Source organism: Phoenix dactylifera, chromosome 4 (assembly GCF_009389715.1).
Source record: "Phoenix dactylifera cultivar Barhee BC4 chromosome 4, palm_55x_up_171113_PBpolish2nd_filt_p, whole genome shotgun sequence".
In the NCBI taxonomy this organism is placed as follows: Eukaryota; Viridiplantae; Streptophyta; class Magnoliopsida; order Arecales; family Arecaceae; genus Phoenix; species Phoenix dactylifera.
The window spans coordinates 16257592-16377439 of NC_052395.1; the positions used below are offsets into that span (position 1 = coordinate 16257592).

Here is a 119848-nt window from a genome sequence, read left to right on the forward strand (position 1 = left end):
ATCTTCAAATTTACTTCTCCGGCAGAATGAGGTCCGTGCGTGGATAGGCAAGATTTGTTGAAAGATTTTGGTAAAGGGTTCTACTCTTGTCTCATCTCTGCTCTTGATGACTTGTTATACATCATCTTTAATATTCTGTGAACTTTATGGACTAAAAGAAAAAAAAAGAAGATATTATTGAAGATAAGCTAAACATATTTGTAAAAGGAAAAAAAAAAAAGATTTGGGCAAATAATATTTGGGCTTTCCTGTAAATTATGATTACTAATTCCCTTTCTCTTCTCATTCTTAAGATAGATCTTGGATCAAAATATCTAATAATAAAATACTCCAATTGGCTACCTAGAAAAGAATGGAGTGCTGTTTGTACTTCCTTGCGTATTATGATTGCTAGTTCTTTCTTCCACATCCTTTATTATAAGTTGCAGCGATCATTAAAGACTATAAAATAAAAGATCTAAAAAGAAAAATAGTCTAATTGATTAAGTATAACATACTTGCATTGGCGTCCATACATCAAAATTGCCAATCTCTTCTCTCTTCTTGTTCTTTTATCATGAGATGCAACCAAGACTCTAATGAAATGAAATAATCTAAACAAAAAAAAAATGATGGTTTATAAGTAAAAAAACACTAAAATTGGCACATTCAAAAATGAACTATTGTTAGACGATGAAAATTAATAAGAAGAAAATTGATCAAAGCTAAGTGTCCCAAAGAACAATGATGCTTAGATGTTGCCCCATGATGGACGCTATTATAGGGCATTGGGAAAAAAAAGAAAAAAAAAACAAGTTGATAAACCATTTCTTCTAAAAAATAAAATATTACAACATGATCCATACATAAGCATAAGACAATCTTATCTCATATTATATTTGAGGGCATTTGTTGTTCCTTAAAGGTTCCATGGTCTCACAAGAAAAGGTAGTATTGGAAAAGAAAAATTGCTCAATGCTAAGAATCCTAACAAGCTAGTTTAGCTAGTATTTAAAATAAAACCAAGAATCACATCTTGTAACAATATGAGCCAAAAGATCATATACTTGTAGCAAATGAATGTTGAGCCAGCTTAATGAAAGAGTAGATGCCCTATAAGCCAATCATTTGATGGGTTTCTCTTTGTAATCCTCCAAATCATGTACTTTGACACTCGATATATATCAATAAAGGCATTGTGTTTCATCATTTGCTGCTTATCTATTTTATTATTGGATGATGAACCCCATAAATTAGGACATTGGTTTTAGGGTTATGATGAGATCATACAAGTGAGACCTAAAATCCTAAAATCCTAATTTAGAATATTCCCAGTCAAATTGGTATATTGAGTCGGGGATCAATATTACCGGAAAGACTGGCACATCTTATGTATGCTCAATGTAGAGGGTGATTGATCTCACAATCACTTGTGTGAGACACTAATACAAAGATATGAGTGCTCATTAGAGGAATGAGTTCACTGAAATGACCAGCCATGAGAACATCTTATGGATTCTTACTTAATTATCAAAAGATGGTTCTCATAGTGGGAGTTGTGCAAGTGATCCTTAGACCTGAGATCACCATGGTACCTTGTGCACTTGAAGCTATGTTTTGGTTTACCCTCATTCACGACATTGCGTTGTGTACGGGGTATTCTGGATATGGTGGATTTTGTACGAAGGTTGTGAGTAGGTCAACAAGGAATCAGTCACTTCTAGTAAGAGAAGGTAACATCCTACTTACTCTAATCTTATGATGATTCAAGAAGCCTTTGATCAAAGCAAAATGAATATTAGAAAGAGTTTCTAATGTTTCATTGTTTGAATTATCATATAAAAGATTGAGAGAGACATGAATAAGTGATTGAGTTTGATATTGATCCATACTCGAGCACTTATTCAGGATGTAGTATGACTGAGGGATTGAATTGCACAGTAACTTTTCACTGAAGGGTATGTTTGGATTTGTCCAATACATTCTTCATCTTTCGGGTAGACATGATACGTTGCTAGACGTCAATCATGTCTTGTGGGTTGATCGGATCAAAGAGTTTGATTAGATCAAAGCATCAGAAAGGTTCTGATTGCTAAGTCAGGTTTAGCACTAAATTGAACCTAAATTGGATTAGAGGTATTCTAATCAGGTTAGGTCAACTTGCATCTGCACCTACTGCTGGCTAAGATAAGGAACCCAATAGGTCACACACAAGGGAATTGATCAAGGGTCTAATTGGATTAGATCATGTTTGCAAGATGAACATGCTAGCACGTATTGCAAACCCTAGCTCCTGATTCAAATTAAATTCGAATATGATTCTTAGATTAGGTTGATCTACTATGATTAGATCATGACCTAATATGGGTTAGCCAAGAGTTGAAACCCATTTGGCTTTAATTAGACCTGATTTGATTAGGTTTAATGTTTTCTTTAAGTTGGTTAAACCCAATTGGATTGGGTTTGATAGGGCCTTCACTTCTGGACCATTGGATCGCTTCCTGGATGAAGGATCTGGTCCACTGGTTGGCGCCTTCATCTGGACCATTGGATGGCTTCCTGGATGAAGGATCTGGTCCACTGGTTAGCGCCTGAATCTGGACCACTGGATGGCTCTCTGGATGAAAGATCTGGACCGTTGCTCAGCGCCTGAATCTGGACCACTGGATGGCTCTCTGGATGAAAGATCTGGACCGTTGCTCAGCGCCTGAATCTGGACCATCGGTGATGGCATCTTGCTTCTGGACCATTGGATGGCACCCTGGATGATGATGCCCTGATCTGGACCATTAGATGGCGCCTAGATCTGGACCATTGGCTTTGGTTCACTGCATTTGGGCCCTTGGATCATCAGGATTTAAGAGGGAGATGTGAGAAAGAAGTTGATACACCCTTCTCCTTAGCACCCCATCATGATGGGATGCATCTCTTGGCACATGCCTCATCATGATGAGGTGTGTGGATGGGATGCATCCCTTTATGATGCATCCCTCCATCTCTTATAAATAAGGAGGTGCCTTGGGGTTCTAAAGATCATCCAAGAAAAAGCCTCTCCTTCTCTCTCCCTTATCTCTTCTTTCTTACAAGCCTCTCTCTTTTGTCCTAACCCAAGACAAGAGGGTCTTCTTTAGGACAAAAAGGCTAGTGAATGTTTTAGAGGTAGAAAGGAAGAAGGAAGTGAAGGAAAATCAGCCAATTAAATCCTTTGGAAGGATTGAACAATTAGAATCAAGTTTTGGTGGAGCTAGAGTCTTAAACCCATTCCTGTGTGGATCAACATCGGAGGGTGAACATTTGGGCACCTTAAGACATCTTCAGATATATTGGATATAGCGTGATAGGTATTCTTCTATACCAAGATTATATTTTATACATTATTTGGTTATACTATTAAGGCGATCTTAGCTTATTAGGGTTTCATATAATGGGTTTTATAAGAAAATTTTATAATTCCGTATCTTCCGCTGCGCCCTAGGGCACTAAGAAACCCTAACAGTGGTATCAGAGCCACCCTTAATCAGTTTAACCAAATGATAATACATGCTATTATCTTGATGCTATGAGATAGCTAGGTTGTTTGTATGCATGATTAGTTTATGCTATGAGATAGTGTTATATTCATGTTGTAGCATAGTATAATTGCTAGTGCTAAATTATAGAATGTGCAATGAGACCAATATAGTAGTATGAAAACTTTGGGCTGACCCATTCTGGAACAATCGACTCAGTTGGTGTCTAGGAAGGAAGCCACAGGTGGTTACTTAATTAGGACCTCACTCTCTGAGTGAGGGGTGCCTCCCACCTGCTTTCCTGGCCAATTATTTGATTGTCCTTTATGGTTGAGCTTAATGTTAGTAAGATACTACTATTTGAAAGCCCTCACTAAATTCATAATTAAGTCGTAGTGTTAATTGCTTTAAGCTGAGTCATTCTGAATCAATTGACTAAGTTGGTGTCTAGGAAAGAGGCTACAGGTGGTTATTTAATTAGGACCTTACTAAGTAAGGAGAGCCTCCCATCTGCTTACCTGGCCAACTATTTGATTGACCTCCATGGAAAAGCTAATTGCTGATATAACACTATAAAGGTCCTTCCTTCATGCTTAGATATTATTATGTCAATATCTACGCTAGCTTGTTGTGATTCCCACAAGGCTAGTATTAGGGATTGATATTGTAATATCTTGGTGCATATGATGCATATGGCATATTTTAATATGTTGCCTTGTTGTGATTCCCACAAGGGCAGCATTATTCAAATATGACTGTATAAAAATGAAGGGTTTGACTTAACTAGACACAATAGTTTGTTGTGATTCCCACAAGACTATATGTGTGCTAGAGGACAGAATAAAGTTGGGAATTGCATGGGATGCAATTGGAAAGAGTTTCCTACCTTTGAACTTATAAGGGCTTGTTGTGATTTCCACAAGGTCTTTTATAAGGAATTTGGATCTCAACCCCACTAAGAAAATTAGTATTTTTCTCGTTCATCATACTTGAGGGTTATGATATTCGATAAAAATAGTGGAAGTAACAATTAGATAAAAGTCCTTATTTGATTGAATACATGTCATCATGATTGGTCTGCTTATATTAGTGTTCTTTGTAATTATAGATTAATTCTGCAAAAATGGCATCTTCACTCTCACTTAGAGGTATCTTAGATACAAACAAATTGACTGGTCCCAACTATGTGGATTGGTTGAGGAATTTAAAGATTGTTCTCACACAAGAAAAACTTTCCTACATTCTTGAAACCCCGACCTATGGTCAGCAGGGGAAGATGCAACTGAGGAGAAATTGGCCACATATCGTATGTGAAAAAATGACAGTTTGACTGTCAAATGTATCATGCTTGCTTCTATGAATAATGAATTGCAGAGGCAGCATGATAGCATGGATACTCACTCCATACTCCTTAACTTAAAGGAGTTATATAGTGAGCAGAGCAGAACTGCTAGATATGAGATATCTAAACAGTTGTTCCGTGCTAGAATGATCGAGGGATCGTCTGTGCAAGACCACTGTTTAAAGGTTATAGACTTAATCACTCGATTAAGTCAACTTGGTTTTGCTATGGACAGTGAGCTCAGTCAGGATTTGATCCTGCAATCACTACCCGACTCATTCTCGCAGTTTGTCGTGAATTATCACATGAACAAACTGAATTCCTCCCTGCCTGAGCTTCTAAATATGCTGAAAACAGCAGAGTCTCACATCAAGAAGGACAAGGGTCCGATCTTTCATGTTGGTGAGAGCTCAAAGAAGAAGTCGGGCAATAAGGGTTCAAAGAAAAAACTAAACCCTAAGAGTCACATCAAAAAGAAGAAGGGAAAGAAAATCTCTGGATCCGGTACTTGTTTCCACTGTGGCAAGATGGGGCATTGGAAAAGGAACTGCAAGAGCTTTCTTGCAAGTGTGAAGCCTGATGTAAGTGTTGCATCAAAAGGTATGTTTTTATTACATGCCAATATGACATTAAGTTCTTCTGATTCTAATTCATGGGTATTGGATACCGGTTGTGGTTCTCACATATGCAAATCTTTGCATGGACTGCAGAAAATTAGAAGATTGAAGAAAGGTGACTTCGAGCTATATGGCGCTGGAGGAGAATCCATCCAGGCTGAAGCTGTTGGCACCTACATACTAGAGCTACCCTCCGGAAAGTTCTTGAAGCTAGAAGACTGTTATTTTATGCCAAAAATCATTAGAAATGTAATTTCAATTCCTTTGTTGCTTAAGAAAGGATTCGAAATAAATGGAAAGAGCAATGGTTGCTCTATTTCTTTATCTAATGAGTATTATTGTCATGGCACTATGGAAAATGGTCTTTTAGTATTATGTCTTAATAATGTTATGTTTCATATTGGCAAAGATAATAAAAAAAAAGAGAAAATATTAATAATACCCTCCTCTGGCATTACCGATTAGGTCATATTAGTGAGACAAGGTTACATAAGTTGTATAAAGATAAATTCTTTGATTCTTATGATTTTGAATCATTAGGAACTTGTGAATCTTGTCTTATGGGTAAAATGACCAAGTCTCCATTCTTGGGACATGGAGAAAGGGCAAGTGAGTTATTAGAACTCGTACACACTGATGTGTGCGGTCCTATGTCAACTCAAGCTAGAGATGGATACTCTTACTTCATCACATTTACTGATGACTTATCAAGGTTCGGTTTTGTGTATCTAATGAAACATAAATCTGAAGCCTTTGATAAATTTAAAGAGTATCAAAGTATGGTCGAAAAACAAACTAGAAAGTGTATTAAAATCCTTCGATCTGATCGAGGAGGAGAATACCTTTCTAGTGAATTTTTAGACTATCTTAAATTAAAGGGTATACTCTCTGAATGGACACCTCCATATACGCCACAATTAAATGGTGTAGCTGAAAGAAGAAATCGTACCTTATTAGATATGGTACGGTCCATGATGTGCTTCACAAATCTTCCAATTTTCTTCTGGGGACATGCCCTAGAAACTGCTGCATTAGTATTAAATAGAGTACCATCTAAGTCTGTATCTAGCACTCCATATGAGATATGGAAAGGAAAGAAACCTAATCTTAAGTATCTTAAGATATGGGGTTGTCATGCTTATGTCAAAAGAAATTTTGGACATAAGCTAAGTGCTAGATCGGACAAATGTATATTTGTAGGTTATCCTAAAGACAGTTTAGGATATATCTTCTATAATCCTACCGAACAAAAGGTTGCTAGGCATGCCATTTTCTTGGAAAAAGAGTTTTTTTTAGAAAAGGGCAAGGATAGAAAAATTGAACTTGATGAAGTTCAAGACCTACAAGGTGAGACACATAATAATCCTCAACCAGATATACCCATGGAAGAGGTATAGCCACTACACACTACTCCTTTTCGAAGGTCAGAAAGAGTGCGAAATGCACCTGAGAGGTATGGATTTATTATTGAGAATGATGAAGCCCACATCGTTGATAACGATGACCCTCTGACCTATTCGGAAGCTGTCAAGAGTAGGGACTCTGACAAATGGTTGGACGCCATGAAATCCGAGATAGATTCTATGTATACAAACCAAGTGTGGACTTTGGTTGATGCACCTGAGGGAGTGATTCCAATAGGGTGCAAATGGGTATACAAGAAGAAGATAGGAGCTGATGGCCAAGTAGAAACCTACAAGGCCAGGCTAGTGGCAAAAGGTTTCAGGCAAAAACAAGGCATTGATTATGATGAAACTTTTTCGCCAGTAGCTATGCTCAAATCTATTCGGATTATGCTTGCTATAGCTGCATACTATGATTATGAGATCTGGCAGATGGATGTCAAAACCGCCTTCCTTAATGGTCACCTTGAGGAAGAGGTCTATATGACACAGCCAGAGGGATTTGTCTCAAGAGGGAGAGCAAATCAAGTATGTAGGCTTAAGAAATCCATTTATGGATTAAAGCAGGCATCTAGAAGTTGGAACATCCATTTTGACATGATAGTCAAAGAGTTTGGCTTCATTAAAAATATAGATGAACCTTGTGTGTACAAGAAGACTAGTGGAAGTGCTATTGTCTTCTTGATATTATATGTGGACGATATATTGGTCATTGGAAATGATGTTCCAATGATGCAATCGGTCAAGACTTGGCTATCAAAGAAATTTTCCATGAAAGACTTGGGTGAAGCATCCTATATACTTGGTATAAGGATCTATAGAGATAGATCTAAAAGGATGCTAGGTTTGTCCCAGTCTAGGTACATAGATAATGTGCTGAAGAGGTTCAACATGGATGGAAGTAAGAAAGGTTTCTTACCCATAGGACATGGCATACAACTCTCTAGGAAGATGTCTCCTAAGACATCTGAAGAGAGGAATAGAATGAGTTCTATTCCCTATGCTTCGGCAGTAGGGTCGATCATGTATGCTATGTTATGTACCAGGCCTGATGTAGCTTATGCCTTGGGTATGGTAAGTAGATTTCAGGCAGATCCCGGGGAGGATCATTGGAAAATTGTGAAAAGCATTCTCAAATACTTGAGAAGGACTAGAGATGTTTTTCTAATTTATGGAGGATCAGAATTGAAACTAGAAGGCTATTCAGATTCTAGCTTTCAATCTGATCCAGATGATAGCAAGTCAATCTCTGGATATATCTTCACTTTGAATGGTGGAGCTGTGAGTTGGAAAAGTTCTAAACAGCAAACTGTAGCTGACTCAACTACTGAGGCAGAATACATAGCTGTTAGTGAAGCTGCTAAGAAAGCAGTTTGGATGAAGAAGTTCATCACAGAGCTGGGTGTAGTTCCTGAGATTGCCGGACCAGTCCCAGTTTATTGCGATAACACTGGAGCAGTTGCACAGGCTAAGGAACCAAGGTCTCATCATAGATCCAAGCACATTTTGAGACGCTTCCACCTTGTTCGAGAGATAATCGAAAGACAAGACGTCAAGATTGAACGAGTAGACACAAAGAACAATATAGCAGACCCATTTACTAAAGCTCTACCACAGCAGCAATTCAATCGTCACCTCGATTGTATGGGGTTAAAATATAAGGGCGATTGGCTTTAGTGCAAGTGGGAGATTGAAAGAGTAGATGCCCTATAAGCCAATCATTTGATGGGTTTCTCTTTGTAATCCTCCAAATCATGTACTTTGACACTCGATATATATCAATAAAGGCATTGTGTTTCATCATTTGCTGCTTATCTATTTTATTATTGGATGATGAACCCCATAAATTAGGACATTGGTTTTAGGGTTATGATGAGATCATACCAGTGAGACCTAAAATCCTAAAATTCTAATTTAGAATATTCCCAGTCAAATTGGTATATTGAGTCGGGGATCAATATTACTGGAAAGACTGGCACATCTTATGTATGCTCAATGTAGAGGGCGATTAATCTCACAATCACTTGTGTGAGACACTAATACAAAGATATGGGTGCTCATTAGAGGAATGAGTTCACTGAAATGACCAATCATGAGAACATCTTATGGATTCTTACTTAATTATCAAAAGATGGTTCTCATAGTGGGAGTTGTGCAAGTGATCCTTAGACCTGAGATCACCATGGTACCTTGTGCACTTGAAGCTATGTTTTGGTTTACCCTCATTCACGACATTGCGTTGTGTACGGGGTATTCTGGATATGGTGGATTTTGTACGAAGGTTGTGAGTAGGTCAACAAGGAATCAGTCACTTCTAGTAAGAGAAGGTAACATCCTACTTACTCTAATCTTATGATGATTCAAGAAGCCTTTGATCAAAGCAAAATGAATATTAGAAAGAGTTTCTAATGTTTCATTGTTTGAATTATCATATAAAAGATTGAGAGAGACATGAATAAGTGATTGAGTTTGATATTGATCCATACTCGAGCACTTATTCAGGATGTAGTATGACTGAGGGATTGAATTGCACAGTAACTTTCCACTGAAGGGTATGTTTGGATTTGTCCAATACATTCTTCATCTTCCGGGTAGACATGATACGTTGCTAGACGTCAATCATGTCTTGTGGATTGATCGGATCAAAGAGTTTGATTAGATCAAAGCATCAGAAAGGTTCTAATTGCTAAGTCAGGTTTAGCACTAAATTGAACCTAAATTGGATTAGAGGTATTCTAATCAGGTTAGGTCAACTTGCACCTGCACCTACTGGTATTCTAATTGGATTAGAGGTATTCTAAGCCAATGGGTAACACACAAGGAAATTGATCAAGGGTCTAATTGGATTAGATCATGTTTGCAAGATGAACATGCTAGCACGTGTTGCAAACCCTAGCTCCTGATTCAAATTAAATTCGAATATGATTCTTAGATTAGGTTGATCTACTATGATTAGATCATGACCTAATATGGGTTAGCCAAGAGTTGAAACCCATTTGGCTTTAATTAGACCTGATTTGATTAGGTTTAATGTTTTCTTTAAGTTGGTTAAACCCAATTGGATTGGGTTTGATAGGGCCTTCACTTCTGGACCATTGGATCGCTTCCTGGATGAAGGATCTGGTCCACTGGTTGGCGCCTTCATCTGGACCATTGGATGGCTTCCTAGATGAAGGATCTGGTCCACTGGTTAGCGCCTGAATCTGGACCACTGGATGGCTCTCTGGATGAAAGATCTGGACCGTTGCTCAGCGCCTGAATCTGGACCACTGGATGGCTCTCTGGATGAAAGATCTGGACCGTTGCTCAGCGCCTGAATCTGGACCATCGGTGATGGCATCTTGCTTCTGGACCATTGGATGGCACCCTGGATGATGATGCCCTGATCTGGACCATTAGATGGCGCCTAGATCTGGACCATTGGCTTTGGTTCACTGCATTTGGGCCCTTGGATCATCAGGATTTAAGAGGAAGATGTGAGAAAGAAGTTGATACACCCTTCTCCTTAGCACCCCATCATGATGGGATGCATCTCTTGGCACATGCCTCATCATGATGAGGTGTGTGGATGGGATGCATCCCTTTATGATGCATCCCTCCATCTCTTATAAATAAGGAGGTGCCTTGGGGTTCTAAAGATCATCCAAGAAAAAGCCTCTCCTTCTCTCTCCCTTATCCCTTCTTTCTTACAAGCCTCTCTCTTTTGTCCTAACCCAAGACAAGAGGGTCTTCTTTAGGACAAAAAGGCTAGTGAATGTTTTAGAGGTAGAAAGGAAGAAGGAAGTGAAGGAAAATCAGCCAATTAAATCCTTTGGAAGGATTGAACAATTAGAATCAAGTTTTGGTGGAGCTAGAGTCTTAAACCCATTCCTGTGTGGATTAACATCGGAGGGTGAACATTTGGGCACCTTAGGACATCTTCAGATATATTGGATATAGCGTGATAGGTATTCTTCTATACCAAGATTATATTTTCTACATTATTTGGTTATACTATTAAGGCGATCTTGGCTTATTAGGGTTTCATATAATGGGTTTTATAAGAAAATTTTATAATCCCGTATCTTCCGCTGCGCCCTAGGGCACTAAGAAACCCTAACACTTAATATAAGAAACAAAATGCAAAACAATTAAAACCTAGAGTTGTCTTGAAAAAAATGCAATAAACTCATAAAAAGATATATATTATTTGCCTAACTAGAAAATTTTAGTTTCCAATGCTACTCAATAAAACTCAAACATAAATCTCTCAAAATAAAAAATCTATATTGTTGATTGTGATATAATTTAAAATTATGTGGGGATCTCTTAGTTTATTTAATAAGAGTTATTAGTTTTTAAAATTTTTGTTTTTTATCATATTTTTGTCAATACCCTTGTACTTTTGATTTTAGCAATGAGTCTAGTAAGTAATCAAAAAAATCATCCTTCACTCATTTTTCATTTATGTAAGGTGTCCTGATGATATTTACCTCTCTTGACCCCTTATTTATATTTTTGTTATTGGATATGTAGCTCAACTCCTTATCCTAGGTCATTTACGCATTGAGAAATAGAAAAATATAACAATTTTGTAGTTGTCGATGCAAATGAGTAATAAGAAATATTGGATGGTAATTGTTGATGCCCAAATTCAACTCGAGCATAGTCTAATGATTTGGAGGCGTGGAAGACACGGATCAATCCGCTCTATCCATAATGGTGGAAGATGAAGCACCAACTTACCATGAAGAGTCGTAGATCTACACATAAAGAGAAAAGAAAGGCCCGACAGGATGCTTCCAGTCATGCCTCCTTCGATGCTTCATTCAGATAGGGTTTTGGAATAACGGCGAAAAATAACAACAGAAGATATAATAAAAAGCATCAAAGTAAAGTGATCTTTCTGGATCATTAAGCCTTGAGTGTTTGGCTTAGAGTGTTCATCTTGGAGTGCTTGGTATGGAAGCTTGGCCTAGAATACTCAGCATGGGAGCTCAGTCTGGGGAGCTCGACATGGGAGTTCAGTCGGGAATGCTCGGCCTGGGGCTCGGTGGCTCGGCTTGGTTTTGGCCACCAGTTGCGCATTCTATGTGCACGACACTCGTGTCTCAGGTGGCACAAAAGGGCGACCAAAGACTCACGTTTTGGTCTCCAAGGATGTCGGTTTCGTACGTGTGGTGGTTGTGCCTCGGGTGGCATGGAAGGGCGGCCTCTAGGGACTCATGTTCTGGTCTCCAAGGATATAGCTCCCGTATGGAGAGAAAGCTTGGCCTCTATCTCAGTAGCTCAGTCTGGTTCTTATTGGTCTTCTTATTGGTGGTCATGTGTTTCATATGCACAATGCTTATATCTTGGGTGGCACGGAAGGGCGGTCTCTAGTGACTCATATCCTAGTCTCTAAGGATGTGCGGCATGCAAACTTAGCATGATTCTTGTTGGTGGTTGCATGTCCTGTGTGCACGATGCCTGTATCTCAAGCGGCTCGAAAGGGTGGCCTTCGAGGACTTACATCCTGGTCTCTAACGATGCATAGCCTGTGAGCTCAACATATGAGTTTGGCCTGGGGCTCAGTAGCTTGGCCTGGTTCTAGTCGGCCTTCTGGTCAACGATCATGCATCTCATGTGCACAACACTCTTGTCTTGCATGGCATGGAAGGGCAGCCTTCAGGGACTCACGTTCTAATCTCCAAGGATGCATGTTACATATGCACGATACTCGTGTCTCGAGTGGCATGGAAGGGTACCTTCGAGGGCTCGCGTTCTGGTCTCCAAGGATATATAACCTATCTGGAGAGGACAAAGTGTGTGGGGACGACTATGGAAGAGGAGTTAGGCACAGAGATAGCCATGAGAGCTCGATAGCCTCTCTTGGAAGCTTCTCACTATCTGTGCTTGGTTGTCTCCAATCGTTCCTTCTCTCTGGGGATCCCTTGGGCTTGTTTATATAGCGGAGGGGGGTGTGATTTGTTACAATTTGAAAGTGAATACCAAAGGATTGTAGTAACCTCCTTTCTTATCTATATTCAAATATGCTGTAATCTCCTTCCTTGTTTAGACCCTGCCAAAATTTCAAATTTTTTTGAATTCAAATCTTTTCAAAATGCTCACCGCATGTCAACCTATGCTTAGATCAAATCGAAGATGTTATACATGTATCACTTTCATGTCCCTTTTTGCAATGATATAGCTTGGATTCACCATCCCTAAAATCTTGCCTGATGGCTCAACTTGCCAACCAAATGACGATAGGTGTCCAGCGAAATCAATGGCCAATCAAATCTTTAAATAATCAATATGATCAGTCATAGCTCAATGCGATCTCAACATGTCTGAAAAGGAATATCGTAACCGACCAAATTAGCAGATAAAAAAATGCCCGATCATGGCGCACCTGAAAAGAAATATTCTAATCGTTCCGATCAACGGATATAGAAAGAGGTCAACTACTCATCTGCAAATCGTATCCTAACTACGTAGATTCTCACTTTCTCCTCTATAAATACCAAGCACAGGATTCCTCAGTTATAATGAGAAATCTGAATACAATACCTTCATATTTCTCTCTTTTTTCTCTTCCATTTCTCTCAAAATTTTGGCTGACATGAGCATCGGAAGATCCCCAATCGGATACCTTCTAGTGACCCCCTAATTTGTGGTTGCAGATCAGTTCCAATGCCATGCTACACCATACCAGCCTAACCAAGCAGTGCAGCATGTTCGCCAGCTCATCATTTGTCAAGTCGGATTTCGAGTGGCAACAGATTAGTACTAGAGGAAAAATCCTCTTCTTTTGAGGTTTCTGGAGATTTAATGATGTAGCACAACTGCAGAGAAAGAGGAGGAGGAGGAAGAACAAGGGAGGGAGAAGGAAGAAGAGGTTATAGAGATGCAGGAAGAAGAAGAAAAAAGAAGGAGGAAGAAGAAGAACAAGAGGAAGGCTAGGGTTTTTTCATTCAATCATCAATTCCTCATACATGAGAGGGATGGTCTTTATATAGACCTTACATCGTGACCAAATCAAGTAATCAATTGACCAAACCAATCAATCGACAGTGACTAAATTTGGATCCTTACATCAATTAATTTCTTACCAAATTGGTCTACTAAATTGAGCCAATTACATAAACCCAATTAACCAGTCTAATAACAAAATAACTGACCAAATTGAGTTCACTAAGATAAAAAGCAAATAATGTAATAAAAAAAAAGACTCGGACTCAAATGGACCCAATTCGGGTCTGACTCAATCCGAAGGTTCAGGATCATCTGAATGAAGGGCTCTGATGTCCCCATCATTTAAGAGTGAAAAAGTCCCGACAAAACAATTACGATTCCACAAACCAACACCAGTAGGAGTCCAATGACTCCCAACCTAGCCCTCATATTCGACTCCACAATAGGCTCCTAAGGCGGTAATGGCCAAGCAGTTTAATTTGCTTGTTCAGTAGGTGCAAACTCTGACGGATCGGGGTACGCAATGTCCGAACCAACAAACTGCCGCTGTACCACCAAACCACCAGGACGATCCAATGAAACACATCGATTGTCGCCCGAGAATACTAGCCAACACCTAGAAGATAGTCTCCCTAGCACCCATTCCGAAATATTCTCCAACCCGAGAGATTCAGAGCCCTCCAGCCGAAGGGGCTCTCTAAGAGAGAAGCTGACCTCAATCAAAGGATCGAGGAGATGAACAATAAAATTGAAGCCTTGAGAGAAAGGCAAGCCGATTAGGAAGAAGGTCTAAAAATTACAATCGATTAACCATTCTCCAAGGCGATCATGGAAGAACCATTACCAAGAAAATTTAAGATGCCACTATTTGAGGTGTATGATAACACCTATCCGATGGACCACCTCAAGAGCTTTAAGGCTCTCATGATGTTACAAGAAGCAATTTATACAGTTTTGTGCCGAGCTTTTCCAACCACTCTAAAGAAATCAGCACATGCCTTTGATATTCTGATCTCTAACCAAGATTTATTCATTTCTTCTATCAGCTCAACCGTTAGTTCGTAGCTCACTTTGTGAGCAGCCGGAGGTAGAAGCTATATCAATCGCTTTAATATAGGGATGTCGAAGATTCACTACTTAGATGAGAAGAGTATCATCAACAAAAAGCGGGTTGCAATCTTTTTGTTTCTACTTCTCCTTGGAGAAGAGGACTCCCAAAGACTTAGCTGAGCTGTTGTTGTGAGCTGAGAAATATATCAAAAAGGCCGAAGAGGCTATAGCAGCTCGGAGGGAGGAAAATAAAGGAGAAAAGGGCAAAAAAAGGAGCCAAGAAGAAAGCGAAGAATCAGAAAAGAGGTCTAGAATTGCAAGGGACAGCTACCGACAACTGAGCAACCCACCATCAAGGTTCGAGAGGTATAGTCCTCTCAACATGCCCGAGCCCAAATCCTAACAGAAATAGAATTTCAGAAATATTTGCAGTAGTCAAAGAAGATGAAGACCCCTTTAGCTATCAGGAATCTCAAAAAATATTGTTGGTTTCACAAGAATCATAGTTATGATACTGATTAGTGCGTTCAACTAAAGAACAAGATCAAGACTCTCATCCACCGAGGACATTTTAACCAGTATGTAGAAAACCGATGCTCATCCAAGAAGATGGAACACCATCTCAGATATATCTGCAGCAGGAGGATTGAGTTCATCGGCTCGGAAGACTTATGCTGGAGCATGTAATCCACTATTGAAAGATATCATGGTATGGAAGTGGAACTTAATTCTCTTCAAAGCAACCCATGACTTCCATGTGGCGAATCAAATGGTTGATTGGGCAGCAAATCAAGCAAGGAAGCGTTTTGCGTCGCCGGAACTTGCGGACCTGATTCCGACACAAAAACATTAAATAAAAAAAAAATGCAAATGAATACTCAAATTAACAATCCAACAAGGACATCCTAACGGAAAATCTTTTCTCAGATCTACGCATAGGATCGTAGCCATCCATCATGCATCGTATGGTCTATTGGACGCGCAAGTAGCGATGGGTCTGGACCCGTAATCGTGTGGGGTCCGCCCGCTCCGCTAGGGGTGTAACGACACCGGGAGTGCCCGCACCCGAGCTTCCTCTCGAAAGTCGAAAGGGACAGCCCCAACCCTCCACCTTCTCCGCCGCGAAAGCGCCAAAAGAGAGGAAAAAAACCCTCCACGGGCCGTCCGCCCCCTCGGCTCTTCTCTTTTCCGCCGGCGAGAGATGATAAAGCGCCGTTGCTACAAGCAAGACCACGGCGATAGGGACGCCTCCTCCACCTCCTCTTCGTCCTCCTCCGATGACGCCTCCGATTTTACTCCGGAAGTGGAGGAAGAGGAAGAAGAAGACGAAGTAGAAGAACAAGAGGAAAAGGAGGAGGAGGGAGAGGAGATAGGAGGAGCAAAGGAGGACGAAGAGCCGCTCTCGCCTTCGTTCGGTTCGTTTTGCCGCCGTTTTCGTCCCCTTGGAGATCCTTGCTGCATTTTTTCCTATTGATTTGTTTCTTCATATTTCTAGTGTTTTGATCTACTTGTATGGAAAATTTTTTTGCTTTTTCAATCGCAAAAATTTCTTTTTTCTCTAAATATGTATGATAGCCCGAAATGAGTGCCAGCTGTTTACTTAATTTAATGCGTTTCAGGAGAAAACCAGAGTTTTCGTATATTTTGTTTCTACATCTAATATTCTGTAGTAGTTGATGGTAGATTTTGTGGATTACTTCGCTTAATTGATGAAGGCTCTGCATAGATTTGAATATCGTTGGTAGGTTCTGTTCTTGGTACTTTGAATAACGTTGCCCTAGAATTGATAGCTTGCAGCCTGTTCTATTGATTTTTGTGATGTGATTTTAGGTCTTTTTCCCCCAAATTTTTGTTGATTGTTGTGCCTGTATCACACGAATTTTACATTCTTGAGTTGTAACATGGTGTTTGAATCTTTCCTGGATGTATAATCTTTGATGCTTGTAAAAATTCTAAGATAATGACTGGGATCTGAATCTGTATCCTGGGCTTTGCTCATATGCTTTGACTTTATTTTGTATTTCTGTATTTTTTTTTCTTTAAATTTGTCTTTGTCTTGACAGGTTCGGGATACGAGAGTGAGGATAGCTCTGGGAATGAGGTTGATGGTGATTCTTCAGGTATGAATTGGTTTTGCTCTTGATGGTAGGATGATGATAAGTGAGTGTTTTCTTTGGGGGATATCTTTTTCCTCCCCGCCTGGGTAGGATGGAAAGCTGCGCATTGGGCTATCTCCTTTATTCTTTGACTGGTATTTTGGGGAATCACTAGGTTCATACTTCGTTGAGATACGGTTTCTGTTGTTCAAGTTATTAACTTAGGGCTTGTTTGGATGCCTGTAGTCCTTGTCCAAGATACATTGCACTGGCTGAGTTTTGTGTTAATAAAGAAGAAGGAGAGGAGAAATCGGAGAGATCGAGGATTCTGTTGCTCAATCAATCCTGATTGTTTAGGGATTAATTATTATAGTCTGAAAAGTGATTTTCTTCTTTTAGTTTCAAAAAAAAAAAATGCTATGATGATTGGAATCTCTCTTGATCCCTCTAGCTTCTTCTCTCTCACATCCTTTCAAGCATAAAGTCCTGTTAGTGGGGAGGTAACCCATGGATAAGGGGCTGAGTGTCCAAACAGTCCTTAGATGCTTGACTAGCCTCATTGAACTGGTTGTGTAGGTGTCCAGTTTTTTCTGTTGGAGAATTGCTAAAATGAAAATCCAGTAACTTGGGATTCATGAGGAGGGCCAAGGATGGCGACATGTTGTATGAAAATATGGGTCATTATCCATTGTTGTGGCTTTCAAGCTATAGCTTAGCTCCTGCTAGAACATAAAAAGTATTGCAGGACTAGCTCAAAAGATAAAATCATCAATATAGATACCTGTGTTTACATGTTTAAAAGGGAAGATTCACAGCACATTCTTGGATACTTGAGCTGTGCTAGCTAGGCATGCAATAGTGACACATCATTTCTTGTTTTTGAAGAAAAAGATAGTTTCATATGTAAGTCCATGATAGTCTAACTAGAAGGTAAAGAAATGTTGTTAACTAAACTCTAACACGTTTTTGTTTAGAGAAGCTTTTTCTGTAATAAGACATGTTTTTGCCTTAGGAAAATGAAAACTAAAGAACTTTGAAACTATGACAATTAATAAGCTATGTTATGATACATATTAGAATTGATGATTTGAACCTTGATGGTACTGATGGGAAGTTCATGTTGGTAGAGGTTCATGGTTAAAAGGGAAAAACCTCCCAACTGGGTGAAATGATGAAATCAACCATAGTTTTTGGCTGCTTTCTATGTTTGATATTAAGAATGCCTCTCCTGACTTAAGGCTGATCTTTGTTCTAGACTTTTGATAAGAAAATCTCAACATGCTTGGGACTTGATAGCTGGTATATTGAAAGAGGACCATGATGCATTATTCATGGACAATGCAGCATTATCCAATGTGTTGCTGATAAGGTCAAGTGCTTAATTGGAGAAGTTATTACGCAATGAAAGTCTTGAGCAATAAGGTTCTAAAATAGTAAGTAGAACCAAGTCCATGGAATGCAATTATTGTGGGACTTAAAACAAACCTATGGCCTGAGCCAACATTGCGAAACCCCAGTGATAATTTTTTTCCTTGTTCTACATATAAAATAATAATACCAAAATCAGAGCAAGGTGCTTGATGCACAGTAGTGCCTCTAGGATGTCAAGCAATCAGCTTATGCCTTTCTAGGACTCAAGGAGTATTTTATGTAATGGCATTAATGTCATTGTTGTATCTTCTGGCTGTCGATTTTATCTTGAGCCTCATTTTCATTTTCACCCAACTAAACGTATAATCTGTATACAGGCTTTTTCTTGGAGGCCTATTTCCTCAATCAATTTAACAATGATCTGGCCCTTGAAATGAAACTTGATGCCATTTACAAATTGAGTTTGGTATTATATGCTTGGAATGAAATTTGAGCAGTACATAAAATATGGTAGTCTGGATGATGTTAGACTGTTAAGCACGAAACAGAATATGATGGTACCACCCCTTTTTTTATCAACTCATCAAGAAATTGCAGAAGACAGATTTTGCCGCCAATCCTTTAATGCTCTTGATATGGTTTGCTTTTCCAATTTATTTCCACTGATGTTGGCGTCCTGCAAAATATTCTCTAAATTAATGCTACTATAAGATCTTTCATCTCAGAGTAACAACTATATAGTTACCTGTTACTCTTTCATTTGATTATTATGGGTTGTATACAAAATTTAATTAGCAAAACATGTAGTCCTCTTATTTTGCTGTTTTTGGATGATGATGCATTCATTGGGTTCTCAACCTCTAGCTCACAGGATCTCACATGTCTTTCATTTATGTACTAATCTTTAGTTGAGGAATGCCACTTTACACATATTTGTTCTATTTGATTCAGTATAACATTTACACCTTAGATGCATAATGGCTTCAAGCTGTCACTAGGTTTGCTCAGTAATGAGGAGAAAGGACCTGAAAGAGGTTATGAAAGCCCTAAAGATGGCCAGCTGAACAATGAAGTTGATGTTGAAAAGAATGAGAATGCGAACACCGGGAGCAGTGCCTTTGATTCAAATGATCCAATTCAAGCTGATCTGAGAAGTTGTATCTTGAAGTGCAAATCAGTTTTTAAGTGCAGACTTTGCCCAAGAATTGTATGCTTAAATGAGGAAACAGTCAAGCAACACCTTAAATCAAAGGTAAAGCATAATAGAGCTTTATTTTGCCAGCAGCCTACAATTGCTTAGAGGGAGATATTTTCACTTTTCATCCTTGGAACTGCTGAATGAGATGCAAAACATAACTGCATTTTTCAAAGTTCCATAAACTTAATATTATAGCTTGCTTGCTAAGGGTGGAATAGTATTTGCAAATATAAAATTAACTATTTTTCTTCACTGGATGTTTGAAACACCATCTTTGTTAATTAAATCTGGTACATTCATGTGTACCTTTTCCTTGCTTCAAGAGACATGCTCGTTCCAAGAAGCTATTAGGGGAGGGGAGGCTTAGGCTGATGCTCAATAGCGATGGGGAGATCGAAGAGGAGCAGGAAACTCATGCAGAAAGGCATGCCCGAACTGTAGCTCTTGCTCAGGTAACACAACTTATTATTCATAGTTCTGATGTAAAATAGAACACAAACTAAGCTTTTAATATGATCTTATAGAGGGCATACTATTTCGCTATGATCTGCTCTAAACTTTCAGGAATTGATTGCTCCGAAAAGGAAAGACACAGGTCGTCAGCGACAGAACTGCCGGAGGAAAAAGGTATCTTCTTTCACTTTCTGTAAAGGTCTCTGAACAACTGCACTCATCATTCGATGGACAGAATTCCTCTTTATAAGGGTCTTTGAATTTAGACCGGATGGTCTGTAGAAAGTATATTTTCTGACAAAGCTTCCATTGTCCAATCTCTGTATGGGATACAAGGATTACTGATTTTGCTGCTTTGCTCATGTTTTGGCAGAGGTTGCATTATCGTTCTGAAAAGGCAAAACCAGAACAGTTGGCAGAAAATCCCACAAAGAGAAAACGGAAATTAGAAGATTGAAGAAGAGTGAATTTTGCTATAAACTGTTAGTTGTCCTGCGAATTTTCCAGGCAGGAAGTTTTAAAATGCAATCTTCAGTTGCATGTTTTATGCTATTTGTTTCTTATGCTATTGTTGTTTCAGAGTTTTTATTTTAAAAAAAAAACACATATAAATCAGTTTTCAGAATGTGAGAGTTTCTGCTGATTGGATTTACAACTTCGGGAAGTTTGTTGGAGATGCAAATGTGCAGTCAGATGCATTGGAAGCAAATACACCCGAGATGGTTAGGGTTTCGAGACATGGACAATACAGGTGGAGTGGGATGTTCTGCAACACATTTCAGGAAGTGTTCTTCTACTTAACCATCTGGAAAGTCACCAGACATGCTCATTTCATCACTGAACCTTGGTTTGGTGGCAGGGGGAAGGGGTTCGATTCTGAAGGGCATCGGCCTTTGTTTTCAGCTCAGTTTGCCTGGGAGCCTGGACTCCAGCTTGGGGGTGGGTGGGGGTCGGTATTGGGTAGATGGTTCGAAATAGCTTCTAAAAAAAAGAAAAAAGAAAAAGAAGAGAAACTAGATATGATCATGTCATGGCCTAAACAGTAGCAATCATGTCCAAGCCAGTTAATTCTTCTGTCCAGGTTGTAAAGGATCTCTAAGCCATGAGGAAGCGTTTTCAATGCTTGTCCCCTTTTTTTTTTAGCAAATACTGCAATCCCTTATATGCCGTGAGTGGATGGTAACTTTTTGCATCTTATTTGTCTTTATGCCGTGAGCGGATGGTAAGCATGAAACTTTCACAGCCAATGCATCCTCGGGACAAAGAAACAAGTTGAAGGATCCTGACAAATATGGTGCATCAGGAATTTTGTCTGGTGAGTGCCATTTAAAATTTAGTCCATGTTGTCAGTCTTTGATTTTGATGAACATCTATATTTAATTCCCATCTTAGTGTACAAGAAAGGGATGACTTTGTACAGAAACAGATGAGCAAAACATAAAATGCTATTTGCGAACAATCGAAACATGAAAAAAAGAATAGTCTAACGTGGAGAAGCACTATTTTTCTAGATTCTTTTTGTGCGATAAATCTAGTGTTCCGGAGTCCTTTTAATGCTTCACATAAGATCCAACTCATGCTCTTTAGCTGCATCGCTCAATCGAAAAGCATGTCATCAAGGAGCTCTTTCAAGAACAATGGAGCTACAACTAAGATTTCCATTACTGGATAATAAAGCTATTTTGCTACAAAAAAACAGATGCACGACAGATCTTTTCCCCTCCTGGCCGACCAGTATACTTGTTAATTTCTCTCCCTCAAAAACGTAATGTTCATAAACGTTAAAAATCTAGTCACCCTATATACTCATCTACAACAGGGTTGTTCACATTTCCAAGCACCTCACCTTCGTCTCATAAATCTCAGCTTAGGAGCTTTTCCAGGGGTAAAGCAATTTGTTTCTTTTTAGATTGTTAGGAAAAGGAAGCAAGATCCATGGAACTTGGCCCAGTCTTATGCCCCCGGCTGCTTGCCGTCCCGGCCCTAGCCTAAAAAAGAAAAGAAGCGGAAAATAATGAGCTGGTATTTATCGAGGCTTAGCCCAAGATGGATATTACTCAAATGCTTTTGAGGTCCTCCCAAGAGTTCAAGTGTTGCAGATGGATTGCTATCAGAGTTGATAATACAATGCATGCAAATTGGTCGGTTGTTTTTCCCAGCCACTCGGTTCCAATAATAATATAGCCCCAGTTAGCCTAATAAAAGACTTTTGCTGTTTACTCCATGCATGCGTCTGCAAGGGTTTCAAGCTTAATCAACACCACCACCTAAAAACAAACCAATTGACACATGGTTTCATGCTTCAAAATTATGTAAGAAAAAAGAAAGAGTACTTGGATCACTTGGAGAAAAAAGAATCCTCAGGTCAAGACTTTCTTTTGTTTTAAAAGGTTAGGACAAGATTACAAGGCAATGTTCTAAACCTTGCCAATTGCCATCCAACTGAATTCTTGTTCAATCCAGATTATTATTGACAAAAGATTCTAGTTGGGTTGACGATAAGATTGCTCGATTATGATTCAATATTCCCAAGTTTTCAAGGTGCTCAAACTTGATTGAGCTTTCAGGAGTACCCCCATGAAAATTTCTGATTGTTCTACCAAAAAGACAAAACAAAAAAAAACCTAATCTATACCATACATATTTATTTTCGTTGATTATTATTAATATTTATCTTTTATATACTTTTATTTGTATTTATTTAACTTTTTATAATAACATGCTTTAATTTTTTACCATGTGATACTTGATTCTAATATGTATTTAATTATTTTCCTCGCACATCAATTTGCCTCTGTCAAAGTGCCATTCAGATCAATTAGAAATGAGTTTAGTTTCACTTGCTCTTAAATTTCAAGGAATTTAAATGCAAAATCCAGAAGAACATATTCTAAACCATAACTGCTTGAGCTAAGAGGAGCTAGCTTGAAAAAATTCAATAAAGAAAAGTTTAACTAGGAACATGCCTAGAATGAATTGAATGAAATGAGTTTCACTAGGACGCATGCTTAAAACAATTGACACAGTGAATCATGACATTGGGCTCAAGTATATAATAGAGTTCCATCATCACAAAAAGTTTGTTACACTTTGTGAATCACTTGAACAAACAAAACAAAGGCATCAGATCAACAAACAAGAGTTCCAGCAGCCACCAAAACCATGCTTAACCAGCCCATAATCATCACTTATGGTATACCAACATTCAAGCGATGCACAAAAATATTTGCATCACAAAATGCAGTTGAGCTGGAATAGCATGCTCAGAAGCCACTGGAACAGTTCTATTTCTACAAAGACCCCAAAAGGTTAAGCATTTGCATCCGTTCGCCTTACCAGAGCCATAACCATCAAGCCTTGTCCATATTGTTTCGGACCTTCTCACTTTATATTGATAAAAAAAAAAATCATTTTGGAAGCTGGTCAAACTGTGCCTCATCACTGACACGGTTTGCAGGCGAAGTAGGTGGTGGTGGCTGTTGCTGGCCGCCGCTATCACTGGGTTCAGGATGGAAATTGATGGGGAACTTAGTGACACGGGGCTTGTCAGCCAAGATATTTCTCTGAACTCTGTCAGTTAAAACCCTTGGCGGTGGTTCTTCTCTTAGCTGTTCGTCATCATAGTCATTGTTCACATAGTAGCCTACTCTGATGAACTCCTGACCTAAATAAGAGCAAGTCAAAAGCAGCACTGTCACACCTATAATGTCTTCTTCACGTATCTTTGTAGGGTCTGGTGGGTCCGCCTGAAAAGTACAAATTTACAAAGACTGTTAATTCAAGTTTTGAAGTAGATGAAATCATGTCAGATATTGATTCAGCTTGAGAAAGATTACCTGGAATACAAAGCGGTAGTTCCCGACATTGACAGGACCAACAAGCACACTCTCAAGGAGCTGATCATAGGTCTCATCCTCTGCAGACCCTACATATATGAGTTTCCATTCCAAATCTGCAGGGTTGAACAAGAATATCTTTTGTCAACTCTCAGCAAAGGATTAATATAGGATATATAGAAGTTTTGCTAATCATGAACTGTCAAACAGAAACACCAATTATTCGACACCAGCCACTTTCAGGTAAGGAACTCCTATGCTACTAAACCATGCTCATTTAGCATAACGGTGATAAAATTTATTGATGAAAAGAATAAAATTGCATATGATTTTTCAAAAAAGAAAGCCAAGATCTTATTACTATCCTTTTTATCTGCTAGTTCTGTTAGGCTAGAGGTCTCAAAATCATTTTATTTTTGGTACACAAACAGTTTAGAGGTAGCAAATCACATCAAAGAGTCTAGATCATTGATATGGGACCCTTGTTATATAATATAGATCTAGTTAGATCTAAGTAGAGATCCACTCGAGGATAACCAAGTACAGCTCTTATCTATATCCATATCTATATATATTATATGTATGTATGCATATCAAAGACAAAAAGTTGAATAATTATATATATCAAGAAAAAATAGTTGAATTAACTTATATTCCTTACAACTATAGCAAAATTCTCAAGATATTAGCACTTTCCTTCAAAACTAACACGAGTATTGCCAACTGCAAACTATGATGCTTAAAGGACACGGTGAAAACCTTTTTAGGATTTAAAAACCTGTCATCACAGTACAATAATGAAAATTTTACTCAAACAATAGGGTAATTCACCAAAAATAATGTCATGAAAAATCAGCACTGGAAACTTTGAATTAGGAAACTGTAATGGCCTATGGCTATTAGAAGTTAATACCTTGCAAGTTGAGAATTCAAATATCATGTATTCATGAAAATGACAAATTAGATATCTATGTTCTGAAAACCCATTTCTCATGTTTGATGGTGCTTTAGGATTATCTCATCATACACTGACCTAATCCAGTACAAGGAATAAGTCCTGGTCATTATGTTCAATATCAAGAAACCATGGTACTGCAAGGTTTTGTAACTCTTTAACTTAGCAGGTTACTAAAGGAACTTAATTTAGCATCAATGAAATATAACCAGGAAAAAAAACTATATCTGCATCCTTCATATATATCTGCATACTTTTGTCATACCAGTCAACTGTAGGTATGGCTCCAAACATATCATGTAAATGCAAAAGGCAAAATGTCTGCCGATGCAAAATCATATTGCACATTGACAGAACCAAACTTCAGAGCAAAGAACGCGGTACCGATTGTACCGACGTACCGGTGGGCATCGGTACCGGGACGGTACCAAACCAAATCGAGCTGAACTGATACTGTACCGATGGGGCTAAAAGCCAAAAAAAATTTGGAGCCGGTACGGGCCGGTACCGGTCGGTACGGGCCGGTACCGAAATATGTAGCTGTACCGTACCGGTAGGATCCGGTACCGGTATGTACCGGCCGGTACTGACCCGTACCGACCGGTACGACAGACCATGCTTCAGAGAGATTATTTGCTTAAGTGAACCCTACACTGTGCAATTTGACACTACCCTACCATTCTGCAACTATGTAGGTGCACCAAAGTCCATTTATCTAAAATTTTGAGAAACATTCTCTATAATGCGACAACATTGAAGTCAGTCTGCTTAAAAGGTGGCAAGGCAAATCCAGAATTAGAAGTTTAAACTACAATTTATGTTCTTTCAGGCAAAGTCACGAACCAACTTGGACAATTCTTCCAAATTATGCAGAGGATGATGATGACATGTCAATTGGTCTGAGACCCTTAACAACCAACCGGCCCTAAATTAAGCCTCTGGAATCCTACTCAGCAATAGTAATTGATTCTTCATGCACTTACTTCCGTACACATGGCTGAACAACAAAGCCCTCGTCAGACTATGCAACCCCTTCTTCATACAAAAGGAAATTCTCTCCAGATGAGCGCATGTGTTTTCCGAGCCAACTGTACTGGCATTTCTTAAAGACCTACTTTTATTGTTAATGGAATTCATTCATCAGTTGTCAAATAGAAATTTACCTTCCTGGAAAAAGGAGCAACGGTTAAAATGAAGAAGCTTAATTATTAACCATCCAACATCACTGTCTTCAGCTATTAAGCTTACTGGCTTAAGTCCTTAACTGGCAATATTTACCAGAAGAGTTTCTCAACTTGTGCAACTAACTTCATCTCTTCCTCCTGTACAGAAAAACTACAAGGTTGACTTGAAGCTTCAACACTGAAAGGAACCAGATAAATAATTAATTTTAGAGTTCATCGGATGGGCAACTTAATGGTTTATCACTTCAAACAGTACCAACCTTATAGGTATCCTCCTCCATAACAAGAAATATTATCACTGATTTCATAATGACATGGTGCCTTATTGTTGTTGAGAAGATGAAATATGGAAATGATCATTGTCAACAAAGGAAGTTAACTCTATATTCAAAATGACCTTTCAAGAAAATCTTATGGATATAAAATATAATTTCCTGGAAAGCATCAAATTTGCTTTTCTACACTGCCGATACGATGGAAAAGAAGTTTACCGATCGAATCCCCATACAATAGTCGTTTAGTTGGGGAAATGTATCCAACTGGTGCATTATCTGACCCTTTTAGTCAAGCAACGAACGAACTTAAATGATCTTATCTTTGAATTACTACTTGCCTTTCCCCCTATTGAGGGGCCATATGGTCCCTAGAATAATAAAATTCCTCATGTTACACTTGCCTACCAAGAAAATACCTTAAAAAAGAATGTCCCAGTACACAAGGCTCCTACCACTACAAGGTCTGGGAGGGTTGGATGTACGCAGTCTTGCCCTTGTAGGCAGAGAGATTTCCGTGTTTCAAACCTGCAACACTCGGGTCACAATGAGCAACTTTACCATTGCGCCCTCGCCTACCATGAAAACACCTTAAGATGAGGAAATAGGAGTTTGCTACTTTTTTTAAAATAAGGCATGGCAAGGGTTTTGAAATCTGTAACAATGACAGACTGTTTGTAAGAAAACTATTATGGGTCCATATGTTTTCATAGTCATTTGCATACTCTTGCTTGCTAATTTCATCATCTTGAGTACATGCAACCATACCTAGGAATTGACAAGTAATATCCATATCATGTGAATGATCAACTTAGAAAACAAAACAAAAACCTAACAACTCCCTCATATTAGTAGGTTGTTAAACAGAATAATATAGTGTCTACCAGATCCAAATTCCCGGACAGGGCCATATAAGATAGTGTGAACACTTTCCAAAAGCCAACAATCTTACACTAGGATTAGCATTGGCAGTCTTTGATTTGTTTGTCCTAAACGGATGTAAGATCGGTAATCATTCACCAAAACAGTCTCGATCGTACAATGACAACATCAACATCTATAATATACTATCCCTTTATCCTTGAACTCAGAAACTTTAAACTAATCTTGTTGTTCACATCCCAAAAACAGTTAAATATATTAGTTCCACTGTAGCCATCTAACAAAGTATAAAATGAATAACATGTGCAGCAGAAGTGAACATGTCAACAGGCATATCTTTCAGACTCGTGAAATGCTGAGTTCTCATCTAACCCTGCCATATATGTTCATTCTCCCTTGAATAAGGACTCAACATCCTCTATAACATGGTTAAGGTGATGCCATTCTTGGCATGACTTGAAAAGGTACTTGCTAGCTAAACCTTATAAAACTACTCTCTATAAAGGTTCAGTATATGGTACAAGCAACAGATTCAGAGAAAGATACTGTGGATGCTGGCAATAGGATAGGTCATTGTTACTATATCAAAATGCATTGCAGGGTAGAGAATTGATGCTTTGCATAGTCTAATTAAATTGACCTTATGGTGGATTTCTGTTTCCAGGAATTGAGTAAATGATGTAACCTCTTACTTTTGCAGCATCTAGATGATGTCTACCAACTACAAGCTACTTCCACTAAGTTGATGAAGCTCATTAATGCACTCGGCTTTCGATATATCCCAATAAAGTATGTCTTAGTTGACTAATCTGATGGATTAACATCATCAATTCTATATTCTTCAGCACATTTTTTAAGTGGAAGGCAATGATTATGATCTATTGAAGGATCAAATGGTAGTTGTAGGCTGTAGAATAGCTTATCATTATCCAAATGCCAAAACCTGGTGGAAAACTTAAATAGGCATAATGATTGGAAAACAAGTGAAGGAAAAGAACAAAAGAAAAATATGAGGCTGTGAATTCACTTGCACATTTTAATTTTAGACTAATTGTTACAAAACACAGAAGTAGGTTTGAGAGTGTGTGCATAAGAGTATTTGGTTTATGAGTCACTCCAGATGATTCTGATAGAGTACATTTATTCACGAGGAGACATAGGCTAGTCACTAGAGTACTAAGATGGTTTATGTAACAATCCAAAAGATTCTAGTATATACATTGTTTCCCCCATAGGTTTGACACTGGTGATTAATCCTATAAGCACTCTAAACTTTGTGGTTTTAAGTTTACCAACCTAAGTTATTGGGCATTTCAATGTTTGTGAACTCCTTCCACAAGCTTCGTCAATTAGGGCTACAAGTGGGTATGTCGTACTGCAGATTCACTTGGTCCAAAACCATACCCATTTAAATTTGGGCCCAACATCTTGTTTGCCTGAAACTACTTATAGATTGGACAGGGTAGGGTCCGTCTAACAATTCTTTTTGTTTTTCTTAAGATCCAATGAGGATAGTGGCTAGGGTAGGTAAGTCAAGAACCAACTCAAATCCAATTCTTTTAGGGTTAGCTCAAGATAAATTTTACTTCATTATAATTCTTATGTAGGCATTGAAATATAAGATATGCACAATGCAATTTGTAATCAAGAGCTAATGAGGCACAGAAATTTGAGAACATTTAGAACTTATATAAGTTCCTTAAAGAATTTTGTATTACAACTCAGCCAATTCATGGCTTGTGGAATTGGAAACAAACAAGAATACTTATTTGAGGCTTCGCTCTATAAAGAATCAGCCACACGATTCTTTCAAAAGGAGAAGTAACAAAATTAGCAAGCCATAATTACACAATGATGCACCAATCACACTATAGCATAGGTGCACAATATTAATTCAATGGACTGCCATTATTGACTCCCCTTATTAAGAAAATTATGAGAAAACAGTTTCAAAGTCAAGGAGTATCGCCTCTTGATACCATCTGTCAACTTTTATGTCAAAAATACCCTTACTTTAATATTAAAATTTCTACTGTATTTAGATATTAAAGGATGAGAAAAATAGAAACTAATTCTCTTTTCCATCCCAAGCCCCTAGCCCGTCAACCTCTCTCTCTCCCCCCCCCCTCTCTCTCTCACATGCGCACACATAAATACATACCCTTCATGTATGCCCCTCCCCCCTCTCCCGCTCCCTCTCCTCTCCCTCTCCTTCCCCTTCATCTTCTCTCTCTAACCCTGTTTCTCCTCCTTCTAGGGTTAGAGTTAGGATTTTCTCCATCTCTCCCCTCCTCTTCTTCCGATCCTTTATCTGCGGTACACCTCGGCTTGGTAAAGTATATACCGATACTGTACCGAACCCATAGTCGGCTGGTAAGATCTTTAATACTGGTCCAACGAACCTTGCTTGGGACACTTTATGACACTTGTTGAGACTTTATACTATCAAATTATAATACCATAATCATTACATGTCTGTTTGGCACTTCTATATGAAAAAAATGTATTTCTAACATAACAATTAGCAACCATTTCTTCAAATTTCATGGACTTGAGGAGCATATGTCTTGCTCATTATTCATTTTATACATACATCAATATATATTTATACACATATAAGATATAGACATGTCCCCGTGTCCAATTTTTAGGAGATTCTTGGGTCAAATTCTTCTGGACACTTGGATACTAAAACGTGTCCAAGTAACGTGTGGAATAGATATGTCAATGGCACAAATTACTTTAAAGGAATCTGGAGCAACTCTTTTTTGGTGGGCTTTAGCTTGTCAACCATCAACTTACTTTAAAGCAATCTTGTAATATAGCACATCTCGTCATTGGAGATTAGAATATATCAATGGATAACAATGGGTTTCAACCCTAGGAACCATCAAAATCATCTGTATAATTTGAAAATATCCAACCTCATAACCAAAACTATCTCATATATTTCCATCAGTATACTCGGGCTATTCTGCATATTCAAGATGTTTTCGATCTATTCTTAAATATCTCTATAACCAACGAGGCACTTTTTAGGCATGGGGCTAAGGATGCCCCTTATTGTTGCATCAAAGGATCCAGCATATTTGTTGGCTCATCACGGAGAACTTTCAACAGTCACTATTTTTTTGTTGCTAATATTAGCCATCGGCCCAAAGCTTGATTTCTTACTACTTGAGAACTCATGGAGACTACCTTGTACTATCTTCTTATTGTGCAATTCTCATTCCTAATTCAATTAGGTCATCACCCGTGAGCAGGATTAATAGGAGCCTGCACTTCGAGAAATGCACGTTCATTGATCCTAATGCCTTGAATCAAGTATACACATGTTTTGTTTTGACAAAGATAAGAGAAATGAAAAAAATGGTAAGGAAGAGTGAAAATATCAATTACAGGGTCATTCTTTAAGAGAAAAAACAGAGATTCAAACTGTAAGAGGAAAAAAGGCACGCACAACTTTCTATCATGGTGCAGTTGGGCACTGGATTAGAGTCGAGTCCTGAGGTAGTATAAATCAAAACAAAGACATAATATATTTAGAATTTTATTTTTCTTTTCAATGCTCTTTCATCCTAAAGTGCATGTCACTATATCTCGCATACTAAGAACCTTCTTGGATACATACAAGCCACATCTGACATCCAAGTGTACACATACAAGACCATAACACAAAAAAAACATGAAAACAGCATTTAGAGAACCGTGGATATATTGTACAGCCAAAAAGCTTAGGTAAGGATACTTGGATAGAGTATTGTGATGAAATAGTCAGTACATTTCAGTGCAGAAAAGTAATAATTGATGCCAGGAGCAGGCAACTTACCAACATATCAAGGATAAGTATTGTTCTAGTGAAACCTCAATCCATAAAAGGTATATCTTAAAGCATGACCAATTCACGGTGATAAATTAGATTGTGCATCAAAAATTTTAGTTGGGATATTAAAAATATGGTTAAGTAATTAGGGTTTCACTTTCATAAACTTGGCATGAATCTTACAATATTTGCAAGCTATTCACTCATCAACAATTGCTGGAGGCAGACTAGGGTGATAATTTAAGAAGGAAAAAATATTTGGTTTTTCACATCATTACAGACTGATGCATTTCCAAGCAATCAACCCCTTTTTCTCTGTCCATTGCTCTCCATCTGCTGTTTATTTTCTAAGGGACTCCTGAAAGCAGCTCATGAGGCTTAAGATCATCCTAGCCTCTTCTTCTCCTTCTTGCTCTTATTCTATCTCCAAAATTTCTACTTACTAAAGCTCCAAATAGCACATTAAAACCAATAACACATCAACATCGCAAACCCTAATCTTTCAAACAGACTAAAAAACCCTAAAACAAACACCTCTCGGAAACCAACAAAAAAATAGGACCAAAAACAACAGCTTTAGAACCGCATCCGACTCCAAAATCCGAACCAAACAGAGGGATTGAAACAAAACCATACCATCTTCGAGTGGGACCAAGCACTCGTAGGAGATCTCGAACTGGAAAGGGTTAAGGAACGCCGCCGGGTTGTCCAGCACGGTAACGTTGGTGATGTTCACAGCGCTCATGGTCTTCGCTCCTCTGAGAACCTAATCGATTCGATTGAAAACCCTAGATCTCAGCGCCCGCCCATCTATCGGCCAAAAACCCTAAGCCACAGATAGATCGAGGCGTACAGAGAAGGCGGGAGCTCGAAGGAGAAGGAGAAAGAAGGAGAGAATGGGCTAACAATAGAAAGGGGAAAATTAAAATTTTTGGTTCGCTCCCGGGGATGGGCGTCGGCGAGCCGCCGTATGCGAGGATACGAAGGAATGGAAGGGGAGGAGGTTAGGCTTTTCCCGGCTGGGGAAACCGGAAGGGGACGGAGGCTACCGGGAGTAGCCGGTTTTTCCGGTTGGGGGGGATGGCGGGGAGGAGGTTGGCGGGAGATTTTTGAACCGCCGCTTCTACAATGGAGTAGAAAAAAATGGAATGAGAAAGAAGAAATAAAACTTAGAGAAATAGAAGGCGAGGAGGTTAATTCACATACAAAATCGCCTTGGACATTGAAAAATAAAGGTGATTTCTATACATGCTTGCACTCAACCCCGATGCTAGCAATATTTTGGAACAAAAAATTGAAACGAATATATGGTATGGCATCTTAGATGCTAAAATCATGAAATTAAGATGTGTTTTGTTGTTGTTACTTGTGGAACAAGGCAAGATAAATATATCTTTTGGAGAAAAAAAAGATGAACACTTATAATGAATAATATTATTAGAGAAATTTTGGACTAACTTTTTCTTTCTCACCACAACTACAATCATCGTATCGCTTATAATTATCAAATGAGAGATCAAGTCTTTTTAGTATTACTGGAAGGATCTCCTAATAGGTATTCTCTTGTATCTTTGTTTTTTTAATTTTATTATGGATCTACTACCAGAAATTCAATGCGTAATCTCAGCATTCAATGTGTATTCCTGAATAATCTAATTTTTCAATTATTCAACCATTTCATTTTACCAAGTTCAACGTTAGCCAGATTAGTCAACATTTATATGTTTCGATGCAATTTACCTCGCCTCGGAGGGAGAGCTTTTATTCGACATAGACTAATACAGCCTCTTAGGGGCCCAAAAGAACTTCTATTTTTTGAAGGAAATGTGCGTTAAGATGCGTAGGCGTGCAAGATACGTTAGCTGTGTAGCGTAGATAGGATTTCCAACCTTAGCCCTGTCCCAAAATTGAGAAGAACAGGAGCACACATCCCCTCAAACTGAAAATAAATATGGAAGAACATAGATTTGAGCGGTTTCAATGAGTATAATTTTTATGTTCGCCGGAGGATGCTCCTTGCAATCAAATCATTTTGTGAGTATGTTTTGCTTTCTACACTCTATTCTCTCTCTCTCTCTCTCTCCCTCTCTCTCTCTCTCATTGTGTTATTGCTTAAACAAGAAATTAGTAAAAAAATATTTTAGCTTTTAGAAGAGCTATAACTGTGAAACAAGTTACCAGTGACCATCCAGCTTTGAAATGAATGCTCTGATTATAAGTTAGTTATCCATCATAGGCACTATTTTAGTAAAAAAATTGTCATCGTACATGAACATGCATTTGTTCAAGGAAGTCTATTACTTGGCTTAAAGGATTTACGTTAACAAGCAAAGAATTCCACATTTTGCTATAGTGCTCCTGAAAATCCATGTAGAATAATCTTTAGAATTTTCTCTACCGTCCACTATATAACGGAGCGACTGGTTATAGCAAAATTAATTTAGGCAGCGAGAAGCCCAGGAATGACAAGGCTTTGTAATTTAGGCAACATTAATTGACAGCCTGTTCCCTCCCAATGGATCCAAAACCCTCATTCTCATCGGCCTACACCGTCCTCGTCTTCTTCAATGCTACCTAACTATGCTCCAAGCCTTACATCTAGCCTCCGACAATGACAGGCGTGGGAAGAAGCCGGAGAGAAGAGGCACGATGAAAAGGGAGAGAGTGAGATGGAAGGCAAAGCCATGGCCGGTTAATGTTTTATTCTCTTATTTGCCCCATATTAGTTGGACAGTCAGAATTCAAAGTTTACAACAACTAATAGTTTGAAGAAATGGCCGAAAGATAGATAGGGTTATCAAGCTACCTTCTGTAACAACTATCCCGGCTGCTGAAGACTAGAAGCATTCGTTAAATCGAAAAGGAAAAAAAATGGAACCACAGCAAATCCTAAGAATTCCGAATGATTAACTAGCCCCAAGATTGTGCCCCTGGCCATGACTTCAGCAATCTCTTGCTGGAATTGATGCATCTTAAATCAAATCATGTTCGTGCATGATTTAGTGAAGCACTTAGATAAGGACAGATCACTGAAATTTTAAGGAGTCGATCCTGGTTCGGTTTTGGAAAAGGCACACGCAAGTCGTGAAGATTGAAGTCTTCGGTTCTCCTTATTTTATTTTTTCTCTATTTAAGTAGAGGTTAAACCTTTAAAGAAAATAAACAAAAGAATTAAGAGCGACCCGAAGCGATCCGCATACAGCGGATGAGCGAACAGAGATCGGGATCTACCGTTCGATGAGCAGTCCAAGTGTCTTTTAGTTTTTTTTTTTTATGAGCTTATCTCAAGCATTGATCTTGCTGATTATAGTTCACTGGGGCTCCGTGTCAGATACCACTGAATTGAGCTTTTGGACGCACAAGTTTTTCCCAGAGAACTTTGTCTGAAAAAATAACAAACCAAGGGGACGAGATTCAAGAACAGGTTCCCCTTTATTCCTGGTGAATGATCCACTTTTATTCAAAAAATCAAACACAAAATTGACACCAAACGGGATCAGTTTCAAGATGCACGATTCAAAGTTCACAGGAAAAAGTCCTTGAGAATAACTCTCGAAATTTTTTTCCTCGTTTTCAGGCAGCAACAAAAAATAACACAAAGGGCAAGAAAAAATAGGATATAATTATGACTATATAATCCATTTTTCAGCAAGTAAATCATCACAAATGAAACAGAGAAGCATCACATGCAAAATTTGAAAAACAATACCTAGTATTCTTATGATCAAAGACTGGATGACCGACCAATCTCGCAGAGGCAAAGATTATCTCAGGCCAATGAATTTTGAAGATTATCTCAGGCCAAAGATTGTCCTGTCCTAGTTTTTATAACAATTAACCACCATTCCAGCTGATAGTTTTGTAGCAAACATAAACATCAAGTGAAACACTTGCAAATTCATTGAACATCATCATTGAAATTAAGGAAAAACTATCATAAATATCATTTACTCATAAAATACGATAATAAAACAACCTAGAGTCACCTCATTAAACAAAGGAAGTCACGCCTTAAAGAAGGTTTAACTATCAGCATTATATACATGGATACATATATTTTGAATGAAACTATAATTAAATTTAAGGAGACTAGAGATACATATAGATCACTAGTTTGGGGAGATAAAATGGACTCGAGCAATGGCATACTCCTTCCCTGCCACCCAAATGCCAGTCTGTGACCACTGAACGTCTTCCCAATCCACATTCTCCTCCAATATCTGCATCAAAACAGCAATATAAGTAGATGAGTGGAACAGTATGCTCTTAACATGGAAATATTAAGATGCCATCTTAACCAAGGAATATCTTCCTTCGACTATCTTTCCAAAATTTACTTGAAGTCCATAACATTTCAAAAGCACCAGGCTGACAGGTTATATTACATGGATGAACAACTGAGGAATGCCACAATCAGACCTAATAGCCTATTACTCGTACTTCACCATACCAAAACCATAACTTTGAAATTTCTGACTTGACTTTCTAGTAGAGTTCCATACCAAAACCATCCAGATATTTGAACAAGCTATCAGATTTAGACTAGCAGGAAGGAGTAGCCACCACTGGAGAGCACCAAAACTTGGACAAGGAGTTGATGGTGGACAAAAATGAAAGAACTTTAACATTGAATATCTAGTTCCAATTCAAAGTGAACTTGATTCCCTGTGTTGATAAAATGATTAACTAAAATACAATAGCTGCTTAAGAGAACATAAAATTAACATATCCCCAAAAAATGCTTCCAATGTTCCCAAAACGTGACCAAAAATTACCTCCAAAGCTTAGTTGTGCCTCAGACAAAAATTAGTTATAATAATACAGCCAGTTAACCATACCCAACAAAAAATAGTTATTAGGGGTAGTTTTCTCAGTAGAGGGAAACCAGGCACCTACCTCCACATGTTCCATGGGTAATGGGATTCCAATGGACCGCATGGTTTTCTCAGGATAAATCTTCTTACAGCGAGACCACCGAAATACATCAATGATGTTCTCACGGTCTGTTGAATTCCTGTCACCATTTTGGACATAATAACTATGGATTCGAGGCTTCTTGTGCTCCGACTCTGGTGCTTGAGATGAAGTCAACATTGTTCCATTACAAACTGCTTTCTCCCCATTGAAGCATAACTCATACCTGTAAGGAAAAAAACACAAAGAAAAAAAACCAAGGACCTGGTTCAAAATAGTAAAATTCTGATACTGTTGAATCCAGTCCCAATTTTTAAATACACCAATAGACTTCTCAAACCCAGAAACACAAATAGATGGAGACAGCAGAACATAATGAGGGACCAGTATCCTAAACATTCAACAACTTTTTTATTAAAATACATTGGTGAATAGCATAGTTCCTTGACCAACAAATATGTTAACAGGAATAATGAGAACACCAGTTCTCAAAAGCCTCAAGTCCCTCTTATCCAACAACCAAAGGATGGAATGCCCAACCAATTGGGTTGCCCCTACTCCTCTACCTCCCCGCAGTTTCAGATCATCACTCCCAATCCTTGTTTTGAATCTTTTCAATCCTTCTTTTAGGAACCTCTTAAGCACAAACTTGCTCCCTGAACAATATTAGATCTTCAAAACCATGGCATACATTATCTATTGCATCAATATGTAGTTATAGTTAATCATCCAACCCAAACAGCTCTAAGAAAATGTAATATCAGTAAGTTGCATCAGGCATCCTCACCTCTAACAACTTAAGGAACACCCTCAACAAACATAAGGACTTCTTAGACAAATCTTAAACCACCAGAATTGTATTTCAAATAGAAAAAAAATAAGGTATGGTAATCCCTGTATAAATGAAATAAAGAAGAGAGAGTTGTCTGCCTGCTAGAAATTCTCCTCAAAGTGAGTTATAGGCATGAACACCCATAGTTTGCATTGTAAGTATTATAATATCAAGATGACCTTGATACGTCACCTTGTGCCTGACAACTATGCCATTGATAGCAATTGCATCTAAAACTTATAAATTGGTATCACCTTTTATAATTCAACTTGACCAGAATCCTTTATCATAATTACTGAGTGAAACTTCGTAGTGATTTCCATTAGTTAGTTCCAGCTGCTTCAAACTCCCAGTATTACAAGCAGTCACCTACATGAATGACCAAAGTTCACAATCCAATACCAGGTATCATACCAATCCGATACCAAGATGATATAGTACTATACCATATAGACACTCAGAATGTAAAAGCGTATCAACACAATACAGGTTCACTATTTTTAATTTTTACATTTATCTTTTAACTTTTGATTGCTACCATTATTTTAAGATTTTAGGATCTTAGAAATATGATTTTAAGATTGGTTTATTGTCATTTTACTTCATATTGGTCCATGAGACCATATAATTGCTTGATGCATGCAATTGTAATTAACAAAATAGACAATGCGTAGCTTTTAGCTTGATAATACATATACCAAGATAGATTTAATTTATAATATATATATACCGACATCTAGTCCCTTGTGGACTATCTAGACTGCTCATAGATGTCGGGATCTTGTTCAAGGGGCTTTGGACTTGACTCCAACCTGGGTGCTATATCCACGCTGATAATTGTCTTGAATAGCAATGCTGATATTGATACTCTGTCGGATGCTAGACTGGCCATCCTACTCAAGAAAAGATCATGGCAGCAAAATCTAACCCATAGTTTGGTTGAGACTGTGGAGGGTAGGAGCCACTCGAATATGATGTGTTAGATGAAAGATATGCATATAGACCATATACTGCTCGTGTAGAATAGGATCCAGCAGTGAGCATCCAGAGATGTCTCGAAATATCAGCATCCTTATCCTTCTTAAATCCATTTTTTGCAAGCTTGACGATCACATCATAAACCACCTCACTCATTACTACGAATTACATAAAATGAATCTACACTTTACAAAAATAAAAAATATCATATATTTTTTAGACATTAGTGACTATATTTTAATTTCACTTAACACGTGGTAATGCCGAAGGAAATATGTCCCAATTACCAATACACATTGTGATAATTTTCATTATGTTTGGTTGAATTAATATTTTTTAATTATGAAATACTTAAAAAAATGATCTTACATATTGTAATGCAAAAAATGGCTGGATTACTTTAGAAAATACTTCAAAACTAATTTGTTTCTGCTTTTTAAATATTTTGATTAGTTTTCAATAAAAAATATCATGTAATTATAAAATATATGAAAAATTAATAATAATATGGATTTTGTAAAACTCTACCAAGGGTACTACATATTTTTTTTAAATCCATGGGACCTTATTGAAATTTATTTGAATTTGGACTTGGGTTTGGGCAACCATAACCATTTCTGAATTTAAAGACATGTAACATACACACTCCTAACATGCTACCATTTTTAATTTTCAAATATTATTTTCATATTTAAAAAATATTTTTAATCTTAAAAATTGCATGTTCGATGAAAAATCATAATTTCTTCTTCAATGCAAAGATCATGCTTAGATCTACAATAAGTCAAGAAATCATACCAAAATAAAAGACTTGGTAGGATCTCTTTTTGTTTTAGCAATCTTTGCCTACTTAGTGCTGAAAAGAAAAAAAATGAAAGAATAGAGGGAAGAAGACTTACCTTTTTTCCTTCTTTCAGCCAAGCCACTGGCCTGCGAAATCCCACTACTCTTTTTTTCCCTAGCATCCAATACTTCCAAGCCTTCTGAAATTCTAAAAGAGAGGAGAATGTGGTCGAGAAGGCCCTTTCTCCCTCTTCAATTATTAGCTTGGAACCAATAGGCACCAGTTTGAAAGAGGCGAAACTGGACAGTTCCACTCAATTCGAAACGGTTCGGACCGGTTCCTGTTGAGTCATGAACCGAACCTTTTTATCAACTCGGTTCTGCAATGGTTCGTTATAGTACACCTTGAACCAAGTGGTTTGAGTCAGTGTTGAGAGACTTGCTAATGACGTTATGATAGTGTGACATAATCATCATTTACTGGATGATTTCTATTACTCTCAAGACTAACCTACATTAATTTTCTCTAATCTTATACAGTAACAGTGGAGATGCAATATAAAAAATGTCAAGTATTTGTCTAAGATATAATATTTTGAAGAATAGATGGGATACGGAGGCTCAGTAAGCATCCAAGACGCTGTAAACCAACCAGCAATTAAAGAGACTTTTTTAATCAGCACCATCTAGCTATATATATGATACTGATCAAAAAAATTTAGTTACAGAATAAAAAGTAATATACAATACAGAAGTGATTCACCTATACTGGCAGTTCAACTTAACAGTACACAGAATAGATCATTGCATGTAAATTATGAATATTTTTCAAATAGTAAAATAAATCAAATGAAAATAATCAGACAAGTTCTTAAGAGAAATAAAATTCTAGATAAAGATCATACCTACTAAAATGTGTTTCCAGATATAGAACTTCGCCCTTCTTCAGTCGCGCTGAAGTATAGAGAGGCTTCTTTAGTCCCTTATCAGCAACTACATTAATACTGTATTTCAGCCTGAAGCAATTAAGATGGAAAGAAAAGAAACCAAAAGTCATTTCATCATATAAAATGCATAAACAGGCTCCCTGCAGAATGAATTCCAGGAAAAAGTTTTTAGGTGATTAAATATTACCATGGCTCATTGCAGAGATTGTACTGAACTGTGACTTCACGGGCAAACCTTTGCTGACGCAATGCATTCTGCAGCAAAGCCATGCAATGCCTTTTCAATACTTCACCCATAAAATCTCATATGTGTCCTTTTTTTTTTTCTCCAACACTAACATCAAAAAATTTTAATAGTGCAGCAACATGAGAGATACAATAGTTTAGAAGTAAATAGCAAACCAAAAAAGTAGACATAGGCAAAAGATTCCATGCACACCAATGACTACAAATGTACATGATAACAATGATGAACAACAAAATCAAAAATTTTACATAGTCCATATCCAGATTAATATGCCTGTATCTTATCAAGGAGTTGCCTTGTGTGTTTTCTACATAATGTGCTCTAATTAGAGGCATCCATACAGTAATAATACATCAAAACATGTATCAAATAAGAGCTATTTAAAAGCATCGATCCTTTTGTAAGGACACAACGTGAACTTTGAAAAATATACGTCTAATAGAAATCTAAGCATGAATCTTCTTCAATTGAAGTGTGGTGTGTCCTTACTAGTGCAATAATAAAATAAAAATATTTTCGAAACTAAGATATAGGACCTTTGATACCAGACTTTCAGATTTAGTAACATTTGGATGTAACGAAATCTGAGGGCCTTAAGATACAATATATACCTTTAACCTTTAAAATTTGGTATTTTGACCACATCCTTAAAATCAGGATTTTTGTTTTTGTGCAGGAAAGTAAACCTTTCATTCTAACGGAAACTAGATTTGCTTATTTTTTATGAATTTAAATATAAGGTTGTTCCTTTTTATACATAAAATTTGAATTAGTAAAACATTTACTTATGCAATATTCATGCAATAAAGTTTGACTCTGGGTCTAGTGACCAAGTGAACTGACTTACCATGCTTATAAAGAAGGGTTATGGAAACTAAGCCAACTATACAGAAACAAAAATAGAGGTAGTAGGCTTTTGGTGGAGGGAGAGAGAGAGAGAGAGAGAGAAGATGAGAGGGGGGAAGGGGGGGAATGAACAAGGATTTTGCAGGCTTCATTTGTACCGTGCTGTAAGAAATTCTTCCATGCATTTTCAAATTAAGATCGCTAGTGCTTTTTTGAACCTTTAAATTGATTCGTCTTGTATTATTTTCAATATCTAAAAGCTTTGTTGGTTCCTGAAATTCAGGGTTTCTTATTACATTTTGGACTCTAATTAGCTTCAAGTACATGAAGTTGTTGCATAATTTGAAAGCATAGCTAGCTAAGAGTTTTTGGCTTACTGTTATTTGGAACTCTGGACCAACATTAGTTTAAATTTGTTTTTAAGTCTCTACCTGGAAAATCTGATTGTGAGTTTTCAAGTTGATATTTTTGAACTTGAGTGCTTTGAATTGCAAGACACAGCTGTTGTGCATAGGAATGTTTGAACTATCTATGAGGATATACAAAAACATCTAATCAAATGGTATATTTGGAACTCAAATCAATAATGAGAATATATGTAGACATATGGGCCATGTGGTATATAATTGGGCCTCTGAATTATTGGATGATTGATATAAGTGGGCCTCTGGCTAGGTGGTACATTTTGGTCTCAGTCAAATCGTCAATGAGGATGTACATGGTCCTCTGAATGACTGGCATATTTAGGAACTTATACGAATTATAGATGACACCATATGTGCACCGTCAGGATTTTTGTGGCATCATCCTTGTTATTAATCATGATATATGCAGACTTCACCTGCATTCGCAATGGAGATATATGTGGCCTTGAAAAACCGTGAAACTTTACAATAAATGTGAGCCTTTGTGAATTAACTAAGCTCTTTTTAGAAAATAAATATGAACATTTTGCAGTGTCTCATTTTATATTAGAAATCCTGATATCCTGACTTTAGCATGTTATTGCAAAATAGTTCCCTTGATCTTTTGCTTGAGCTTTCGAATATCATTTTTTGCACAGTAGGAATTTATATTATATGTTTCAATTCATTTGTTTTTAGTGACTTTAAATACTTTTGACCACACTGAAGATTACTCAGAACTATGTAGCTTATTCAACCATAATGAAACCTTTTCAGAGTGAGTACTAATTGCAGGGGTGTACATTCTGAAGGAAGTGGACTCATGACTAGGGTTGCCTGTTCAGTTTGGTGATAGTTCAGATAATACAGGCACCTCAGTATTGGTGCTTCTAACATCTTACTATGCATCTTTATAAAGTTATCGTCTTTTATCAGTAAGTAAGATTCTACGATATGTAAATGGACTGTGCCTATGACTTATGACTGTATAACACTTTTTTTACTTGTGAACTATCAATCATATTTTGAACAATACAATCATAAAAGATGGCCTACTCTTAAGTTACTTTTGCATAAATAATAATGGCCGCAACTTGGGATTCAACAAGATTTGAGTCTCAGGAAGTGAACTTTATATTAGAAACAGTAACATCATAACCCTGAAAGTCATAAAATGGCTAAAAATGTCTAACAGTACAAAGCAACATGTAAAAAAAAGGAAAGAAAACATAAGGCATCACATGATATTACCGAAGCTGCAGATCTTGTTGTCATGGTGCGTTCAACAGATACAGGAGCAAGAGTTGGTTCCACTGCCGATGTATGGGTAAGACAAGGCTCCAGATCGATTGTCCCACCACCTTTCTGTCACATAAAATTAAAATAAGCCAAAGAAAACAAGATAGATTATAGAAGAAGTTGCTATAATACTTCCAGCATTCGCAATGCATAGTACAGATCTAAAGAATAAAAATCATTAGCTGCAAAATGTTAGAAACTAATCAATCCACTTAATGAGAAAATTAGACAATAGGTTGTCTGAACAATTTACAAAAGCCAAATGGGCATTTCAAGTATCAGATATTCCAAGTGCAGTCAAAGTAAGAAATAATAGCAGATGTTTACTACCTTCACAATGCAGCATCTTTCTACATGGAAACTACAGCCAATTCCAGCCCCCCAGGCACGTGAACGGACATTATTTCTTAATGTTGAAGCATAGCCTAAACAAATTTAAGAACATAAATCCCACAAACTAACATACAAATAATATAATTTAATTTAAGAAAAACTATGTCTGCAGCAAGCAACAGTGAAACAATCAACTGTTCACCTGGAGTGGTTCCACAACTATGAATGCTATCTTCAGTGAAGAATTGAAATAAAATATCACGTTCTCTCAAAACCCATTTTCAGGAACACTATCACTTTTAAACATGAAGAAAAGGAGGCTAAAAAATTTTAAGCGAACTAAAAGCACAAAAGTGGATGCATGGTAATGAATACTGATTCATAGACATGCAAGCTTCAAGTGGCAAATGTTGTTTGCAGGGTATTTTTTGAAGAGTAGGATCTTTCGACTTAGTTACTGCTGCAGCATACATAATGCTGGAACAACCTATGACAGAGTAGTTTCCTTGAGCCACATGCTATCAACAGAAATGTTGCTTGAGCAGCACATGAATAGCTCATGCCCTTTCATAGGGCTCTATGATCAAGAGAAAGGCAGTTGATAGTGTCAGGATAAACTTCAAAAGGGAACAGAGGTAGACTAATACAGTAGTAACTAGTAATCATCATAAACAACTATGTTCACACATATTCCCTGTTCTTATGTGGGTCCCATGCCAAGGATCAGCATGTCCTATATAGCACGGGGCATGTGCGATGCATGACAAAAAAATAACAGCTTTCACCAAATGCATGCCATATACACGTCAATATCATTACTTCTGACCAAGTTTGGAAGGATGCCTTTAAGAAGCAAACACAAGCAAGAGAAATTTTGTATATTTCATTTAAGGTTCAAGAGGATGAGCGTTGGCGCCACAGTAAGGTTGCTCCATTCTAACCTGGGTGCAACGGGTTCGAAACCACATGAAGGGATAAGACTGCTATATCTAACCCTTCCTAAACCCTGCAATGGCAGAAGCTATGCCCGCTAGGCCGCCTTTTTTCATTTAAGGTTCAAGTTGTCATGGAAAGCTGGCAACCACTTTTTAAACACAAACAATCAAAGGCTGATATCAAGTAGCCAATATCAAGATGGAGGCCAGGTTGAAAACTGTTTCAGTCCCTAATGCCTGATGAAGAAACAAACAGAGCTCAAGCTAAAAATATGTGCAATAAGACTCCTTTGGAGCTAATCTTTCTATCATTTATAGACTCCAAGCTGTGATGTCCACATGATAATCGATCAGTCAGATTATCCATCAAGAGGAAGGGCAGGCAGTACCATTGCAAACTTTTACTGATCTGTGATACATACCATTAGATCAATGCAATGCTTTAGAGGGATGGATTGCCCTAGCAAGATTCATGTGTCTAAATGCATGCAAGACAATTAAGCTGAGGGAGAAATAGAATTCAAGGATCCTCGTAGATTTTAACGTTTGACATTATAGCAGTTTTGGTCAGGTCCAAGCTAAATGTTCAATTTGTTCCACTTATCATAGCTGCAAGTCCACAGTCCTCATCAGATTGTAATAGGTTTTTACAACTGATAGTTTAAGGGAAACTGCCCCTGATTACAAAACTAAAAAATATTTCATAATATGTCAAAATTTACACCAAATTTGGGCTACTTAGAATGTAACATTCAGGGACTCTTGAAGATACCAGAATTTGACAAGTATAGCAATATTGGTATGGCCACATCAACACTGATGTGTTGATGTGGTTGAAAGCATGCATATCTCCCAATATCTATAACATACAAAAGAAATAAATAAGAAATGTTGAAATTATGAACTTACCATCCTGTGGTGGCAGAATTCGAACTGTTACCCATAACTCTTGAATGGTAGGTGGGGGAGGGGATGATGTTGGGCAGCAATAACCAGTGTGCATGAGAACTAGCAAATAAGGCCCATTTAAGAACAACATAGTGAGGAGGAAAATAAGGTCACAAATAGCATGCACAGGGAAATAGATACCGGCAACTAGATCTGAATCATTCGTATACATATCTGTTCCCCATAGCTGGGCACCTTTGACCTGCAGATGACGGCCGTTAGTAACCCCCCTAACATATTTCTCGAAACATAACCTTAAAACAATCACCAGAGATGTGTTAGAAGCTAAAAACATCTGATATTTTAAGATCTATAAGCACATGCATAAAAGCAAAGGCTATGAAGTATGAACTGTACACCAAGAACTTTTCTTTTGGGATATATTTTTGATCAAGCAATGCCACTTCAATAACATTAGCATCCTCAATTCACGATTAACATCATATAAATTAGGTTTTCATGTTTCTCATTATAAAGTGTACATAAACACAGTACATATCAAGAAATACTTGTGGGTATATATAATTCTATGTTTATTCATTTATTGTTGGGTTAATAATATGCCTCCAGCTAACTGGCATAAACCAACTACTTTAGTACATCTTCTGGCATTAGGTTGGCACTGAAGGGTTTTAGCATGTTATAATGTGCAGCGGAAGCTAGGGATTTTAAAAATTTCTTAATAAAGTCCCTATGCATGAAACCCTTTTAAGCCTAGATCACCTTAATGATTACAATCAAATGATATAAAATAAATGCAGAATTAGTAGAATACCTCAAACGCTAATCCAAAGTGTACAATCTCCACGAGGCGTCCAAGTGTCCGCCCTCCAATGGTGATCCACACGAAAACTTGATCAAGACTTTAGCTCCAAAGACTTTTGATCCTTAATGCAGAATTCTTCTAAAGAACTCTAATGGCTTGCTTTCCTTCCTTTCTATTTTCCTTTAGCCTTCTAAAATCACTTCTAATCCTTTTTGTCCTAAAGAAGACCACCTTGTCTTGGCTTAGGACACACTAGAAGCAATGCTAGAAAGAAAGAAACTAATGTAAGAAAGAAAGAAGAGAGGAGTGGGGTGAATTTTGAATGATGAAACCCATGGAGTGCTAACCTATTTATAATAGGTGTAGGGATGCATCTCCAAGGGATGCATCCCATCCACACATCCTCTCATGAAAGGGCATCATCTAAAGGGCCATATCAAATAAGAGGAGGTGCAGATCAAGTGAGGAGGTGTATCAAATGATATGTCCTTTCATGTGGTGCCATATTTTGACCAAGTCAACATCACATGCTAATCACATGTCCATCACGCCTCACCTCTTGATCTTTCATGATGATGATCCAAGGGCTCCAATGCAAGGCGCCATTCACTTGACCCATTATGTCTTCATCCAATGGTGGGATTAAGATCCAATGGTCAATTATGGTAGCCATCCTCTAACCCAATCCAATTGGGTTAAACCAACTCTCCATTATGTCTTCATCCAACGGTAGATCAAGATCTAACGGTCTAGATTGAATGATTTATTAAATCTAATCCAATTAGACTCAAACCAAGCCAATTAGGTGCCAACTCTTGGCTAACCCATATTAGAATATGATCTAATCAAATTAGATCAATTAAGAATCAGATTCGAATCCAATTCGAATCAGATTCGAATCCAATTCGAATCAGGAGCTAAGGTTTGCAACACCTGCTAGGATGTTTATCTTGCAAACATGATCTAATCCAATTAGACCCTTGATAAGTTTTCTTGTGTGTGACCCATTGGGTTCCATACTTAGCCAGCAATAGGTGTGAGTGCGAGTTGACCCAACTTGATTAGAACTCTTCTAATCGATTTAAGTCCAAACTGCGCGAACCCGAACTTAACAATTAGAATCCTTTCTAATTGGTGATCGAATTAAACTCTTTAATTTGATCAAACCTATAAAACAAGATTGACGTCTAGCAACGTATCATGTCTACCTGAAAAATATGGAATTTGGTGAAAATACCAAAAATACCCTTCAGTGGCAAGTTACCATGCAATTCAATCCTTTAATCAAACTGCATCCCAAATATGTATATGAGTATGAATATATGTCAAACTCAATTTCATATTCATATTTTTCTCAATTTTTTAATGATAATTCAAATAATGAAACATTAGAAACTCTTTCTAATTTTCATTCTGCTTTGATCAAAGGCTTCCTGAATTATCATATGATTAGAATAAATAGGATGCTATCTTCTCTTACTAGAAGTGATTAATTCCTTGTTGACCTACTCATAATCTTCGTACACAATTCACCATATCCAGAAGACCTCGTACATAACTTATTGTCATGAATGAGTGTAAACCAAAATATGGGTTCATGTGCACAAGATACCATGGTGATCTCAGGTCATAGGATCAGTTGCACAACTCCCACTAAGAGAATCATCTTTTGACATGTAAGTAAGACTTCATAAGATTTCTCTTTGTAGGTCAATTCAGTGAACTCATTCCTCTAATGAGCACCCACATCTTTGTATTAGTGTCTCCACACAAATGATTGTGAGATCAATCATCCTCTGCATCGAGCATACATAAGACATGCCAGTCTTTCCGGTAATCATTGATCTCCGACTCAATGTACCAATGACTGGGAATATTTAAGATTAGGATTTTAGGATTTTAAGTCTCACTAGTATGATCTCATCATAGTCTTAAAACCATTGCCCTAATCTAAGGAGTTTATCATAAATATAATCAACAGCATATGATAAAACATAACGCCTTTATTCATATTTAAATGTCATGTACATGATTTGGACAAATCAAAAGAAAAAACCTTTCGCAATACATATTGCGATTGGCTTGTAGGGCATCTACTCTTTCAGGCACTTGTTACAAATAATACTATTCCATTTTGCAGGTATAAGTCCTACAAAAGATGGATTCTGAGTGGATAAAGTTATTAATATTTTCTTTACTATTGTACCATGGGGCTAACTTTTAAGGAATTTTCTTGGAAATATTTGCATCATCATTATTCAACCACTTACAACAGGTTGCCATAATCATTTTCATGTGCCCTATATAATTTACAAGCTAAAATAATTCTCGTCAAGTATTTGACAAAATACTGAGATGACAACAAAACAAATCTTAACCTAAGAAACTAGTACTCACTTGATGGTTAGTGGAAGTAACATATTCCGCAGGTATTCGAATTTCCAGAGTCGGACCATTTTGCAAGCTTTCATCACTTTTAGTATGTTGAGATGCTTGAAATTCTTTCCAAGATTGTAGAAGTTCTTGCATACATTCACCAGCTTTATAAACAATTGCAGATACTTCAGTTTTGCCTGCAATATAAGGGCAACCAATTACAAACAACAAAGGAAATAATAGAATGTTGTCAAAGCATAAACAAGTAATCCATGTAGTTCTTATTCTTAAAAACAGCCATTGAAACATGAAGAAGCCCCAAAACACCTTGCACTTATTCTTCAACATATGTAAACCCATCAAAATTTCCCTGATCTTTTTACTGTATTTTTTCCGATCAATAAACATAACAAAATTCAAGTGAACAAACAAAAGGTAATATAACAAAGATAACACATTGAGAAATGAAAACGCTTTGTTTTCAGTAATATATGTCAAAACTTGATATAGCAATTCAATGACAAAGAGGAACATGAAAGTATCCATTTCCCTGTTCTGAACTAATCAAAACAAAATTAACTGATCCAGGTCGAGTTGTATCTAACGTGGATCAAAACAAAAGGTCAAAGTTTAAGTTTAATGGCATTGATTTTTGTGGATCCTTCAGGTCCAACTTGATAGATTCAGGTCAAACATTTAACACTGAACCCACAAACCAGAAGCATTCCACAGAAATTGAAATCATAATATAGGCATTTGGCTTTACTTGATACTCAAGTAGATTTCATTTATCTACATTCAAGTACAATCTACCTACAAAAAATGACAGATAAATAACAATGACATCAGAGACAGTAGCATCAAAAAGCAATGCCTAAGCACCTAGATGCTTAGAGAGTGCAGACTGCCTAAGTAATAGCATACTAGGTGCTCCTATATTAACAGATATATACTCTCTCTTTACTTCCATACTTTATTTTACTATTGTTAATGAAATAAACTCCATGTAACCTAGATATGAAAATAATAGAACGAACATATATTTTCGTTTTGCTCATTCCTTCGCCCATCCCTTCCGACCCAATGCCTCCGTCATTTCTCAATGCTGCGGCAAGTGATTGCCCTCAATCAACTGTCATATACCCATCTGCTCCTGCGCCACCCACTGGAGGCTCTGGTGGAACCCAGCAATTCAACCACCAGCTGCCCTCCAACAGATGCCTGAGGTTGTCTGACTCTCCAAAGGCCTAATTTTTTTTAAGAAAAAAATCATTACTAACTCTTTTTCTTTTTTCTTCCTCTTCCCTTCTCATGTCATTTCTCTTCTTATTACCCCCCTCTCATGTTTTTCTCTATTTTTTCCTGTTTGTATCTACATTCCTCCTTGTTTCAATCTTTTTTTCGGGTATGCAAAAATGAGATTTCAAATATAATTTTTAGGAGCTTTATTTTTGATAGTTGTCAAATTTGTCATTTTCAGATTTAATGTTTAAAATTTACTTTTCGTATCACATATCTCTTTTATTTGACTTGGCCAATAAATATCATGAAATCATGCTATGGTTTTGAGTAATCTTGACTATTGTTATGTTATTATGCTATATCCGGTTGTTTATACGTATTATTTGAAAAAAGAACTGGGTTACCTGAGTTATTTCTAGACCCTTTATACACTTTTTGCCCTTTTCAAAGATAGACTACTGAAATCACTAGGCAGTCCCCGCCTAGGGGCCTCGGCAGTTAGGGTCCCAACCAATTAGGGGCCACCTAGGTGCCCTGACAATCTTGATCAATAAAAAATAGCCTATGCAATATCAAATTGACTTCACATCTTATGCATGACAGGCAAAGAGGGTAACTATGCAGCTCAATAATCAATTATTAAATGATTATATAGGTGCAGATAGGAGTCCTCCTAAATAAGCACCTCAATTCTCATACACAATGAATGAAGAGTAGTGAAGAATTCAACAATAAAGCTAGAGCTCAAAATAAATAGGCTTCTAAATAAAAAATGCTTGAAAAATGATAGAAACATTTAGACATTGTCTGTATAACAAATTCAGTATAGACATAAAATTGAGGGACTTAAAACTTAGACATACAAGAATAGAAACTGAAAGTATACAAACAACATTTTCTTTGAGAATGAGAGGGGTGAAGACATATCCCTCAAGATAGTAACAACAGATTCTGATGTGTTTATTTTGGTGGGAACCTAAATATTGAGATCAGCAGAATAAACGACCATCAGAAAACCTGCTGCCATGACTTTAAGTTCCCAGTAATACATCTGTGTTTTTTACAATGTGACATGTCATGCATTGTCGCTGACCCAAGAAGACTAATGTGTTGATCAATTGGCATGATCCACTAGTTCCTTCTAAAAGGAAAGTTCTCTGAGATGTCAGGGAGTTGAAACATATACTCTCTTAAACTGACAATTATATGTTGTTCTTTTTATCCTAATAACTAAAAAGCATGGAACTCACACTAAAGCTTTGTAATACACTTTAAGACACAACAGAGTTCATCAATGATCTTTTATCAGCAATTGCTCTTTGAGGTCATGATTCTGCCAACATCCAACCAGACGATGGAGAGATGAACTTTAAGGAACACGGGTAAGCACTTATTATAAACTCCGGTCATGTTTTGTATCATCCAACTTATGTCAGGTTAACACATCATCTAGTAAAATTGTTACCTACAGGCAAGATTTCAATCTTGTCCAACAGCCTAGGCGACTCCAGGCAATAGACTATGCATGTCACCCAGGAAGTTTTCTAGACAATAGCCTTAGTCCAAACATACCCAATAATTCATTAATTCAACTACAATAAGCTAGCATTTCAGCATACTTTATAGTACACACTGTGAACAAAACAATTAGAATGCTTGCAGGATATATTATAGTTTGCTAATAGTGAACTAAATTCAAATAAACATAAAAGAAGTCATAGTTTTCACTATGTGTTAAACACTAAACTTAAGACAACTTATTTGTTCACAATACTGCAGATTTTCTTGGGATCAAAACTGAAGTATGTCACTCCTTGTTAGCATATACCTATAATTTGCTAGATAAAATCACATTAATATTAATATACGATACATGTATGTTTATATGTTTAGACATGCTTAGGGACATATTCCTACATGTGTGTGTGCATGTTCTTATATACCACATGCATTCACATATTTTTACATTTTGTCGAACCGAGCAATTCGAGGCATACCAAACCGGACCGGTCGGGAAATAGCATGGTTCGGCCCTTCAATTTAACCCCTTTTTTAACATATAAAGTGAGCGAGCAAGCCAGCAGCCTCTGGAAGCTTCTCTCCTAGAGATCTAGGTCAATGGACGCTGATGTTGAGCCTGTCACCCTTGATCAATGTGGACGCCGTCACTCTTGATGAGTGTCGATGTCGGCACCTCTCCCTTGGTAATGCCCCTCTCTCCCTCTCCCCCTCCCTCTCCTTCTCCCTCTTACCCCTCTGCGCTCTTCCTTTTTCTCCCGATTGTCTTCTCTCTCAACCCAGTTTCTCCTCCTTCTAGAATTAGGGTTAGAATTTCTCCCTCTCCCCCCTCCTCTTCTCCCGATCTTTCGCCTCCAATACACTTTGCTGCTACCGTACCAAACCAATCGCCAGCTAGTACATGCCCAGATACCGATTCGGCGAACCTTGTTTAGACATATATATATATGTGCAATCATACATAGACATATTGACATATAGCATTTTAATGTGTATGCGTTTAAGCAAGTATATGTGATAACCTAATGAGGCTTGCCTATGCATTCAAAGGCCTACTATCACCCCAATGGTAGCCAAGGTACCCAGGCAACAAGCTATAACAACAAACAACAAACCATATGTAGGCTGATAACCTCATGATAGATCCTTGGTTAGTAGGTAGTGAATTGATGAATCCACATACTTTCATCAGCACAAATTAAAAATTATAGCCCATAGATCAATCAAGCTATTATGAAAAAGAAAGCAAAAAGGAATAATTGAAAATAATTATGCAAGTATAGATATTGCTATCAGAAGCATATCCATGAACTTAAATTATAGAAGAAAAACTTGGCTTTGCACTAGCAAGATGTTCCTCTTTGTTCCAACTTGCAATCAAGCATTTGAATCAGCAAAACCCGTTAAAAGAAGAGAGGTAATAGATTGGCTGACCTTGAGATCTGCAAAAGCAAAAAAGTGTGAGAAAAAGTAATGAGCATAAGTTAATGAGATAAAGAAGCATGTGATGAAGCTACTAAATAGCACATAGAAAATCATTTAACAAATTTAAAAGATAAGAGTAAATGTCCAATTTTCACGTGTTTTTGTTCAAAAATACACTTAAAAATAGCATAAATTCAACCCAACAGAGTTAGGAGAATTGTTAGTCAAACTGAAAGTTTAATGCAAAAAATGAAAAGAATAAATAATATAAAAAGATGACGAGATAGAAACCTGTCAAGGACATAGCAATAATGGAGATTTCAAAATGTAACCAAAGGACCATGGGCAGAATTAAGGAGCCTGGCATGAGTCATGGCAACAAGAAAGTTTCAAAAATTCTCCAAGAACCTAACCCATGTTTTTAAGAAGTTTTTGCTATTGACAAGGCCCCCATCAACTCTCTCCAAAGATTTATATCCAACCTATTTGTGAACCCCATGCATTCCACATTCTTTGAAAGTATTGTTTATCCAGTAAGAGGAAAAAAGATCCTGGGAAATTTTCGTCAGCTTTAAGTAGAGATATTAACTTATTAATTGCTCCCACCTTTAAATAACCCACAAGTAGCCATATTTCCAGCCCACCCACATGGTTTTCCTTTGTTAAACATTTTCTTTTCTCTGTTTTTCCCACCAAGACCACTCTTTTTCCCCACACACACCAACAATCTCAAAACTCACTTGTTCTTCTCTTTTACTCGCAGATTGGCTGTTGAGTCCAAATCACAACTGTTCGTATTGAGAAAAAGAATAGGACAAATGGCACTGACTTGGTTTTAACTATTTCTCTAACAGACCTACTTTAAACTAGCTTCTTTTTCGATAACCCACTAAGCCAGACCTTGGCCAACATATTTCTTTCTACAGTAGTTCAAACCGTCTTTTTGCCAGCATTACTTATTGCATTCCTCTTTTTATATATCATACATTCTCATCTGCAGTTATTCTGTTGCTCTGTTTATCACCTTAAGGAGGGAGACTTAAGGTTATTTTCTCTGCAGCCTGAGCGTTTTTCTTTTCCTTAAGCATACTTTCTACAATTGCTATTTTAAATAGAAACCAACTTAAGGGAAGCAAATGAAGCTACAATCAAGGTTGTCTAAAGACTATATTAGGAACTGCACATGTCTATGAAAAGTTCTCACAGGTATACAGATCAGGATTTTTTCCCCACAAAATAATGTAGACACATGGATCACTGCAGTGTTTGAAGTAAAAGCTAACAAATCGTAGGCAGCTAACTGGTGGCGAATGGGCTGCCTAGCACTTAGGAGCCGTGAAGGTGCCTAGGGAGATGCACAAAGGTCAAAGCTGCGCAAGCATAGTAAATTCAATTTATATAATGAGAAATCTGGAAAAATTAGAATCCAAAATAATAATAATAATATATGAAATAAACAATGAACAGTGCCAGCATAACAGCAATAACACTAATTCACAGACTATATCTCCTCTTTAATGTTCAAACACAATGCAAACAATAAGGCAGGCACGAAGGCATTTGAAAAATATTAAGTACAACCAAGCAGCAAAAATGGCGTTTCAGTGCACAAGGCTCCTTTGCTGCTGTGGGGTCTAGGGAGGGTTAAATGTATACAGCCTTATCCCTACGTGCAAAAAAGTTGTTTCCATGTTTTGAACCCATGACACTTAGGTCCCAATGAAACAATCTTACCATTGGGCCAAGGCTCGCCCTCAAGTACAACCAAGCAGCACTTAAGTGAAAAACTCCTATAGTGGCAGTTACCATAAGAATCAAGAGAACTAACTAGGAACAGGTCCAATGCCATATTCTGCATCTTCCTCACAGGGAGGTGGACCAAATGCAGATGATCTAACTAAACTTTGGTGCTTATCACCAACTTCAAAACCTCACAGAAACTGAGCAATAAAATTTCAATTAAATGTCTCTCTCAACCATGGCATGTCAGCATATGGTATAATAAGAAAACAACATGTATGCTTATATTCAATTTACATCATACCCCTCGTCCCATGCTCTAGACCGAAACCGAGGTGCTTGAGGAGTCCCCATTGACCGCAACATCTTCCTACGTTGCTGAACACCACCAAAAACGTCCTTATCCTTTTCTGTAGCTCCCTCTCCTTCTGCACAACCATCATCTGATTCCTTGTCATAACACCTGTCACGTCCATGTCCGTCACCTGCACCTGCATCCCTTTCCCTTTTCCTTTCTTTAAAATCCCTATCATAAGATTTCCAACTGTCAACTTTAACCCTCTTAGATTCAATTGTTGTATTTTCCTGCTCAGAAACTTTGATAGATCCATCCACAAACTCCTTCTCATAGTGTAAACCCTCCTTTTCATTTGCATTTGATGATTCTCTCTTCATAATATCCTTCTCCCTGTCATTCCATTCCATGTCTTTTTGAGTGCCCTTTCTCTCCCTCTCCCGCTTCTCCACATCTCTCTCTTCTCTCAGCACTTCTTTGCATTCAGTACTAGCAGCACCTTGTTGCAAACAGTTTCGACGATCATTTCTATCCTTCTCCCTTTCTCCATAATCTCTATGCTTGTCATCCTTCCTTTTCCTATCCTTATCTCTGAATTTTTCTTCACCTTTCAGATCAACCTTGTTTTCTCCAACAGCCTCATGCGTTTCCATGGAATCCCACTCTTCACCTGCTGTAATATCTTTTGCAGCTTCATCTGTGCTTTGTAATCCAGGCCTTGCAGCATGCCATGAGTCCAAACCATCATTACGGGACTCAAAATATCTTTTACCCCTTTGGTGCTCTTTACTATCTTTCCAATTTAGGTGAGAACTTATTGAAACATAATTGTCTTTATTAAATTTGGTGTCACCCTTATACTCAACATGAAACCCCCTATCAGATTTAAGTTCCTTTTCATCCCCCCTAGTATCCATCGTTGAATGATTCTCAGCCTTTCTATCTTGAGGATCCATCCTAGTATCGGCGTACAAGTCCCTAACCTGTGGCTTTGTTTCCCGGTTTTCAGTCTTAACTTCTCTAGCATCCTTTGAATTTTTGAATTCTAACTTGTTGTCGGATGTAACTGGATGGTCTAAGGAGCTGTTAGAAGCTGAAGCCATCCAATGCAGCTGAGATGATCTCTTATCAATATCACGGGGTTCAACACGTGGGACTTTTGCAAATCGTCCATCCTGCCCGTATTCAATGGGTAGGCAAAAATCATTACCAACTGGTTGAATTAGCCTTCCAGCACTCAAATATATGCCGGTCTCTTCAAGTGGCCGTTTTAAAGGAGTAGAATGGCCTCCCTCCTCATGTAACTTCTTCGGAGCAATACTCATAATGTTTTGAATGTTACAAATCAGCTATTTCTTTGCTGAACAAAAAGAGAAGGCAATTGACTGAAAGATCTGATAGCTTCAATTAACATCTCTCAAGCATCTCCTGCTGACAAAAAAAAAATCAAGGATTTGGTCTATCAGTAACATAAAAATAAATAGAACGACTTATCATTCTGGGTTGATTTTAATGCAACAACTCCATCAATTATTTCCACACAAGGTACAATTCACTAAGAAATAGCACATATTGCTTAAATAGTCAAAAACAGATATATCAAAATTGAAGAAATGATGCAAACAAAATAAAAATATATGAATATAGCAGTGGTAACCAACGACCATACCCATGTATTCTCAGCTCTTAAAGTGGATTATATGCGACATTTTAAGATGTAAGCTCCACAGATTATCCTGATAAATCTAAAAATCTAAGAAAAAACAAGAGAAAACCGCAAAGAATATGAACATTGTGTCTTTACTAAGTTATAAATTTCCGATCGCATATCGCAATGCTAGATATGCAAACAGTAGGTAGCATATAATAACATCTAACAGTACTTGGATTTGACGAAATATCAGTATTTGAGTCCAAGGATAAAATCGCTATACCCACCACCCAATTTGTTCAGCACATACGTATAAAGACATGAAAATTAAATGAGTAGAGAAATTGGTGACCATATATGTTCTGAACAGTAAGATACAAAAAAAAAATTTACCCATATCCATATGAGTTCTAACAGATGCACATACAAGCTAGACATAAGTTATATCCATATTTTCTGTACATGGATAAAGATATACTAATGAATGCATATAATCAATAGAAACCACGTGATAGCCAATTGAGATTTTAAAGCCTAATAAATATGATAATATAGTGAGTGCACTTCATCCTCCTATCTCAAATCAATTTGAGGACATAGAATTATCAGATAAATGAATAGACTTTTCATCTGGATCACAAATGTAATTCTGAAAGACTTTGATTTCAGGAAGCATTATATGTTCAGATTCAGTTTAATGATGAAGAATTTTGAAATCCAATTTACTAATCAAAGCCAAAATCAAAGTGCCCTAACTCAAAGAAGATAGCTGGTCACTTATTAGTCCAATTCAAGCGCCGGGAAACAACAAAGGACGGGTGACAGAATAACAGACTCTCAATGTGGATTCAAAAAATTCATCTACCCATTAAAAGATATTACTATCTTTCATATGAAAAAGTTTTTTTAATCATTGGTAAAAGGGCAAAAAAGTGTTTTCCCCTCATCATAGAAACATCTTGATTCATTCCGGAGTCAAAAACGAAGAGGAAACACAAACATACCCACAGTTCTGATCTCTGTTCTCCGATTTCCCTTCTCTCTTTCCAACAGCCAACAAAGCTCCAAAGATCGCAGAGGAGATGGAAAAGTTACTTCACTCCTGAGAAGAAGAAGAAGAGATTACCTCAGCTAGGGCTGTGGATGAGCGACGAGTTCCGAAGGGAAAAGGCAGCTCAGCGCCGGAGTGGTTTTGGAGGAGACAATGGCAGCACCGGAAAGGGAGGGGAGAGCGAAAGCTAGGGCAGACGGAGAAGGAGGTGGGGAAAAAAAGATAGGAGGGGAAAATCAGGTCTTCAAGACTTCAACGGGACGGTAATGTAGGCGGTGGGCACGTGTCCATGCACGTGATAGATGAAAGGACGGTCGTGAGTCGGAAGCGCACCTAAAAATTCAAAAAAAAAAAGTAAAAATTGAAACGTCTTCGATTTGGGAAAATCGTGGGACGCCTAAAAGCTGCCCGAAACGGCTGTGCTGCAAAATACTTTTTCGGGCGCTCCTAATACAACCATTACCCCGTGTCTCTGCGAGGTCTAGTGTTTTCCATGTCTAATGCGACAATAATATGGGCTCATTTGGTTTGTAGAAAAAAAAAAAGAAAAGTGTGATCAACAAAAAAGTAATGAGATGCCTCTTGTTTGGTTCGAATTTTTAAAGAAGAGAGACGAAAAAATTGTATTCTCATGGAAATATAATTCCTACATTTTATGGAAAAGTCTTTCCTATAAGAAACATTTATTACTTTCCCATGAGGCGGAAATCACTCTATTTTTATTTTTTTCCCAAAAAAAGCTCTCCAGCATTAAAAAAGCATTAAAGAGGCATTAAAGATCTAATTTTTATTAAAGGCATAATAGGAATTATACATAACTTTCCTAAGAAAGTGGATGGCCAACCAAACATAAACACTTTGCAGATTTGTCACTTTCCCATTGTCAACCAAATATGCCAAAAGTACTTTACTAGGCATTCTCTTCCTAAAAATTTGTTTCCCAGGAATCATATTCCTAGAAGGAAAAATACTTCCCGCGAACCAAACGAACCCTATAAGTCTGGACAAATAACGACTAAACATTGTTTTTTTCTTAAAATGACTAAGAATTGTAAATCATGAGCAAACATAAATTTAATTATGATTAAAATTAAGATCTTTCAATGTTTTTTTTTAATTTTAATAATTAGGCAAAACTCGCCCTTCTCTCACTCCAACCAATCAAGCCGAATCCAACAAAAAATTTTTCAAACATCCCCTCAACAAAAATTTTTTGCACTACCACTCACCTACTTAGCTACTGCCATTGCCATTAACTTTTTAAATATGATTGCAGGCTACCTCATTCTCTAAGCCATTAAGGGCTCGTTTGGTTCGCGGAAAAAGAAGGGAGGAAAATGTGGTCAACGGAAAAGTAATGAGATGCCTCTTGTTTGGTTGGAGTTTTCAAAGAAGAGAGACGGGAAAGTTATATTCCTATGGGAATATGATTTCCACATTTTATGGGAAAGTCTTTCCCAAGAGAAACATGGGAAAGTTACTTTTCCATGAGGCAGAAATCACTCTATGTTTACTTTTTTTCCAAAAGAAGCATTAAAGAGGCATTAAAGATCTAATTTTTATTAAGGGCATAATAGGAATTATACATAACTTTTCCAGGAAAGTGGATGGCCAACCAAACATAAGCACTTTGGAAATTTGTAACTTTCTCATGGTTAATCAAACATGCCAAAAGTACTTTCCTAGCCATCCTCTTCCTGAGAATTTGTTTTCCAGAAATCATATTCTTAGGAGGGAAAATGCTTCCCGCGAACCAAACGAGCCCTAAAAGGAAGATTGTATGGACTAAAATAAATCCAATACTTTTTAATTTACCGTACTTTAATATTGGTGCAATACTAAATTAAGGTGAAAGGGAAGAAAACACACCTTCTTCCAAATTTTAATTAATTAAAAAAAGAATAATTACTAGTCTGATATCCCAGATAAAACTACCAACATTTTAACAAATTTACCTAGATCATGCCATAACATGATGGAGCTCACTATCGTATCCGACCATGCATTAATGATGTAGTTTAATTTTAATCGGAACTTACACACAATTTTTTTCTTATTTACATGCAGGAGCATTTTAACTTTGATCTGCAGGCATGTTTGGATGTCACAGTTTTTCCGCCGAATATACCATCTATAGTAGGTTTTCGACAAGATGTTAACAAAAAAATGAGAAAAAAAATTCATTTAGAGTCCTACAATGATTGGAACTTGGGAACTTGCCTCATAATAGGAGTCAGTTATCCCGATTTTTATATGCCGTCTGGCAAAAACTTGTCATACAAATCCCCAATTTATGATAAACCCTAATCTCAAAGCACATCTCATTTGAGGGACAAATTTCCCGGCCATCCAAACAGGCCCTGCTCAGGTCTCACAAGGCTCAACAATGGTTCTCTTGGGGAAAATTTACAAAAACGGTGATCATTAGACGTAGGAGTAATTTTTCTTACGAGTAACAAGAATTCGCGATCAGTCTTGGGAAGCATAGATTCACAACAAAAGTTCACCATCAGTCGTGGGAATCAAAGATTCACACCGGCTGAGAGCAACGGGTCCGGATCTGGCCTTGGGATCCGGAGAGGGGGCCGAGCCCAGAGAGCTTGACCATGGCGTGGGCGAAGTCGGCCCGGAACGCCCACAGCCCGGAGTCGCCCTCCGCCGCGTACGCCTGCACCCACCTCACCGTCCGGCCCGCCGTCAGCTGCTGGTCCGCGTGGAGAATCCCTCGCCCCTCCAGCAGTCGCCCGTAGTAGTGGTTCCCGAACCGCCCCTCCGGCTGGTAACCCACGGCGGCGGCGGCGCCGTCGCCGGCCCCGCACGCGGCCCGCATCTCCGCCGCCATCTCCACGTCCATCGACCCATCCGGCTCGCCGGTCCCGGAGAAGTTGTACAGCCGGTGCCGGAAAAACCGGCAGTGCAGCTTCCCGATGCTGTGCGCCCCTGCGGGAAGGAGAGAATCACCTCAAGAGGTGGGTTTTTTTTAGGTTCTTAGTGTTTGCGATTCTGGAGTGGGGAGAAGGGAACCTAAGAGGCTGACGGTTTCGCGCTCGGTGAAGCCTCGGCTGGCGAAATTGGCGAGGGTTTGGGGGTAGTTGTCGTCGGGGGCGGGGATCTGGAGCTGGGCCTCGTCGAAGAAGCTCCGCTCGCTGTCTCTCCTTCCCGTCAGGACCGGGTAGAAGGGCCCTCCGGCCTTCCCAAACGCGAAATCCTAAATCAAGAATCGCCAAGAATCGAAGAGGGGAAGAAGGAGATGAGGGTTTTGTACCAGGACGAGGCCGTCTCGTGTGGCCAGGACCAGGATGTCGGCGCAGGAGACGGTGGCTGGGCAGACGGCCTCCACCCGGGCCTTGATGGCGTCGACGGCGTCAAAGCCCCTGAGGGTGTGGTTCGGGGCAGCGTCTTTCTCCGAGGAGGAGCCATTGATGCGGTCCAAGAGGACTGAAGCGTCGCAGCCCTTCAAGAATCGCAACCAAGATCGCATCTTGACGTCAAAGAAACGCATTGGATCAAGATCAAGGGAAAGAGAGGAAAGGAGGGGTTTTCCTTTACTCGGATGAAGCAGTCGTGGAAGAGGAGACGGAGGAGGGCGGGGGCGACGCTGGCGTTCTGGGAGTAGAGCTGAGTCGTGGTGGACCTGACGATCTCCTCGGCCTGTGGGCATTTCTCGCGGTAGAAATCGTACTCCAATGGACCTGCCGCCGCCGCCGCCGACCAGGAGGAATAGGAGGAAGCCTCCTCCTCGTCTTCTTGGAATCGAAAAAGAAACTTGGGAAGGCCCGAACTGGAGGAGGCATTGGTGGTGGTGGAGGAGGAGGGGTTGGGCTTCTTTTGGGTGCTACGGCCGCTGGGGCCGACGAAGGAGAGAGCCACCAAGAAGACGACGAACGCGGCCGCCGCCCACCTCATCGACGCGGATATGACTCCTCTGCTTCTCTCGGTTTCTCGTTCTCTCTCCCGGTCTCTGGGCGGGAATGGGAGGGAGATGCCATTAAATACGAGTCTTGGGCGCGTGCAGTGCACGTGCGTTATTTAAGTGCGGGCTTTATCTGATGTAGGGCGCTGATCGGGATATTCCGGATAGTGTGATCGTTTGGACGTTGGGGTGAGTTTTGATAACCTTCCCCTCATTTTAGTTTACTTTTCGTTATTATTATTATTATTATTATTATTTTATACATCATCCATTAAAGAGCAAATAGAGAGGAGAGGAGTGCTTTTTTTTAATGGAAATAGAAAAGAAATGAATGATATACTTCTGAAGAAAAGATTTACTGAAAAAGAAAATAATTGATACAAGAAAAATAGGCACATTAATGTTAATTTGAATTGGAAAGTATATATGTAATGGCTAAATTTATAGGACAATGAAGAGTGAATAATGATCGCTAATGATCAAAGGCAACGATGCGTGCATTTTTTATTTTTTAATAATATATTATTTTAATTCTTTGAGTTGCAAAAGCTATAGACAAAGTTCGTGACTTAACATAAGTTCATACAGATACTTATGCACAAAGCCCCATATGATAGGGCTACAAACATCCGGATATTGATATGTCTATATCCATATTCATATTTTTTTATTGAATAAAACTTCGAATACAGATATTAAATGCATACCAAAGTTATTATCCATATCTATCTTCAATAGATATAGATACAAGTTTGATATTAAATAGAGTATTATATTAAATAGATACGGATTATCCACATACATATTAAATGAATAGAATATAGATGTTAACCAAATACCTAAATTAATATCTATATTTATTATAAATAGATGGATGTGGACGCAAGTTTGATGTTATATCCACATTATTCTATCCAAATACGGATGAGTCGGACATTATTTCATATATCAATTGAATATTGAGCATAGCTTAATGATAACAACTAATATCTATAGTATAATTATAAAGTATAGGAATAGGATCGCTATATGAAAAATGCATACGATGCACTCGTAACTAAGAGATGAGATATAGATATCAAATATGGATCTAAGACCTAACTAGCCAAGGATCCAATCACCTAATGATTGGTCCAACAGCATGGTCAATTGTTTGAACCAGATTCATATTAAAACATATCAAAATTAAAATAGAAATATTAATAAAATATTAATAATTTTTATGTTAATTACATGCTTTAAACCACATGGGTTTTTATTCTATGCTACTCTAAATAGAAAATAATCATGAGTCCTCTAATTTTTCGGGAAAAAAATTACGGGAAACTTATATATACTGTTGAAAATTATGTTGGATGGTAAAGTTTTAAAAATATCTTAAATAATAAAATGAACTATATTTTTTTATTTTATACCTGAAAAGTATTGCTTATTTATAAAAATATTAATTATTTTACTAAGTATGAAAGTCATTTTAAATAAGCATATCGCATCATTATTTCAAGACATCATAGCAAATTAGTGTAGTGGATAGGGTCTCCGGAACAAAGGGAAGGGCACTAATCTGACAACTCCAGCTACTAGGTGCTGGGTTTAGACTTTATACTTTAATTAGGATATCCAGCATATCTAAATCCAGAAAAAAAAACCCTTAACATCTGTATCCAGATCCATATTTGTATATCCGATCTATGTCCAAATCTGATCCAAAACAAATATGAAAATAGATATAGTCACAGGACTTACAAATACCATAACAATCTTCAGCCTCGCAATACTTAAAAGGAATTGATAGAGGGAAAAATGGATCGTCCAGCCTACAACTAAAAGGCTGCCTGATTTCGGCCCAGTAAACACCAACGATGATTGACCGAATCTTCACTTTGGCCCAAGACCAGCTCATCCTCAGAACTCCGTCTAAAGCTCCACCAACTCCAGACATTCGCAGACTCCTCCGACCAAGTTCGAAGTGCCTCCAGACAAATACCGACCCGTCCCGACCAAGTTCGGGACGCCAAACCCCTAGCAATACGCTCCGACCCTCGAGCTCAGGGCGTTCCTTCGAGCACACCTCAAAATCCGAAAAACCGGGCTACTCCCAGTATCCGCCAAGCCGACCTCGTCAAACGTATGATGCGACTACTTAACGAGCTCAGTCTCGTCAACGACCGCACCCATATGCAGGCCTACGCACACCTACGTGGCCGTACTCCACCACACTGTCGCGTCATGTCTCTATAATCGGCCAACGACAATCAGACGGCACCCTGTCTATTCCGGCCATACCCTGTTGTGACTGTCAACACCCTACCGTTCTCAAGAACAGATTGTACCGCACATCACCAGCCAACCTGAGTTGCGTGCCATCCGGCTCAGAGCTATGCCTCCTCATAATGGGAACTGACAGTACCTCCGTCACCTGGACCACTCCACCGAGGCTATAAATAGCTCAGTCAGGTAATTTCTAAGGACCTTTGACTGAACCAAATTTACCCACTCTAACTTGATCGTCAGAAGGTCCTCACCGAAAACACCGGTGAGGCTTTGTGCAGGATCGCGGTCGTTGCGCAGGAGGTGGCTCCCATCTTTTCCTTTCCAGCACCGGCAGCTCCCTCAGCTCCACCGGCATGGTCACCCTCGGGCCAGATTTGAACCATAACAAAAACCATCGCTGGAGTGTTAATCTGTTTCATTCACAACCAACATACACCACTGTACATCTCAAATCCACCGAAGGGGAACTTGCCTGCTGATTCCATGCTAACATGGCCCGTTCAATGGGTGATTTGGTTGTCAGATTTTCCCTTCCAGATCAATAACCTTGTTAAACTGTTGGCTGTAATATTTCTAGAACTCAATGTGGGAGAGACTTCTCTACAAAAACCGAGAGAAAAGATGGCAGTCCAACTTTTGATTCCTAAACGACACCAGAGCATTTCAAGAGCGACATAATGAATTATACAAGGCATTTACTCTTGGTTGGTATTCCTCGTATCAACAGGAAGTGAACAGAATCCATTTTTAATGTGACCAGAAAAATTAAGAAAAAAAAAATCTTTCCAGCCCATTTCACCTAGATATATAAGAAAATGAACCGCGAAAAAAAAAAGGCAAAACCTACTATTTACAAGCATAGCTTAAGGATGAATTCAGGCAAACTGAATACATGAGGATAAATTTTCCCAGATCATTGCTACCATACAAAAGTCCCTCAGCATAAAAAGGGAAGCACTTCAGTCTTCCTTGCTCACCTCCATCCTTCTAGTCTGAGACTTAAACATGCAGGCAATATCAGCTGACGTGCTGCAATCCTCTGGCTTTCGGTCCAATACAGGACGCACAAACCTCGGTAGTCTCACCGAGATACCTCGAGATGGATGAACTAAGCCAGCAGCAGCATGGTGCACTGGAGAGATTGTGAGGTCTGACAAACGAAATGGTCGGCATTGTGTTGACACTGAAATATTCACTTATAACAGATACAATTTTAAGGAGCAGAAACTTTCATATACCTGCGCCCCGTATTTCCCAGACAAGCTCCGGAGGGAACCATAGATCAGGCGACTCATCTGTCTGATAGTAAGGTGGCTTCTTGGACAAAATCTTTTCACCAGAAAAAAATTCCTTCATCTGGGAGCCCAATTATGAAATGCTATTTGGTTAACATCTACAAAAACTTCTCACCAGAAAAAAAAAAAAACCCTTCATCTGGGAGCCCAATTATGAAATACTACTTGATTAACATCTAAGCAATGTATTCACCAGCAAATGCTGAATGAACAAGACTTTCAGAAATCTGTATTGTTTTCTGCGTTCATAAATTTTAGGCAATCAGTGTTTCAAAATTCGGATATGCAATATATATACAGAAGGAAGAGAGATCTCAGCCCCTTAATCCTATATATTGGAATAACTAATCCTGTCATTATTACTTAAAGGGGTCTACAGTGATATTTTAAACATTTATTCTATAATTTGTACCGCTTATTTTTTTCATCAGTTTATCTCTCCTAACATTTAAATTCATCTTAAGGGACAATTTTTCCTATCTAATCCCAGAGATGAGTTTTGACAAAAAAGACACTGATGACCACGACTTATTAATGACTCAAGGTTAATAATCTCAAATGGTATGCATCAGTTGTCTTTTACCTAAACATAAAATTCCTCGACAATAGCTTCAGTTTCTCATTTCTGACTAGGGTAGTCTAGATATCTGGTCCCTACTGCAATGACAAACACCAAAATAAATAGTTAAATATGTATGGAAATGGGCCTCTAAATGAATGGATATCCAGAATTGAAAATTGTAGTCACGCCTCATTAAGATTTTATCAGACTTCTTGATGCATTCATGGTTATGTATGCAGAAATAAATTGTGTTTACCTCTTTATAGAAAGAATCTGAGAAACCTGACATCACACGACACACACTTTGAAATTCTTCAGCATCAGGATTGTAGCATGCCATTAGAAAAGGACTGTACCTGAATCATGGAATCAAAATAAACAAACTTATCCCCCCTAAAACTAGAAGTTCCAAACCAGTATATATCATAAGGATGCAATAGAAAAGGAAAAAGTTCATTGATCTGTACCATCCTGCTTTTCTTCCGTTCCCATGCCAAGCACCAATAGGAACTAAATCAAGACAATCACCTAATCCTTCTACATAGTCACGTTTCACCTGCAGCAAAGTGGTAAAAGTTCACGGCAAGGAACCGTTGCAGTCATCCTATTGTAATAACTTATGTCCTAGTATCCAATGCTAAAGTTGAATACCTTTAGCCAGGCTTCACTACGTTTTGATGCAAAATATCCAGCATCAACATCCAAAGTTTTCACCATTATTCCTTCACACGAGGAGTTGCATGCATCTTCAAAAAATGAATTTATCTTGGTCAATGTGTTTTGATTGCTCAGAAATGCTTCTTCTGCTTCCACCTATAGATAGCAAACATTAGATATTCACATACTACAAGTAGTATAAATACTATCTAAGTCCTTCACCTTCTCAAATAGAACTAGAGAGAACAGAATAAAATAAAACGTGATAAAGAAGAGCTATATCTTTTAAAAAAATACAAAGAATGCATACATATGTAAAGTGAAGGCCTTTTACTTACCGTTATTTCCCTTGCAAATTCTAGGTAGCCGATCTTTTCACTATGAAACAAATCTTTTATACCTGCAATGTTACAATGCAGATAGATATTACAGAACATTTTATAATTGTAATGATATGCAATAGATGGTTATATTTTGTATAGATTATGAAGCCATAAATTCTGATTGCCTTAAGGTAAAACATACACTTCCTCCTTTGACGGAGCGGAAATTCCAACAGTCTGGAAAAGAAAAAAAAGGTTGCTTAAAATACCTGATATGCAACCTAGTAATTCATGTAATGGTAAGGAAATTAAAATTTTAAATATTCATCAGAACTCTACAAATGCATTACGATGCTTTCATATGAACAACTCCACGAAGAACTAATATCTACTCATATCTATTAACCAAATACTGTAACGAAATATACTAATTCATGAAACCTAATGTGTTTGGACAACCAACATTGTGTAAATGGAATATTAATAGTCAGCCACTTCAAAAAACAGGATCAAGCATTGTGGTCTCCCAAAGTCATTATACTGTTTGTTAGCTAAGACACACTGCTATCTATATCACAAGCACCGTACTTCTTCCTTGGAGACTCTTCCATTGATTTATTATGTCTAGGTTGTTTCAAAATCTCATCCATTTGTCTCTCTAAGCCACCGAGATGGCAATTACGCTAACAAAGATTTTCTCAAATTGCTGAAGCATTTGGTCGCATTCCATGTCCGTTAACACGCCATAGAAGATAGACCCAATCCTTCAATTGCTAGATCCTTAGGCTCTTATACCGATTGACGCAAATGGTTTTGTGGTGTCACATGTAATGTGGGGTAATGTTTTGTGTCTGAAGAGAAGGGGAAGAACAAGAAGAAAAAAATATGTGGGATCCACCACTAACTCATCGAAAGAACTCATATAACCTCCAAAATTGATCATTTTGGAAGACCACCATTCAATATTAAAACAATATTAAAAGACTGTTTCCTCATCCTTAAAGGACTTTCAACTTATCCTAGTGACCATATGACTTTACAATTTGAGTCAAAAACAAGGCTTCTTATCAACCTGAACTTACCAAATCCCAAATCAATCATTTCATTATGTATATATACACTACAACATTGACCATGAAACAAAAATAAACAAAGATTTTTAGGATTTTCAACATTCAAGAAACAAATTTCCATATTTAAGGATCCTAAGAAACCACACAATCAAAGAGAATGATGACACGACTAACAGGACAACTGAAAACAAGCTTCGCGCAACTTGATCTTATAATAGCAAAGATGCTTATGAGCGCTTCACCAAGCTGTATCAAAGGCAAGCGCAGTCAACCATGAACAAACAGCTTCACAATTGCCTTTCTCGTTACTTGGTTCAGTTCTTAAAAGTTCTAAAGTTAATCAAATTTTAAGTTTCAGACATATAATAATTGCATGCAAAGTTTGCTTTAATTCATATATTGGTACATGTAGCAAGAAATATCTTATGGTGATCTGTAGGAGTATGCTATCATTCTTCTCTTAATCACCGCCATCCTTTTTATCATGCTTGCTTCCTTGCATTTTTCTTCATGCACAAAACATGGTCCAGAATTCAAATGATGACAATCTTCTTTTTAAACTCCCACATGTTAAAAAAGCAAGAAGCATGTCACTGTCTCCTCCTCCAATGTGAAGCTTATTAAAAGATGGCCAAGTTTAGGGAACTATCTTTGGTCATAAAGAGTACCATCTCCTGCTCAAATTTAGGTGTTTCACTCACCACCGCTTCAGTCCAGATGATCATCAATGTTCTGAACCTGCTCACCCAGTCCAACTGCTAGGATGGCCGTGTCGGTTTGATCACCGTCAACTGCTCCCCAACCAGGCCTAGCCTTTAAATCCTCTTTTCCATCCCTAATCGCTCTGGTTTCAGTAATCTTTCCAGTCTCAAACAAGTGCAGAAGTGAGGAAGAAGAGAATAAGGAGGAAAGAAGAAAAAAGAGAAGGAGAGCACTTCAGATATCTTCTCTGCTCCTATTCTGTTTTTTACCTGTGCTGGTAAATGTGCATGTGAGAGAGAGAGAGAGAAAGAGAAGAGATTGGAGGCCATTGATGATTGAAAGTCAGAGACCACTTTCCCTCCCTAAATCTGCCAATCTAGGGGCCTTCCTTTGTAAAGTCAGAGATGATCTTCATCATTCCAGTGATCTGCCAGCAACCACTATCCTCTTGCTTGGTTCAGTGGATGACAACCATTTCATGCCATGATCAGGAGAAGGCAGTTTCTCCTGATCTGCAAGTGTCAAAATCAGCCCCATGTCTAGATCTGGCAACAGCGATTCTCCTCTCTATGTCCATCAAGCCCTTGTCCTTCTGAAATAGAAATAAGCAAGACCGAGGGAGCGTCTTGAAGATTCTTCATTCTATTTACAAATCTGGGTGCGTCAACAGTTGATGGGCTGGGCAATTCAAGTGGGTTCAGCCATCTGGTTTAACAGATTGACAATGGGTTGGCGGGTTTGCAAAAATTCGGGTCTTGGTATGAGTCAACCCACATTAGTTGGTGGGTGACAGGTTGGACAGGTTGACTAGGTCATCAAACACCAATGATTACTAGTGACATGCAAGTTGCTCGAAATCCTCCATTTCATGAGCAGCCATGGACATCAAGATTGCCACCATTTGGTCTTTTGCATTTGTGATCATGATAAGACTTCCTCACATCTAATCTATCAGAAATCATGAATTTCTGCATGAGGATCCATTTTACAACATTGTTTCCATCAAGCAAACCCTCTGTCAAGATAAGGACTGTCAGTAATGGACATGTCTACTTACATATGTTGATCCACATGTACATATAAAGGCTTTGCCTACTGTAACCGATTATTACCTCCAATAGTGGATTTGTTGCAGACGCATTTCCTCAATCCAGTTAACAAAAATGCTCCACATTACTTTAACATCAATTTCTAGAGATATTAAAAATCCCTCAAATAATTCCCAACAAACCCATACTATAACCCATCCCTATAGGTAGAAAGACAGATAGCCAGACAGGACAGGACGGACGGACGTCAATTTCTAGAGATATTAAAAATCCCTTAAATAATTCCCAACAAACCCATACTATAACCCATCCCTGTAGGTAGAACCCATACTATACCCCTCCCTGTAGGTAGAAAGATAGCTAGATAGACAGGACAGAAGGACGGACGGGCGGACAGACAGACGGAAGTAACTTTTAAACTTTCTGTGCAGATAACAACTAATAAACAGCTGATTCTATGGAAGCATCTTGCTAAGTAGCCATGCCAACCAGAATTGTTAATGGCTCAATTAAAAGGGATGTCTGCACTTACACTATGTCAACTATACTGCAGTTCAAATAAGAGCACGGTTTACCTCCATACACCAGTTACATTAACAAGCATGCAACTATAGTATCAACTTAAAGCAAACAGAAAGTATTAAATTTGCATCACGTTTCAATTGTAAGGGAATTCTTTTATGGAATCAAAGCTTTTGTTTCAAATTTCAATAAAATAAGGAAAACAATGAAGATCTAAAACTGAAACTGAAGAAAAAGTTAGTTCATTACCGCTCTCCATTAGAAAACATGAGATCAAAGATGAAGATGCAAATATCAACCTGCAAGAAATAACTACATGAAGGATAAAATACTAGAGTTTTCAACCTATTTGAAGTACAAGTCTTGCAGATCAGATCACGATGAAAATGCTAACCAGAAAAACTTATAACTTTAGAAAATCAACATACAAGCACCTCTTAGTTAATGTTATTTGCCAGTGAAGCTGGAAGACAATCACAAATTGTAAAACACAAGGTGTTGTGAATTGTCTAAGTATCTAACCTCTATGACAAGGAATTAACAAACCAAACCAACATACCGTGGTTAAGATCCAATTAACCATGGTAAGGAAGTCTAAATGAAGTTAATGGACCATCTAGACAGGGGCTCACTGTTAGAACATATCTTGAAGTCCCAGATAAATATTAGATGAAATATATAGGCATTAAAATCAGGATCAACATTCCATGGAACAGCATATATACTCCCAACCACTTAGTGGTGACCTTAAGCATTACAAAATCTAAAACATTACCAAAAAATCAGTAACTCGGAAGTAATAATAACAGAGTTATTTAGCCTGCAATTGAAGTTGTTATTATTTCTTCTACATTTTATACATAAGTCATAGGGTTTTCTACTTTCTTCATATACCTACAAATAGACCACAGTAGCCAACAGAAACTACAAGCTAACATTTGATTATTTAAGTATATTAAAATCCTGAGCTTTTGGTGAACATTTCAACATTTAGTGGTTGAAAAGCCCCAAGCCCCTTCCTCCACTCATCACCGTCCTTTCTCTCCTAATTTCTCTTTTTTTATAAAATATAATACCTTAATGCTGTTCACTGTGATTGACGAATCTTTTCTTCCTCTCTCCCGTGATGACAGTTCTTGGAAAGACATAAGCTTGCAGCCATTCTTCCTATCAACTGCTACAACCTGAAAGATGCATAAGCTTATTCGTGACCACAAATTTAACAAGGTGCCAGCTAAATAACGCTTTGCTAAAAAAGCCGACAACTTAAAATTCTACAAACTCTTAGGTTACCTCAGCATCCAGTATGAAAGTTGAGAATTCAGGCTTATATATTTCCTTAATTATATGTATCAAATCCGGGAATCTAGATGTTGATTCTTTCATGTGTCGTGAAAATACTCGTATAGATCCATCTGCTAGTTTGTGAATTTGGGCACGTTGACCATCATATCTGAAGCAAAACAATAAATGATTAGTAGAGCTGTATACATACACATGTACACTACATAACTTTTTAAGAATAATAGGAAAATAGAATAATCATGGCGAACCTTTTTCTTACAGTGTATGCCTGTATGGCATGTAAAGGTCACTTAGTTCAGAGGACAGCTTTTTCCTAAGAGTCAATACTAGTGTACTCAACAGTTGTTTAACCAAATGGTACAAGGACTATAGCTTAAGTTCATGGCTAACAAAACCTTGTGATATGTTCTCAAAATCAATGCTTCCATTAAAACTTGTCGCGTATGTATCTTCTTTTATGAAATTGTATCACATACAGAAGATACCATGGCCATCGAAGTGAAAGATATTACTAGACGCTACATCAACCAACTCTACCAATTCTCTGATATTCAACGATTCTATTCGTAGTTATGGTAAGACCTTTTGTAACAATATGTTTATCTACGCCATTCCATGAAACATGTCAAGGGGTAGCCAACTACCTGTATGCAGAGCCAATGGGTCATGAATGGAGCATGCAACCCTACCTAGTATTAAATTGCTTTTTATGGAGTCAAGAAATGGAAAGCTTAATTCTCTTCTGTCACATGTTATAATATACTATGAAGGGCATATGTTTTCAAATATCTTTTGCCTATAATGACCATACAAGAGAAGGGAGGGATAGGGGTACAACACAAAGGTTAGAAAAGGTGGAAGGAGAAAGACATATAGGGCTTTTTATGGGGGTTTAGAGGCTTAATAGAATGCAATGGTATGGAAAGCTAGTGTAGTAATCAGCCCTAATGAAGGAAGCAACAGTTCTCATGATGCAAACAGTTCAAAATGGAAGAAAACAGGTCTACGAGCACAGTAAACAGAACAGGGAGAGCTGTGAGAGGGAAAGAGAAAATTATACTAACCTGTTTGTAACATTCTATTCATGAATCCATATGATTGAATGGCATCATGATTGCAAAGATTCAGGTTTTTACATTTAAAATAGAATCCAAGTATCTCTCTATCAGTCTATCTCCATCTCTTTCTTTCTAAATTAAGAATTTACATTGTTGATCAAGACCTACAACTACAAGATCAAGTGCACAAAAAATGAACATATTACGAAAACTTTGAATTTATCATAGTTAGGAAACATCTAGACTAGTAAAACTTCAATCATGTGATCTAAATGATATCATCAATCATGTGGTTTCTGGAATCTAATGACTCATAAAGCATTTTGGCTCCATAACCAAAGCATCATCAGTTGTGAGTTGTGACCTGTTGGTATAAAGAAGGGATCTAAGTACTGGTGCATACTAGTTTGCATTGGCCATATTGAATCACGCCGACAAGGTACAGCCATACAAGTACCGGGAAACCCCTTTACTGGTACCATATCATGATTTGCTGTTCCAACAACAAGAGGCATACTGTCTGCCAGTAGACTACCATATCGGTCTGTGCGGTATATGCAAGGTACCGATATGGGTACTAGTGCTCAAAATATATAGCAATTCCCCAAGTATGTGTACATGAAAGACATAGGTGTTTGTCCTTTCAGTTAAAAGTACTCAAATAAGTATAGTAACTACCGTAACAATTTCTTGCCTACTACCACATATATTTTTCTGATCAGGTTTCTCTCAACAGTCACCACAATAAGATAAGTTATTCTCTTCCAAACAAGATTTTGATGACATTACTGGGTATACACAATCCTAACATATCATTGTCCCAAATGATGTAATATGTCAATAAGCATATACTTTCTGTTTTTCCCTGCAAAATGGACCACAATGGTTGCTTGACAAAGAAAAAAAACATGTTAATTGAAAAGAGATCAACATACTTGTATTCACAGGTGAAAGCTCTACCCTGAAATAACTTCAACACTTGTGAAACACCATTGGTAATTCTGTGACATAAAACATGTGAAAAGGATCCACAAGCATAAAACATGAAAAAAAAACAACAAAAAAATATATATAAATAAAAAAAACTACCTAGCAAGCATAGGAGGAATTGGTGTGCCTGGCACCATTGTTAAAGTCGATGCTGAAAAATCAATGCCCTTGCTCAAAAGAGAAGGAATAAGCAAATCCTGTTTAGACACACAAATATGACAATATTGATGCATGCACAACCATAAATCAAATGTGGTAAAACAATAAATTAACAGTCTCAAAATTTGGAATGTGACAAACCTTTTACAATTTAACAATTGCCGGTCATAATGCATTTACTATTTTCATTTGATGATGTACCATACAAACTGGCATAGCTATATATATCTTTTCTTTTCTACCACATATCTCCGCCTGTGTTCTCTCATGTAAGAATGTATCATGCTGGAGCCCCTCTTTAGTTCCATGAGAGCTAATGGTCTATGCCAATCCTTCATGCAAATTAATCTTAACACACATGTCATTTCTAGTTCAGTGAAGATTATTCTGTTTGGAGCAATGACTGATTTGCCTTCCTCAAAGCTAGCCTTCTAACTTCAATAGTAAGCATCAGAATTCATATAAAGTGAAGCCCTAGAGCAAGGAACCATGAATGCAATGAAGCTAATGCTCGGTAAGTAGGCCAGTGATCACACACTAAGAATGCACGAGGCCATCTTGCTATTAGAAGATTAAAAGAAGGCTTTCGTACAACTATAGTATGATCCCTACAGTCATGTGACCATGCCACAATACAAAAATATAGCAACTTTTTGTATGTGCAGGTATCAACCCATAAAACTTCTGCAATCAAGTTAGAAATATCCCCTGAAATTTTGGACAAGGTCCGCAATCTTGATACTGAGGTACTGATATGGTATAGTACCAAGCCAAAGCATGCCAACACTCGGCATGTAGATGCATACTGGTTCAATATTTTTTGCCTTTTTTATACTTTTTGTGGTTTCTGAGGTCATTTTAACATTTATGGATCTTTAAATTATGAATTTAAGAGTATTTTAATGTCATTTTATTTCATATATATTATTATTAAACCAGATATATATTTTTAATCTAAAAATTACACTATCAATGAAAAATCACGATTTCTTGAATGTATAGATCTCGTTAGATCTACAACATATCACAAGATCATTGAAAATTATATTAGATCTACAGCATATCACGAAATCATGGCAAATTACAAAATTTTGGCATGATTTTCCTTGGTTTTACCAATTTTTAGCTTATTTTAGGCATACAAAATGAAAAAAAAAGATCGAAGTGGGGGAGAGGATGGTACCTGGATTTGAGCTAAAAAATGACAGATCATCCCTCTTCCCTAATTTATCCTCACAAAACCCACCCTTGGTAGCTGAATTTTTAAAGAAAATATAGGAGAAGGTCATCCCATAGACTTCTTATTAATCACAGGGTGGCCCGGACCAAGCAGATCCACTCGGTTCTACCTGGCTCGGAATGATTCGAGCCAGTTTGGGCCACTCTCTGACCTAGATGGCCTTACCGACCCGATTCCACCTGGTTTGGATTGGTATGCCCCGAACCGCTCCCAGAACTAGACGGTTTAGGTTGGTTTGGTCGATCATTTTGTATCAAGTGAAAAAACTTCTGAGACTATGCTAGATGAGAAATAGATGAAGGCTACTTGTTAGTTTAGCAAATTTTTACTAGTGAAGGAGAGAAGCAACGAAGACATGCACAACAAGACACATTTCATGAAGGGTGCAATTTAAAGAGACTACACATCACATAGAAGAGTCTTCTTCCTGTTTGCTAATGAAAGACTTCCATATCCTATGCATCAACAACAATGATCATACTGTTGTGATGTATTCATTACCCCATGGAGATATTCAGCAAAGATACACATAGAAACACATCTTCCAGTTAGATGTCCAGTTTCATGCTTCAAAGAACTGGTGCAAAATAGCATAACATGCTGGAACTTGATAAAGAAACACTCACCAAATTTGGAAGTATATTGTAGGCCTCAGCAACTGCTGCAGAGATGCCCTGGCAAAGATAACTATCAATTCAAGCAACCAACTTTATAAAAGGCTATCACTTCAAGAAAACTGGCCAAAATTCACAATAAAATCTCTGTCCCATTTACTGATAATTACAAAGTCTGGTCACCCCAGAAAATAATATTCACACAAAACAGAAAATGCATTTAATATAGGTTCCAATAGTTGGCACGTGCATGCATAAGTTGAATAAAATGATTTGAGAGTGAAGACGATAATGTCCTTTTAAGGTCAAATATTTTATGCTCTTATATTCAAAAGTAAAATGATAATTTAAAGCATCAAGAGTATAACTGATTAACAGAAAAAAGAAACCAAAAAATGAAAGATCAACCTCCTTATTAAGGGTTTAGAGTACCAATACTACCCATATCAGTACCTTGATGGTACCGTATGGACCGATACCATATGGCATCTGATACATAGTATATCTCTTCGAGCCAGGAGAGCAAAATAGAGGTGAAAACCATATGTTGGTATGATCCAGTAGAGGGTGCTTTGGTACTGGTATCCAACCAGTTTGATCTGGTACAGCTAGTACAAACCAGTTCACTGGTATGAACTGGTAATTAAATCCTTGCATAACAAAATCAGATATAAATCTGACAAGTGTCACCTGCATAATTTAAAGGTAGATCCCCACTGACTGCCAACTGGCTATTCAAGGTTTCTTAGGAGGCCCTCTGTAGTTCGGAGTTCACCTTGGCCAGGACTTGGCCATTCAAAGTCTTATTAATGCTGGTTGTAAAACAACGCAAACTTTGAAGAATCAGGTCATGATCCATAAGCCATTCCATAAGATGGAATATGGCTTGGTTCGAGTTTCAATACAAACTATTACAGAGTTTGTTTTAGAAGCAATCAATTTTCTGTCAGTATAGAGCTAAATTCAGTTTTCCAAGCTGAAAATATCAAACCTGAAGCTGCGATTTTAGGCTCTCCAGGGATCCCATGTGCTGCGTTCGAGAGTAGCTGTTCAACACCACAGCTTGTGCTAGTGCTGGTAAAATGGTTTTCATCATAGCTCCAATACGCAAATTACGAACCTATACAGGTAAATGTAAGTAGCATGTGAAAACTAATATAAAAAAATCATAAGGAAACATGAGAATATGAGAACTGAGTGCCTTTGTGGCTTTTACAGTGAACTACGAGCATAGTGAGCTTCCCATGCTAAAGTGAAATGTTGATAAAAATTAAGGGATTGCCATTTATTAATCAAAATCTGAAGATTTTTCTTACCAAAGTTCTAACAAGAAACTTTATTTCCATTTCTCTACAAGAACGCATAAGATTTACAGCAAGATTTTTTCTTCGAATAGCACTTCCAGCACCTGTTGTAACACTAACAAAAAGCAAGACAAATAAACACGTCTACAAATCATTGTACATGCAAATAGTTTATTATGGCACTCGATAAATAGAAAAATCACAAGGATCAAAAGAAGAACTGAATTTATACCCAAAACCAAATAGTTATGGCATTGAGCTCTAATGGACTACCAAAAAGATGCACCACAGCCATTGAAGCTTGCAATAAAACTTTCCCAACAACAGGAAAATGGACTTCCATATTTCAGCTGATCCAGAAATTAACATAGGATTAACTTTTTATCACGTCAACATCTGGAATACACCGAAACCTATGCAATTAACTATTGCAAAACTTTGCAATTGTTGATGTCAAAGAAGATATATTATACCAAAATCAGATAGGCTTGGTACTAATGCAAATATACCTGGTTGATATATAAATGCATTATGTAATCATCATAGAAAATCCTCCCTGGTTTTCTGTTGCGGTAACCACTATCATGGCTGCACTCTTGGTATAGATATACAACAATGTCATAATGAATGTCTCACTCTTCTTACTAGACACGGCTTCTAAACATGTTATATGATTCCTGATAGTGCGTTCACCGTGTCATATCAGCTTTCTCTCTCCGTAATTGTCCAATCATCTGCTCATTCTTTTTATCTCTGACAAATATCTTGCTGATCTGGATTGCAACTCTACCAGCATCCAGTTTTGCTGAGATCAGGTATCCTCATTTCACGTCTATTCAACTTCATCAGAACAACAAACCGATGAAGAGATATAATATACGAGTTCCCCAACCAGTTCCTTGTGGCAGACAAGGCTGCACAGCTTAAACTTCTACTTAAGCCGGCATTGGTTTTACCATGTTTATGAAGTGATTGCTCCTTCGCTTCCCATCTGATTTTCCGAAAATGACAATGGGATAGCATATTCAGTTCATGTTGCTTTTTTTACTCATTTTGTCTCCATCCGAAAAAGTCAAAATGCAGCCTATTCTTAAGCAAAAGTTTAATATCATATATATGAGGTAAAGTTTTTCTCCCTAATTTCTTTTTAAGGTTGATCAAAAGCTCTAAAAGAGTTCATGGATCCCAGTAGACCCTTATTTGTCTTAGAATTTCAGAGTTCGGACATTTATACTTCAATGTAATTTTTGGGGGTTTCTTGTATCCATTTACATCTTTCCAGATTTCAATTTCTGGCCTCTTTAGCATTTGCATTGTTTGAGAATTGTTCGCATGAGATGCTGTCATTCTGCATCTAAAAGAAGTTTTTACTAGAAGCACTATTGTAAAGTTTAATTGAATCAATTGCAATATATAGTTGGTCTCACAGTTACTAGAAGCACCTTCTCAACTTTTGTTGTCTAGTGAATGTTACGATAGACGAAACAAAAAAGAAAAGAACAGGTGAATGCTGGAATTGAGTTTATTTCCATCCTGTTAATGGCTGCTCGGTTAACCAAGAAATCAATATGCAAAGCCTATCAAATGAAACTAAAATTTATACATGTAACCATCATATATTATCATACACAACCATATCAATAATATCTGTCCAAAGAACAAAGGGGGAACAGTTTAGCATATAACAATTAAATTATCTACATATGATACCAGGCATAAACCAAGGAACATTACTTTTTAAAAGCTGACAATTAAAACAAAATTAACTGGAATGATTACGTGAGATCAGAGTAACATAGATCCTTAGCTTGAACAAAGACATCTTTTCCTAAAAAAATGAAGTCAAAAAATAAAACCGTTACTTAAATTGAAATAAAAATTGATACGATAGAATTTCCTTAATTAGATGTGCATGAAGCTAATCAATTAAATAATTTACACAAGGTTAGCAGAATGAGTTTAGATTCTGTAGATTGCTACCTTATCTTCTGAAGCACACAAAATAAATTATGAATAGAAAGAGGGCGAGGAGGACCAAGCAATGATTGAGTCTGCCGGCATTCTTGCGCAACATCACCTTTAAAGAGTATCCAGGAGTTAATAAAGATTATTGAGTGTAAATATATGATTACCAAATAATTACAATTCATCCTACCAAAATCACCAGAAGTTTTGTACATTTCTTTAATTCTAGACCTGCTTGTCCCACAAGCCTCTTCCAATGCAGTTATGACCAGACTGCCACCAATGTTTAGTTCCTAGCTTCATAGATGATGATGCAGTTACTAATTACAATTACTACTAATATTACAGTATGCAGTATGAAATAGTAAATAAAATTTCTCAGGAAAAAGGAAGTAATAAATCAAAAGAAGTTAGCAGCACCTAAGGACGCTGTGTTTTGTTTTCTTTTCCTTGTTGTTGAAGCAGCATGGCAAATTTAACAAAATAGCTTAAAATAAAGAAGATGGCGGGTCCAAATTACCAAATAATTGTTATACACCATGTCATCCCCAAGGATAATCATCTAATACGTAAGACCAATGGAGGAAACAAAAGCGAAGATTTGAAGTTTATAACAAATGCAACTACATTTTTCATAATCAAGTTCAAAAAGCTCAACAATCCTATCAGTTGGACTAAAATAGTTACTTTTCTCAAAAAGGTAAAAAAAAAAATACACATTCATGCAGCATAACATGAGAATGTGGGGGAATGAGGTCATGGAATGTATACACTCTAAGCATCCAATAAAGGAAATATTCAAGGCTCATAAATCAGTTTCGAGAAAATTAAAGAAAACCCAGCTGCATTGAAAAGTATATAATAAATCGTTCATTTTAATGTGACACCATCAATTGACTGGCTGCTGAGACCATTTCCCTCGTTATCTTGTAATGCAGAGAAAAACTACAAGAGCACCAAAAAGGAATACCTGAAGCTTTTGAAATTTAAACTCTAGAGCATGTGCCTTTCATACAATGTCAGACCAAGTCTTTTGAATCTTCAAATTGGAATCCTCATGTGTCTTTTCTTTCCTTAGTTGTAAAGTTTTAGCGAGACCATTGGGTCAACATAGGATTTCTTCAGTTGTTTGATTAGCCAACCATTTTACAGTATTTCTGTAAGGATTAGGACTGGTTACTTAGAGACAGATCAAATTATCAAAATATTAATTTGCTTATGTGATGAGGTTTAATAAGCAAAACGTAAAAAAGCAAAATGAAATAAAGAAAGAAATAAAAAGGAACCAAAAGCATCAACACCATAAGGTTCAGGAGATATAAGCATAAGATAAAAGGTTAGCAATAACTAGATTCAAGCATCCAAAAGTATCCTGGCAAATTTTAATTTTTAAAAGAAAACCCAAGAATGTATTTTAAAAAGAAAACAGGTTCACAATCAGCTTCAAGTTCTTTGTCATTCCTTTTGGCACATCTTGGACCACATGATGAAAAAACCCAAAACCTTAAGAGGAGAGAGAGAGAGAGAGAGAGAGAGAGAGAGAGAGAGAGAGAGATTGGACTTCATTGGAGAATCAGTCTTGTTTGCAACCAAAGAGATAAAAATCAGGAGACATATTGTAATCCAAGTGGAAAGATGTGGATTCTAATGGACAAATAAGAGTCCAGATGGATATTTGAGAATAGAAAGTTGGTAATTTATTGGGATTATATTGGAATTAGATCAGTGAAAATTTTCAGACAGCCTAAATATTCATGGTTTTTGACGCATAAGGATTAAAGGAATTAAGTCACAATTTCAAAGCTTAATAATTTACACTGACACAAAAATCATTCAGCGATCAGACTTCTTTGCTTTTAATTAAAAAAAAAAATATTTCCCAAAATAAGGGAATTATTCTCATATCTACAGGTGAATCAACCTATACTCACAATATTAGTCGCGTCCCATCTGCACAAGTTATAAACAAAAAGGTGGGTCCTCAATCACAAGGGCCCATATGCTAACCATGGAGTGCCCAATTCAGCTGTTGTGGGATAGCTTCTTCATTTAATCAACACAAACCTGAATTTAATTTTTAGACACTCACCAGGCACGGATGAAAGTGGGCGTGGTGTAGACTGTAGAATATGAGCAAGAAAATACAACCTATAATCTTTTCTTACTGAGATTGGTCTAGATTTGTTAGCTTAAATCTGTCAGGGAAACCTGATTGCTTACTTCAATTTGCAACGAGTCATGGAACAGAACACAGTAGTGCAACATCATTTAAGAAAAGAAACTAGAAGTAAATCATCTAGTACAATTGGTTAACCCAATGTTGGAATGCAGACTAACCATGTTTTCATGGTCAGCAGCAATTCTGTTTGTGCATAGGTACACAGCAGGTAGCACATCATCAGGAGATAAAGCAAGCAAGCTGCATGCGAAGAGGGAAATGTCAATAGATACTAAGCCTTTGAATACATCAATCTTGAAAAGAAAAGACACAAGAACTAAGCAAATAACAAGAAAGAAAAAAACAAAGTATTTCGAAAAACCTTCTGAACATGTTGCAAAGCATCGCAGTGGTTTTTATTTTGCCTTTTTCTCGTTCCACCAAATCAAATGTACGTGCCAGGTGCAAGTAGGGAGCAGGCTGTCCAGCCTTCCAGCAAGCTGCAGAATGATTGCATGTGTAAAACATTTTCCTATACTAAATAATCAAATATCAGATTGTTTCCCAACTTAGTTAAAATGGCAATACAGACCATGCTCAACAGGAGAATACTTTTCAATTGGTAATGATACATTATTTATACTTGTGTCCTCTGTTGAAGAACCTCGTACAAACAAAGTAGGCAAGTTTGTTGTTGCCTCAAAAGAAATGTTGGCCTTTGAAGTACAACTACTAGCAAGGCTCTCATCCTTGTCAACATGGGCACTGCAAGAAAATAAAATTTCCTTGCTACCAGATGCAAGCTTAGAACCACTGAAATACATATCAACTGCTACATCAATGTTTCCTTTTGTCTGCTCCAGTAATAAGGCAGCAGAGTCTCTCTGCATAGAACCACCTATTATTTGAAGAAACTGATCCAACTCTTGTTTGTATGTTTCATCGGCATCAGTTAGCGTTTGATTCCCATTTTCCAGAAGACGATCAGCAGTAACTATACAAGGTCCATCATCATGAGAAGCACGAGCTTCAAGTCTTCCAAAAAATTTGGTGATTGTAGTCTGCTTGCATCCACTGGATTCTAAGCCTGAGCTAGATTTTCCTTTCTTTTTTGGCTTATTTCCAGTACCTAAACCCCTTTTTTTGGGCAAATTAGAACTCGGTGATGTAGGCTTCTGCCTGGTTGGTGTTTTAGCGTTATCCAAATAATTCTTTAAACCACATATGGATTGCCCTTGAGTAGATTTCTGAGAAGGAAAAGATTCAATTTCAGTGCAGTTGTTTTGATTTCTGGGGACTGAAAGAGTGACAGCCTTTGCTTGCTCATAGAACTCGGTTTCATGCTCAAAAAAATGCGAAGCTGCTGCAACAATATCTCCACCCGAGCTTTTCAGCAAACCTAAAATCTGATTCTGGGTCACCCAAGATGGCAAGCAATCTTTAAGCTCTTTGATACCTCCAGCCATGTCCTCATCATTTGACATATATGGGGCTTGCAGATGAGATTTCTCCCCTGATTGCAATGGCTCCGAATATGAACTCTCCCTTCCTTCTGCACTGTCTTGCTTGTCTGTATTAGATGCCACATCATTTCCAGCCATAGTATCAGCATCCCCCAGCTTCTGATGGAAAGCCATGAGAAACTCGTGCTTGTTTGCTGTTTCATCAACCAAACCTGCAAAATGCTTCTGCAAAGCAACAGCATGTTTACCATGTAGTTTCTCAACATCCATGCCCACAGTGGGAATAACATGTTTTGGCCTTAAGAATCTAACATACTCTCTTAATTCCTCATAGTTCGAATGTTCACTGTATGGAACAAGATGAATCTCGAGCGATTCCTTAACCCTCGTCGCAAAGCCATCTTTCTTGGTTTCATACATCCACCCAGTCGAAACAAAACCCACCGCCTTTGAATAACCTCTCTCTGTCATAAGCTCCTTCATCTTCACAAAATTGGGTCGGAAGTACGGCCAAGTTTCACCCAGTAGGTTCCAACCAACCACATGAATATTGCTTGCAGAAATATCCTGTGTAAAAACCCCAGAGTCGCCAAACCCTAACACGGACAAAATCCCCATCTTCCTACCATCCACATGTAATAAGCAGTCACACCGGCGTGATATCTCAAGCAAAATCTTCTCTTTTCCTACAACATAAGTAGCAATCAGGAACAGGACACTCTCCCGTGGTCCCTTATTTTGATCCCTGATTCTTTTGATAGTGCTCACAACATACTCCACTGATTCCTCTTGAGAGGGAAACACATATTTCGGATTGCAGTAAGTTGTGTCCAAGAAAACAGCATCAGCACCAATAAATTCACACAAAGTGGGATCCAATTTCATCGAATCACGGAAACGGAAATCACCGGTGTGTACGTACATCTCTGGCCGGTGTCTCTCGGACCCGTGGGCCTTGAAAAGGAACTGGACAGCGCCTGGACAGTGGTTCGCATCGACCGCTGTGACATCCCATCCATCAATCTCCACAGTCTCGCCGAGAGAAAGGGAGACTACGAAAAAAGGGAGGATATTGAGGATCTCCACAACGAGACGGGCGGTGGTCTCGGAGCAAAAGATGAGGCCTTTGGACCAGCTAGGGCTCAAGCCGGCGTAGTGGTCGGAGTGGAAGTGGGAGAGGAAGTAGGAGACGGAGAAATCGCCGGCGGAGCGGAATCCGTCGACGATGAAGCGGGTCCTGGGAATGAGCTTGGAGCGGGGGAAGTCGGGAGGGATCGGAGGGAGAGGGGAGCCACGGGAGAGGAGATCAAAGGCGAGGGAAGGGGCGGTGGGAGGGGAGAGGTTGGAGTAGGATCTATAGGAGTCGAGGAAGACGGAGGAGGAGGTTAGAGTTCGAGTTTTGGTAGTAGACGACCGGAGAGCGGCCATGGACTAGGGCTAGGGTTGGGTGGAAAGGGGAGGAAACTGGCGGGAGAAGAAAGAGGAGATGGCGCCAAAGGGGACGGTTCTTTCCTCCGGGCTTGCGGAGACGGAACGGTACACCGGGAAGCGGGCGAACTAGCCCTAGGAAACAATGCTACCTTCCCGTGGCTACTGTCCGAATGATGTATTTTTTAGCATTATTTTCTATCAAAATGCAAGCATAAAACATTTTTTATTAAAAATATAATAAATATTTTATATATTTTTTTTAGAAAATTAGATGCTCAACCACAACTATAATAAAAAAACAATGCTGAGAAATGCATTATTCAGACTATTATAATGTGATTAAACTACAAAAGAATATTCTTTTACTTAACACATCAATGCAAAGATTAAATTTAAGAAACTCATACATATAAATTTCTTGTGAACATCTGAATCTATGAAATGAGAAGAAAATGCAATGAACGACAGACACGTTAAGAAGACCTGAATTATATGCAAGATTTAAGTTAATGTCTTCCCATACCTGTTTCTGAGCCGAGCACCATGCTCTTCCACTCGAGCACCACAAGCATCCTAATGCATTGGATCTTAGCTAGCACTAAGATTCCCCATTTCCTTGACAACGCCTATCACCTCCTCACCAAGACCTGGCTCTTCGATGTTGTCACAATCTTATTCTCCTTCTTGATGACAGTGCCAGCAAGAGTAAGGAAGTAGGAGAAGAGGACATCATTTTGTTAAGGTGTTCGACATGAAGGTACTTGAGGGAGTGGCAGCATTCCATATCCACCACCACCATAATAACCACCCCTACCCCTACTCCCACGGTCACTATTAGCACCACCAAGGTCGCAACGATCACAATCATCACCACCACCATGATTGTGCAGCTACAACGGTGGAAAGTGAGCCAGAATGGGAATTGGGACTAAAGTTGCTGGAAAGGCATGGTGTGGCCACGATGACTGATTATGAGACATAAGATGGCTAGGGATTTTCTTTTTTAAGGATCTTGGGATGAGCAGAGGTGCCGGCAATGGTGTCGATCTGAGGTAAGATTTTTGGGATCATGGTGCTGGTGTTGGTGATAAATAGAGAGACCTTGTTGCAAGTAGGGCCAGAAGCCATCAACGGTGGGGGGTTGAGTGTGATGCCCTGTATCTACTCTCATCGTTGGCTTCATACCAATCATAATCAATGGATCAGCAGACGCTGAGGAGACGTATTGTTGGAGGGGCAGGTGGAATGTTGACTTCATCCCTGGTCGAGTGGCTCTTCATCGGTAGGATCGGCTTGTATAGCTAGGTTCTCCAAGGGCCATCAGGAAACAAAGAAGGTAGCGTTGGTAAGAAACAATTATTAAATGGACCAGGCCCGGTCGACCACAATTTAGCTGCAACAAACACAAACTTCTTCTTGGAAACTCGGTTTTAAACCTGTTGAATCCTCATGCAGTGCGCTTGAGCAGCGCCATCTCGCTGAAGCCGCCATCGGTCCACGAGACCAGCACACGGCCAATCGTGCCAGGAGAGCCCACAAGAAGTAACTGTTCCATTGGAGGACATCAGCTATGTGGCTTGCATCGCAGCTCCAGAAACTGCAAACGTTTACTTTGGTGGTCCAGATAATCTGCCTCCCAGAATGAAATCTATCAATTGAATGGCCACAACAATAGCATGAAATTGAACCCCAGGAGTTACATCTGCCTTTTGGATTGATTGGCCATTCAAAATCACTCAATACTTTATCTTGCAATGCAAATTACGCATATTAATATATAAAAATGATTTGATATTATGTCAAACAACATCCATGATACAAAACTACAGTCAACATTCAGATAAGGGCATATTTGACTGTAAATTGTTTTTTTTCATAATTTTGCTATTTCTCCTGGTTCTTCAGTTCATTTTCAATGAGTTTTACCTTCTTGGCATTATCAATGTTAAGACTGGAAAGCTTTTGCAGAGATGATTTCAATTGCAACGTCTGAGCATCTGACACATGGCTCTTTCCCCTAACTGGTGTTTGCCTGGAAGCATTCCGTGAACTAACTGGTGAAGACTGACTATATCTTTTCAGCCTTGCATTCAAAGATTCAATAGAAGAGTGCAAGGCGTCCAACTCTAAATCTGCAAATCTTTCTGCATGAAATTGAAAAATAAATATCAAATTTATGATCTATAAATAGGTCAAATGAAGAGTGCAACGAACTACAGCATACCAAGCTCGGCCTTAAATTCACGTTCTGCTCTTGATAATGGTTTCTTGCTTGCTCCAGGTAACTTTTTGAAATTCTGTAGACGTTGCTCCAAAAGTTCATATACCTTGAAGGCACGATCGGTCCGATTTTTTATGCCTTGTTCTTTGGCTTCAACATTCAGAAGCAACTGCTTTGTCTCATGCAAATGTTTATGTTGGTCTTCAATTATTGTTTTTAGATAACCCGCATGCTCTTTGAGTTCAATATAGACCTAAGCATGCAGTATCAGGTCAACTTCAGGAAAAGCATGATTCAGATGGATAGCAGATTTGTCTAGAACACGAGATTATGCAACCAGAAAATTCAGAGGTTAGGTCTCATCATGATCCAAGTAATAAAATCTAAACCCAGTCTTAATGTTACCTAAGTGTTCTGTACAAACCAGCTTGTGAATACATCAAGAGGCCTGTATTCTTTCTTCTTCTGTCTCTAACTGTAGAAAAGCTAGGCTGGCTACATCACTTTTGATGGTCATGCATCACAGAAATAAAATATAGATAAAAAAAGAAAAATGCCTTCTTCTTTACAACTATGTGAAAAGGATGATACTTACAGAAAAGAAATATTTGTATGCAAAAAGATCTGAAAAATCCAATCAACAGAAGAAAAAAAATGAGAGCAAAGTTTCGCTATTCTGCCAGTACAGTATGGTACAAACCATACAAAACCAATACTTGTATTGGTACGGTACCAGTTCACTATTTTCAAAAAAAAATAAAAGAAAGAGACCACTAGATCAAACCTTTTTACTTGAATACTGGAAGAGCCTCTTTTTTCAGAATAATACAGGACGAGGCACTGTTCATCTAAAATGCATGTTTCCAAATATACATGCATGGATTGGAATTATACATTATTTTTCAGCTATACCTTACCCAGAAGGATGGGATCTTCTTGTGGGCAATGAATGAAGACCATGGCCAAATGGAGATATACTGTAAAATTATGTGCTCATCTAAAATCCTAATACATGATGTATGCAAGTTTCCTCAACTGTCATGATAATAATGAGAATTAAGCAGTGATGATGAAGTATTTTCTTTGTTGTTACCTTGTGTGCATACTCCACATAGTTCTCATGAAAAAGCTTGATATAGTGATGAAGAGTTGATCGTCCTTCAATCGAATCAGCAGTTAAAGATTGAAGAGTTGTTGAAGGAGGAACAAGGATGACCTTTGGACCATCAAGAAGCTCTTTGCTTATAATCTCAGGGATAGCATTTTCTGTATCATCAACAGACTTAGTGTCCATATCATAAAGATGGGGTGGTAATTCATTCCAACCCTTCATCCCTAGCAGAATACACTCATAAGAGGATGTGATTCCAATTATTAGTGAATGACCATATGGATCAGCGATTGAAACAAAACCAGAGAGCACTGGAGAGAAAGAAGCATTAATGCCTGTACTGAGGATAGGATGCACAGAAGGTGCTTTTGCAATCTTGTCTGGTGCAGAAGATAGATTTGTGAAAGGCAGAAAATGCAAAGTTACCAAGTCTATTCCCCCACCATGAAGACAGCAAAATTTCTCTGAAACAAGAGGATCAGAAAACAAAGAAAGCTGGCAATTATTCAATGCATTTTTTGGCAGTGCTAAGTCTACAATAGCCAGCCTGAGCAAAGGAGGTGGACATCCCACCCAAATCATATCTGCAGTACTGCTGATATTTGATACCAGGTCAAGTGATTGGCTGGATTTTAAAGTAGAAACTTCTCGCATATTCAACTCACAAATCATAGCAATGCTCTTTATATGACCAGAAGAATCCACATTAAGGTGGGGAGGACTACCATTGTTCCAGTGAGGTTGGACTTCATCTGCCAGGGCATCAATCTGCAGCTGCCCACTGCTCCAGGCAGTCACAAGAACTGAATCCTTGTCAATAGAACAGTAAAGAAGATCTACAGCCCTGCCATCACAACCTGCACTGCTCTGGAAATCATGATTCTCTTCACCAGGACAAATTTTACCAAGAGGACCCTGCACCAGTAATGCACAAGATTGTTACTTACAGAGCACAAAGAAAGACAATGCTATCCCCATTCCCCCCCCAACTGAAAGAAAAAGAGCAATTTTTCGTATTCATGGTAGAAGGGGCATAAAATCACCTATAATAAGTACAATAATCTGATTCTTGTTGATAGCAGAGGCCATAAAGATAAAAAGCATTTCATATCTATTGCCATTAGCACATTAAATCAATATATAAGAGCTACATTGGTGCACTTTATGAATGGATTTTCTTTTATTTCAAAGTTCGCAATTAGACCTTCAAAGCCATCTTGTCTAGCATCGTTGCTCAGAGAATAAGATTTGCTCTCTCTACACTTGCATGTTTTAACTAATATCCTAGACTGTTAAAAATATAAAAACACGACTATGGCCATCAAAACAAATCTCGATGATTTGAAGTTGGCTTTATCAATCCTTGTTAACAAGCATTCCTGTTCAGGGCAGCCTATGATGTTATTTCTAAAACAAGGAATGTGCTAGCATCCACGGAACCAGAAGTTGGACCTATTTCATAGTTCGATGTGCCTTTTTCAATGCTTGCTGTCTACCTAATATCGAGTGTAAAAATAAAACACTATCATATTATAGGGAAAATGAAAATTGGTTTTTCAGTTCCTTTTTTGTAAGTTCACCTGTGAGTAACTAGATGCACAAGGGACTATAAAAATATTGCAAATGCTTAGGGAACTAGAAAGAAGAAGGTCGTGAGGACATGATAAGAATGGTGAATGGCAGCTGAATTTGAAATCATGCATTTTAATTTTCATAGTAGCAAAAGTAAGAGTAACATACAACCAAATCAGAGTTAATAGAAGCGCAGCTAAACACCTTGATAACAATGTGAGACGATGCATACCATTATCAATGCTAAAGCAAGAAACTATATTTAACTACTTATTCTTGCAAGAGATGGGAAAGTCTTATAGGAAGGCCAAAAAAACCAACCAACTTTAGAATGCTCATCAATATGATCATTTGCCTAGAAAGTCATTATGGCAAGAAAATATCAGAAAATATAAGTAACCACACAGAGAGAGGAGTACTACAAATCTGTGCGCACAATGAAGGTGCAAAAGATGGTCAAGTAAGAGGGGATTCATCATCAGTAAAAAGAAACTTCAATTGAAGCTGTATACTCCATCAGAACTTTAGCAATGCATGTGCGTTTAAGCAAGTTAAGGTGTGACTTTTTTATTTATGATAATGATTGGTTTTGAGAGTGAATGCAGTTTTAAGATTGATACAACCCCCCCCCCCCCCCCCCAAAAAAAAAAAAAAAGATGTTGTCTTAGAACAATGATGATATTCTACTTTGAGCATGAGCCAATGGATACATCAATACTGTCTGTCAATGTACTAGGTCTTGACCAGCACCCAGTCTGATCTGGCTAGACCGATCGATATTCTTGAGCAAAAAAAAAGAAGAAGAAAAAGAAAAAACTAAACTCATACCTCCACAAGCTTTCCCAATGCTCAAAGTGGAACCCTAACACTAAGCATGAAGTTTCAGATCGAGTATCCACGGCTTAATAGAGCCAGATTTCAATCACTGTTAGATCTTAGTGTTTTGTGAAAATCTAAAATTGAGAAGAGACTGCAACAAACCACGACTTAAAGAAGGGCATATATTGTGTTCAGGTCCTCTACAAGGAAGTTAAATTCAAATATTTGGCCAAAACAATTGCTGTGAATTATGAAACTGACAGTTAAAATATCTGATGATATTACCGTGGCCTAAATTTTACAATTATTCCCTCTAAGCAAATTAGTAGCTATTCTGGTTCAAATCATGTTAACACTTACCCTCTATACATATCATACTATTATAATCCAGTTTAGCATTCAAACTTTGCTAAATCTCATAATGATCAAAAAAGTTGGCTGATGAATATTATTATTTAAAAAGAGAAAAATACAGAATTACCACAAAAGAAATCCACACTATCCTTGTATCAACAAAAAATGCATCTAATATGATAGAAAGAAATTCCATATGCTGAAGAAAGAAGAGTTATGGCACCTATTTGCAACAAGCCACCAGCCAAATTCTCTAACCTGTAGTGAAAGAGATGCATCTATTGGGGCATACGGATGAGCTCTTGATGCCAATACACTGCCTTCCTCAAATGATTGATCTGCTAAATCTGGAAATGTTGCTTCTAACCAATCAATAGCCAAACGTGAGTTGCTAACAACTTTTAAATCTGATGACTTCAATCCAAACTCATTCATGTCTTCATAAATTTCTTCTACATATGCCCGACTGCAGAGACTGCATACCATGAATACCAAATACAATAATCAATAAGCACATGAACATGATGTTACAAAAACACAACTCTCAGATTTTAGATATCCTGTCTTGGTGTATTTTCTTTTTTCTGGAGATCAAAGAAAAACTGCCTCCATTATATTGTCCATATCATTATAAACTATAAAACTGTCTTGGTGTATTTCCTTGTCTTTATCATTATATATTAAAAAACTGCCTCCACTATATTCCAGTATTTTTTTTCTTCCTTTGTTAATTGGGTAAAGCTCTCTTATTTCACTACAAAACTTTAGCACAACAATAAGAACCTTCACTAAAAAAAATAACTGGTGTAACAACAAAAGAAACAAGCAAATATTTGGAAATGAAACAAAACTACCTTCCAAAAGGAACAACTGGGCAAAGGGCATAGACTGAGCCATCACTATATAGAACAAATATCTGCATGAACATAAAAAAGCAGTTGACTTGAGAATAAAACAAGGGTAAACACAAAAAATCTTTTTTATGCTTAACAAATAACTGGGAGCAAGTATGGATATTAAAGGAGAAGTTTAGCATTTATTAAACGCGAACGATATACGGAGAGGAAAGACAGTTTATTATTACAACTTCAAAGAATGTCAGTCCACTGGAATGTGCAATTATTACAACTTCAAAGAATGTCAGTCCACTGGAATTTGCAAGTGTACATGAAAGGTGCATGTGGGTTAGGTAGACCCAGGTGGATCCAGCGTAACCGCATTTAGGTATAACACCAAATGAAAAATTTAATGTTTGGTTGATTGTAAATCCCAAACCTAAACAAGACTCCCCAAGCAATTTGAGCATGGCTATGACATGAGTGGACCCTCCCTACAAAGATCAAAGTGGAATGCCCTAAAAATTTAATCTAATTCGAGATGATAACCATTATGTCAGGTCTAGGTCGTATCTTAGACCAGCAAAAACAATCTGAACATAGTCCAAGTCATATCGAGATTGGGCTTGTTAGCTTGACCACACCCATCTGCACACATTTTCATATCATAGAATGCTTTCTTCGACATATAGTCCTTTATAGCCTTCTTCATCAAGATGGTTTTCTTTCCTTTTTTAATGAATTGATGCTCTAATTATTTTTCCATTTTTAACAAAAATAAGTATTTTAATATTAAATTTATTGAACGAATTTAATGAGTTCTTTTGGTTGTAGGGAATGTGATATGCTTATGCAATTGGAGGTTTGACTCTCTTTCAAAACAATTTTATGCAATTATTTGATTCACACATATCTCCGGTTGCAACTTAAGAGTTTAGAGGATTGGATATAAATTTTCAATTTTATTTATGATCCACTTAGCTGGACCAGGTCTAAACTTTAATTCAAATGCATGTCCAATTGAAAACTTAAGGAGATTTCGTCTAAATTCCAAATCTTATAATCCGCACATGAAACACTTTAGGATCTGGTAAGAAACATGCATAACTAGGTTTAAATGTTCCAATATGGTATTAAAAGCTTAACAAAATCCATTAGAATATAATTAGAAACGAAGAACCCATTTCTCTCCTTTCTCCCTTCACCCTGTTCATCCTCCGAGGTAGAGGAACCAAATTTCAAAATCTCCCAAAATTAGTGCATATCATGGGAATGTATCATATGTAAATAATTTTGTATCAAAAACCATGAGAAAGGAATACATTCAATCAATCAATTGCAGCAGCATCACAAATATGAGAAAGAAAAACCCCTGAAGTCCAATCCTAGTGGACCCAATCCACAAGGAAGAACAAGAAAGAAAAGCACTTCAAGAATCTAAGGACTTGTTTGGTTCGTAGGAAGAAAAATATGGTCAATAGAAAAATGAAGAAATTCCTCATGTTTGTTTGGAGTTTTCAAAAAAGAGAGATAGATAAGTAGCTTTCCCATAAGAATAAGATTCCCACATTTCATAAGAAAGAAAAATCCATGTGGGCATGAAAAAGTCCAATTCCCACTAGCTAAAAATTGGGGTAATGTTTTTTTCCAAAAATGCTCTTAAGTTTTTAGATAGAATGGATTTTTTTTCTTTATTAAGGGCATAACAGATATTGTACACAACTTTTTCAGAAAAATAGATCAGCCAAACATAAGCCATTTTGGAATGTGTCACTTTTCCATGGTCAACCAAACATGCAAAACCCACTTTTCCAAGCATCATATACCCAGACATCAACTCTCCAGGAAAAATATTCCAGTGAGGAGAAATTCTTCCTATGAACCAAATAAGTCCTCAAAATCACGTCATCCAATTTAATAATGGGACAATTGTCTCATGTGAACAATGTGATCTTGATAATGGCGGCAGCTACTTTTATATCTCAATGTACTTGAACCAATGTTTTGGCCATAGTACATATCTTAGGCTCTTCTTTAATGTCCAGCAAATAAGCTAATTAACATGGGTTGAGACTATACCACCAAAAGGAAGGACTGATTTGAGCATGAGCAATTACTGGATTAAAAAAAAGAAATGATATATGACATATATATATATATAAAGCTTAAAGTAGAAGGAAATGTTAGAAAGTGTGAAATCTTGACAAATAATAACAGTCTAAACATAATGTACTAGAAAGGATTTTTAAATCAATCAAGGAATTAAGATTCAAATTGTTTGAAATAAATGGATTTTGATAAAGGAAGTAGGATGATTTTATTCTTTAAAAAGAGGCGGACATTCTATGCATAGAAATTTTTCAAATAGAAAGAGGCTCTTGAAAAATTTGGAAGATGCACAGTGCAAATAATAATAATAATAAAGAGAGAACTTAGGGAAAGAAACAGAAATGCAATGGAGTAATAATCACATAAGATGCAAAAATGAGCAAACTATGAAATTCATAAACTCAAAGATTCGAGATGTTGAAAAAATGCAGAGTGAAGATGATCGTGCTAAATTTATAATAGTATTAGGATGATATAGAATGTACGCAAATGGTTTTAGATGTACAAATGGAAGAACACAAGGTATGGTATCAGTGCTAATGTGCTATAACATGTTCCAAAGTAAAATGATGCATGACATTTAACAATATAACAATATATAACACTTGATTGCTTCTCATTAGTCAGACATCAATCCCACAAATGAAACCCAGAAAACCAAAATTGACAATGGACCAGTACAGCAGAAAAAGATCTAGTGCAGCTAATAAGAAAAATTCAAAAAGAACAGATAGGCTTCACTGGTAATCCTTCTATAGGTGATATAATTGTTGATGATTGGAAACAATGAATTAAAGTTTAGTAGAACAGAAAAATTAAGGATCATTCATAACAATATATGACATATTAACTGCAGGCAATAAGCAGGCCGTTCAGCAAATGCACTACATTATTACAACAAATAAAGGAAATGCAGCCGCCATAAAAATGACATACAGAATATGGGATCAAGAACATACTAGCATATAAAATAGAGTTACACTTACAGAAAATCTATCCCATAAATGTTGACCTCCATATGAGAATGCCACTGGGCAGATTGATGCAGCATTGTGGCATCTTCCAGGTTCAAATGGCTGCAGATAGTATTCCTGCTCTGGTCGCTCTAAATCAGATGACAAATCAAATAGCCTGCAGAAAGAGCTTTTAAGTTTCTAATGGCAGAAGTGCAACTGTTTCAATCATTGGAATCAGCAGAAGAGACTTTAACCAGCATATCTTAGATAATATCTAGCAACAAGTGGCAGACAGATATCATGCAAACATAGTAATATTAAAAAAAAAAATCTTGTCAGCGTTGTTGCTAAATCACCTTCATGAAGAAAGTTTAACAAACTTATTCAAAAGAAGAAAATGCAGGATACTTATCACGAACAAAAAGGTTAATCATGTATTTGGAGTCATATTGTAAGATGCTAGTTAGGAACATGCCATGCTCATGAAATTGATGAGGGAAATTGGAGGAGATAATGTGACGAAGAATATGTTTTGCACTACCAATTAATGGCAGAGTTGCATGCTTTTTAAGAACTGTCAGACAAGATAGAGAAAAAAGGGGGTAGAATCACCAAGGACTTGAGAAGCATGTCAAGCATCATAGGATCATCCTCTTATATGAAAATCATTTTCATTATTATGAGTCCTCGTACTAAAACTCCCATTTCCTTGATCTATTACATGCAACGATATGATCCATTTATGTGGAAGGCATCATGGTTCTGATTTCATCAGCCCATGAGGTACTTGGAATTATAAAGTCTTGCCGCCTGATTTCCTCTCTTATTTACTTGAACTAATAAAAACACTCTTAACATATTCTAAGATTACTTACTTATTTCTCTTTGTAAAGAGTCTTAAGAGGGTGCATTTGTAAAACAATTGGGTGTATCTAAGAGGCTTCATGCAGACTCCAGGTCTCATGATAATAGCGATTATCTCCAGTTGTAGTGGTAAAGATGTAATATGAAGAGAAATAGACAGAGCACATGGTTTGCTTCATTGACCAGGACAACATCTAAATACATACACTTAAAGAGATAAAAATTTCTCTTATACAACAGGAAGATATTGGATTTGAAATTATGATGTATTGAAAACACCACATATGTACAAAAAATGGTAAATAGAGAAAAAATATGAAAATAAATATAATATTCAGCAATATAATGGTATAAGTTTCAGTGCAAAAAAGGTAATAGTGCTTCTGTTTATGTAATTTATTTTTATGACATACCTGAAAACCGAATCTGATGACAAAATGCCCAAATGACTACTACTGTAAGGGTGCCATGATACTCGTAAAGTTTGTAAACCATTGTTGTGGCCAAACAATATTTGAGAAGCAACTGAAACTGTCCTGTTTTAACATTTGCATCCATAAGCCTTTATTCTAGCAGCCTAAAACAGTGATTGCAGATAATATAAGGAGACTTCTGATCACTAAGAACAGAGCTAAAATCATTAGCATTTATTTATGCTGAAAATTGTAGAACCCTAAAGCAGAATTTTGTTTGTTTCTGTTGATATAGGATAGAGAAGAATTCACCTTGATGCAAAAAGACAGTAGTGATTATTATATTTTATCAACTAATAAAATAACAGAAGCTACGAAATGTTCAAAAATTTAAAAAGTAACATCATCAGCTGATGCACATGCCAATGAAAAAGGAACATGCCCATTTTATGTAGTAAAATTCTATGACTGCATGTCACACAATGCACTCCAAAGTGTGGTTTCTTAATAACATTCAAGTTTGAATAACAAGTTTAAATGTGCTTTCAATTAAAGAATGGTCCTGAACATAACAAAACAATACAGAAAGCTCAAACCTAGTACATGGACATGGGTTCAAAATGACTTTTGCTGCGCCATATGGAAATGTCAGACCCCAATAGCTGGAGTTCGTCTCAGTGCACAAAAATTGAAAAACATTATTTCTCCTCGGTGTTATTTTTATAGAAACAAGGCCTTGAGCCAGGTCTATACCAACTGCTAACCTGGTAGAGCAAAATATAAAATATTTGGTAATGAAATTATTGAACCTAATACAAGGTTACAAAGTTCTTTATGTTTGTGATTGGAGTCTTTGGACATCTCATATTTTTCCTAGGAGTGTCATTAAAGAAACCTCTATTCGTTGGATGTCTTCTTTCCAAATTGTGCTTCCTGATGGTTTAAGTTTTATACATCAATACACCAGAAAAGAAAAAGATACACATCAAATACATGAGAACTAGGAAATCATTGTTATCACCATACAGTTCTACCCTTAGTAGCACGAAACTTTGACCTACGGTGTCATACCTTTCTGGAAACTCATCCCTACACCTGCTTCCCAAACATTTGCTTTTTCTAGTTTTTCTTTTTGAGAGATCTGCATTTTTATACACGCACTCGAATCCATTCCCACATCCACTCCCACTTCTATTAATTAAGATTCTAAACAATATGTAATCACATTGATACAAAACATATAAAGAGGTTGCATAAGCTAAATAGCATCTTTTCCCTTTTTAATCACTTCCAAGTCATCTACTTCTTTGGTTTTATTAAAATTAATTGGAAAATAGACTAACAGATTTTATAATGACCAGGAAAAACAATGCAGTAATAATGATGTTAACAAAAGTAGCAGTTCAGGACTATAATTAAAAGTTTTTGTACTTCTGATATACCTGCAAGTAAATGTATTGTCATTCTTATAAGTCCTTTCAAATAAGTACATGAGGCTGAGGCTGCCAGAGCCAACAAATAATAATGATGATCCATCTATATTGAGAGAAATATAGTTGACCACAAATTGGATCTGAATATCTGGCAACAATAACTGCACATAAAGCAATACTGGTATTAGCTAAAACTAATGTTTGATTGGAGAAATAAAAATGCTGATGATCACAAGAGAAAAAGTAGAGAAGATCTATATCAACTGCCTAACTAGGTTTCAATGGTTACCGCATGATCCGATTATCTGAAGTTTATATTTCTCATGTATATGAAGTTACATGAGATTTTTACACAAATTAGGATGCTTAGTCTTTAAGCAGAATCTTCATTTAATATGCAATGCACGTCAGGTCTAGATGCCATATTATGGTTCTAAAAACTAAATCATCACATCAAAAACTTCATGCCAGAAATGCAATTTTCCATGAGCCATATAAATATTTAAACAAGATCATATGAACTCATGAGTTAATTGTGCATTACCCATGATATGTGAATAGCGTCACATGTCTCGTGTATCAATATTGGGACTAGCAGATACAGATAGAGGCCCAACTTGCATGTAATTGGTGAGAGATTGCCCATGTTTCTTTATATTTGTTTTATTCTCCAAAAGCATTTGAAGATCTGGACAACATACATAACTGCCTTCATAGAAAGCCAGAATTAACATGCATTAACCTAACTAGGTCTTGATGGAATTACCATGATCCTCAATGCATTTTATGTTGTATCTGATGAAACTATGTCTTGGAAGAATGACATTTTAGAAATTCCGTATTTCTGATTTCATACTTTGCCATCTTCTCTCGATTATATGAATTGGTCAATAAATATTCGATACATGGCAAACGTTATGCCAGATTTACCTAATAGTTTTGAGTTCACCATCTGTCAGCAAATTATATGTCCTACAGATGACGCGGATAGCAAGTAATTGTCTCGGTTTTGTCACCTATGGGTCCTTAAAAAGAATAAAAGACCATCAAGAACCGAAAAAATCCTTGTAATCTAACCAGGATCTCCATTCTTGGACTAATCTCAATCAAGAAAATGCCTATCTCAACAAAGAACATGTACCTCAGAAGGGACGGCGGCCTCCGCGAAGACAGAGGAGGAGGAATCGGGTTGGGGGTCGCGGAAGCGAAGGGAGAGACGGTGGAGACAGCGGGCCTCCGGGTCCCACAGGTAGAGGCGTGACGACGAAGCGTCCCATGCCGCCAGGTTGCCGCTTCTGCCGCTGCTCTCCGTCGGCGTGCAGCGGGGGCCGGAGAAGACGGGGTGCTTCTGGAGCGCCACCCACTCTACTGCTTGGGGCGTAGAGGCTTTCTTGGTGGCAGCCGAAGCCGCTTGCGGATGGGGAGGGGAAGAAGAGAAAGAGGAAGGAGAAGACGCGGAGAAGGCATCGTGATGGCGGTAGCTGCCGCCCTGCCGCCGCCACGCAGCTTCCATGGCTATAAGCTCGCTGCAGCTACCGAAGCCCACCTCGTCTCCGCTGATCTCGGCTCCGAATACGGGAAAGGGGAAGGCGGTGGTGAAAAACCCTTGGCTCGGTCTGCAAGCGGGATAAACCCCCTTGGTCCTCCGGTAACCCCGGGATATATAATTGCTAAAATATGCTAAGAAAAGGCCGTTGGAATTGCTATACCTGACGAGCCAGTCAAAGACGGTATAAGTTGGGACGACTTTATCATGAACGACGGTATAAGCTGGAATTGGGTTATCCGGGTAGCTCAAACCCATTTGATTTTGTTTAACCCGAAACTACCCTCCCCGCTCACGAACGGTGTTATTTTTCCAGTGAAATATAGTTTATTTTTTATATTACTTTGGGTTGTATTATACCCATTGTTATTTTTATGGTGATATTCCCTATTAATGTGTAAACTTGGCTCATCATGTTCAGCTTTCTGTTGGTAGTTCTTCGCACTCTTTCTCCTTGGCTCTTCACACACAACAAAAAAAAAATATTTTATTTTCCTTCTTTACTTTTTTTTTTTTTTCCTTCCCTTCTGTCTTCCTCTCTCTCTCTCTCTTCGATTCTTTCTTCAATTTAGCATTCTTTCTTTTTCCTTCCATATCTATTATTCCTCACTTTCTCTCCCCCTATCCTCTCTTTTTTTTTTCCCTCCTTTCTCTTTTGATCCTTGCATTAGCCCTTCACGCACAGAAAATAGAAGAACATTTTATTTTTGCCTCGAAAAAAATATTAGAATTTTTTTCAGAAAATTAGAGCATAAATATCACCTGCTTTTTAAGAAGAAAATGTCACAACCTTTTTTTCTTTTTCAGTGTTTTTTCCTTTTTTTTTCATGGAAGCTGCAATACAAACAAATTATCTAAAAAGAAGTAAGGATTTTTTTTCGTGAAGGTCCCATATGTGTATATATATATTTAACCTGAGGGAGAGGCAAATTTTTCAAATCCTTAATTGCGTTCGAAACAAAGACATGTGGCAGCTATTTTTTTTTAATTTTTTCTTTTGATTTGATCCGGCTCCGAATGGTATCCACCGGTCACCCAACATCAGGCTGCATCACATCCATAGAAAGGTAAACAATTTTTTTTCCTCAAATGCAATTTAATAATGACATGTGTCATCTAAGAGCTCGGTTCGCGGAAAAAGAAGAGAAAAAAATGTAGTCAATGAAAAAAATAAAGAGATGCCTCTTATTTGGTTGGAGTTTCAAAAAAGAGAGATAGAAAAGTTGTAATCCTGTGGAAATATGATTTCTATGTTTCATAGGAAAATCTTGTAAGCTATAATTAGGATCATAAACAATCATAAAAGAGTAGTGTATCTAAATCCATTGAATAATCTGATCAAATAAACTTGTTTCTTCCTCTTGACCCCTGTTAATAATACCTGTGATGGAGACTGGTTTCTGTGTTTTTCAATTAGGCAGAGAGAGACCCCCTTAAGTTTATCTTTCCATCAAAGAAAAAGGAGTTACAACTTCTCAGGAAGTTAGTTACTATAACCATCCAGTAACCAACTATGATTGGTCATGTGGGTCAAAAACTAACTTTCTCCCACTTAGCCCATATGACCATTGTTGCTGGTGGTCCAAACCGAGAACGATTGGCACAGCGGTGTGAACGGGATTCCGTCTGAGTTGCCTTGGTTGGTGTTGATTGTGCTCCACCTTCCACCGGGAAACCTGCAAGCAAGCCTCGCACCACCACTGGGGTAGTGGGGGCCCTCCGACGATCAAGTCAGAGGAGATTGGAGGAGAAGGAGAGATAATAGTAGCAAGTAGGAGAATGCTCTGGAAGTTCTTGCTTACCTCCCCCCTTCTCCCCCCAGCCGCATATATACCAGGCTGGGGGGTCCTTCTGGGGGGTTGATCATCGTGTGGCACGATGGAGTTGCCACTGACATGGCCGTTACTGGGCGTCGTGGGGTAGCGCTGGGTACGGCCATGACAGGGCGTAGTGGAGCTCCGCTTTATACGGCTGTTACAGGAGATCGTGGAGCAGCGCCGGATACGACCGTTGTAGGGAGTAGTGGAGCAGAGGGTCGCGGCGTGCTTCAGGGGAACAGCTTGTCGTTGTCGAGAGATTGCCGACTCGGGGTCGGATTGCTGGATCCAGGGGGCAGCCGACTCGGGGTCGGGCTGCGGAGCCGAAGATATCCGACTCGGAGTCGGGTTACTGGATCAAGGGGCAGCCGACTCGGGGTCGGGCTGCGAGGCCTAAGATATCCGACTCGGGGTCGGGTTACTGGATCAAGGGGCAGCCGACTCGGGGTCGGGCTGCGAGGCCGAAGATATCCGACTCGGGGTCGGGTTACTGGATCAAGGGGCAGCTGTAATCTTCTAGGGCGCGCGTGCCGGTCACGTGGGGCATGGTGGCTGAGTTCCCCCGTAACAGTAGCCCCCCACTTCCGAGCCTGGAGCCAGAAGGGGAACGGGTGAAGGAAGTGATGCTTCGAGATTGTCGCCATCCCTCGGAGAGGCGCGCGCGCTTCGAGCTCCCCGCCTTCTTTATGGCGTATGGCGGTTGTTGCTGACCTGGCAGTCTGAGGATTTCGGCGGGCATCCTTCCTTAATGGCGTCGATTCGCCTTTGGGGCGCGAGCGACCCTTCGGCAGCCAGGCGTCCTCTGGCGTCACCGAGGCGTCACCCACCTTTCCGCCTATTTAACCGGGGGTCCTCCTCCGTCCGCCTTTCTCTTTACAGACATCTTCGAGTTTCTCCTTTGCGCTGCCGTCATCGCCGTCGGACTGTTCGCTTGCTCCTCCTTTGACGCTCTCGGAGCCGTTCTTCCTTCTCTTCCGGTGAGTTGCTCCATTCTTTAATTTAGGGCTCTCCATACTCTCCTTTTGTATTAGTGTACTCCAGTCGTTCCGGTCTTTTCCCCCTTCTCGACCCTGTCCTGACCGTAGATTCACTGGCCATTAGGGATGGGCGAAGTGAGAGCAGACCGCATTAAGTCGGAGTTGGCCGCCGAAGACCTAGATAGGTTCGTGGCTCGATACCACCTTCCCGAGGCCTGCAATGTTACGCTCCCGGGGCCTGAGGAGAGGATGTCCCACCCTCCTCCGGGGAAGGTTGCCATCAATGAGGGCATTCTTCAGGCCGGGTTCCGCTTTCCCCCCTCGGACTTAGTCGTTCAGGTGCTTCGGGGTTTAAGAGTGGCGCCGACGCAGCTGGTGCCGAACTCATGGCGCGCCCTGACAGCCTTTCAGGTTCTCTGCCGCATGCACGAGGTTCCCGCCACCCTGAATGTCTTTTGGGAATGCTACGGCCTGAGTGGCCACCCCCAGGATAAAGGGTGGTGGTGCTTTGCGGCGCGGCGAGGGTGCGGCCTCGTCAAGGAGGCTCCCACCTCCATTCACGGCTGGAAGGAGCGCTTCTTTTTCGTTGACGCAGATCCCTCTTGGGGAATCAGGGCAACCTGGGAGACGCCGATGAAGTCCCCGATTGGCCTATCGAGGTTGTCGAGGGAGGAATCCGACGGCGTCGCCGTCTTGAAGGAGTTGGTTGCCGAGGGTCGGCTCCCCCCGGTGTCTCGCCTTATTTCCGAGGATACCTTGGTGAACGTCGGTCTGAGCTCGGTCCCCACTGACCGTGAGCCCGCCACCATTTCTTTTTTAGCTCTTTTCTCCTCTTTCGTTTCGTTCTTTCCTTCAGTTTCTCAACCTCCGACCACCTCGTCCTTTTTGCAGAGATCGACGACGTCATGCGGTCGGACAAGGCAACGGCTGTTGGTAGGACGTCCCTACTGGAAGCAGTCCGGAGGAAGAAACGAGCTCCTCCGAGCGGGGATCCACCGGCGAAGAAGTCCCGCCGGCAGGCGACTCCGATGCCGACAGACGGGTCCGGACCCACCGATCAGGGGGACGCCGCGGGCGCGGACCGGGAGTTGACGCTGTATCAGCCCTCCGATGCCGAGACTACCGTTTCTCCGGAGGCATCACCCGGGCGCGCCCAAGATGGACGGGTCGGACGTGATCGGTCCCCAGCCCAGCCTTCGACTCGGTCGGCTCCGGATGATACGAGGAGGGACGCGCCGAGGCCCCGGCCGAGCGGGACCCTGTCAATTCCAGGGGCGGTCCCCGCCCCGAGCGTGGTCAGCATGACTCTTCCCCAAGCGATGGGTAAGGGTAAGGCTGCGGAACCACCGTCCGACTCCGGGGAGAAGTCGGGGTCGGCCTTCACTTTCGCCGGCGCCCGAAACCTCATCGAGACGGTACTGCTGGAGAAGGACCGCAGGCAGGTCCGGGAGATGAGGGTCCCTGACGTTGGGGCTGCCAGCTGCGTCTGTCTCATGTCGGTGAGTGTTCTTTCGGTCGCTTTCATCATTTATAGGCTCTGTTGATCCCCGCCTGACGCCCTCGTTTTTCCTATCTCTTAGCTCGCCCAGTACATGATCCGCCTGGAGGAGTGCTACGAGGAACAGGCGAGGCTTCTGGCGAGGGCCGAGAGCCAACTGAAGGCAATAGAAGAGGGAGGTCAGGCTGCGGCGGGGAGGACGACCAGGGACCTCGAGACGAGGCTCCAGGTAGCCGAAGAGCGGGCACTCGGCTTCGCCACCCTCGAGAAGCAACTGTTGGAGGCTCGGGAGCAACTCAAGGTTGCCTCAGGTCTCGAGGTCGAGATCAAGAAGGCGCAGGAGCGGGCCGAGAAGCAGTCCCGGAAGGCTGCCGACTACCGGGAGAGGTGGGAGAAGGCCCAGCGGTCAGCCGACAACGCCCGCAACCGGACCCGGTCTCTTGAAGCCAAGCTGGGCGAATTGGAGTCGGCTTTGGAGAAGTCCCGCGCGAGCGACCAGGAGCTTCATTCGCGCCTGGAGGAGGCTGAGGCTGCTCGCATCGCTGCCGAGGCGAAGCACAAGGAGGCCCAGGCTGATCTGCTGAGGGTCTCCTCCGAGGCGGATGACCGGATTGTGGCGAAGGTCTTGGAGGCAAAAGCTCAGATTATGGAGCGAGCAGAGGCGGCGCTAGCCGAGAAGAGTGCGGAGATCGGGCGTCAGGCGGTACAGGCTTATCGTCAGTCCGCCGAGTTCACCCGTGACATGTCGGGGGCGGTACAGGCCTATCGTCAGTCTGACGAGTTTGTCCGTGACATGTCGGACGCGGGGTCCGACTCCTTTGTCTTAGGCTTCGAGGAAGGCCTGGCAAGGGTGTCGGCTAAGTACCCCGAAATTGACCTGAGTGGGATCTCCCTTCTCGACTCCCCTCCGGCGCCATTGCCTGCTGATTCTCCAACCGTCTCTCTACCCCTTGCAGACGTGCCGGGCGTTCCCGACCCGGGGGTTCCTCCAAGCTGACCCTCTGTACTTTTCTTTGTGTGTTGGCGTTTTGCCAAGTTGTATGAGTCTCGGCCCTGAAACAATGAAAGTTAATGCAAATAGAGTTTCTTCATTTCACTTTCGTTCTTCTTTTTAACTCTTGGTAGCGTCTCGCTGACTCCCGACTCTTGAAATTTTTCCGGCGCTAAGCCAGGCATCCGAGGGTTAGGCCTCAGGAAATTCTTCCGGCGCTAAGCCAGGCATCCGAGGGTTAGGCCTCAGGAAATTCTTCCGGCACTAAGCCAGGCATCCGAGGGTTAGGCCTCAGGAAATTCTTCCGGCACTAAGCCAGGCATCCGAGGGTTAGGCCTCAGGAAATTCTTCCGGCACTAAGCCAGGCATCCGAGGATTAGGCCTCAGGAAATCCTTCCGGCGCTAAGCCAGGCATCCGAGGGTTAGACCTCAGGAAATTCTTCCGGCACTAAGCCAGGCATCCGAGGGTTAGGCCTCAGGAAATTCTTCCGGCACTAAGCCAGGCATCCGAGGGTTAGGCCTCAGAAAATCCTTCCGGCGCTAAGCCAGGCATCCGAGGGTTAGGCCTCAGGAAATTCTTCCGGCGCTAAGCCAGGCATCCGAGGGTTAGGCCTCAGGAAATTCTTCCGGCGCTAAGCCAGGCATCCGAGGGTTAGGCCTCAGAAAATTTTTCCGGCGCTAAGCCAGGCATCCGAGGGTTAGGCCTCAGGAAATTCTTCCGGCGCTAAGCCAGGCATCCGAGGGTTAGGCCTCAGGAAATTCTTCCGGCGCTAAGCCAGGCATCCGAGGGTTAGGCCTCAGGAAATTCCGCTCGTTGGTCGGCCAAGGCTGGCGCAAGCCGAGGCGACCGGTCGGGGCTTCAGGCTAGTCTGCTCCCGGGATGATCATCGGGTTAGCCTGGCATCCGAGGGCCGAGCCTCGGGAGATTCCGCTCGTTGGTCGGCCAAGGCAGGCGCAAGCCGAGGCGACCGGTCGGGGCTTCAGGCTAGTCTGCTCCCGGGATGATCATCGAGTTAGCCTGGCATCCGAGGGCCGAGCCTCGGGAGATTCCGCTCGTTGGTCGGCCAAGGCTAGCGCAAGCCGAGGCAACCGGTCGGGGCTTCAGGCTAGTCTGCTCCCGGGATGATCATCGGGTTAGCCTGGCATCCGAGGGCCGAGCCTCGGGAGATTCCGCTCGTTGGTCGGCCAAGGCTGGCGCAAGCCGAGGCGACCGGTCGGGGCTTCAGGCTAGTCTGCTCCCGGGATGATCATCGGGTTAGCCTGGCATCCGAGGGCCGAGCCTCGGGAGATTCCGCTCGTTGGTCGGCCAAAGCTGGCGCAAGCCGAGGCGACTGGTCGGGGCTTCAGGCTAGTCTGCTCCCGGGATGATCATCGGGTTAGCCTGGCATCCGAGGGCCGAGCCTCGGGAGATTCCGCTCGCTGGTCGGCCAAGGCTGGCGCAAGCCGAGGCGACCGGTCGGGGCTTCAGGCTAGTCTGCTCCCGGAATGATCATCGGGTTAGCCTGGCATCCGAGGGCCGAGCCTCGGGAGATTCCGCTCGCTGGTCGGCCAAGGCTGGCGCAAGCCGAGGCGACCGGTCGGGGCTTCAGGCTAGTCTGCTCCCGGGATGATCATCGGGTTAGCCTGGCATCCGAGGGCCGAGCCTCGGGAAATTCCGCTCGCTGGTCGTGCGCCTGTCGCTTGCCGCCCGACGGGATCTCTCCGCGGCCAGCTGCGACCGTGTTTCTCCTCCTCTTCAAGCGTCGCCTGGGGAACACCTGATGGGCATTAAATGCTAATTAAGGGGTTACCTGGGAAATCGGATCGCCAGTTGCTGCTTGCGAGGAGTGTCAGTTAAGCGGCCGTGATACGCGCGTTCTTCGAGGCGAACGCGGCCTGGGGCGCGAGCGGAGATACGTGGACCTAAGGGTACAGGCCACCCGGAGTGTCCTGCACAAAGAATGCGATTAAGGAGAATGACGCTTAGGAAATCGCGGGAGGATATGCCTCGAGAGCCGGATCAGCTCCGGATTCAATGCGCCCGCATTTATTGGAGCCACCCGCATCGGAACGACCGGGGGGCCGCAGTTTGGCTATAAATATAGGTGCAGGTGCGATGGAGCCTGCCAAGCCGGAGCCGTTCAGGTTGCCATGGATCGTGGGCCTCCTCTCCGGCGCATGGTTGAGAGACCCCTACCGAAGGAACGGGAGGCGCGCCCTTCGCGACTTCCGCCAACTAGCCGTTTCATCTGGGATCAATAAGGAGGTTCTCCCCGGCGGAACTCCGCTCTAGGCGTTTCATCCGGGATCACGTCTCCCCTCCTTGAAGTTCGGCCTCCCGATTGAGCTCCGCACCAGGCGCTTGATCCGGGACCGCGCCTCCATATGCTCTTCTCCCTTGTATTCCTTCTCTCCCCTAGCACTGGGGAGGACCGGATATCCCTTGGAGGTGGCGTTCCCCTGGAGGCAGCGGGAGCTTCGTCTGCGGCGGCTCCTCGTCCTTTTCGTGGGGCGTGGATGGCGCCTCCGGTTGGAGGCAGTGTGGACTTCTCCTTCGTCCACTTCTTCTTCATCCGTGCCGGCTCTTCGTCTCTTTCGTGAGACGCCGATGGCGCCTCCGGTTGGAAGCATCCACTTCCGGCGGGATTGCAACCGCTTCAGATGGAGGTTTCGGGATCCCAGATCTTCAGCTCCTCGGAGTCTCCACCTCTTCTTTACTTTCTTTACACCCTAATTCTCCTCTGGGAATTTCTTGTAATCACACGAGCACGCCGTTGTAACCAGAAATTATTGAAATGAAAAGTGTTATACATTTTTGAACTGTCTTTCTGGCATTGTCGTTCTACTGGTAATACATCCGCAGGTTAGCGGAATTCCAGCTCCTTAGAATTTCTCGACCATCTAGGGCCTCCAACTGGTAGGAGCCAGGTCGGTTTACCCAGCGAACCCTATACGGGCCTTCCCAATTTGGCGCTAGCTTCCCACCTTCCGCAGGTTGAGATGCTTTAGCTCGCCTTAGCACCAGATCTCCGATTCTGAAAAGCTTCGGTCGGACCTTGGAGTTGTAATATCGGGCCACCCTCCGCTGATACATCGCCATCCGAACCTGCGCCATTTCCCTCGCTTCTTCCAAGAGATCCAGGTTCCCTCGGAGTTGTTCCGAATTGGCCTCGGGTCGGTGCGCGGCCACCCGAGGTGAGGGGAGTCCGAGCTCCACGGGGACAACGGCTTCCGTGCCATAGGTTAGGCTGAAAGGCGTCTCCCCGGTAGGGGTCCGATGCGTGGTCCGATACGCCCAAAGGACATTCTCGAGTTCTTCGACCCAAGCTTGCCCCGTCCGACCGATTCGCGCTTTGATTCCTTGGAGGATTGTCCGATTTGTGACCTCGGCCTCGCCGTTGGTTTGGGGATGCGACACAGATGTGAACCGATGCTCGATCCCGAACTCCTCGCAGAAGTCACGGAAATGCTTGTTGTCAAACTGTCGGCCATTATCCGAGATGAGGACCCGAGGTACCCCAAATCGGACAATGATGTTCTTCTTCACGAACTTCCGGACTTGCGCCTCCGTGATAGTGGCCAGCGGCTCTGCCTCCACCCACTTGGTGAAGTAGTCGATTGCAACAATCAAAAATTTCCGCTGAGCTGAAGCGACGGAGAATGGTCCGAGGATATCCATTCCCCACTGGGCGAAGGGCCAGGGTGCAGTGATTGGTGCCAAGGGGACAGAAGGGACTCTCTGGACGTTGGCGTGGCGCTGGCAGACGTCGCATTTCCGTGCATGATCCTTTGAGTCCTCCAACAAGGTAGGCCAATAATAGCCTTGCCTCATGATCTTGTGCGCCAAGGACCTAGCCCCCAAGTGTGATCCGCAAACGCCTTCGTGGACTTCGCCGAGGACGTAGCCCGCTTCCGAGGGGCGGAGGCACTTTAAGAGGGGGGCGGTGAACGAGGTCCGATACAGCCTCCCTTCATGGAGTACGTAGTGGGCAGACTTCATAACAAGTCGCCGGGCTTGATCTTCGTCTTCAGGGAGGATCCCTTCGGCGAGGTAGGCGACAAGCGGGTCCATCCAAGACGGCTCCGGATCAATCGCCATCACCGCTCCAGCCTCGCCGATGCTCGGGGCATCCAGGGTCTCCAGGTAGATCGCCCTCGACAAGTTGTGCGCGTCTGCGCTCACTAAGCGGGACAACCTGTCGGCCCTGGCATTTTCACTTCTTGGGACCTGCTGGATGTCGACATTGCCGAGGTCGGGAATGAGTGCTCGCACCTTCTGGACGTAATTCTGCATGGTCGGGTTCCGGGCTTCGAACTCCCCACGGACCTGCCCGACCACCAGCTGAGAGTCGGTGAAGACCTTCAGGCGCCGGATGCCGAGCTCCTTGGTGAGTTTGAGTCCCGTGACTAGGGCCTCGTACTCCGCCTCGTTGTTGGTCACTGGAAATCCGAACCTCAAGGCATACTCGGCTATCACTCCATCAGGGCTGGTGAGGACCAGCCCGGCCCCTCCACCTTCGGGGTTCGACGACCCATCGATGTGAAGCGTCCAAATCGGGAGGTCGAGGCTGGGTGTTTCCGGCGACTTAGGTTCCGCCTCCTGCACCGTGCACTCAGCGAGGAAATCCGCGAGCGCCTGGGCCTTGATAGCGGGTCGGGGCTGGTAGCGGATGTCGAACTCACCAAGTTCTACTGCCCACTTCACCAGCCGTCCTGCATTCTCAGGATTGCTGAGGATCTGCCGCAGCGGTTGATCGGTCAAGAGGGTGACAGAATGGGCCTGGAAATAGGGGCGAAGCCTCCTGGTCGCGGTCAGCAGCGCGAAGGCGATCTTTTCGGCCTTCGTATACCGCGTCTCGGCATCCCGTAAGACCCGGCTGATGTAGTACACAGGCTTCTGGAACTTTGCCTCTTCCCGAACCAGTACCGCACTGACTGCGGTTGGGGAGACTGCCAGATAAAGGTAGAGCATCTCCCCTTCTTGCGGCTTGGACAGCAGGGGAGGAGACGCCAAGTATTCCTTGAGCTGGTCGAATGCTGCTTGACATTCGGCCGTCCAGAGGAAGTCTTTCGGGCGTTTCAACACCTTGAAGAAAGGTTGGCAGCGTTCGGCCGACTTTGCCACAAATCGTCCGAGCGCGGCGACCCTCCCAGCGAGCTCCTGAACCTCCTTCACTTTGGTCGGAGGGGACATATCTTGGATGGCCTTGATTTTGTCAGGGTTGGCTTCGATCCCCCGCTGGTTGACAATGAAACCGAGGAACCTCCCGGCCGAAGCGCCAAAGGCGCAATTCGCTGGGTTCAGCTTCATGCGAAACTTCCGCAGGGTGGCGAAAGTCTCCTCCAGATCCGCGATGTGCTGGTCTGCATGGCGGCTCTTCACCAGCATATCGTCCACGTACACCTCCATGTTCCGGCCGATTTGCTCTTTGAAGATTTTGTTGACGAGGCGCTGGTAAGTGGCGCCAGCATTCTTCAGACCGAAGGGCATTACCTTGTAACAGTACAGCCCCCGGTCTGTTATAAAGGCAGTTTTCTCCTCGTCCTGTGGAGCCATCATTATCTGGTTGTAGCCGGAGAAGGCGTCCATGAAAGACAGCAGCTGATATCCGGAAGTCGCGTCGACCAGTTGGTCTATCCGCGGAAGCGGAAAGCTATCCTTGGGGCATGCCTTGTTCAGGTCGGTGTAGTCGACGCACATCCTCCACTTTCCGCTCGCCTTCCGGACAAGTACGACATTTGCCAGCCATTCGGGGTAGCTGACCTCCCTTATGAATCCTGCCTCCAAGAGCTTGTCTACCTCCTGGTCGACCACTCGGATCCGATCCGGGGCACAGTGTCTCTTCTTCTGCTTTACTGGTCGGTGGGTTGGGTCGACGTTGAGGGCGTGAGAAATGACCTCCGGGTCGATCCCAGGTACATCGGCCGCCGACCAGGCAAATACATCGGCGTTGGCTCGGAGGAATTCCACCAACCGAGCCCGAGCTCCCGGGTCGAGATTGGTGCCGACCCGGACCGTCCGGTCCGGGCGACCTTCCTCGAGGGGAACCTCGATCACACCTTCGGCCGGCTCCCCGTGCCGCAAGGCCACCTCGTCTCTGGCGTCGAGGGACTCGACGCTTAAGGCTTCTACGGGCTCCTTCCCTTTGAGAGTTGCTAGGAAACATTGCCTTGCGGTCGGTTGGTCACCTCGGACCTCTCCAATCCCGGCCGCCGTGGGGAACCGCATGAGCAAGTGGTACGTAGAGACCACCGCGCGAAGGACGTTCAGTCCGGGTCGTCCGAGGATAGCGTTGTAGGCCGAGGGAACACGGACGACCAAGAACCCGAGCCGCACCGGGGCTTCTGCGGGTGCAACGCCCGCAGTCACAGGCAGCTCAACGACACCTTCGGCCGAGATAGCGTCACCAGTGAATCCTATGAGGGGGGTGGATGTTTTGTGCAACAATTGTCTGGACAAGCTCATCTTTTGGAAGGCCTCGTAAAACAAAATATCAGCTGAGCTTCCACTATCCACAAGAACACGTCTTACATCATAGTTTGCCATAGTGAGGGAGATCACCATGGCGTCATCGTGGGGGGTCTGAACTCCCTTTACATCTTCATCACAAAAAGTGATTACATTACCGACCTTCTGCCTCTTTGCGACGGCTGCCCCTGATGCTTCAGTCGAGCCCCCCGCGTTCCTCTCGGGCCGGGGGCAGCCCCCAGTGATAGTATGGATCACGCCCGCGACGGGTCGATTCTGCTCCCGAGGCTCCGGAGGGGCCGGGTCGGCCGGACGCGAGTCTGCGGGGGGACGTCGGTCGTTCACATATCGACCGAGACGTCCTCGGCGGATGAGAGCCTCGATCTCGTCCCGAAGCTGGAAGCAGTCTTCGGTGTCGTGGCCGTGGTCCCGGTGGTACTTACAGTACGCCCGAGAGGGCCTCCTCCCAGGGATCTTCTTCATCTGTCTCGGGACCGGGAGGTCCTCCCGCCCCTTGATTTCCATGAGGATCTGGGCCCGGGGAGTCAGGAGAGGAGTGTACCGGTTGAAACGTCGGGGCGGAGAACGAGGGCGTGGGGCGCCGTGGTTCCTCGCCGGCGACAGGCTTCTGCGCCGACGTTGAGGCGTCGGGCTCCTCCCCTGGCGTGCCTCTTTTCGCCTTTTCTTCCCGAGCTTTGGAGGGATCTCGGCGGCCTCCTTGCTCCGGTGGGCGGCCGCCTCCTCGGCGTCCGCATACTGGTTCGCCCGGGACAACAGCTCCGGGAAGCTCCGCGGCAGGCGTTTGTCCAGGGAGAAGGTGAGTCTGCCCTTTCGGAAGCCACGCTTCAGGGCTGAAAGAGCCACCTCCTGGCTCAGGTTCCGGACTTCCAGCGTAGCCTTGTTGAAGCGGGTAAGATAATCCCGCAAGTTTTCTCTCTCGTTTTGCCGGACATCAAAGAGGGAGTCGGAGACCAGTCGCCGCCGGCTACTGACGGCGAAATGGGTGATGAAGAGGCGGGTAAACTGATCGAAGGACTGGATCGAGTTAGCCTCCAAGCCGGCGAACCACGCCCTTGCCGGGCCACGGAGGGTCGCCGGGAAAGCCTTGCAGAGGAGAGGACCTGATGCTCCGTGGAGGAGCATAAGAGTCCTGAAACTCTCGACGTGATCCCGCGGGTCCGCCGCCCCGTCATAGGGCTCGATCGCCGGCATTTTAAACCCCGGCGGATTCGGAGTCCGCAGGATCCTCGAGGCAAGCGCCGGTTGGGAGGAGATCTCCAAGTCGGCGAAGGGATCTTTAGAGTGGCCCTTCAGGACCTGGAGTTGTCGGTGGAGATCGTCCACCCGCCGGTCCAGGGAGCGCGACCGATGGGTGGGAGACAAGGAGCACCGAGAGGGGGACCGACTGGAGCGCGGGTTCCTTGAGGACTGGGGGGTCTGGGAACGCGCCCGGGCCCGCCTCTCATACCCCGCGCAGCTCCGATGGGAAGGTCCCGGCAGAATGGACCGTGCTCGAGAATCTTCCTCGCGCCGGCGCTCCTCCCCATGGGAGAGGAAGGAGCGCGGGTTAAGGAGGACAGGTGAGCGCTCGGGGAGCAGCGGCTCCTGGGCCCGCTGCGGCGCCCGAGACATCACACCCTGCAGGTTCTGCACCGCCTCCGCGAGGGTGCGAACCTGCTGGGCTAACTGGTCGAACTGAGCGGCTTCGACCATCTGAATGGGGGGTGGAACGGTGGAGTGTTGCTGAGAATGTGTTGGAGACGCAGCGGCCTCCCGGCCGGAGGCGCGAGAAGCCTCGCGACCGGAGGCATTGGAAGCTCCACGACCACCTCGCCGTGCCATTACGATCGCTCTGAGATTCGGTGTCCCTTCCTCTAGCGCCAACTGTTGCTGGTGGTCCAAACCGAAAACGATTGGCACAGCGGTGTGAACGGGATTCCGTCTGAGTTGCCTTGGTTGGTGTTGATTGTGCTCCACCTTCCACCGGGAAACCTGCAAGCAAGCCTCGCACCACCACTGGGGTAGTGGGGGCCCTCCGACGATCAAGTCAGAGGAGATTGGAGGAGAAGGAGAGATAATAGTAGCAAGTAGGAGAATGCTCTGGAAGTTCTTGCTTACCTCCCCCCTTCTCCCCCCGGCCGCATATATACCAGGCTGGGGGGTCCTTCTGGGGGGTTGATCATCGTGTGGCACGATGGAGTTGCCACTGACATGGCCGTTACTGGGCGTCGTGGGGTAGCGCTGGGTACGGCCATGACAGGGCGTAGTGGAGCTCCGCTTTGTACGGCTGTTACAGGAGATCGTGGAGCAGCGCCGGATACGACCGTTGTAGGGAGTAGTGGAGCAGAGGGTCGCGGCGTGCTTCAGGGGAACAGCCTGTCGTTGTCGAGAGATTGCCGACTCGGGGTCGGATTGCTGGATCCAGGGGGCAGCCGACTCGGGGTCGGGCTGCGGAGCCGAAGATATCCGACTCGGAGTCGGGTTACTGGATCAAGGGGCAGCCGACTCGGGGTCGGGCTGCGAGGCCGAAGATATCCGACTCGGGGTCGGATTACTGGATCAAGGGGCAGCCGACTCGGGGTCGGGCTGCGAGGCCGAAGATATCCGACTCGGGGTCGGGTTACTGGATCAAGGGGCAGCTGTAATCTTCTAGGGCGCGCGTGCCGGTCACGTGGGGCATGGTGGCTGAGTTCCCCCGTAACAACCATAATTTGGTTAGAATGATATAAACATTAGGCGCGCATCATTCCAATCCACAGTCAGTTTGGTCATGATAATACCATAATTAAACAACTTACTAGTGCGAGTCATGGCGGTTCCATATCCACAAAGTGACATAGTTCCTTCCAAGTACCACAACATCAGCAAATTATTTAACCACAATCCATAAATGAGAAGTAGCTATAATGGTCAAATATTATGTCTTTGTGAGAGACAATTCTTGTGATCATACATTCAAACTCATACATGTACATATATTTGAAAAACAGAAAAGTCAAAAATATAATTAATTATATCTAAGTGTCAAAGAAATAAACATAATACAATCCTCAACTAATATTATGGGCTACAACAAAGATCCATTCTTTGAACATGCTCCTTAAAGGTCTTTGGTTGTAAACCTTTTATCAAAAGATCTGCAATCATGAGCTTTATCCTCATATTTTCTATAAACACATTTTGTTTCTGAACTTCCTCCTTAACAATAAAATATTTAAGCTCAATGTTGTGGAGTGTTTGATTAAAACCCCATTTGATTTTGATGAGCTCAAAGCATTTGAGTATATCTTGTGATTACTAATGAATTCAATTGAGTGTTTCAGTGAAAATCCTGTCCAAGTGTCTCTAGATTTGGTTCATAGTATTTTGGATAAGTTAAGAAGTCTGCTGAACCAAAGTCTGAGACTCCAAGCGTATCAAGTTCACTGGCACGAGCTCGAGTCGACTCCAGACTAGTACGAGTCGACTCCGACTGAGAACAGAAAGAAGAACAGAAAGCCTCATCTCAGAACCTGTCAACGAGTCGACTCCTGAAGTGCGCGAGTCGACTCCAATGTTCAACGAGTCGACTCCAGGGTAGTAAGAGTCGACTCCAAGAGGTACACAAAGAAAAGTCAGAGAGCAGTTTTTCGGGTCTGAGATTCGAGTCGACTCCAGTGGAACGCGAGTCGACTCCGATGGTTGGCATGTCGACTCCAAAGAAAGCATGAGTCGACTCTCAGCGGTACACAAGAAAAAAGTCAGAGAGCATTTTTGGGACTCTGAGATTCGAGTCGACTCCCGCAGTACGCGAGTCGACTCCGAGACTGAGCGACCATCAACAGACAGAAGACCATGGTACTGCCTCTGAGATTCGAGTCGACTCACAGACAGCTCGAGTCGACTCCGAGACAAGCTTCACGTCAAAAGGCAGAAGACCAACTTTCGGAAACTGAGAGCCGAGTCGACTCCAAGGAAGTTCGAGTCGACTCCAAGACTGGATGAGCCAAAAGACAGAGAATCGGGAGTTCGGGCTCTGAGATTCGAGTCGACTCCCAGGACAGTCGAGTCGACTCGAGTGGACAAAATTCAAAATTGGATCCACGGACTTCAGTGGATGAGCCGACTCCAAAATTGCCAGGTCAGCTCCAGAAGTTGGCGAGTCGACTCCAGGTCAAGACGAGTCGACTCCCAGTCAAGACGGCAACTTTAATTCAAATTTGGAACAGTTGCCGAGTCGACTCCGGAAAAGCGTGAGTCGACTCCTGCTACAGCCGAGTCGACTCCTGATCGCGCGAGTCGACTCCAACCCACCAACGGTCATATTGTCAGGCTGCGCAGAGTGTGCAGAACGGCCAGAAAAAGTAGAGTAACGGCTAGTTTCCGTGGGGGTTGGCTTAAATAGCCACAGAGGACTGTAGCAAGGTAGAGAATAGATATTCCACTCCAAGCATTCAAGTTTTCAAGCTCTCCAAGTGCTCTTAAACGAAAAAGGGGAGATCTACATTTACTGCTCCAACAACTTCTTCCCAACAATCAAAGCTTCCTCCTCCTGTATTCAAGTCGACCACTCTTTCAAGAGGAGTCCGGAGTTCCAGAAGCCATACCTCTTCACCAGCTTAAAAGCGTTTGAGGGCTTCTAACTCCTTTACGATTATATTGTTTTAAATCTGCTTTTTGAGAAGCTATTTTCTATTTTCTTCTATCTCTTGTATTTACTTGATTCAATCGGGGGATTGAATCAAGGGGTTTAAGGTTGGTTGGTGAGCCAAGTTAAAACCAACGTGTGTAAGGGTTTGATTGTGAGCCCGGAAAAACAATCGGGGTTGGTTCTAGTCGGTGAGCCTGGAAAAACCGACCGAGTTCGTTGTGAGCTCGTAAAACAACAAGTTTGGTTGTGAGCTTGCAAAACAACCGGCTGTAATCCAAGGGGGTTATAGTGAAATTCCCAAGTGAGACTTGGGGAGTGGACGTAGGAGCAAGGGTTAGCTCCGAACCACTATAAAACTTTGTGTTTGTAGTGCATTGTCTCTCATCTTCTTCCCCGCACATTACTCACAGCACTAGGCTTTAATTAAATAACTTGCTATAGTTTTTAATTAATCATCCACAAAGTTTTAATTAGCCAAATTATTTTAAAAACCCAATTCACCCCCCCCCCCTCTTGGGTTGTCTATCTGGGCAACAAATGTGCTTAGCACTATTAGAATATTTGTCGTTTCTGGAGAAATGGACGGCTGCAGTATTGTCACAAAAGATTCTCAGCGGCCTGGCAATAGAGTCCACAATCTCCAGTCCCGAGATGAAGTTACACATCCACAAACTATGAACCGTGGCCTCAAAGCATGCCACAAATTCTGCTTCTATGGTGGATGAAGCAGTACTTGTCTGTTTGGCACTTTTTTCATAAGATTGTTCCTCTAGCTAATAGGAACAAATAGCCAAATATTGACTTTCTACTATCCACACATCCAGCAAAGTCTGAATCCGAATAGCCAATCACCTTAAGACTATATGACTTTCTATATGTAATCATGTAATTCTTTGTTCCTTGCAACTATCTCATCACCTTCTTTGCAGCTTTCCAATGATTCATTCATGGATTACTTTGGTACTGCTGCCTAGCATTCCAACTGCAAAATTGATGTCTGGTCTGGTACAAGTCTAAGCGTACATCAAGCTACCAACTGCCGAAGCATAAGGAATATTTTCCATCTACTTACGTTCCAATTCATTCTGTGGGCATTGCATAAGACTAAATTTATCCACTTTATGAATTGGAGCAACCCCTGCCGAATAGTTCTCCATGCCAAATCTCTCTAGAACTTTGTTTATTTATGCCTTTTGAGACAAACCTAACAATCCATGTGATCGATCACAAAATATTTCAATGCCTATCACGTAGGTTGTTTCATTCATATCTTTCATTTCAAAGTTCTTTGAGAGAAAAACCTTAGTTTAATGCAATAAGCCAAGATCACTACTGGCAAGCAATATGTCATCAACATATAAAACTAGAAAGATAAACTTGCTCCCACTAACTTTCAGGTATATACACCGATCAATAATGTTTTTCTTAAAACCGAAGAAAGTGATGGTATCATTGAACTTACGATACCATTATCGGAAAGCTTGTTTAAGACCATATATTGATTTCTTTAATTTACAAACCATGTGTTCTTTTCCCTTTAATGGGAAACCTTCGGGCTGAGCCATATAGACTTCTTCACCTAAACTTCCATTCAGAAAAGTAGTTTTCACGTCCATTTGGTGCAGCTCTAAATCATAACGTGCAACGAAAGCAATAATGATTCTAAATGAGTTCTTTTTAGATGCTGGAGAAAAAGTCTCTTTATAATCAATGCCTCCTTTTTGAGTGAAACCTTTGGCTACTAGTCTGGCTTTATGTCGTTCAACAATGCCTTTTGAGTCGAGTTTGGTCTTAAAAACCCACTTACACCCAATTGTCTTACAATCTTCGGGCAAATCAACGACATCCCAGACTTCATTCTGATCTATTAATTTCAACTCATCTTTCATGGCATCAATCTATTTAGTAGAATCAACACTTTCTATGGCTTGTTGAAGAAACCCAGATCTTTTATTGTTCCTATGTCAAAATCAAATTCTTATAGATAAACCATATAATCATTTGAAATGGCGGATCTTCTTTCTCTTTGAGATCTTCTTAATATCATCCTTTGTGATTCTTCTAAAACTTGTTCCATGGTAATAACTTCGTCATTGAGTGTTTGGTCATTAATTTGCTGTTCAATATTGTCAAGCTGTGTGACAACTGTAGGAACAGTGATTTTCATAGAAGTCATGGGTAAAGGGACTTGTACCCTAACTTCTTCAATTTCCATATTTCGTGGTTTATCACTCCCACTAGTTTCACCATTCTCAATGAATTTGAGGCCATGGCTGGTGGCTATGCCGGATCCAGTGTTGGCTCTTGGTGCCATATGCCGGCCAGATCTAACGTTGACTCTCGACGTCGTATGCCGGCGTCTGACATTGGGACGATCGACCGCCCTTGCGTCGGTCTGTTTCCAGTGCCGGCCGGCCAAGGTGAAGGTCAGATCACCTTTACGCCGGTCCAATCCCAGTGATGGTTAGCCAAGATGGCGGCCAGCGAACGCAACCATTGCCTTGTCCCTACGGCCATGGAGGATTGTCCATGGCTTGATGGATTGTCAAATAATAGGCTTTCTACTGTGATCTGGTTCTACACTTTTATCGTGATCTGGTTCTAGAATGAATCAGGTTTTGATAGCACATGTAACTATAATTAGGATCATAAACAATCATAAAAGAGTAGCGTACCTGGATCCATTGAATAATTTGATTAAATAAACTTGTTTCTCCCTCTTGACCCCCTGTTAATAACACCCATGATGGAGACTGGTTTCTGTGTTTTTCAATTAGGCAGAGAAAGAGACCCTTGAGTTTATCTTTCCATCAAAGATAAGGGAGTTACAACTTCTCTGAGAGTCAGTTACTATAACCATCCAATAACAAACTATGATTGGTCATATGGGTCAAAAACTAACAAGTCTTTCTCATAAGAAACATGGAAAAGTTACTTTCCCAAGAGCCGAAAATCAAAACATTTTTATTTTTTTTTCCAAAAAGGCCCTTCAGCTTTCCCTATTTGATCCAAAGCATTAAAGATCTAATTTTTATTAAGGATATAATAGAAATTACACATAACTTTTTCAGAAAATTGGATGGTCAATCAAACATAAGTACTCTGAAAATCTATCACTTTTATATGATCAACCAAACATGCCAAAAGTACTTTTCCAGCATCCTCTTCTCAGAAATTTGCTTTTCAGGAATCATATTTATATGAGAAAAAATGCTTCCTGCGAACCAAACGAGCCCTAAATTCATATTTTTCTTTTTTTTAATTCAGCTCAGTCCAGTACGAACTAAATCCAACAATCAAGCGGCGAACGCCCACCTGCACTCGAGAGCTTCCGTGTGCCCTGATCTCCATCTGAAAACTGCTAGGCCATGATACAACCCTCACAGCATAAAAAAAGATATATATCTTCTTTTTAATGTACCGGATTAAATATATAAATTTCTTTTAATGTATCAGATTATCATGTGCGGCCTTTTTTTTATGTCTCTCTTCTTCATCTTGATCCGATCCACGCACGAAGCAGGACCGCATTTTAGGACGAGAAAGAAAGTGCAACAAAAAAATAAATTTTTTTTATTTTAATTAGAGTTTTTAAAAGAGAGATAAAAATAAAATTTTATATTTTATAAAAAAATCATAGGAGACACTATCAATTAGAAAATAAAGTTTTTTTTTTTAAAATACTTTTAAACTATCAAAATCAGTGTATAAGATTTTTTTTTCTTTGTTAAAAATATAATAGATATTTTATATAATTTTCTAAAAAATAAATATTTAATTAAATATAAGCCACTTTGGATGTACCATTTTTCTGAAAAGAGAGAAAAAAAAAGATTTTTTTTTTGTTTTGTTAGGGGGGGGGGGGGGGGCGCAAGGGAGAGGAACAAGAACGGGAGAAGAAGGGGAAGAGGGAAGGGAAAAGGAAGGGAATATATATATATATATATATATATATATATATGGGGATTGATAACCTACTTTCTGTTATGGTAGGTTATTAATCTACCCATTTTTTATTGGACAAAAAATACTCTTATTTTTTGTAACTTTTAAGAGTGTTTTATGTCTTTTTACAATCTCATATTAACTCCCCATAACAGAGAGTAGATTATCAATCCCCTATATATATATATATATATATATATTCGTTGTGCGTGAAGGGGTGGGAGAAGGAGCAAGAGTGCGCAGAACTAGGCAAGAAGCAAGAGAGACGGAGGAAAAAAAAGGTGAAGTTTTTTTTCCCTATGCATGAAGAGCCAATACAAGGAGGAAGGAAGAGAGGGGGGAAAAGAAGGAACATGGGAAGGGAGATAGAAGAACCAAAAAGGAGAAGGAAAAGCGGATGATAGATGGAACTTATCGAGAAAGGAGGAAAAACGCGATGGAACTTTTCAGTTCACTGGCCGTTTATTTTTTTTTTTCTCTTTTTCTTTTTTTTTTAAAAAAGACTATCAATTATTTTTTTTCTTTTTCTTTTTCCATGCTTGGTATCTATTTTGAGAAATGACAGACTTTTTGTCTTTCATTTTATAATAAAGGAAATAGTCAAAATTATATATCACCATTTTTGCATGTTAAATATATTTTTTATTATGCAAAATATCTAAAAATTTATTTTATCTTTTTTTTTGCCTGTAGATTTTTTTTTTTGCTAATTTATATATTTTTAGTACGGATCTAGTAAACTCAGAAAATAAAAAGTTCTGAAACGTTAAGCAGCTCACCATCCCCAATCCACAGGATGCCACCGGAATAACTAGCCATATATGAAGCCACACAGTCCACGATTCCATTTGCTTTTCTAAATACGTGCTTCACCAAAATGACTACCTTGTTGTTCAATATCGCCCAAATATTCCAAAGTAGAGGAAGGCCTTTTCACATGCCGCTAAAGCCACCCCAGGAAACCTCTCTATCTCTGATCAGCATATCCACTAAAAAATATATATTTAGAGCCGTTATCCATCAATATATGATTTATATTAACAGATGGACGAGTTGTCAGGCTGTGTCAATAATAATATTGACTCTATAGTGCAACACAAATTTGATTTATTGGTTTTGATGAAATCCCAGCTACAAATTATAATGACATTTATCTAATACGTAAGTAGCAAAGAAATTGAATATCATTCTTCCATGATATAAAAAGTTTGAAATTATTTACCATTTGTTTTTTTTTTTCAGGCGTCATTAGCCACTTAATAACTGTTGGTGCTCTTGAACAAATATACATCAGACAAAACTTGGTTCACTAAAGGAATTCTAGAATTGCAGAATTCAAAGTAATGTATGTTATTTTTTTAATCACCATTTGTTTTTTTTTTTACTTATGCTATTATTTCATCGAATTTATAAAATGCAAAAGTTATCGATTACGCTTTGAGGCAAATTTGCCGAGTAATCTAATGAAAATATTATAGTTCGGACAGAAAGAGAAGCTCCAGTTATAATCATCTTGGCCGGCATGGTTGTGAGGACATATAGTGGTAATTTTTTTTTTATTTTACAAAAAAATAGCAATCATATTTCCTTTCAATTTGTTAACTTTTGCCTCAAAATATTTGTTATATTGGAAACGGTGTTTATCCACCTCCACCACATCAACATATTACATGGACCTACAAATATCTGAAATTGTAGAGTATTCAGACAGGCTGTTGTTCGAAACTTTCAATAATCAAATTCCAAAAATATCGAAATGCCACCAAGGTGGTAGTCTAGTGGTATTGGGCAGCAATTCTAACCACAAGGTTCCAAGTTCGAATCGCTGCGGCGACGATTAAATTGTGGACCGGAGCTCACTACTTTGGCCACTGCTTGGACTTGTGGTGTAGGACCGCTCTTGAACCGCTAGTAGCCGGGGTGGTGCCGGGTGTGACGTACTCACACGTGGGACTCAAGCCAGAGCTCAGAGGAGTAGCTGAGCCGGGCCTACGGATGGGGAGGGTATGAGTAAAACCGGTCGGGGTGCCCAACACACGGCCATTTCTGCCCGCATCGAACATTCTCCTGGCCGGGCGGGGGCCCAGTGGGGCTGCTACGCGGGGGTGGGCTTGTCCCTTCCTCCCCCCTACCCCTTTTTTTTACCAAAAAAATATCGAAATGATATATTATCATCTGAATATACTCATAAACCAATGCACGGTTTGCAAACACTGGTGGGTGCGATTGAGGAATAGATTATTTTTGATCCCCAACAAGAAGCAACCAAGAATAGAAAAAAAAAAATCTAAGATCTAATGAGGATGGATCGGAATGAGTTCCAGGTATATTTAAACAAAGAACTATTTTCTTATTCTCTTTATTTTGACCATCAAATTTCTTCACCGCTCCACCATTAGCTAAGGATCAGTATTATTCTGTTATAATAAGATCATGCAAAAAAAAAAAGAGCTTTCAATTTTTTAATCTGAAGGGTTAAAATTCAGCTGTAAAGCATTATTGAAATCGATGGACAACCTCCTATGGTTGGTAGCACAAAACTTATTATAATTGTAGAGCTGCAGTAAAAATTTACGGAGATAATTTTTGATACAACCATAGTGGAAAAAGTGATCCGCCTCCCATACCATGATAAAACAATTATATTTTTGCTTCTTTCCCCTCTTGTTAAGAAATTTATAATTTTTCCATAAAATTATAATAACAATTACCTATCAAACTTTATAAAAGTACAGATTAAATATTCGGTATAAATTGGCCCAGAAACTAATCGGTATATTGTTGCACCATTTGTGATATTCGGTAAATTGGCTCA

The 119848-nt window shown here is 40.1% G+C and overlaps 6 protein-coding genes across 18 annotated transcripts; 1 reads left to right on the top strand and 5 right to left on the bottom strand.

Moving 5' to 3' along the window:
* Positions 1–15920: 15920 nt before the first annotated feature.
* On the top strand, positions 15921–20579 carry LOC120110518 (NAD-dependent protein deacetylase HST1). Its single transcript, XM_039125669.1, has 6 exons — positions 15921–16251; positions 16900–16956; positions 19302–19555; positions 19825–19953; positions 20066–20128; positions 20328–20579. The coding sequence occupies exons 1-6, from the start codon at positions 16038–16040 to the stop codon at positions 20409–20411; spliced, it is 801 nt and encodes a 266-aa protein (XP_038981597.1). The 5' UTR covers positions 15921–16037; the 3' UTR covers positions 20412–20579.
* A 2351-nt stretch (positions 20580–22930) lies between these two features.
* On the bottom strand, positions 22931–31894 carry LOC120110519 (histone chaperone ASF1B-like). Its single transcript, XM_039125671.1, has 3 exons — positions 31543–31894; positions 23791–23906; positions 22931–23700 (listed from the first exon to the last, which is right to left on the bottom strand). Exons 1-3 carry the CDS (start codon positions 31649–31651, stop codon positions 23362–23364), a joined length of 564 nt encoding a protein of 187 aa, XP_038981599.1. The 5' UTR covers positions 31652–31894; the 3' UTR covers positions 22931–23361.
* A 2909-nt stretch (positions 31895–34803) lies between these two features.
* Positions 34804–56893, bottom strand: LOC103705615 (zinc finger CCCH domain-containing protein 13-like). 6 transcript variants are annotated; one of them, XM_008789406.3, is made up of 12 exons: positions 56390–56893; positions 53744–55165; positions 51709–51716; positions 47536–47711; positions 44514–44574; positions 44334–44432; positions 42487–42581; positions 42109–42222; positions 39548–39615; positions 39319–39429; positions 35803–36046; positions 34804–35126 (listed from the first exon to the last, which is right to left on the bottom strand). In XM_008789406.3, the coding sequence occupies exons 2-12, from the start codon at positions 55057–55059 to the stop codon at positions 35016–35018; spliced, it is 2403 nt and encodes an 800-aa protein (XP_008787628.2). In that variant the 5' UTR covers positions 55060–55165; positions 56390–56893; the 3' UTR covers positions 34804–35015. The 6 variants fall into 6 exon arrangements, with proteins under 6 accessions (XP_008787628.2, XP_008787629.2, XP_008787630.2 ...); XM_008789407.4 differs by having other exon boundaries at positions 53744–55162; positions 56512–56677; XM_008789408.4 differs by having other exon boundaries at positions 56512–56677.
* A 1684-nt stretch (positions 56894–58577) lies between these two features.
* On the bottom strand, positions 58578–60526 carry LOC103705665 (putative Peroxidase 48). The gene is made up of 4 exons (XM_008789472.3): positions 59986–60526; positions 59702–59890; positions 59461–59626; positions 58578–59376 (listed from the first exon to the last, which is right to left on the bottom strand). The coding sequence occupies exons 1-4, from the start codon at positions 60340–60342 to the stop codon at positions 58967–58969; spliced, it is 1122 nt and encodes a 373-aa protein (XP_008787694.2). The 5' UTR covers positions 60343–60526; the 3' UTR covers positions 58578–58966.
* Positions 60527–63301: 2775 nt separating this feature from the next.
* Positions 63302–84164, bottom strand: LOC103705614 (DNA ligase 6). 8 transcript variants are annotated; one of them, XM_008789404.4, is made up of 20 exons: positions 80192–84136; positions 79982–80099; positions 79779–79860; positions 77632–77734; positions 77457–77553; positions 75489–75591; positions 75164–75292; positions 74185–74232; positions 72259–72356; positions 72105–72170; positions 70100–70259; positions 69883–69990; positions 69056–69105; positions 65663–65697; positions 65476–65537; positions 65132–65293; positions 64948–65036; positions 64737–64836; positions 63862–63979; positions 63302–63773 (listed from the first exon to the last, which is right to left on the bottom strand). In XM_008789404.4, the coding sequence occupies exons 1-20, from the start codon at positions 82488–82490 to the stop codon at positions 63583–63585; spliced, it is 4218 nt and encodes a 1405-aa protein (XP_008787626.2). In that variant the 5' UTR covers positions 82491–84136; the 3' UTR covers positions 63302–63582. The 8 variants fall into 8 exon arrangements, 3 of the variants coding, with proteins under 3 accessions (XP_008787626.2, XP_038981601.1, XP_038981602.1); XR_005511560.1 differs by lacking the exon at positions 63302–63773 and adding an exon at positions 64502–64572 and having other exon boundaries at positions 80192–84141; XR_005511561.1 differs by lacking the exon at positions 63302–63773 and adding an exon at positions 64502–64575 and having other exon boundaries at positions 80192–84141.
* A 90-nt stretch (positions 84165–84254) lies between these two features.
* Positions 84255–96829, bottom strand: LOC103705613 (nuclear pore complex protein NUP88). Its single transcript, XM_008789400.4, has 9 exons — positions 96323–96829; positions 95191–95342; positions 93749–93871; positions 92502–92646; positions 89425–89486; positions 88829–89045; positions 85808–86740; positions 84718–84967; positions 84255–84637 (listed from the first exon to the last, which is right to left on the bottom strand). The coding sequence occupies exons 1-9, from the start codon at positions 96692–96694 to the stop codon at positions 84378–84380; spliced, it is 2514 nt and encodes an 837-aa protein (XP_008787622.1). The 5' UTR covers positions 96695–96829; the 3' UTR covers positions 84255–84377.
* Positions 96830–119848: the final 23019 nt, after the last annotated feature.

What these genes read in the sequence shown, in the direction of transcription:
- LOC120110518 (XM_039125669.1), top strand. Translation starts at nt 16,038, where the DNA reads ATGATAAAGCGCCGTTGCTACAAGCAAGACCACGGCGATAGGGACGCC. An exon ending in GGTTGATGGTGATTCTTCAG is followed by an intron (nt 16,957 to 19,301) that starts GTATGAATTGGT and finishes AGCTGTCACTAG; the next exon opens with GTTTGCTCAGTAATGAGGAG. An exon ending in AGCAACACCTTAAATCAAAG is followed by an intron (nt 19,556 to 19,824) that starts GTAAAGCATAAT and finishes CCTTGCTTCAAG; the next exon opens with AGACATGCTCGTTCCAAGAA.
- LOC120110519 (XM_039125671.1), bottom strand. Translation starts at nt 31,651, where the DNA reads ATGAGCGCTGTGAACATCACCAACGTTACCGTGCTGGACAACCCGGCG. An exon ending in CTTGGTCCCACTCGAAGATG is followed by an intron (nt 23,907 to 31,542) that starts GTATGGTTTTGT and finishes TCAACCCTGCAG; the next exon opens with ATTTGGAATGGAAACTCATA. An exon ending in ACTACCGCTTTGTATTCCAG is followed by an intron (nt 23,701 to 23,790) that starts GTAATCTTTCTC and finishes TGTACTTTTCAG; the next exon opens with GCGGACCCACCAGACCCTAC.
- LOC103705615 (XM_008789406.3), bottom strand. Translation starts at nt 55,059, where the DNA reads ATGAGTATTGCTCCGAAGAAGTTACATGAGGAGGGAGGCCATTCTACT. An exon ending in TTACTTCCACTAACCATCAA is followed by an intron (nt 44,575 to 47,535) that starts GTGAGTACTAGT and finishes CGTCATCTGCAG; the next exon opens with GTCAAAGGTGCCCAGCTATG. An exon ending in TGATTCAGATCTAGTTGCCG is followed by an intron (nt 44,433 to 44,513) that starts GTATCTATTTCC and finishes CTTATTTGCTAG; the next exon opens with TTCTCATGCACACTGGTTAT.
- LOC103705665 (XM_008789472.3), bottom strand. Translation starts at nt 60,342, where the DNA reads ATGAGGTGGGCGGCGGCCGCGTTCGTCGTCTTCTTGGTGGCTCTCTCC. An exon ending in CACGAGACGGCCTCGTCCTG is followed by an intron (nt 59,627 to 59,701) that starts GTACAAAACCCT and finishes GCGTTTGGGAAG; the next exon opens with GCCGGAGGGCCCTTCTACCC. An exon ending in CGAAACCGTCAGCCTCTTAG is followed by an intron (nt 59,377 to 59,460) that starts GTTCCCTTCTCC and finishes TCCTTCCCGCAG; the next exon opens with GGGCGCACAGCATCGGGAAG.
- LOC103705614 (XM_039125673.1), bottom strand. Translation starts at nt 82,490, where the DNA reads ATGGCCGCTCTCCGGTCGTCTACTACCAAAACTCGAACTCTAACCTCC. An exon ending in AGTTTCTTGTTAGAACTTTG is followed by an intron (nt 75,293 to 75,488) that starts GTAAGAAAAATC and finishes TTACCTGTATAG; the next exon opens with GTTCGTAATTTGCGTATTGG. An exon ending in GTAGTGAAGCCTGGCTAAAG is followed by an intron (nt 65,037 to 65,131) that starts GTATTCAACTTT and finishes ACTTTGCTGCAG; the next exon opens with GTGAAACGTGACTATGTAGA.
- LOC103705613 (XM_008789400.4), bottom strand. Translation starts at nt 96,694, where the DNA reads ATGGAAGCTGCGTGGCGGCGGCAGGGCGGCAGCTACCGCCATCACGAT. An exon ending in TCATCAGATTCGGTTTTCAG is followed by an intron (nt 92,647 to 93,748) that starts GTATGTCATAAA and finishes CTCTTTCTGCAG; the next exon opens with GCTATTTGATTTGTCATCTG. An exon ending in ATGTGGAGTATGCACACAAG is followed by an intron (nt 84,968 to 85,807) that starts GTAACAACAAAG and finishes CTGCATGCTTAG; the next exon opens with GTCTATATTGAACTCAAAGA.